General features: G+C 35.8%; 15 protein-coding genes across 19 annotated transcripts; 6 read left to right on the top strand and 9 right to left on the bottom strand.

The window, feature by feature from the left end:
* Nucleotides 1-32,028: 32,028 nt before the first annotated feature.
* BDCG_17653 (uncharacterized protein) lies at nucleotides 32,029-32,666 on the bottom strand (the record flags this gene model as incomplete). The annotated part of the gene is made up of 2 exons (XM_045426746.1): nucleotides 32,029-32,513; nucleotides 32,582-32,666. 2 exons carry the CDS (start codon nucleotides 32,664-32,666, stop codon nucleotides 32,029-32,031), a joined length of 570 nt encoding a protein of 189 aa, XP_045282315.1.
* Nucleotides 32,667-33,705: 1,039 nt separating this feature from the next.
* Nucleotides 33,706-34,485, top strand: BDCG_17652 (uncharacterized protein; the record flags this gene model as incomplete). The annotated part of the gene is made up of 2 exons (XM_045426745.1): nucleotides 33,706-33,933; nucleotides 34,063-34,485. 2 exons carry the CDS (start codon nucleotides 33,706-33,708, stop codon nucleotides 34,483-34,485), a joined length of 651 nt encoding a protein of 216 aa, XP_045282314.1.
* A 15,156-nt stretch (nucleotides 34,486-49,641) lies between these two features.
* On the bottom strand, nucleotides 49,642-50,010 carry BDCG_17651 (uncharacterized protein; the record flags this gene model as incomplete). The annotated part of the gene is made up of 2 exons (XM_045426744.1): nucleotides 49,642-49,783; nucleotides 49,850-50,010. The coding sequence occupies 2 exons, from the start codon at nucleotides 50,008-50,010 to the stop codon at nucleotides 49,642-49,644; spliced, it is 303 nt and encodes a 100-aa protein (XP_045282313.1).
* Nucleotides 50,011-73,332: 23,322 nt separating this feature from the next.
* Nucleotides 73,333-79,298, top strand: BDCG_07812. 2 transcript variants are annotated; one of them, XM_045423598.1, is made up of 3 exons: nucleotides 73,333-73,938; nucleotides 74,361-76,682; nucleotides 76,770-79,298. In XM_045423598.1, the coding sequence occupies exons 1-3, from the start codon at nucleotides 73,930-73,932 to the stop codon at nucleotides 76,992-76,994; spliced, it is 2,556 nt and encodes an 851-aa protein (XP_045282311.1). In that variant the 5' UTR covers nucleotides 73,333-73,929; the 3' UTR covers nucleotides 76,995-79,298. The 2 variants fall into 2 exon arrangements, with proteins under 2 accessions (XP_045282311.1, XP_045282312.1); XM_045423597.1 differs by having other exon boundaries at nucleotides 73,361-73,938; nucleotides 74,337-76,682; nucleotides 76,770-78,401.
* Nucleotides 79,299-79,316: 18 nt separating this feature from the next.
* Nucleotides 79,317-81,074, top strand: BDCG_07811 (blocked early in transport 1). Its single transcript, XM_045423596.1, has 3 exons — nucleotides 79,317-79,744; nucleotides 79,884-79,992; nucleotides 80,065-81,074. Exons 1-3 carry the CDS (start codon nucleotides 79,719-79,721, stop codon nucleotides 80,221-80,223), a joined length of 294 nt encoding a protein of 97 aa, XP_045278964.1. The 5' UTR covers nucleotides 79,317-79,718; the 3' UTR covers nucleotides 80,224-81,074.
* On the bottom strand, nucleotides 80,587-83,292 carry BDCG_07810. 2 transcript variants are annotated; one of them, XM_045423594.1, is made up of 5 exons: nucleotides 82,998-83,292; nucleotides 82,681-82,849; nucleotides 82,558-82,602; nucleotides 82,388-82,496; nucleotides 80,587-82,321 (listed from the first exon to the last, which is right to left on the bottom strand). In XM_045423594.1, exons 1-5 carry the CDS (start codon nucleotides 83,116-83,118, stop codon nucleotides 81,068-81,070), a joined length of 1,698 nt encoding a protein of 565 aa, XP_045278963.1. In that variant the 5' UTR covers nucleotides 83,119-83,292; the 3' UTR covers nucleotides 80,587-81,067. The 2 variants fall into 2 exon arrangements, with proteins under 2 accessions (XP_045278963.1, XP_045282310.1); XM_045423595.1 differs by having other exon boundaries at nucleotides 80,587-82,303.
* Nucleotides 83,293-83,442: 150 nt separating this feature from the next.
* BDCG_07809 lies at nucleotides 83,443-84,888 on the bottom strand. Of its 2 annotated transcripts, XM_045423593.1 has the most exons (3): nucleotides 84,545-84,888; nucleotides 84,239-84,449; nucleotides 83,443-84,101 (listed from the first exon to the last, which is right to left on the bottom strand). In XM_045423593.1, exons 2-3 carry the CDS (start codon nucleotides 84,348-84,350, stop codon nucleotides 83,713-83,715), a joined length of 501 nt encoding a protein of 166 aa, XP_045282309.1. In that variant the 5' UTR covers nucleotides 84,351-84,449; nucleotides 84,545-84,888; the 3' UTR covers nucleotides 83,443-83,712. The 2 variants fall into 2 exon arrangements, with proteins under 2 accessions (XP_045282309.1, XP_045282308.1); XM_045423592.1 differs by having other exon boundaries at nucleotides 84,239-84,888.
* A 2-nt stretch (nucleotides 84,889-84,890) lies between these two features.
* On the bottom strand, nucleotides 84,891-87,541 carry BDCG_07808 (smr domain-containing protein). The gene is made up of 2 exons (XM_045423591.1): nucleotides 86,877-87,541; nucleotides 84,891-86,790 (listed from the first exon to the last, which is right to left on the bottom strand). Exons 1-2 carry the CDS (start codon nucleotides 86,904-86,906, stop codon nucleotides 85,147-85,149), a joined length of 1,674 nt encoding a protein of 557 aa, XP_045278962.1. The 5' UTR covers nucleotides 86,907-87,541; the 3' UTR covers nucleotides 84,891-85,146.
* A 986-nt stretch (nucleotides 87,542-88,527) lies between these two features.
* Nucleotides 88,528-90,308, top strand: BDCG_07807 (serine/threonine protein kinase; the record flags this gene model as incomplete). Its single annotated transcript, XM_045423590.1, has 2 exons — nucleotides 88,528-88,744; nucleotides 89,392-90,308. 2 exons carry the CDS (start codon nucleotides 88,528-88,530, stop codon nucleotides 90,066-90,068), a joined length of 894 nt encoding a protein of 297 aa, XP_045278961.1. The 3' UTR covers nucleotides 90,069-90,308.
* Nucleotides 89,002-94,579, bottom strand: BDCG_07806 (the record flags this gene model as incomplete). Of its 2 annotated transcripts, XM_045423588.1 has the most annotated exons (5): nucleotides 94,223-94,579; nucleotides 93,863-94,087; nucleotides 93,707-93,777; nucleotides 93,214-93,564; nucleotides 91,315-93,113 (listed from the first exon to the last, which is right to left on the bottom strand). In XM_045423588.1, exons 1-5 carry the CDS (start codon nucleotides 94,306-94,308, stop codon nucleotides 91,315-91,317), a joined length of 2,532 nt encoding a protein of 843 aa, XP_045282306.1. In that variant the 5' UTR covers nucleotides 94,309-94,579. The 2 variants fall into 2 exon arrangements, with proteins under 2 accessions (XP_045282307.1, XP_045282306.1); XM_045423589.1 differs by having other exon boundaries at nucleotides 89,002-93,113; nucleotides 93,863-94,571.
* A 246-nt stretch (nucleotides 94,580-94,825) lies between these two features.
* On the top strand, nucleotides 94,826-97,414 carry BDCG_07805 (uncharacterized protein). Its single transcript, XM_045423587.1, has 3 exons — nucleotides 94,826-95,373; nucleotides 95,435-95,575; nucleotides 95,628-97,414. The coding sequence occupies exons 1-3, from the start codon at nucleotides 95,134-95,136 to the stop codon at nucleotides 96,885-96,887; spliced, it is 1,641 nt and encodes a 546-aa protein (XP_045278960.1). The 5' UTR covers nucleotides 94,826-95,133; the 3' UTR covers nucleotides 96,888-97,414.
* Nucleotides 97,165-101,522, bottom strand: BDCG_07804 (C6 finger domain-containing protein). Its single transcript, XM_045423586.1, has 6 exons — nucleotides 101,307-101,522; nucleotides 100,546-101,191; nucleotides 100,374-100,486; nucleotides 99,820-100,293; nucleotides 99,153-99,742; nucleotides 97,165-99,047 (listed from the first exon to the last, which is right to left on the bottom strand). Exons 2-6 carry the CDS (start codon nucleotides 101,149-101,151, stop codon nucleotides 98,074-98,076), a joined length of 2,757 nt encoding a protein of 918 aa, XP_045278959.1. The 5' UTR covers nucleotides 101,152-101,191; nucleotides 101,307-101,522; the 3' UTR covers nucleotides 97,165-98,073.
* An 11,032-nt stretch (nucleotides 101,523-112,554) lies between these two features.
* Nucleotides 112,555-112,928, bottom strand: BDCG_07803 (uncharacterized protein; the record flags this gene model as incomplete). Its single annotated transcript, XM_045423585.1, has 2 exons — nucleotides 112,555-112,721; nucleotides 112,850-112,928. 2 exons carry the CDS (start codon nucleotides 112,926-112,928, stop codon nucleotides 112,555-112,557), a joined length of 246 nt encoding a protein of 81 aa, XP_045278958.1.
* A 6,616-nt stretch (nucleotides 112,929-119,544) lies between these two features.
* Nucleotides 119,545-120,223, top strand: BDCG_17650 (uncharacterized protein; the record flags this gene model as incomplete). The annotated part of the gene is made up of 2 exons (XM_045426743.1): nucleotides 119,545-119,589; nucleotides 120,029-120,223. The coding sequence occupies 2 exons, from the start codon at nucleotides 119,545-119,547 to the stop codon at nucleotides 120,221-120,223; spliced, it is 240 nt and encodes a 79-aa protein (XP_045282305.1).
* A 4,956-nt stretch (nucleotides 120,224-125,179) lies between these two features.
* Nucleotides 125,180-125,428, bottom strand: BDCG_17649 (uncharacterized protein; the record flags this gene model as incomplete). The annotated part of the gene is made up of 1 exon (XM_045426742.1): nucleotides 125,180-125,428. The coding sequence occupies one exon, from the start codon at nucleotides 125,426-125,428 to the stop codon at nucleotides 125,180-125,182; it is 249 nt and encodes an 82-aa protein (XP_045282304.1).
* Nucleotides 125,429-132,146: the final 6,718 nt, after the last annotated feature.

Raw genomic sequence — 132,146 nt, 5'->3', positions numbered from 1 at the left:
ATTCCTTTACCGCTTCTATCACCCTCTCCCCCTATCACTCTCTTTCACCCTGTATCACCCCGTATCACCTTTATCATCTCTATCACCTCTTTCACTCTCTACTCTCTCTACTGCCTCTATCACTCTCTCTCTCTATCACTCTCTTTCAGCCCGTATCATCTCTATCATCATTATCAGATTAATCAGAGTCATACAGACTGCAGAGTCAGCTATTCAATTTCATCTGAATTCAAAGAGATGCACATGACATCACATGAGATCATGTTATATAGCGTGGTCAAAAGTTTTAAAAAATTTCATATTTGGTCTCATTTGATCTGATCTCATACATTTCTTGGCATTAGACTGACCGTGTGACTGTGTCTGAAATCAGGATCAGAATTTTTGATAGTCTCATTATCAATTTAACAGATCTCATTACACAGTTCTAACATTAGATAGTAGTTTCATACTGTCTCAGTGAGACTTACTGTCTACTCTTGTCACATTTTTCAAATAGAATCATGATTTTCACTTCTCAATTTAAATTATTTTTATTACTTTAAATGACTTTAAATCTCATTTAAGTGTTATTAAAAAGTTAAAAATAGTCTAAAAAAAACCTTAAAATGTCTAAAAATAGTAACTTTATACTATGAATGAAACTAAATGAAATTAAATAAAATCACTTTCTTATTTTTTTCAAGTCATGATTTCATTTTAAGATCTGATATATAGTCACTTTATATATATATTTAATAATTAGTCTTAGCAGGATTTAGACTAGCTGCTAAGATTATAAATTTCACATTTAGTTTTATTTAATCTAATTTTATACATTTCTTAATATGAATTCTGCTGAGATTAATTATTAAATAAATATACAAAGTAACTATATATCAGATCTCAAAATAAAATCATGACTTGAAAAAAATGAGAAAGTGATTTCATTTGATTTCATTTAGTCTCATTCTTGATATAAAGTTACTATTTTTAAACATTTTAAGGTTTTTTTAGACTATTTTTAATTTTTTAAAAAGTAACACTTTTTGATAATACTCAAATGAGATTTAAAGTTATTTAAAGCTATAAAAATAATTTAAATTGAGAAGTGAAAATCATAATCTCATTTAAAAAATGTGATAAGAGTAGATAGTAAGTCTCACTGAGACAGTATGAAACTACTATCTAATATTAGAACTGTGTAATAAAATCTGTTGAATTGATAATAAAACTATTAAAAATTCTGATTTCAATTTCAGACACAGTTACATAGTCAGTCTAGTAGAATTCATATTAAGAAATATATGAGATCAGATTAAATAAGATTAAATGTGAAATTTATAGTTCTGATAATCAGTCTACTTAGCACGAATTCTGCTGAGACTAGTCATTAAGAAAATATACAAAGTGTAAGAAATCCCGCTTCTCGCGGATTCTTTACCTCTATTTCTATCTCTCGCGTAATCAATAGAGTTAGCAGCCCTTGACTATACACAACTATATAGACTGAAGTTCATGAATACTATTCATAACTCAGCTTGAATACTATTATATATTTAATCTCTATATTTTATCTTTCTACTGTGAATACTTCTAGTAGTTAATAGTACATTTTATATTAAGCTGTAAATATCTGAATAATTGTCTATGAGTACTTATTCTTATATTTCAAACTCAGTCAGTCAGCAATCATCTGTTATGACTGAAAGAACTAGAAACTTATATACTTTAATCTCTGTGAACTTTACTGCAGATACTCAGAAGCAGTCATCTGAATTATGAATAACTCTTATAAAAGAAGTCTTAGAAAACTTATTAACTACTTATAGAATATTATTCTCTGTATCTATAACAGAGAAACTCTCTGAACTTATAAATAAATTAATCTTAGTGAAGAATATTCTTAAGTATCTCTCACAGAATTAAGCTATTTTTCTACAAGAAATGCTTACTGTCTGTAAATACTCTCAAACTGAGTCTCTAAACATAATCTTCAGAGATACTTATAAACTGAAAAGAAACTTTCTTAAGTTATAACTACTTAAGATCACTTATTAAATCATAATCTATAAAAGCTTTTATAAGTTTGTATTTAAAATTAACTTACAAGTCTGACTGTGTGATATAAAAGATAAAAAAGCTGTTATCTATATAATAACAGATCTTTACTACACTGAAGCTAAGAACTGACTGAATTATTTAGAAAATAATTATAAGAGATTCTACTGATCTATTCTTAAGATCTATTTAAAGAATAAATTGAGAAACTCTATAAACTGAACAGAGAATATCTGAGCTGTGATTACTAATATTAGAAAAAGAGATGAGAAATCTGATAAAGACTACTTATAATACTTCATGAAATTATAATATGAATTGAGATCTGTGAAAACAGAGCTCTGAAACAAGATCTGAATAATAATATTTATAAAGAGACTGAATAAAAATATGTAGAATAAACTCATTGAGTAAGACTCTAAATTCTTAACTCTGAAGAAATTAATAACTCTCATTCACTACTTACAGATCACTGTAAGAGTCACAGATCTATGAAGAGTGAATCACTGATCAGCTCTGTGAGAGTCAGAATAATAGAGAATAGATTTATCAGAGAAAGATAATAAGATATAGAGAGATTTATATCTGACTACTAAGTAAAGAGAGAGAGCTTTATAAGCTTCTATGAACAGAGTATATAATAGAGAAATTAAGAAAAAGAGACTCTACTTTATCTATTCTAAATCAGAACATCTTCACACAAACTATTTAGATAAATTAAAATAGAAATTTAAGAAGTTACAGACAGAGTTAGTAACAGTCTTCTTAAGAGTCTTAAAGCTGATATCTGAATCTGTTACTTCTCTAATGAAAATGCTTACTTATAAGAAGAGACTGTGCTATGATACTGCTACTCTGTAAGTATGAAAAGTATTAATAAACTCAGAATCTCAGGTCACTATAGTATCTCTAAAGCTTATAAAGTGAATAAGCTGAATGATGAAAACTGAGAATCTGCTTTTATAATAAGCAGAGTATGAGAACTCAGATCTGAGAACTGAGAGATTTATAAGAGTTATCTTTGAATTATAAGATCTCTCTGAAATCTGAAGAAGATTTATAGAAACTATGATTATCACAGACATTACAGACAATATATACTTGAAACTTATATAACTTTAAAGATACAATCTGCACATAGCTGTCTGTGAGTTGAGTTTATACTTTCAATCAGTATTGATAGACTCACTTACAGAGATAGAATCAGTTAATACTGCAGAGTTGATTAGAGAAGACAAGCTTATCTATATAATAACTTTATAAATATCTGAGAATCTCACAGTTATGAAAACTGAGCTTCAGATATTAGAGAAATATCAAGATCTTACAGAGATATTCAGCTTAGTAAAGACAGCTGAGCTTTCTTCTCACTATAAAAAGAATCTGATAATAGATTTAATAGAAGAGTAGAAACTCTTCTGAGAATTAATCTATAAGCTCTCTTATTATGAGACAGAGATCTTACAGATCTATATAAAGAAGAATCTGAAGAATGACTTCATCTAATCTTCACAGATCTCTGTGAGAGTCTCTGTGATATTTATAAAGAAGAAGAATAAAGATTTCAGATTATGTATAGACTACTATAATCTGAACTTTAAGATAATAAAGAACTACTACTCTCTATCTCTGATTAAGAATGTAATCAACTGTCTTATAGAAGCTGTTATATTCACACAACTGAATATAATTAATGTATATACACAGCTATGAATACAGTCTGAAGATAAATAAAAGACTGTCTTTAGAACTGTACTGAGATTGTTTAAATATCTAGTAATGTCTTTTGATCTGACTAATATCTCTGTGATATTTCAGTCTTTTATTAATAAAATACTTCATGTATATTTAAATATCTTTATAATAAGATATCTGAATAATGTAATGATATACTCTGTAAAGAAGAAAGAACACACTGAGTATGTATAAAGTATATTAAAGATCTTAGATAAGACAGAACTGTATATTAAGCTTACAAAGTATAACTTCAGTGTTTATTGAATTAATTTTCTAGAATATATAATCATCACAGATAATATTCAGATGAAATCTTCATAAATGAAGACTATTCTATTATAATCAGAGTTAACTAGTATTTATAAGATTCAGATCTTTCTGAGCTTTGTGAATTTCTATAGATAATTTATCTTTGTATTTATGAGAATCTTCTTAGCTCTTACAGACATACTAAAGAGTGAAAATAAGAAGAAGTTATCTTATAAATAGAGAATGAAAAGATTATTAAGAAGAAAAAACTGTAAGAACTTTCTTATCTCAGAAGCTCACAGAGTCTTTATAAGATTAAAACAGATATTTACAGATATAGTAATACTGTTTCACTTTAATCTCTTACTCTTAATCAGATTGAAGACAGATATCTTCTTCTTTATAATTTCAGAAATAGTCTTATAACTACAGTTAAATAAGAACTGAGTTTCAGTAGTCTTTTTCTTATAAAAGATATAACTCACAGAGATCAACTATAACATTTATAATCAGAAGCTTATTATTATTATTATTATTATTCTTTCATTATACTTATATGCAAGCGGAGCTTATGATGAGTTCTTGCGTGATATTAAATACAGATCAAGTGTTGATTATACAGAAGAAAATACAGGTGTTGAGACTACTATTATTATTATTATTATTCTTCTATTATACTCATATGCAAGCGGAGCTTATGATGAGTCCTTGCGTGATGTTAAATACAGGCCAAGTGTTGATTATACAGGAGGAAATACAGGTGTTGAGACCACGCCAAGATAACAAGAACATAGAAAATACAAAGAAGTGACAATTAAATACATGCGATAATAACTTCCCAGCCCAGGAACATAGAGTGATTTATTGGAGTGATTTGTACACCTCTGTATTTATTAGAAACCTGAGGTGCTTGAGTTCTGGATTTAATGTATCCCCTGCGGGTTTCAAACTCAACACACCTTGGTTTCCCACGCCAAGGCGCTACCGGGTGGCCGCATTAACCATTCAGCCACCGGGGAGGTGTTGAGACCACGCCAAGATAACAAGAACATAGGAAATACAAAGAAGTGACAATTAGATACATGCGATAATAACTTCCCAGCCCAGGAACATAGAGCGATTTATTGGAGCGATTTGTACACCTCTGTATTTATTAGAAACCTGAGGTGCTTGAGTTCCGGATTTAATGTATTCCCTGCGGGTTTCAAACCCACACGCCTTGGTTTCCCATGCCAAGGCGCTACCAGGTGGCCGCATTAATCATTCGGCCACTGAGGCTTGATCAGAAGCTTTATTATTATTATTATTATTATTCTTCAATTATAGATGTATGCAGTCAGAGACTATGACATCTACCTGAGAACTTTAGTTCTCAGGGTTTTTTCTATGTCTGTAAAGTTAACTATTATACATTCATCAATTTCAGATATGCAAAATCAGAAAATTCCAGCTCAGAATACAAAAACTGTTTACAAATTGCAGTGTTTTAACATCTTTTGATACTTTGAAACCATTTGACAATATCATGACAAAAGAAAAGAGAAAAAGAACACAGTCTCAAAGATAGACACATTAAATAAATAGATAGAAAGAAATTGAAAGAAAAAGATAAAGAAAAAGATAAAGTAAAGAGAGACTATAATAAAACAAATTATTAAAAGAGAGTGTATAGCTGTTTTAACAGACTATATCTGATTAATTTTCTCCTCTTCATACTCAGATAATTCTGAATTTAGTCATTTTCTTATAGCTGCTTGAGTTTCTGATAGAAAGTCTATTAAGTATTTAATTCCTGTCTCAGTTGAGAATAAGAATCTCATATTTAATTAATTTAGATTATACTTCTCTTTCAATCTGACTCTGAGATCATTGTATAATGCACAGTGTATTACAATATACTCAGGATTCTCATTTGTATTGCAGAATGAGCATTCTATTGAGTCAAATCTATCATCAAATCTTTGTATATAAGATTTGAAATAGCCATGTCCTAGTTTCAGCTGTATTATAGATGAGAATATTTTCTTTTTACATTTAATTGAACAAGATTTCCACTTGGGTTTTGTTTCAAATCTTGAATAATATATACTCTTCTTTTATTTCTGCCAGCTTTCATTTCACTTGTCTAAACAAGATTCTTTTATTTTTCTCTTTATAAAAGACCAGGACACAATTTTTTGAATAGATCTGCTTAATTCTGCACTCTTTTTTACAGCTGAATCAGCCAATTCATTACTATGAATATTCATGTGAGCAGGAACTCAGTGCAGATGAATTATCAGCTTTAATATTCTTCTCTTTTGAATTTTCAAAACAGAGTTTAAGATCAGTTCAAGATTCATTTGATCATTATGAATCTGACTATTTCTAAGTCTTTTTAAAGCAGCTTGACTATCAGAGAATATTCATGCCTCTTTCAAATAATTTCCTCTTTTATGAGATTTTATTTCAATGAGTTTGAAAGCTTTCACTATTGCAAATAGTTCAGCATCAAAGACTTCACATTCAGAGCCTAGATTTCAGAAATCTGAGATAAAATTAATATTATCTTCAGTATAAGCAATGCCTGTGCCTAATCTATTCAAGTTCTCATTTTTTGAGTCATCTGAATAAACCAGAATAGAGTCTTTTATATTGATTGTAGAAATTCTCTTCAAATACTGTTCATATTCTTTCTCTTTTGATAGTTCACTTATTTGTAAGTCTATAAGAGATTCAAGCTTTTCTCTTCAGAGAGATAACTTCTCATGATCAACTTTTTCAACATTTAAAGAAGAAAATTGATTTTTAATCAGAGAGCATAGTCTGTACAGTTGAGAAGGCATTTTCTTTGAAGAATTATTTTCATTTCAATCAAGAAATCTATTCCAATCCAGTTCATTTCCAGAGTTAATTGATGAAAATGAAGAAGAGACTCTTTCTCTGATTATATGATTTAAGCTCATCTTTACAACTCTCAGAGCATAGTTCATACAGGCCTTTTCAAATCTAATAGCAGAAGGAGGAATTGAAGCTTTAATTTCCATTGCTTTAATAGAAGATGATTTGAATGCTCTCAGAATTCTTCTCAAGGCTCTGTTTTGCAGACTTTGAAAGAGTTCAGTGAAATTCCCTTGATTATTCCATCAAACTTGAACTTCATAATCAGCTACTGATGTAATACAGACTATATATAACTGTCTCATAGCCTGGAAGAATAGACCTCTCTCTGTATTTAATAGTCTGATTATGTTGTTCAATAGTCTTTCTGCCTTGACAGTTCTTTGTTGAATGTGATATTTAAAATTCAACTTGAAGTTTAACCATACTTCTAATCATTTGATATTTACACTGGGTTTAATCTCTCTATTTAAAAGAGTTAGAGATAGTTCTTTCTCATTGAGTCTAGAAAAGAAATGAATTAACTCAGTTTTATTCATATTAAATTGAATTTGATTGATATCTGCTCTAACAAAGATTTCCTTTGCAGCTTCTTCAATTACTTTCAAATTCTCTTTGATAGTTTTTGAGCTGTAGACTAGACCAATATCATCCACATAACTTGGAGATCGCACTATTCTCATATTTCTATTTTTGAATAGATATGCAGTGTATATTGCAAATAAAATGAGTGAGATTGAAGATCTCTGTAATACTTCTATTTTTATCTCAGTCTTGCCTTGTTTCATTTCATCAAAGAAGAGTTGTATAATTCTTTTAGATATAAAACAGTTAACTCATTTTATTAGAGAAAGTGGCAGTTTTAATATCTTCAATGTCTGAATTAACTTTGACTTTGAAACATGATCAAATGCTCTCTTTATATCAATAAAAACTGCAGTTGAGACCAGACCCTCATGCTTTGCTATTTGAATATCATAAACAACTGAGAGAACAGTGTCAATTGCAGAACACTGTTTTCTATCTCTCATTTGTTCACTGAATAAAAGAGAATCATCTATAGAGCTTATAAAAGATAGTCAAGTAGCTATTATCTTTTCTAAAACCTTTCCTAAACAGTTCAATAGAGATATTACTCTATATGACTTAGAAATTGAAGTTTTTCTATTAGGTTTTGCAAGAATCACTTCAGTGGCTTCTCTCCAGCATTCAGGATGATATTCATTTTTCAAGAGATTGAAAAAGAGCTCAAAATATTCATTCTTTAAGTAGGAATATGTATTTTGAATAATCAAGTGATTAATTGAATCAGGACCTGCAGCAGTTTTAACAGAACTTGAGAAGATAGCTGACTCTAATTCATCTTGTGTAAGATCAGGTCATTCCCAGTCATTTTCATCAATGTAGTTGAGAAGTGATATATTCTCTTCCTCTGAATCTGAATCTGAGTCTGATGAGTTCTGAAAGAGAATTCTCATGAAAGCTTGACATTTTTTCTCAAAAGAGTTTGCTGTATATGATTCATTCTGAAACTCATATTCTAAGGCTGGAAGTTTTGCTACACTTCTTGTTTTAGTATAGTTAAAAGCTTTAAAAATTTCCTTTTCTTGTGCTTCTTCAAGAAATTTATTCCAGCAGTCTGTTTTAGCTCTTTTAATATCTGAAAAATATTCATTTCTGACAGCTTTGAACTCTTCATCAGATATTACATCATTTTTTCAATCTCTTCTAGCAGTAGCTAATTCTTTCCTTTTAGATGAGATATTCTCATTCCATCAAGGTTTTGAATACTCAGAAGATTTTCTTTTTGAAATATTATCTTTAACACTTGTTAGAATAATAGATGTAATAAGCTTCACTCTATTCTCAAGCATTTCATTTGAGATATCTTGACCAGAATTTCAATATAGCTCATTCTGTCTTTCAGATTTTAGCAGTTTTATACTTTCTTCAACTGCTTTTCAATCAGCTTTTTCAAAGTTATACTGATTAGAGAGAAGAGGATTTTCACTCATTTGTTTTTCACTCAGTTCAATATCAAATTGAATAATCTCATGACCTGATTCTGATGTCTCATTTGAATCAATAAACCAGTTTACAAGTCTTCTTTTCATTAGATTTTGTGACATGAAGATTAGATCTATAATAGACTTCTGTTTCATGCCTTTTCTAAAGAATGTTTGTTGATCAGACTTATTAACCAAATCTATTGAATGCTCAAAGGTTCATTCAATCAGATTATCAGCTCTCACTGCTCTCTTGCATTCTGAATTTCACCAGGGATGATGTGCATTGAAATCTCCTGCAATTATAGAGTTTCTTGATGGAGTTATGTTCAGAAATTCTCTATCAATTGTCCAGATATTGTTATTTTTCTTCAATGACTTTTCATTATAGATATTTATGAGCTGTATAGTATCAAACTCATTTTCTTTATCTATAATATCACTCACCAGAATATCAGGGTCAGACATGATATTAAATCTTAGATTAAATTGATATCTTGATCTCTTTCTTTCATAGATCACTACTCTTGACTTTATCTCAGACTTTTGAGGTAAAAAGCAGTAGTAGCTTGAATGAGAAATAACATATTTTTGCTCAGCATCAAAATTCGGCTTCTGAAGCAGTATAAAATCAACTTTTTGTTCAAATGCAATTTGAAGACAAGAATAAATACAATTTGAGTTTCTATTCACATTATTTTAAATAAATGTGATTTTTGAAGAGTTTTTAAACTTTTTTTGTTGTTTTTGTTGTATATTCATACTAAAAGAGAGTAGAGTAGAATTTAATCACTATCATCAGATAGTAGATTATAACTGTTCTGAAAAGTAGAAATCTCAACTGCTTGCATTATATCTAGTTTATCACTAGAGTCATTTCTCAATTCTCTAATCTTAACAGAAGTTTGAGGATTCAAGTTCTGTTTACATTTAGCTGGAGAGTTGGAGTTTGAAGACTTAGATAGTTGAGAGTTTCTTCTTTTTGAGCTTGCAGTTGTGAGTTTACTGACTTGACTCTTCTCTTCAGTTCTAGATTGACTTTGAGCTTCATCTTTTCTCCAGTTCTTTTGAGTTCTAGAAGCAAACATACATTCTTTTGAGCTAGATGCATGTTTTTCTTTGCAATTAGAGCACTTAAGCAGAGTATGTTGACAAATTTCACCTCTTTTTGAGCATGTTTCATATTTATGCTCACTAGTTTTGTGATCTCTGGCACAGAATGCACATTTTGAGTCTCTAAAACATGAGATTGCAAAGTGTCCATATCTTTGACAGTTTGAACACTGTGTTTGAGCTTTGAGGTTCATCCTTGAGTCTTTGTATTCATGAACTCTCATTTTCAAACCTGCTACTCTTACTTCAGAGATCTTTGACTGTTCAAGTGTTTTTATATATACTAGAACAGAGGCATTTCTCCTGCTTTGTCTGAACTCAATTGAATTTAGTCATACAGGCTTCTTTCTCAGTTGAATAGAGTTGTATTCTTTCAATTCATTTTTGAGAAGTAGCATTCCTTCTTCACAGTCAAAAATTTCAACTGGAATATCATAAAGAATGAATTTGTCCCACTTTTCATCTCTTTCAGATAGAATTGTTGTGTTTAACAAAGATTCTACTGCTGACTTTCAGAGATTCTCATTCTGAATAAGGAATTCAGCACTGAATTCAGGCATTGTAGTCAGAATGATAAAGTTTTCAAAGAATGATGATTCAATTGAAGCTATAACTGGTTTTTGAACTTCAATATCAGTCATCAACTGAGAAAAGAACTGCTGATTAATTTCATTTCTGATTCTGAAAATGAGATTTGAGTTTAGCTTGTTTCTTTGCAGAATGTCCTGGTTTGAGACTTTGAGAATAAGTCTTCTATTTCTGGAGATTTGAAGATTTTTCTCTTTTTACATTTTTTTCTCTACTCTTCTATCACTAGAAGTATGAGCAGTATTCTTCTCAGTTTTCTCAGAATTTTGAGCAGGTTTTGAGATAGCAGATTTAGAGACAGCAGGTTTAGAGATAGCAGATTCAGCTGCTTGAGCATATGTTTTCTTCTGATTTAAAGAAGAAGAAGAAGAAGAAGTAGAAAAGAAAGAAGAGCAAACTGAAGAGTCAGTGATTGTATTAGAAATTTTCAAAGTTTTTTGAACTGTGTTTGAAATTCCAAGTTTGAACTTGATCACTTCCTGTAGTTGTCTAGTCTGAGCATGAAGAATTAACAGAACTTCTTCATTCATCTCACTCAGACACTGCTTTTCAAGAATTTTACTTGCTTTTTCAAGTTCCTGTATTTCAAGAACTTGTTGTTTCTCTATTTCTTCTTTCTTTCTTCTCTTCAGAATTTCAATCTCAGGAATAGCATTTGAGAAAGCATCTTTTTCCACATCAACTGAGTGTACTTTTGAACTCATTGTTCTTACTCAATGAAAAGTTAGTCAGACTAATTCAATTGAGATATTTATTAAACTCTTTTAAATTGAAAAGTTGGTCAGACTGTTTCAATTAAGAGGTTTCTAAGTCTGTTTTCAATTGAAAAGTTGGTCAGACTATTTCAAAAGAAGAATAGCAGACTTTTGTGTATAAAACACCTGATTTTTTTCACACTAGTTCAGTAACTAGGTTAGATTTTTGAAGAGAATCTAATAAACTAAAATTGATTTTTAAGATAAATCAATAAAATCTTTACAATCTCTTTCTTGGGATACAGTGAGGAAAAGTATGATATCAATTGATAGTAAATCAGATGATATGACAGTTTTTAAGAGAAAAACTGACAAAAAATAAATCAATTTTTTGCAGAGAAATTGATTAAAACTATTCAATTTTATTCTAAATTATTCAATTCTTCTCACACAACAAGTGTGCAACTCAAATCAGTTAATAAAGAGTGTAAAAAAGAATTAAGTATTAATGAAAGCTCTTCAGCCACTGAAAAAGTAATTCTTACTTAAAAGAATATGAAATTATGACAGAAAACAACTCTGTTTTTAATTCTTTGTAAGAATATTGTGTAAAACCCAGAGAAAAACACCTTACTTTTTCAAGAGAAGTAAAAAACTATTTCTAAGATCTTTTTTTTTTTCTGCATTAACTGCTGCAGAAGAATGAGATAGAAACTGCTAAGATATGCACTACTGTATACTCTCTACCAAGACTTTCCCTCTTCAGAGTCTTGATATTATAGAGAATATAAGTCTGTTTCTATATAATAATGTAAATATTGCCAGCGGGATGTAGAGGAACTGGTTATTTATATCTCAAAATAGAAGACTTTGTCAATGATTATATTAATATAGAGTTAATTCTCAAATTCAATAGAAATCTAGTGTTGCTGTTCTTAGACTGGTCACCGGGACCATGAATTTCACATTTGATCTCATTTGGTCTGGTCTTATACATTTCTTGGCATGAATCCCGCTGGGACTAATCATTAAATAAACATGCAAAGTGACTATATATCAGATCTCAAAATGGAATCATGACTTGAAAAAAATGAGAAAGTGGTTCCATTTGGTCTCATTTAGTCTCATTCTTGACATAAAGTTACTATTTTTAGACATTTTAAGGTTTTTTTTAGACTATTTTTAATTTTTTAAAAAGTAATGCTTTTTGATAACGCTCAAATGAGATTTAAAGTCATTTAAAGTAATAAAAATAATTTAAATTGAGAAGTGGAAATCATGATCTCATTTGGAAAATGTGACAAGAGTAGACAGTAAGTCTCACTGAGACAGTATGGGACTACTATCTAATGTTAGAACCGTGTAATGAGATCTGTCGAATTGGCAATGGAACTATCAAAAATTCTGGTCCTGGTCTCAGACACGGTTACACGGTCAGTCTAGCTGTTCTCAATCCCTTGCAGAATCTATTGAATATTGAGGTATTAAAACTAGATTTAATATATCTCACTGTGCAGGGATCAAAGGCTCAGTCAGACCTTGGGGTATACTGATTTTATAGTTGTTGGTGTGCTGTTGACTCGTTGTTTGTTGGTTATGTGCTTGATATTATCGCCGAGGTATCTTTTTGTATTTTTCTGCCGGGGATGGGCCAGATTGGGAAGGGCGGTACGAGGGTGGGACTTGGCGTTGGTGTTTTGGAACATCAAAGATGGACAGGGTTTTCGCGGAGGTCGCTCCTCAGATATCTCCACAACTACAGATCGGGGATCTTCCAAAATTGAGAAGATTGGTGCATACGGCTAGGTCTCTTCACCTTACAATTTGTATGGCAATTTGGCCCGGGGTTGTGGTGTGGTAGGGGAGAATGGGGGATAATCCCACGCAGGAGTTCCGAACGACGTCTGGTTCACGTTTGGCTGGATAACTCCACCACCACACGGGGTATGCGGTCGGCGATGGGGTCAAAATGCTCGTATGATCGAGGGCTTTTCGATGGATCTATCGGCGGGTTCTTATTCGAAAAATCGAGCGAGTTCGTGGTGGAGCGGTTGTATGTTGATGGTATTTTGAGATCTGATATATAGTCACTTTGTGTAAGAATAAGTACTCGCAGGCAATTATTCAGGTTTTTGCAGCTTGGCATGAAATGTACTGTTAACTACTAGAAGTATTCACAGTAGAAAGATAAAATGTAGAGATTAAATGTATAATAGCATTTAAGCTGAGATATGAATAGTATTCATGAACTTCAGTCTATATAGTTGTAACTTGTGTGTAGTCAAGAGCTGCTAACTCTATTAATTACACAAGAGATAGAAATAGAGATAAAGAATTCATGAGAAGCAGAATTTCTTACATATTTCTCTCTCTCTAAGACTTCATCTGTGAAGTCTTTCACTAAGTGACTTTATAGAATCAGCTCAGCACTGCAGTGATACTTACTAAAAATTCTTTATATTTATAAAAAATCTCAGTGAGGAAAAATCTCTTATTACTGTAAAGAAAAAAGAGTCTGTTACTTAGTTTCTTATTTCATAAGATTCTTTATAATCTACAGATTCTTCTCTGACTACTACACAGATTCATCTCACATCTTTCATATAGAAGAATTTTAATTGACTCTTAATCATTTTTATAAAATTCTTGTATAATTATTATATAGATTTATCTTACATATAAATCACTCTCTGTGAGATCACTCTTATCAAAAAGAAGTATTTATAAGTTGATCTTTCACTCATTCTTATAAATTATTGTTCTTTGATACTGTAGAATTGTGAGAAATTTTCTATTCTTTCATCAACTCTGTAGAATTGTAGAATTAAGATATTCATAGTCTGTAATTACTCTTTATAGTTATATAGAAAGATTCAGATCTGTGATTTATAATTACTCTTTATTTACTAGAGTGATCTGACTGTTTCACAGAATCATTCACAGTATAAGTAAATCTCTTTAGAGTAGTATAAATATCTCAGATCTGTTTATGAAATCTCATCTTCTTTTCTCTTTTTCTATAACAGCTCTTATCTTACAAACTGTGAGTATTCTTATTCATCTGTAAAGTGTTTTCACTTAGATGACAGAGAGAGAGAGTTTCTGACAATATCTATATATTAATTCAAGAACTTCTTAAGAATAAAAATTTTTTCAATTTCAATATCTTTATAAACAATGTCTGACTACTGCTGAGCTTCTTATAAGTGTCTCTGTGACTTCTCTGATTGCTTTTTATCAGTTGATAAAGCAGGAATATCATTACTCACAACAGTGTCTTCACTCTTCTCAGTCTTATCACTGCATCTGATCTTCAGATCTGTGGTTCGGAAGAACGTACGACCGTCGGATAATAACGCGGCCGCTTCCGAACTACTAGCGTACGCATACAAGTGTAAAGGGGTCATAGTGTACGCTAATTAATTTAGTGTATGAGATTACAATATAAGAAGCCGGTGTACACCTGTAATTGTACACTGGCTTAAGCAACCTTTGAATCACATCTGATAGCATGTCTAAAAACTGGTGAGAAGCACAGGCTCCTTCAGGATGTGATAATTCTGTCTATGAAGTGATTTATAGTTATCATGCCAGTGTGGTCCTAGAAACACCTCAAAAGATAGCATACAAAGAGCAGTGAGTGGAAGAGCATCTGATTGATGCTGCTTCACTTGTTGAGGGAAAACTCCACGCCCAGGCGAATGCCATGTATGAGACGCGAACAGATGAGGTGTGAGAAAGGGGATGGGAGCGGTGAACCAGATTCAAAGGAGTCCGCTCCCTACCCAAAAGAAGGATAAAAAAGGGGGGGGTGGCCACCACCGGAGTCGTACGATGATAACAGAGTGATATAACGATACAGTGATATAGCGATATAACGATACAGCGATATAATGATAGACATCGTACGATCAATGAAAAACCACTGAAATGAATACCTTCTCTAGCTGATATGAACAACACTCTTCTCTGCTACCTGAACTGAAAGGTATGCAGAACCTCTCAGAGGGTTTACTCAAAGCAGTAAGAAAAGCAGCTGAGATCACTGAACTGAAATTGAAGCTCTGTATATGTACAAGAATTCTAAATGAGATTGAGGCCTTGTGTATGCAGTGACAGGCTGAGACAGAAGTTAAACAATAATTGACATTCACTGTGAATCAAGTATTCACTATGAAGAGCTTCACTGATGCAATCACCATCATTAATAAGAATAGAGAAAACCAGATCTTAGGCCTGCAGCAGGAGATCAAATGTTTATACAGACAGATAACTACACTGAATCTGAAGATCTCATTATAATTGTTCACAATCTCTTCAGAAGTATACACATCATCAGAGATTACTGCACAGAATGAGAATCTGAGTATGAGATATATCAAGCTGAGAGATCTGCTGAAGTTATCAAGCTTCAATGATAACTGAAAAAATAATGCTGCAATCAGCTGACTAAGTCAGATGTAATTATATTATCAGATTAAATATGAACTCACAGACAGACAGTCAATGAAATTCTAACAAGTCTTAAGATCTGCTATGTTTCTACACAGAAAAACAAAGTCATTATAAATAACTGATAAAAAGATGAATCTCACAGACTCAGAGTGATATTCATTCTCATGAATATGAAATGAGTTTTTCAAATGAATCTTGCATAACTTTAAGAAAGTGAATGTATAAGATAAGTGTTATAAATACTTCACTGAGTGTAAATAAGTAAGTAATCTTACATCATACTTCACACACTTCAGTTTATACTATCTTATATTGAATGAAGAGCTTTCAATATCTTTCTGTTTACAGATCTTCATTCATGATCTTATATCTGAGTTGAGAGTGAAATGAAAATGCTTAATCTTATAGTCAGATACAGTGAAGAAAGTATATAATATTCTTATTATATAAGAACAAGTGAGTCAATTGTGACAGAAAATACTGTAATTGAGTATGTCTAAGCAGAGAACAGATAATCAGACTTCTATAACACAAGTTACACACTCAGACACAATGAATCTAGATCTGAATGCTATCACTAAAGCACTGAATTCTCTGAAAAAGAAATTCTCTGAGTGAAAATCTTGATATTGTGAGCATTAAGCTTGCTTCAACTGCAGACATTAAAATCATGATATAAAAGATTACACTCAGTGTATGCAGTCAAGAGAAGCAAGGAAGTTAAAAAACTAGCAGAATCAGTGAGCTTGAAGACACTTACTGATATTCTATGAAAAGTCTTCAAAGTGAAAGAGATGCCTGTGTTAGATGACTCTCTGAATTCAGTGAATGCAAAGAAGAAGCAGACTTCTGAATGAGATGCAGATAAGAATAATGAAGTGAACACTCATCTCAATACCTTGAGGCCCGAAATGTTAATGTATAAGAGACACTTAAATAAGAATTGAGAGATGGCTGCAAAAGTGTTAGCAGATACAGAAGCTTTGATACAATATATTGATAATTATATAATCTGAAGATTGAAAGAGGTCTGCTGAGTGAAGAATTCTCAATGTATAAGGTTATCTGATAACTGATATTTGATATCATCTGCAAGAGTAAGAGTTCCCTTGCACTTTGAAGAATGATCTTGCTATATTTAAGCGCGAGAGCTGCAGAATGTGAAATATGATCTTATTCTTGAACTTGATTGATTTCAAAGGTTCAATTCACAGATTCAATGATGTACATGCTATATGCAGTTGACTGATAGAAAGAAAATGATTCATATAATTCTATCAACTGATATGAGAAGAACATTTCACACCTCTGATATAGAAGAATTAAATCTGCTTACACATCAATAAGTAAAGAGAATGATTTATAAGACCTCATCTGAAAGCATTCTGTATGTCATACAGAACCTGAAAGCAGAGAAAACCAAGATAAAGAATATATGAGAGAATAAGTGTATAAAGAAGCTTCTGAAGAAGTATAGAAAGATCTTCTGAACAGATCTTTTATCAGAATTGCTGCTGAAATGAGGATTTGTACATGAGATTGATATAAGGGATGTAAAATCAGTCAATCAGAATGTGTACTCTCTGTCACAAACACATCTTGAAGAACAGAAGTGTCAGATCACAGACCTTCTAGAATATAGTCTCATATAATTCTTATTAAGTGCATGGGGCTTTCCAGTCCTATTCATGAAAAAGACAGGTGAAGAGTGACAGATGTGTATTAATTATTAAGCACTCAACAAGCTTACAATCAAGAATGAATATTCACTATCACAGATTCAACAACAGTTGAATACAGTCAGAAACACTTAATATCTATTGAAGATTGATCTTCTCTCAGAATACTAACAGATTCATGTAGACAAACTGTCAGTTCTGTGAACTGCATTTAATACACAATGAAGAAAGTTCGAATTTCTAGCAATGTTATTCAGTCTGATAAATGCACCTGTCATCTTTCAAATAATGATGAATATGATTCTTTATAAACAGAATGAAATCTCATATCTCATATATCTCAATAACATTCTAGTCTTTTCAAACTCATATGATGAATATCTGAAGCATCTCAATGAAGTGCTTACAACTCTGATAGAGTATAAGCTCTATGTCAAATCAATCAAGTGTGTGTTTGAAACAGAAGAGTTGAAGTTCATAAGATATATAGTGAGTGATGACTGTATATACCTCATTTCAGAGAAATTGAATGTCATAGTGAATTAATCACAGCTGAGAAACATACATCATGTATAACAGTTTCTTGAATTGATCTCATACTACTGCAGATTCATCAAGAATTTCACACAAATATCTGCATCACTCTCAGATCTCTTAAGAGAAACAGATGCAAATCTGTGAAAGAAGAAGTTTCATTCAATCATCTGAAATACTGTGTGCAAAGAAGCTTTTCTCACACTGAGAGAATGTATAATAACATTCTCAGTGCTTATTCAATCAGATCATAATAAACCTTTCTATATTGAGATGAATGCATCTGAATAAGCTATCAGAGGCGCTCTTCTACAGATGAGCAAGAACAGCAAGCTGCACTCAGTGATGTATAATGATAGAAAACTATCAGACACTGAGCTCAATTATTCAGTGTATGAAAAGGAATTGCTAGCAATCAAGCATGCACTGATGTTGTGAGATAGATATATCAACAACAGATATATAACAACAGTGATTATGAATCACAAAAGTCTTGTCTATCTATAATTGACAATAAAACCTTTCAAATGCTTAGTATGTTGAATCTCAGAGTTTCAAGCATACAATCTTCATATCAAATACTGAAAGAAATCAGACACTGTGATGCCTGATGTAATCAGTCACAGACCTGATTTCATGAGTGAGAGTTCTGTGAATCAGATATAAGAAACATTTGAGTTAAATGCACTGAGAGAATGCAAGGAATTAGAATGAGTAAACATCATGATCTCTCACCTGAAGAATGACAAGATGTTGAATGATAAGCATCTCATGAAAATAGTAGAAGAGATACTTTCAAACTTCAAGCTGAGAAAATTGAAAAACAACATTGTACTTTACTGTGATCTAGAATACATAGAAGCTCCCTATCTAGAATCTTCATTTAGATATGACTTGATGACTCATATGCACAAGGAATTCAGTCATCTAGAAAGCTCTGAACTCATGAATGTACTTGAATCAAGAGCATACTGATCAAGCATGACTGAGGACATTCAGATGTATGCTTATAAGTGCCTGAATTGCCAGGTTGTGAAAGAATCTAAGAAAGAGTTAGAATGTGAGAAAGCATAACATCAGATAAAGTATATGATACAACTGTTTAAATGATGAAGAGTGAACCTCATAGATATATTGCTGCAAATGCTAAATGAAAATTGATGAATAATCACTGCTATTGATTATACTACTGACTGGTCAGTCATGAAAGCAGTTTTAGAGATGATGAAGAAGATGATGATGAAGTTTCTACATGATGAGATCTATGTCAACTATGAAATACTGCATGAGATTCTAACTGATAACAGTGTGAACCTTGTAGAAGAAGTGATGAGGCATTTTATGAGTCAGTTACAGACAAGACATTGTAGAACAATGTCATATCACTCACAGATGAACAGGAAGATGAAACACTTGAATGAAATCTTGAGTAACATGCTGACAAAATATCTAGTGAGCAAGCCTATGAGATTATGAGATGAATATCTCAGACAGGTGCTATTAGCCATGCGAATCCAGCAGCATGCAGTCACCAAGCATTCATCATTCTACCTGTTGTATGAATTGCATCCGCGCATCCCGGAGAATGCTTCAGAAAAGATGAGGGAGAAAACAGTAGTTACAGACGCAGCAGTCGCGGACACAGAACCAAGATTGAAAGAAATCAGTCACACACGTGTAAAAGCTAATGAGTTACTCCTGAACTGAGCAATCCAATTGAAAAGAATACAAGACTCACTTGTTAAGGAATTGAGTCTCAAGATGAGAATGTGAGTTCTCATACATAATGAGAGTTCTGAGAAGTTTCAACCTAGGTGGTTTGAGCTATATAAAATACTCAAATCACATTCTCTGAGAACATACACATTGAAAGAATTAGAGAGACAGGTCTTATACAACTTAATCAATGATTCATGACTTATGAAAGCAAAGATGCAAGACCTGAGTGAATTATAATTATTCACAGCACTATTGTCAGTGTTGAAAAAGAAGAAGCTTATAATTGAAAAGTCTTGTGAAGTAAGAGAAATCATAGATGCTTATAAATCAGATGATCTCACTTATTTCAATCTTTTCATGATTATAAGAAAAGAATGAGAAGAAATGAAGAAATCAGGTGAATATCACACTTTAATAAGTAATGAGACTGTAGCTGATTATACAATAATGTACTGCAGACAGTGAGTGTAACACAGCAAAGAGTGATCTCAAAGTGACAGACTTGCATGTGAATCAGATTACAGAAGAAAAAGAAATTCAGAGTTGAATTCAACTGTTTACATCAGTTCAATTGCAGAGATTATAGAGGATGAACTATCTGAAACATCTGTGAATGTGTGAGACTAAGTCATCTCAACCTCTGAGAATGCTCAGAGATTGAGTAAGATTAGTTTCAATGAACTGTTCACTGTAGTGATCTGAGTGAATAAAGAGAGACAGTATAATGTGTAAGACAGAATTACAAAAGATGAAAGCTGCTGAACCTAGTCACTGAACACTGTATTATATAGAGGTTGTGTAAGAGTAGTGACTAGCAGATAAAGAAAAAGTGTAAGAAAAGAGATAATGAATTGATTATCAACTGTAAGAGTCAGCTGTAAAAGATAAATATTATCATACACACTTCATTCATTTTCATATGTCACATGTTTAATCTATTTTCAACACCATGTCATCTGAAAAATGTCAAAAACAAAGGAAATCTCAAAACTTGAGATCTGCAAGGAATTCAAGAGCTGCAAGCTGCTCTTGCAACAATGCTGCATATATCTCTGATTTCTCTATCACTCTGTATATAACATTAATGTCATTTATTGCAAGATTGACTGAAATGCCAATATAGAAATGCACATGCATACATGTAGAGAAATTGAAGAAGAGTGTGAAATCTGCAGAATTAGAAGTCAGAGCAGAGAAAGTGAAGATAGAAGAAACAGAAGAAAGAGAAGATACAGAACTGAATAAACAATGATGAAAGTCATCTAAGACTGAATGCTTATAATCTGATATGCACACAACCTTCTCCACAGAAGAGAAAGAGAGAGAGAAAGTAATAAGAGAAGCTTGAAAGTAAGAGAGAGTAGTCTTAGCAGTGTTATCATCTTTAATCAGAATGATCTCTGACACTGAAGCAACTAAGAATCATTATTAATGTATAAAAATTGTAAAAGCAGAGATAATAATTATCAAATAAACACTCACTGATCTTAGAATTGTACACACAATTACAATATGCATGAGGCTTCTCAGAAAGAGAGAGAGAGACACAGAGAAATACAGAAAGTAGAACACAGTGTGTGAACAGCTTATTTCTACAATAACATCTCAGACAAGATATACAAGCCTTACATCTGTGAGTGTAAAAGAGTACAACATCTGTGTTCTCATTTCTGAAAACACAGATATCTTTTACCTGCATTACAAAGTTGAATGATAGATGCTAGAGAATAGACTGATATAGATCTATCATTCTGAAGAAATTCATCAGAGTGAATATTTTCATAATATTGAACTTTACAGTTATAAAAAGCTTCTTAATATCTGTAAATGTCATGACTTCATACATAGTAAAACTTATAATGATTTTCTCTAAGAACAGAAAAATCAGTGTCAGAAAGAAAAAGATGAAAAAGAAAAAGACTTATAATCTTAATACTGTTGAGAAGAAGAGTGATTCTCTGAGATAAACAGATAATTACTTCATTATGAATATTTAAAATAAACATAATAATTGATGTCTGTGACTGAACTTCAAATGATCATGTTATACACTGTCTTCATACAATAAATCATTCTAGAGGTTGATAAGAAGAGCAGAAGTGTACACACTGAGAGATGTGATTCATTAAGTCTATACAACATCTTCTTGAAACAGGAAGAGCTGGTAACAAAAGCAGAGATGGCAAAACCAGAAGTGACAGAAGTGAGAGTTATGAGAACAGAGATAGCAGGAGCGGGAGAACCAGACACAGAGACAGGTGTAGAAGATTGAGAGAAAGTGGCAGAGAAAGAAACAGAAGAGGCAGGAGGAAATGTGAAAGACTCAGTCACACATGACACAGACAATTCCTTCATTATCACATTCTTCAGGTTCTCAATCAATGATTCAATATTGAGTTCACTATCATCAGCAGATGTGAATCTGTCAACATATGAAGATTCTACATGAATAAAAACAAACATATCAGCATCTGCATTCATGCAAAATCATGTCAGAAAACATGATCAGAAACCCACTGAGAAGAGAAACAGTTGAGAGTGTATGAGAAGGTGAAGAGGGTGTACAAGGAGGTGAAGAAGATGTGTCATCATTCATGGTAATACATTGTTCTGGCGATCGTTAGAAGATAAACAAGTCCTGATTACATTTCATAATGTGTTACACTTACTGCTAATGAACTGCCCGGTATGAGCACTACAATGATGCTTGTTATGAGAATGAGGGGCCATTGCCAGGAACGCGTATAATGTGATAGAGGAACAGATGAAAAGAGTTGAACAGGAGAAGAGGTAGAAATCTTGAATGAGATGATGATGTTCAATGATGAAGATGATGATTAAAAGATGAGAAAAGTTAGTGAATGAGTGATGTAATATAGTGAAAGTTTCTTTGTGAGAGTGTACACAGGACACTAGCCGAATTAGGAATAGGCCACATGATCGCGAGACACTAGTGGCAAGCTAATTCACATGAAGCTAGAGTGTACAACATGGTCATGTGAGCGTGACTGAATCTGGTGGGAGAGGATGTAATTCAGAAGAATGTACGACTGTCGGATAATAATGCAGCCACTTCCAAACTACTAGCGTACGCGTACAAGTGTAAAGGGGTCATAGTGTACACTAATTAATTTAGCGTATGAGATTACAATATAAGAAGCCGGCGTACGCCTGTAATCATACACTGGCTTAAGCAACCTTTGAATCACAGATCAGCAGTCAATCTCATACCTTCTTCAGATCAGTCTCTGACTTTAAACAGTACAGTTTCTCTCTTTGCTATAAGTTTTCTTGTAAGTAATTTCTTACAGATTCTAGCTGACAGTTCTTACAAAGCTCTCAGTGTTGTCAGTGTCTTCTGCAGTCTCACAGATCTATAATTATCTTCTCTCTACTCACACAATCTCTGACCAGGCATATGTAAATATGTCTAGATTCTCTATTAATGATTCTCACACTGCAGTGTATTTCTGCAATTTTATTGTTAATGAGAGATAAGTTCTCAGATATCTGTAAAATCTGAGTAATCAAGATAATACAAATGTTATAAATTCATAATAGAAGTTAATCTAAATAGATAAGCTCTCTCTCTATATCTTAATTATTTTCAGACTGAATACTTCAGCACAACTGAGAAAGCAGATACAGCTTTATAAGAAGTATCTGATCATATATACAGATAGTCAGCTTTCAAGATTTTATCACAACTGTGTATACTCTGATATTCAGCTTCTCTAAAGTCTGTGCATTTCTAACAGTCTTTGTGTCAAATGTAACAATTGTCTGTACTGTGAGCATAATACTCTCTGTTTCTTTAAAGAGAGAAATTAGTAGTTCTGAGAGAGTTAAGTATCACAGATATTGAGAATATAAATATGAGTTTTCTTTATTTTTTCTTTATTAATCTCTAAATTATGTTCACAGCTCTGTTTTTATTTTCTTATTTTTTAACTTTAATAAGAGTATGATTTCTTCTTCTCTTTATATACATCACAGACTATTCATCTCAGTAAAAACTCATTATTTTATAGACTAGAGTTTCTAAATGACAGTGTTAATATCTTTATTATAATCAGATTCTTAGTGAAGACTGTGTTATTCTGACTTATCAGAATTCACAGTATAAAAGTCATGTCTCAGCTTCTGCAGATATCTTATCTACTCAGATAATTTTTAAATGAACTTATTCATCTTATCAGAATACTCTTATCACTGAATCTTGAATCAGAGCTTATAATCTTACTTCTCTAAGTTAATAATCTCTTTAATCTGATATTCTCTTTCACTCTCTAATACTTTATAAACAGAGTGATGAGTTACAGAGTTCTCTTCTAAGAATTTCTTATATTCACAGAGTAAAGAGATATGAAAAATATTATATATCTATAACTCAGATAACAGTTTCAATCTATAGAATAGTAAACTAACTTTCTTTATAATCTTATAAGACTCTGTTTATAAGAGATTCAGCTTCTTACTAGATCTCTGTATAATAATGTTTTCTAGACTCAGTCAGACTCTATTATCTTTCTTGAAACTCTTTATAATATACTTGAAGTTATAGTATCTCTTCTGATACTCTTGAGTCTTTCTCAAGAATTCATGAGCTTTCTTCTGAATCTTCTGAATTCTCTCAGCTCATTCACAGGCATCATCACACTCTATAGTGTACTCTCACAGGTTTATCAAGATTATTCATGAATAAGTCTCAGTGAGCATCTCAAAGAGGATTTTATCTGTGCTGACATGCTTTAAGTTATTATATACAAACTCTGTAAATGATAATCAATATACTCAGTCATTCTGATTATAATTGATAAAGTACTGCAGATACTGTTTTAATATACTTATCAGATATTCTATCTGATCATCTGTCTATTGATGAAAAGCTGTGCTTAGATCTCATAAGATCTTCAGTATAGTTATCAGATCAGATCAGAACTCTTCTGTGAAGATTGATTCTCTGTCTAAGATAATATTTGTAGACAACTCATACAACTGAATCACATCATAAATGAAAATGTAAGTCAAATTCTTTGACTTCAAGTTCTTACAGATGAGTATAAAGTGTGTTATCTTAATAAAGTAATTCACTATCATCAGTATACTATCAAAGCAGGCATTATATATGTTCTTACTTTCAGAGAGACTTATAAGAATATTCATTTCTAGCTGTTCTCAAGGTTTCTGCAGAATGAGTAGAGAAGTAAGTTTTTTATATAGTCTGAACTACACTATCTGTGAACTCTGATAAACAGTATAAGAATTCACTATCTTCTTCACAAGTTCTTGTATCTTTAGTCAGAAGTATTTTCTTATAAGTAACTCATAAGTTCTAGTGTCTGTAAAATAACCTACTAGAGAAGAGTCATGATATCTTTTGATGAGTTCTATGTATAGAAACTTATTCACAGGCATATAAATTCAGCTCTCTCTTTGCAAGAGATTATTTAAGTCTCTTTAATTCTTTATTTCTGCAGGATTGATCTCTGCTGTGAGCAGTTTCTGAATATACTGAGTATATTCATTCTTCAGTTGCAGTTCAGATAATCTGAATAGAAGACCTTATAAAGACTTGTACTCTGTTTCTTCTTGTATCAGGTCTTCTACAGTACTTCTCAAAGCCTGCAAACTCTTCAGATTATAGATACTCTTTTCAAGAATTCTTGCAGAGATTCTCAGAGTGTTGACTCTCAGTGTTGTAGAGAGTAGTTGTATAGACTTCTTCTCTCTCTTCTCTCTCTTCTCTTACAGAGAATTGAGAGACTCTTCAGTTAATCTCTTTATAACACTCAGTCTGAGCATTCTGTGAAGCTTTTCTGTCTTCTCTAGTCTCTCTGTATCTGTTATTCTGATCTTCTTAACATAGTCTGATCTGTGAGAGAGTCTGTCTGCTGAGTTCTTAGTTTTCTTGATATATTCTATCTTGAATCAGAACTCACTCAGTCTCTGAGCTCAGCAAATCTGCTGCTATAAGAGTTTCTTAATTGAAGTAAACTGTTATAAGCTATCATAATCAGTTCTAATAGTAATCACTGTTACAAGGTCCTTGAAGTAGTGACATCAGTGATGAAAGAATTTCACTATTATGAGAAACTTCTGATTATAAATGTCATAGTTGATCTTCACAGATTGCATCTTCTGTGAGAAAAAGATCACTGAAACTCAGTTCTCATTTAACTGTAGTTATGAGACTATTTCTGAAATTACAAAGAAGAAGACATCTGTCTTCAATCTGATTAAGAGTAAGAGATTAAAGTGAAACAGTATTACTGTGTTTATAAATATCTGTTTCAATCTTGTAAAGACTCTGTGAGCTTCTGAGATAAGAAAGTTCTTACAGTTCTTTCTTCTCAACAATCTTTTCATTCTCTGTTCACAGAATGACTTCTTCTTATTTTCACTCTTCAGCATATCTGTAAGAATCAAGAAGATTCTCATGAATGTAAAGATAAATCATCTATAGAAATTCACAAAGCTCAGAAAGATCTGAATCTTGTGAATACTAGTTAACTCTAGTTATGATAGAATAGTCTCAATTTATAAAGATTTCATCTGAATATCATCTGCAGTGATTACATATTCTAGGAAATTAATTCAGTGAGCACTGAAGTTGCACTTCATAAGCTTAATATACAGTTCTACCTCATCTAAAATCTTCAACATACTTCATATATACTCAGTGTGTTCTTTCTTCTTCACAGAGTACATCATCACATCATTCAGATATATTATTATGAAGACATTCAGATATGTACAAAGTGTTTTATTAATGAAAGACTGAAATACTGCAGAGACATTAGTCAGATCAAAAGATATTACTAGATATTTAAATAATTTCAGTGCAGTTCTAAAGATAGTCTTTCATTCATTCTCAGACTGTATTCACAGCTGTGTATATGTATTGATTACATTCAGTTATATAAATATGACAGCTTTTACAAGACAGTTGATCACATTCTCAATCAGAGACAGGAAATAGCAGCTCTTTATTATCTTGAAGTTCAGATTATAGTAATCTACACACAATCTGAGATCTTCATTCTTCTTCTTCACAAACATCACAGAGGCTCCCGTGAAGGCCTGTGAAGATCAGATGAAGTCATTCTTCAGATTCTTCTTCACATAGATCTGCAAGACCTCAGTCTTATGATGAGAGAGCTTATAGATTGATTCTCAGAAGAGTTTCTGTTCTTCTATTAAATCTATTATCAGATTCTTCTTACAGTGAGAAGAAAGCTCAGCTGTCTTTACTAAGCTGAATATCTCTGTAAGATCTCAGTATTTCTCTGATATCTGAAGCTCAGTTTTCATAACTGTGAGATTCTCAGATACTTATAAAGTTATTATATAGATAAGCTTGTCTTCTCTAATCAACTCTGCAGCATCAACTGATTCTATCTCTGTGAGTGAGTCTGTCAACACTGATTGAAAGTATAAACCTGACTCATGAACAGCTATGTGTGGATTGTATCTTTGAAGTTATACAAGTCTTAAGTACATATTATCTGTGATATCTGTGATAATCACAGTTTCTGCAAATCTTCTTCAGATTTCAGAGAGATTTTGTAATTCAAAGATGACTCTTACAAGTCTCTCAGTTCTCAGATCTGAGTTCTCATGTTCTGCTTATTACAAGAGCAGGTTCTCAGTTTTCATCTTTCAGCTCATTCACTCTGCAAGCTTTAGAGACATCACAGTGACCTGAAATTCTGAGTTCATCAATACTTCTCATGCTTGCAGAGCAGTAGTACTGTGATATAATCTCTCTCTGTGAGTAAGCATTTTCATTGAAGAAGTAACAGATTCAGATGTCAGCTTCAAGGCCTTTAAGAAGACTGTTACTGACTCTGTTCACAACTTCTCAAATTTCTATTTTAATTTATTTAAACAGTTTGTGCATAGATGTTCTGATTTAGAACAGATAAAGCAGAGTCTCTTTTTCTTGATCTCTCTGTTATACACTCTGTTCATAGAAGCTTGTGAGACTCTTTCTCTTTACTCAGCAGTCAGACATGAATCTCTCTGTGTCTTATCATCTTTTTCTGACAAATCTGTTCTCTGTTATTCTGACTCTTACAGAGCTGATCAGTGATCTGCTCTCTGCCGGTCTGTGACTCTCACAGTGATCTGTAAGTGATGAATAAGAGTTATCAGTTTCTTCAGAGTTAAGAGCTTAGAGTCTTGCTCAATGAGCTTGTTCTACATATCTTTATTCAGTCTCTTTATAAACATCATTATTCAGGTCTTGTTTCAGAGCTCTGTTTTCACAGATTTTAATTCATATCACAATTTCATGAAGCACTGTGAGTAGTCTTCATTAGATTTCTCACCTCTTTTTCTAATATTGATGATTACAGCTCAGATATTCTCTGTCTGACTCACAGAGTCTCTCAACTTATTCTCTAGATAAATCTTGAGAACAGATTATCAGAATCTCTTATAATCATTCTCTAGATAATTCAGTCAGTTCTTGACTTCAGTGTAATAGAGGTCTGTTATTATATAGATGACAGCTTCTTCATCTTTCATATCACACAGTCAGGCTTGTGAATCAATTTCAAATACAAACTCACAAAAGCTTTTATAGATTGTGATTTGATAAGTAATCTTAAGTGGTTATAACTTAAGAAAGTTTCTTTTCAGTTCATGAGTGTCTCTGAAGATCATGTCTAGAGACTCAGTTTGAGAGTGTTTGCAGACAGTAAGCATTTCTTGTAGAAAAATAGCTTGATTCTGTGAGAGATGCTCAAGAATGTTCTTCACTGAGATTGATTCATTTATGAGTTCAAAGAGTTTCTCTATCACAGATGCAGAGAATGATGTTCTGTAAGTAATTGATAAGTTCTCTAAGACTTCTTTCACAGAGATTATTCATGATTTAGATAACTGCTTCTGAGTGTCTGTAGTAGAGTTCACAGAGATTGAAGTATGTGAGTTTCTAGTTCTTTCAGTTATAATGAGTAGTTACTGACTGACTGAGCTTGAAATGTAAGAATAAGTGCTTATAGACAATTATTCAGATGTTTGCAGCTTGATGTGATATGTACTGTTAACTACTAGAAGTATTCACAGTAGAAAGATAAAATGTAGAAATTAAATATATAATAGCATTCAAGCTGAGTTGTAAATAGTATTCACAAACTCCAGTCTATATAGTTGTGTGTAGCCAAGGGCCGCTAGCCCTATTGGTTACATGAGAGATAGAAATAGAGGTACAGGATTCGCGAGGAGCGGGATTTCTTACAAGTTGTGATAGACTCACTCTATACACATCTGTTACACACTGCAATGAAGCAGGACAGATGTCTCACTAGAAGCAGCTCTCACCAGTCACTTCACTCCGCCGGGCTGGACAAGTTCACTGAGAAGCGAGCTTCCCATGAACCTGCTCAGGGATCTGACACTGAGCGCGCCTACTCGCAGGCAGCAGCAGAGAAACATACTGTCATGATTGCAAAGGTTTGACAGAATGTAAATGAACAATATAATAGTGTCAAGAACCAAGTCACATCATATGATCATGTTAAGGCAGAGAGCATTCTTATGAGAGTGTCCGCCAGGCATTACAATGATGTTAAGATGACTCTTGACTCAGTTCCTGTCACAGAATGAAAGAATGTCATTGATTCTTGACTACAGACTTTTCATACAGAGGCTATGAAGTATATGAAAGAAAGGGAATCAATAGCTTCAAGCTATGTTGAGTTTAATAGTCAGAGTCATGCTTCTTCTGATGAAGCTGCTGTATTAGATACAATTGAAGAGTTGAAGCAACTGAAGTCTCAGCTGGCTCAGTGAGAAAGTGAGCTAGATAAGTGTGAGCACCAGCTCAATCAGCAGTAGAATCAGCTGAATAAGTGTATCACTCTTATTAATGAGCATATCAACAAGCTTCAGAACAATCTTCAGTGTTTGACAGATGAAAGAAGCTGACTGACAGAGATATGAAGTAACTTCTATATAGAGAAAGCAGTGCTCACTGCTCAGAGACAAGAGCAGTAGTATGAAAATCAACAGCAGCAGAAACAACTGACTCAAGTTGAGAATGATGATCTTCTCACTGAATTCTCTCAGCAACTGAATGTCTTATTTAATAAAGGCTTTGAATCACCCTCTAGGGCCCTGCAGACATCTGCAATTTCAAGAGAGCTGTATGATGCTGAGTGAGATGCATTCAGAGACAGAACTCACTGCTCAAATATAATGAGAAGTAGATTCAATTTTACACAAGAGACAGACATTTCACACTTCATCTATAACACAGAAGAGAATTGAGTCTGCAGAGAGTAAGCACTCACAGTACTCTTGAAGAAGAAGGCCTGTCTCACCTGTGATTATAATGACTTTCTGCTAGATAATAGATTCTGTTCATTCTCATAGCAGATCAGTGATGCAGTTCACTACACTGAAGATGATGAATGAGAATATCTGACATGACTGAGAGTGAGTGATGTTATACTGTTCAATTCAGTAAAAGCAGATGTAATGACATTCATCAGTTGTCTAGAGTTTATCATCATACAGAAGAAAGAAGATGCAGTACTCTGAGTCTTTTTATTATACTTGAAGAGACAGATATTAGAATGACACAACAGTCTGTCTATGAAAATGAGGAAGAATATGAGCACTTCCCTTCTCATCACAATTGATGAGCTGAGACAAGAATTCCAGCTATCTGAGAGAGAAGTCTGAATGAAAGCTTAAGAACTGTGTTTCTTCTTTAAGAAGTCAGATGAGCTGCTATTGACACTGTATATCTTACAGAAGATTAACTTACTGTAAGCTGTCTCAATCTCTGACTCTGTGATGATGAAGAGACTTCTATGAGAAGAATTGAAGTTGAACCTATCTCTGATCATATCTCTTGTTCTCACTAAGCATCTGAATAACTTCTAAAGAAGAATTAGAGACAATGAGTTAACTGTTCAATACACTTGAACTGATTGAAGAACTCAATTCACTGAATATATACAAGACTTCAGACAATTTGATCAAAATAATGACTGCCACTCTTATCAGACTCTCTTGACCAGGTCATATATGAAAACTATCAAGTCATCTGTGCCTGCTGCAGATCTCACAGCAACTCCCCCCGCAAGTGCCTCTGCAGCAAGCAGGCTGCTGATTAGATGTGCAGAGGACAAATCATCAGCACCCGCGACAGGGTGCTATGTATGCGGGGGCTCTCATTACATCAACTGCTGCCTCAGGAAAGAGAATCTAGTAAATCAAGTTAAATGAAAGAGTGATAGAGAAGAGAATAATAATCTATTATAACTAGATCTCAGTCTAGATTCTGACAGTGAGTTGAAAAAATAGACAACAAGTCAGATACTGAGAGGCCTGTCTTGTTCACAGACACTCTCTCAGACAATTATCTGAGTATGTTTAACACTGATATATATACTATCACAGTATGTAATGTCTCTATAAGTGATTGAGAACATGTTAGCAGACTGCAGTACTTACTCTACATCTTTCTTATTATTTTCATTGATACACTCTGAGGCGATCTCTCAGTTTGCATTGATACAGGTGCGGGTATATCACTTATTGATGCAGTGATAGCAAGCTTATTCTTCTCTCAATATTAGCTGACTGCTCTGTCACATGACTGATATGTGCACATTTAAGAAGTTGATTCAGATACAAATGAATTGAACCTATTCATATCAATAGCTCTCACTCTAAAGACAGATGATAAGGCTCTTTTCCATCTGAAGAGTGAATTTCACCTGATGTGATATCTCAGATGCAATATGATTATAGCAAATGATATATTATTATCAGCAAGAGCCATCATCAATGTGTCAGGTCACGTGATCTGGCTTACTAATCCTTTCATCATAGAACTTTCCACAAAGCTAGCAACCTTTCAATCATACAAGCTTTACACCTTTCACAGGTTATGAGACCCGTTTTGTGCAAAAATCACTGCCAATTCGGAATTCCTTGTCAATATAATCTATTTGAACTACTGCTTCATTTGATACACTCATCAGAAGTTAAAATCATCTTATTCTATCAGTATTGATGCATTTGAGATCTTGATGATCAATAATACTACTGCTCACTTAAAAAAGAGGCTTGCAGAAAACACACCACATTTGTAAAAAAGCAAGAAAAAGAGAATAATATTGACAAGAATTCAATAAATGAATACAAAGATGGTGAATTCAACATGATCCTGCTCTCATACACATTCACAATCTCATGTTCTTTCCACTGAGTCAGTTGGAGTTGATGATGATTCTTCACACTCATGCTCTGCCAGTGAACATTCTCCTGAAGCCTTTGAAAGCTTCATTGTCGAAACACTCTCTTGAATAATCATACAGCTGACAACCGCTCCACCACGAACTCGCTCGATTTTTCGAATAAGAACCCGCCGATAGATCCATCGAAAAGCCCTCGATCATACGAGCATTCTGACCCCATCGCCGACCGCATACCCTGTGTGGTGGTGGAGTTATCCAGCCAAACGTGAACCGGATGTTGTTCGAAACTCCTGTGTGGGAGTATCCCCCGTTCTCCCCTACCACACCACAACCCCGGGCCAAAGTGCCATACAAATTGTAAGGTGAAGAGACCTAGCCATATGCACCAATCTTCTCGATTTTGGAAGATCCCCAATCTGTAGTTGTGGAGATATCTGAGGAGCGACCTCCGCGAAAACCCTGTCCATCTTTGATGTTCCAAAACACCAACGCCAAGTCCCACTGTTGTACCGCCCTTCCTAATCTGGCCCATCCCCGGCAGAAAAATACAAAAAGATACCTCGGCGATAATATCAAGCACATAACCAACAGCCACTTCTGAAGTGCAACCTCCGCGGTCTGTCTTCAGTGTATCTGGACATCAACGCCAAGTCTCGCCCTCGTACCACCCCTCTCAATCTGGCCCATCCCCGACAGAAAAGTACAAAAAGATACCTCAGCAACTGTACTCAATACATAATCGGCAGACATGACAACTATAAAATCAGTATATCTCAAGGTCTGACTGAGCCTTTGATCCCTGTACAGTGAGATATATTAAATCTAGTTTTAATACCTCAATATTCAATAGATTCTGCAAGGGATTGAGAACAGTAACACTAGGTTTCTATTGAATTTGAGAATTAACTCTATATTGATATAATCATTGACAAAGTCTTCTATTTTGAGATATAAATAACCAGTTTCTCTACATCCCGCTGATAATATTTATATTATCATATAGAAACAGACTTATATTCTCTATAATATCAAGACTCTGAGAAGGGAAAGTCTTGATAGAGAGTATACAGTAGTGCATATCTTAGCAGTTTCTATCTCATTCTTCTGCAGCAGTTAATGCAAAAAAAAAAATTTTAGAAATAGTTTTTTACTTCTCTTGAAAAAGTAAGGTGTTTTTCTCTGAGTTTTACACAATATTCTTACAAAGAATTAAAAACAGAGTTATTTTCTGTCATAATTTCATATTCTTTTAAGTAAGAATTACTTTTTCAGTGGCTGAAGAGCTTTCATTAATACTTAATTCTTTTTTACACTCTTTATTAACTGATTTGAGTTGCACACCTGTTGTGTGAGAAGAATTGGATAATTTAGAATAAAATTGAATAGTTTTAATCAATTTCTCTTCAAAAAATTGATTTATTTTTTGTCAGTTTTTCTCTCAAAAACTATCATATCATCTGATTTACTATCAATTGATATCATACTTTTCCTCACTGTATCCCAAGAAAGAGATTGTAAAGATTTTATTGATTTATCTTAAAAATCAATTTTAGTTTATTAGATTCTCTTCAAAAATCTAACCTAGTTACTGAACTAGTGTGAAAAAAATCAGGTGTTTTATACACAAAAGTCTGCGATTCTTCTTTTGAAATAGTCTGACCAACTTTTCAATTGAAAACAGACTTAGAAACCTCTTAATTGAAACAGTCTGACCAACTTTTCAATTCAAAAGAGTTTAATAAATATCTCAATTGAATTAGTCTGATCAACTTTTCATTGAGTAAGAACAATGAGTTCAAAAGTACACTCAGTTGATGTGAAAAAAGATGCTTTCTCAAATGCTATTCCTGAGATTGAAATTCTGAAGAGAAGAAAGAAAGAAGAGATAGAGAAACAACAAGTTCTTGAAATACAGGAACTTGAAAAAGCAAGTAAAATTCTTAGAAAGCAGTGTCTAAGTGAGATGAATGAAGAAGTTCTGTTAATTCTTCATACTCAGGCTAGACAACTACAGAAAGTGATCAAGTTCAAACTTGGAATTTCAAATACAGTTCAAAAAACTTTGAAAATTTCTAATACAATCACTGACTCTTTAGTTTGCTCTTCTTTCTTTTCTACTTCTTCTTCTTCTCCTTCTTTGAATCAGAAGAAAACATATGCTCAAGCAGCTGAATCTGCTGTCTCTAAACCTGCTGTCTCTAAACCTGCTGTCTCAAAACCTGCTCAAAATCCTGAGAAAACTGAGAAGAATACTGCTCATGCCTCTATTCATAGAAAAGTGAAAAAGAAAATGCAAAAAGAGAAAAACTTTCAAATCTTCAGAAATAGAAGACTTATTCTCAAAGTCTCAAACCAGGACATTCTGCAAAGAAACAAGCTAAACTCAAATCTCATTTTCAGAATCAGAAATGAAATTAATCAGCAGTTCTTTTCTCAGTTGATGACTGATATTGAAGTTCAAAAACCAGTTATAGCTTCAATTGAATCATCATTCTTTGAAAACTTCATCATTCTGACTACAATGCCTGAATTCAGTGCTGAATTCCTTATTCAGAATGAGAATCTCTGAAAGTCAGCAGTAGAATCTTTGTTAAACACAACAATTCTATCTGAAAGAGATGAAAAGTGAGACAAATTCATTCTTCATGATATTCCAGTTGAAATTTTTGACTGTGAAGAAGGAATGCTACTTCTCAAAAATGAATTGAAAGAATACAACTCTATTCAACTGAGAAAGGAGCCTGTATAGCTAAATTCAATTGAGTTCAGACAAAGCAGTAGAAATGCCTCTGTTCTAGTATATATAAAAACACTTGAACAGTCAAAGATCTCTGAAGTAAGAGTAGCAGGTTTGAAAATGAGAGTTCATGAATACAAAGACTCAAGGATGAATCTCAAAGCTCAAACACAGTGTTCAAACTGTCAAAGATATGAATACTTTGCAATCTCATGTTTTAGAGACTCAAAATGTGCATTCTGTGCCAGAGATCACAAAACTAGTGAGCATAAATGTGAAACATGCTCAAAAAGAGATGAAATTTGTCAATATACTCTGCTTAAGTGCTCTAATTGCAAAGAAAAACATGCATCTAGCTCAAAAGAATGTATGTTTGCTCCTAGAACTCAAAAGAACTGGAGAAAAGATGAAGCTCAAAGTCAATCTAGAACTGAAGAGAAGAGTCAAGCCAGTAAACTCACAACTGCAAGCTCAAAAAGAAGAAACTCTCAACTATCTAAGTCTTCAAACTTCAACTCTTCAGCTAAATGTAAGCAGAACTTGAATTCTCAAACTTCTGTTAAGATTAGAGAATTGAGAAATGACTCTGATGATAAACTAGATATAATGCAAGCAGTTGAGATTTCTACTTTTCAGAACAGTTATAATCTACTATCTGATAATAGTGATTAGATTCTACTCTACTCTCTTTTAGTATGAATATACAACAAAAACAATAAAAAAAGTTTAAAAACTCTTCAAAAATCACATTTATTCAAAATAATGTGAATAGAAACTCAAATTGTATTTATTCTTGTCTTCAAATTGCATTTGAATAAAAAGTTAATTTTATACTGCTTCAGGAGCCGAATTTTGATGCTGAGCAAAAATATGTTATTTCTCATTCAAGCTACTACTGCTTTTTACCTCAAAAGTCTGAGATAAAGTCAAGAGTAGTGATCTATGGAAGAAAGAGATCAAGATATCAATTTAATCTAAGATTTGATATCATGTCTGACCCTGATATTCTGGTGGGTGATATTATAGATAAAGAAAATAAGTTTGATACTATACAGCTCATAAATATCTATAATGAAAAGCCATTGAAGGAAAATAACAATATCTGAACAATTGATAGAGAATTTCTGAACATAACTTCATCAAGAAACTCTATAATTGCAGGAGATTTCAATGCACATCATCCCTGGTGAAATTCAGAATGCAAGAGAGCAGTGAGAGCTGATAATCTGGTTGAATGAACCTTTGAGCATTCAATAGATTTGGTTAATAAGTCTGATCAACAAACATTCTTTAGAAAAGGCATGAAACAGAAGTCTATTATAGATCTAATCTTCATGTCACAAAATCTAATGAAAAGAAGACTTGTAAACTGGTTTATTGATTCAAATGAGACATCAGAATCAGGTCATGAGATTATTCAATTTGATATTGAACTGAGTGAAAAACAAATGAGTGAAAATCCTCTTCTTTCTAATCAGTATAACTTTGAAAAAGCTGATTGAAAAGCAGTTGAAGAAAGCATAAAACTGCTAAAATCTGAAAGACAGAATGAGCTATATTGAAATTCTGGTCAAGATATCTCAAATGAAATGCTTGAGAATAGAGTGAAGCTTATTACATCTATTATTCTAACAAGTGTTAGAGATAATATTTCAAAAAGAAAATCTTCTGAGTATTCAAAACCTTGATGAAATGAGAATATCTCATCTAAAAGGAAAGAATTAGCTACTGCTAGAAGAGATTGAAAAAATGATGTAATATCTGATGAAGAGTTCAAAGCTGTCAGAAATGAATATTTTTCAGATATCAAAAGAGCTAAAACAGACTGCTGGAATAAATTTCTTGAAGAAGCACAAGAGAAGGAAATTTTTAAAGCTTTTAACTATACTAAAACAAGAAGTGTAGCAAAACTTCCAGTCTTAGAATATGAGTTTCAGAATGAATCATATACAGCAAACTCTTTTGAGGAAAAATGTCAAGCTTTCATGAGAATTCTCTTTCAGAACTCATCAGACTCAGATTCAGATTCAGAGAAAGAGAATATATCACTTCTCAACTACATTGATGAAAATGACTGGGAATGGCCTGATCTTACACAAGATGAATTAGAGTCAGCTATCTTCTCAAGTTCTGTTAAAACTGCTGCAGGTCCTGATTCAATTAATCACTTGATTATTCAAAATACATATTCCTACTTAAAGAATGAATATTTTGAGCTCTTTTTCAATCTCTTGAAAAATGAATATTATTCTGAATGCTGGAGAGAAGCCACTGGAGTGATTCTTGCAAAACCTAATAGAAAAACTTCAATTCCTAAGTCATATAGAGTAATATCTCTATTGAACTGTTTAGAAAAGGTTTTAGAAAAGATAATAGCTACTTGAATATCTTTTATAAGCTCTATAGATGATTCTCTTTTATTCAGTGAATAAATGAGAGGTAGAAAACAGTGTTCTGCAATTGACACTGTTCTCTCAGTTGTTTATAATATTCAAATAGCAAAGTATGAGAGTCTGGTCTCAACTGCAGTTTTTATTGATATAAAGAGAGCATTTGATCATGTTTCAAAGTCAAAGTTAATTCAGACATTGAAGATATTAAAACTGCCACTTTCTCTAATAAAATGAGTTAACTGTTTTATGTCTAAAAGAATTATACAACTCTTCTTTAATGGAATGAAACAAGACAAGACTGAGATAAAAATAGAAGTATCACAGAGATCTCCAATCTCACTCATTTTATTTGCAATATACACTGCATATCTATTTAAAAATAGAAATATGAGAATAGTGTGATCTCTGAGTTATGTGGATGATATTGGTCTAGTCTACAGCTCAAAAACTATCAAAGAGAATTTGAAAGTAATTGAAGAAGCTGCAAAGGAAATCTTTGTTAGAGCAGATATCAATCAAATTCAATTTAATATGGATAAAACTGAGTTAATTCATTTCTTTTCTAGACTCAATGAGAAAGAACTATCTCTAACTCTTTTAAATAGAGAGATTAAACCCAGTGTAAATGTCAAATGATTAGAAGTATGATTAAACTCCAAGTTGAATTTTAAATATCACATTCAACAAAGAACTGTCAAGGCAGAAAGACTATTAAACAACATAATCAGACTATCAAATACAGAGAGAGGTCTATCCTTCCAGGCTATGAGACAGTTATATATAGCCTGTATTACATCAGTAGCTGATTATGGAGTTCAAGTTTGATGGAATAATCAAGGGAATTTCACTGAACTCTTTCAAAGTCTGCAAAACAGAGCCTTGAGAAGAATTCTGAAAGCATTCAAATCATCTTCTATTAAAGCAATGGAAATTGAAGCTTCAATTCCTCCTTCTGCTATTAGATTTGAAAAGGCCTGTATGAACTATGCTCTGAGAGTTGTAAAGATGAGCTTAAATCATATAATCAGAGAAAGAGTCTCTTCTTCATTTCCATCAATTAACTCTGGAAATGAACTGAATTGAAATAGATTTCTTGATTGAAATGAAAATAATTCTTCAAAGAAAATGTCTTCTCAACTGTACAGACTATGCTCTCTGATTAAAAATCAATTTTCTTCTTTAAATATTGAAAAAGTTGATCATGAGAAGTTATCTCTCTGGAGAGAAAAGCTTGAATCTCTTATAGACTTACAAATAAGTGAACTATTAAAAGAGAAAGAATATGAACAGCATTTGAAGAGAATTTCTACAATCAATATAAAAGACTCTATTCTGGTTTATTCAGATGGCTCAAAAAATGAGAACTTGAATAGATTAGGCGCAGGCATTGCTTATACTGAAGATAATATTAATTTTATCTCAGATTTCTGGAATCTAGGCTCTGAATGTGAAGTCTTTGATGCTGAACTATTTGCAATAGTGAAAGCTTTCAAACTCATTGAAATAAAATCTCATAAAAGAGGAAATTGTTTGAAAGAGATATGAATATTCTCTGATAGTCAAGCTGCTTTAAAAAGACTTAGAAATAGTCAGATTTATAATGATCAAATGAATCTTGAACTGATCTTAAACTCTGTTTTGAAAATTCAAAAGAGAAGAATATCAAAGCTGATAATTTATCTGCACTGGGTTCCTGCTCACATGAATATTCATGGTAATGAATTGGCTGATTCAGCTGCAAAAAAGGGTGCAGAATTAAGCAGATCTATTCAAAAAATTGTGTCCTGGTCTTTTATAAAGAGAAAAATAAAAGAATCTTGTTTAGACAAGTGGAATGAAAGCTGGCAGAAACAAAAGAAGAGTATACATTATTCAAGATTTGAAACAAAACCCAAGTGGAAATCTTGTTCAATTAAATGTAAAAAGAAAATATTCTCATCTATAATACAGCTGAAACTAGGACATGGCTATTTCAAATCTTATATACAAAGATTTGATGATAGATTTGACTCAATAGAATGCTCATTCTGCAATACAAATGAGAATCCTGAGTATATTGTAATGCACTGTGCATTATACAATAGTCTCAGAGCCAGATTGAAAGAGAAGTATGATCTAAATCAATTAAATATAAGATTCTTATTCTCAACTGAGACAGGAATTAAATACTTAATAGACTTTCTATCAGAAACTCAAGCAGCTACAAGAAAATGACTAAATTCAGAATTATCTGAGTATGAAGAGGAGGAAATTAATCAGATATAGTCTGTTAAAACAGCTATACACTCTCTTTTAATAATTTGTTTTGTTATAGTCTCTCTTTACTTTATCTTTTTCTTTATCTTTTTCTTTCAATTTCTTTCTATCTATTTATTTAATGTGTCTATCTTTGAGACTGTGTTCTTTTTCTCTTTTCTTTTGTCATGATATTGTCAAATGATTTCAAAGTATCAAAAGATGTTAAAACACTGCAATTTGTAAACAGTTTTTGTATTCTGGGCTGGAATTTTCTGATTTTGCATATCTGAAATTGATGAATGTATAATAGTTAACTTTACAGACATAGAAAAAACCCTGAGAACTAAAGTTCTCAGGTAGATGTCATAGTCTCTGACTGCATACATCTATAATTGAAGAATAATAATAATAATAACACTCTCTTGATTCAAAGCTGGTTTGAATACAGCTTCTGACACGGTCAGGCCGGCCCCCCGATCTACTCGACAGCTTGATGAAGCTGGTTCTCATGAATTCAACAGTTCGGGTGAGGCAATATCAGACCAACAGATGGAACATCTCAAGATAATGCTTGAGATGAACAAGGGGAAGCAAAGAGTCTTAGAACTCGAACTACAACTGGAAAAACTCCGTCAACAGAAATTCTCTAGAGATTGACCTCAGAATGTCAACAATCATTCTGCCATCACATCAACAGCCACATGAAATCCTAATCTCAGTGAAAGGTTGGAATTCAATCTTTATGAATCAGATAGCCGTGTTGGCAAGGCAATCTCCCAATTCAAGAAAGATGTCAAGAATACTGTGAGATCAAACAGTCTGACTGGCACATTCAATTACATCACATGAAGCATCTTCATGAAATCAAAACTGGTTGATGCACAGTGCTGATATATGATAGAGAAATGACAGACTCAGAATCCTCTACAAAGAGATGACAAATGAGCACCATTCTGGGACATCAGAAACCGGTGGCTCTACACATTCATCTCAAACTTCATGGATGCAGGTGTCAGACCATGTTTCTTCAAGTATGATGAAAATCAAATCACCTATACTCTATGAAATGTGATTGAATAGAAATACTCTGTCCTCAAAACACAGTTACACTGTGAGGCAGTTCTGAAATTCATGTCTCTTGATGGCACACAGGTCATCAATCTACACACATTCTTTGATAAGTTCTGATCCACTATCACGAAATTGAAGATGTTGAATGCTTCTCTCTCAGATGCATGAATATTTAATATCTTCTACTCAGTTCTACTCAACAATTGGAGGAATTATATTCAGAAGAAGATAGAGAAGATACAGGATTTCAAATCCACAGCTGTGGTATTGAATGTTGATCTTCTCATGAAGGAAATTCATTCACAGCTTGATTCTTCAAAAGATAAAAAGAATCTGCAGAATATAGATTCTGCGGCTAATTCAGCTACAATAGCTACAACAGCTACAACAGCTACAACAGCCACACCGACTATCAACAACAATACATCGAATTCGGCCTGTGGAGGCCGTACTGAACATGATCATGATAGTACTCAAAAGAGCTTCTGAAACCATCAAGGATCAGGAAATTCACCTATCTGTTCTGAATGTGAGAGATCTCATTTTGACATCTGTTAATTGATCAATTCAGACAGTGCTTCAGATAATTGAAGAATAAATAATACTGTGAGAATAAAGGAATTCAAGAAAAAGAAGAAAAAGAACAATAGTGAGAGTAGAACTCAACTATTCATTACAGATGAATCAGACATCTATCAGATAACAAACCTTGCAGAGGTTATCAATGTATCAGCCTGTTTTATGAAACTTCACAAGGATTCCCTCACTATATGAGATAGTGGCGCTGGATGCCACATAGCAAGTGATAGATCATGATTTTCAGAACTTATAGTAATCAATGATTCAACAGTTCAAGTAGTCAATAAGATTATTATGAAGGTTCAGAGTGTCAGCACTGTATTCATCTCAGTGAGTGAAAGATTGATAGAATTCAATCATGTATACTACATGTCAGAGCTATCTGTAAATCTGATCTTCACTGAGCTGATGAAACATCAGAGCTATATCTGCTGTGATATGCAAGTTAATGCTGAGAACTACTTTGAGTTTCTGTCATCTATCAACAGTGATATCTTCTATATTAATCTGTCTCACAATAATATTTACATTCTATTCAACAGCTCACTGACATTTCATGAGATAATGAATGACTCAATGTATGAAGCAGTAGCATATGTGGCTGTTCTGAAATCAAAGACAATCTCAACAGATTACAATCTGAACACTGAATCTTTGAAGCCTTTCAGCCGCGAGGAGGTTGAACAGTTAATTAATTCTAAGAATTCAGATACTGATTTCTTTATTATCTCATCTTTATCTTGATTATCTGCAGGTCTTTCAAAATAGCTACTGATAGATGAGTGATATCACTGACTTAATCATATCAGTGAAAACAGTATATTAAAAATGACCAGAGACCTGTGATTTGATATTATCATTATCAGTCTGAAGAAATTATCATTCTGTGCCACATGTGTTAAGACTAAACAGAAACACACTTTCTACAAGGATTTCACACCATGTCATGCCACCTGCAAGGCCTTGAAGATTTGAATGAATATATTTGATGATGATGAGACTCTTGAAACTGAGAATGATACATCATCTTACACTGGCAAGAAGCTTGCAATGATGATAACAGATGATGCTATCTATATAAGATGAATATTTCTATTGAAATGCAAGGATGAGATGTTGAGATATCTACAGATCTTTGATCAATTTATCAAGAATCTGCTGGGACATGACATTGCAATCATTCACTCAGATCATGAAGAATTGAATTCAAATACAGTTATAACATATATGCTCAGTGAAGATATAAAATGAGAGCTGACTCTCTCTCATACTTTATAGTAAGATGAAGTATTCAAACAATTGATCAGTTTGATTATTGAGAAGTTCTGATCACTATTAATAGACTCTTCAGCTCTGAAAAAGATGTGAGATGAGACAGTTATTACAGTCACAGAACTGCTTAATCTTATGTCAATCTCAACAATATTGTATAAGAACTCTGAAAATACAAAGCTGATTACACTGTATGAGGCCTGGCTTGGAGCTCTACCCTCTGCACACAGCATTCGCTGATGGGGTTGCAAAGCATTCTTGAAGATAGTTCTCAAGCCCATCAATAAGATGGCTTCCTGTTTCAAAGAGTTGATTTTTGTGAGTTATGATGATTTTATCAATTATAGATTGATGAACCTCTTCAACAGGTGTTTATACATTTCAAAAGATGTCATCTTTCAGGAGGACCTTCATCTTGCTGATTCATTGATATCAATAACACACAACCTGAAGGTTCTACTCAACGCGGCCTGTAAAGCGGCTGCAGCGATTTCTTTGATGACACCAGGCCTACTCACTGCGGCCTGTCAAGAGACTGCAGTGATTTCTGATCTATACATTGATGAGGAAATCCAACCTGAGTGTTCATTATTTCTCATACTCACTAATAATTGATGGATTGACTATGAAATCTCCGCGAGAATACCTACCTTTTTAGTGCGGAATACACTGAACTCCTCAGAACTCACAGTTGAATCTGATGACTCTTCAACATCTACAAGGAATATCACTATAGTGAGGAAATCAACAGTGAGGGAATCTTCAGTGGGGGACAGTCTTGAAGACCTACTCATCAATCCCAAGATCACTGCACTTCTGATCCCGAAAAACCTCACACGCGCAAAAGCTTCCATGGAATGAAAGTATTATTACAAGGCCTGTGTTAAAGAGATCAACTGTTTGAAACAGATAGAAGTCTGATAACTGATTAAGAGAACACCACAAATGAGTGTTCTCTGCGGCCAATGAGTATTTGACAAAAAGTTTAATAATATGAGTGATGTTATCTGCTATAAGGCCTGCTGAGTTGTCTGTGAAAATCTTCAACAGAAGAGAGTCAATTACTCAAGAATCTTTGCATCTGTTGTCTCTGCATTTATCTCATGAGCTCTCATGATGATCTCAGCATCCCGGGAATGATATGTTCTGCAGATTGATATGATGACTGCATTTTTGAATGCTCAACTGTCTGCTGATGAACAGATATATATAAATCAACTCACAGGATTCTGTGAAGACCATGATGATCTTGTGTATGAGTTGATGCAGGGACTCTACAGTCTTAAGCAAGCAGTACTCTTATAATATGAGGAGCTGCAAAAGATGCTATTGCACTCAGGCTTCTGTGTCAGTTTCTATGATGCTGGACTATTTATCCATGATGAAAGACAGATCTATATAATCATCTACATGAATGATGTCTGTCTCTACAGCCTGAAAATCGAAGATCTGGACTGGGCCAAAGCTGAAATCACTGCTAATTATGAGATCAAGAATGTAGGGGATTTCAATCACTATCTAGAAATGAAGATTAATAGAGATTCAACTTCATTGACATTGTTTCAACTTCTTTTTATAAGAAATCTTCTGAAGAAGTTCTCAATGAAGGACTGTCATTCTACATTCACTTCTATGAAGGAGAATGTCAATTTCATGAATGATGATGAGGAACTGATTGTATACACAGCAGAATTTACTCTACAGTTCTATCAATCCAGTATCAGATCTCTGCAATATCTGGTATTCAATACACATTCTGATATGAGCTTCGCCGCAGGATTCCTTGGACAATTCAGCTCTCAGCCTACATCAAAGAACTGGGCTGCATACAAGCGTACACTCTGATATCTACAGGGTTCAATCAATGAGGGTATAACCTATCACAGAGGTGCCGAAATTGAACCTGTAGCATATGCAGATGCCGATTGGGCTGGTAGGGATCCAGGATCTCATTCAACCACCGGTTATATTATCTACATGGCAGGTGGTCCCGTTGCATGGCGGAGCTGCCGGCAAACAGGGGTCTCCAAGTCATCAACAGAGGCCGAATACATTGCATTCTCTGAGGCCGCATATGAGCTTGTCTGTCTCTGAGAGCTTCTAGAAGACGCTGAATTCATCCCATCCTGCCTCAACAATCTGAATGCCGATGATCATCTCATTCCCACCACAGTCAATGGTCTGGCTTATACAATTCATGTCAATAATAAGTCTGCTATAGAGCTATCCTCTTCTGAAGCAATTTCACACCACTTGAAGCATATAGAGGTCTGTTTCTACATTCTTTGAGATCTTGTCTGCAAGAATAAGATATCTATCTGATATGTTTCATCTGTCAAGAACATGGCAGATGAGCTTACTAAATCACTTGAAACATTGAAATATACATGTTGAAAGGAGATTATGAAGATGAAGGAATAGAGGGATAAAAAATGATATATATCATGACTGGTTTTTCATTACTTCACATTTTCCAGTCATTTTTTGTACCTGTACTTGATTTGAAGGCGAATTTTGTATATAGCATCATGTATAGTTACTCTGGTGAGTGAGGGTGTCAGGTCACATGATCTGGCTTACTAATCCTTCCATCATATACCTTCTCACAAAGCTAGCAATCTTTCAATCACACAAGCTTTACACCTTCCACACAATGTTCATGATAAGTGTATTATATTTCATGAAAAATATGCTATAAATGTCAAGATTATCAGAGACACTATCTGTGTGAGTAGAAATCCTTCTCTGCTATGAAAGTAAAAAAGAATCATTATCTGCTTCGCGGATGCTAATATTGTCAATAATAATTCAATTGAGAAGTTGCCTCTATTTTCTATCTCACACATGGAATTATTTCTATTGACAGACACAGAAGATCATGATAATCCTCTTCAGATTCTCACAGTGAATGCCCTTGCTGAGTGAGTCAAAGTACAGATATCAGATCACTGAGCAGCAGGCGATTATAAGACAATTCAGAAGATCATTGATTAACATCACAAACTTTTTGATCTCAATCTGAGATTATTTTCAGACAATGTGAAGATGCTGCTACAGTTCATTAATGAAGATGATTTTTCCAGACTGAAGCAGTAACTATACTCTCTCTCATGAAGAGATTGAGAAGCAGCTGATCAAATCTTGAACTCACTTATTCAAAATGAGAGAATTGAGAGAGTTTCTCTTGAGATCAAGAACTCTATCACTTTCCCTGCATTTGTGATCTGATATAAAGAGAAACCATGTGTGATTGTGAACTTGCAGAAGATCAATCTATGATTGCTTTTAAATGTGTATTCTTTACTGACACAGCAGAATGTTCTGCAGTTATTGAGTGATTTCATAGTGTTCTTATCAATGAATATCTGTCAAGACTTCTTTCAACAGCTTATAGAAGATTCTGATCACTTCAAAATCATCTTCATCACACTGCACTGAGAACTTGAACACTTTACAGTTACTACAATAGGATTGACAATCTCACCTGGATTCTTCCAGCAATATATGAAAGAGATACTGGCACAATTCTTGTGATGATTTGTCTTGATCTATGTTGATGACATCATCATCTTCTCATGTTTGCTAAATAATCATCTTCATCACATGCAGGCAGTATTCACTGTTCTCAAGGTGTCTGAAGTGATGATATTCTTATTCAAATGTCATTTCATCTACCTCTCTGTGTGTTTACTGGGCCATTATGTTGACTGACTGAGAATATTCACTCAGAAGAAGAAGATAGCTGCTATTACAAACCTGGTCTTCTCTATAATTCTCAGAGAGTTGAAGAGAGTTGTCAGTCTCTTCAACTACTACTGTGACTTCATGAACTTCTACACAGATAAGATAGAAGCACTGAAAACACTCAAGACCAGGATGCTGTGCAACAGCCTCTGAACAGGTCAGAAAAGAGCATTGTACACAGTAAGGACCAAATTGATTGAGTTTGAAGCATCCCCGCAATTTCAAGCTCTACTCACAGAGGCTCAACTTTCCTTCAATACTATCAAACAGGCCTTAATGAACACTCTCATGAGAGTATATTCTGACTTCAAGCAACTGTTCATCATGTATGTGAATTCTAGTAAACAGTGTGGGATAGGGATCGCGCTGCATCAGGTGGGCACTGATGAGATTGAGAGACTCATTCTATTTCTATCGCGATGATTGAACCCGGCAGAGAGACAGTATTGAGTGACCGAATTAGAGTGCTTGAGATTGATGTGAGCCCTGAAAAAGCTTTCTCAATACCTCAACAGTGAATTCATTGTTGTGACTGATTACATTGCACTTATATTCACTCTTCAGTCACCTGTCACAGGTCATCAGAGTAATTGATTGATGAATTGAGCTCTGACCCTTAGCATGTATATTCCGCGCATGAAAATCTGCTATTGTAAAGACACTTCACATCACAATGTTAATACTCTCTTCTGATTACACACTCTCACAGACAATTCTGAAGAGATTCCTCAAGATAATTAAGAAAAGATATGTCAAGCACTTGCTCAGCAAGCTGATGAAATCAAGAATGAGTTTATCACTGCTGTATTCAACATAGGCCTCACTCTCTCAAATGATATTAAAGATCAATTGTGTAAGAACCTACCAGCTGATTCAATCTTGAGAAAGATCTATCATAAAGTGATGTGAGAGAGAAAATATCATTCATTCACACTTCAAGACAGTCTTCTATTCTTTGTCAACAACTGTCTCTGTATTACACAGACCTTAGCAGGAGATCTCATCTGCATGTGTCACAATGCTGCTGAACACCCAGGTCTTCATTAAACAGAAGACATTGTGCACTGATTCTTCTTCTTATCTCACACTTGTAAACAGATTCTCAATTGCATCTCACATTGTCTTAATTATCAACTATCTAAGCCGTCAAATCACTCTCAGTGAGGGAAATCACATTCCATCTCATCTCTGAAAGAATCATTTGAGATTCTATCAATCAATTTCATTACAGAATTGCTGATAAGCGACAGCTGTGACACAATACTGACAGTTACAGACAAATTCTTGAAAGCTGTCATTCTGATTACTGAGTAAGAGAAATGAAATGCTCTGAGATAGATGAAAGAGTTCTACAGAGAAGTAGTCTGTCACTGACAGCTCTCACTGATTATTATCTCAGATAGAGATTTCAAATTCATATCATAATTTTGAAAGAGCATTCTTCAACAGATGAGAATCAAGAGCTGAATGACAACTATCTACAATTCTCATTCAAATGATCAGAGTGAGTGAATCAATCTCACTGTTAAAATCACCTTGCAAGCGCTTCTCATAGACAAGTACAAATCATCTTGAAGAACTCTACTCAACCAGGTGAAAAGAGTCCTGAACTCAGTAGCTGCTCATTCAGTGATAGTCTCCTCATTTGAATTGCTCACAGAAGTCAAGTCAAGATGACTGTCACTGAGAGATAAAGAAGCCTCAGCAGATGCAGCTGAATTCATCACAGTTCATAACACTGTACAGTGAGACATTCTAGATTTATACACTCTCACAAAGATTAAAATGGTGGAATTCTTCAACCACTCTCACACTCAATCAGTTATCAAGATGAGTGACTTTGTCTTCCTTAACCTGGCCTGCAAGAATGAAAAAGAATATACTGTTCAAGAATCTTCAAAGATCTTATCTCTGCGGACTGGCCTGTTTGAGATTGTTGTAAAAGTCTTCAATGTTGTCTTCTGTCTACTACTTTCTCTCAAGTGATGCATGCACTCTGTCATTTCTATCATTCATTTGAAAAAAACACTTCTACATTCTGCAGACCTCAAACATCCATTTCCAGAGTCAGTCATTGTGACTAATCAGTCTCAATTTGAAATTGAAAAGATCATCAGCAAATGCACAGAGAGGGGAAAAACATATCTTCAGATCAAGTGAAGAGAATATGAAGACCTGATCTGAGAACCTCTTAACATGATTGTGAAGAATACTTCAGATCTTGTCAAAGTCTTCATGATCAAGAGGCCTCGCGGGCGATCACATCAAGTCTAAGAGAGATGAGCAAGAAAGAGAATGTCATGAGTAGAAGTAACAAGAAAAAAGAGAGAAAAAAGAAAAGAAAAGAAAATTCATTATCACTATTTTTAACTACTCACTGCAGAAGAAAAAGAAAAAAGAAGAAAACAGAATAAAGAAAAGTAAAATCAGAGATCTTCTGCTCATTACATTCATCTCAAGTCTCTCATCAATCATTCTCAAGCTCATGTTGCAGCTTCACCTTCTGTTTAGCAAGATATGTGTCTCAGAATGTAACATTCACTGACAGACTGTCATTCATGAGATCACTGAAGCATGTCTCACTAGACAGCTTGAAGAAATGATTGTTATTAATGATGTCACCTGCAGCTGAGACTATATTAGTAAATTCCCTGATCTTGTCTAACTTCTTTCAGGCAGCCTGCACGACATTCAGATTATATTTATCAAGATTAGATGACTGTCTCAACATCTTCAGATTCTGTGTCATACAGTTAATAGTCTGATCTCTGAAAGATAAAATTGATGATCACTACTCACTGCTTATCTTGATATTCTTAACCACTCTGATAGAAGTTGAACTAGCATCCTTCTCACTAATTTGAATATGCTTGATAGGTTTCAGAGTGACTGAACTCAAGATCTTTCATTTCAAGAAAGTGAGGGTCTTCTCAGCAGAGATAAAGATCAAATCATTTTCATTCACATCACTATCTTCAATAGTGTCATTTCTGTTCACACTCACAGTCTTCTCAAACCTCAGCACACTTCTCTCAAACAGCAGATTGTCAGTGTTTTTTCCAAACCTGTACTGACTATGATGATTTAAAGAACAGTGAGCATTCTTGTTATCTCACTGACAGTTGATGTAAGTATCATATCTCTGTCAAGTCTGATTGTCATCTGAAGAAGTAATTACACACTCTTCAAATCACCTGTGACTCACTGTACAAGACTGACAAGGTATGAAAGCTACTTCTTTGCGAGTTTGAAGAATAATGACATTCTGATTAGCTGAACCTTTGAAATCAACTGTTCTCAGAGTAATTAAGTCATTATTTATCATCTGTCACTGCAACTTTCATTGCGCGGGCATTCATCTCAGCTGCTTGATCAATCACTGACTGAGCAGGACAAAAAATTTGCAGTTCATGAACAGTATTTCCTCACTGCATTCTGTGAGTCTTTTGATGATTGACACAGCATTCGCAAGTTCTTCTACAGTCAGATTCTGCATTATTGATACACTCAACTGAGCTGACTTCTCATTCTTCTGAAAGTGTAGATCAGTTTTGTCATTATAATGCAGACAGTATATACAAGTCATGCCTCACAGTCAAGGCATCTGATCATCTTCAATAACTCTCTTTCACTTCATTCTCTTCAGCATGTTATTCTCTAACATGCTACATTGCTTCTGACTATTTCTTCATCACTGTTTATCTACTTCAGTCAGCTTCAGTTTCTCTTCATCTTTCTTCTCATGAATGTCTTTCACTGCTGACTTCACTTTCACTTCTATCTGAGCTACTGACTTCATCTCATCTTCAGTTGCTGCCTCTGCATCTGTATCTCTGTCAGAGAACCCATGTGTATTTGAAGATCATGACTTCTTCAGCTCAATGAATAATGTAATAAACTTCTGTTTAAATCTCTCTGCAGTCACATCTGAATCTTTTAAGCTTCTGCTCTCAGATTTCTTCACTGACTCATCTGCAGCTTTCTGGCCATGTAACCTAGTCAACTGATAACAAGGTGCAATCATCTTTTCCTCATCACTTCTTGAAACTATCTTAGACATTGAAGAATGAGATTCTGACTCTTCAATTTCATTTATCTTCTCTGCAGTCTCAAGAAGAGTATTACACTCTTTCTGACTCAATGACTGAAATAATCTTTTCAACACTCTTCTTATACTATCTCTGTCAAGGTGATTAATCTGATTAATCACTTCTCTCACATCTAATATTCTGAATATCTTTCTTGAACTCATTGTCACAAGATCTAGATTTCAATGAAAATCTTTTATAATAATGAGAATGATGACAAAAAGATAATAAGAAAGAGAAAACAAAAATAAGAAGAGAGAGATAACTGATTGTATTATATACTTGCAGATTATTCACTCACATCATCTTCAGTCTTCTGACAGAAGATCTGTCTCTTTATCATTCTCAATTCCCTTATTCTCTTTCATCTGTATTCACTCTGCATTTTACAGTTCTTCATCTTTCATCTATTTGTTCATTCTTATAACTTCTATTATCTTGTTGTTTCAGATCCTTTATCTCATTTATAGTCATTGTTTCATTATTGCCTTATTGTATCTGTATGATATCTGTAAAAGACAAAGATTCTCCATGACATCTATCACCTTGTTATCTCAGACTCTTTATCACTGTGTTATTATCATCTCATTGTTTCAACCTCTTTCTTTACCTGCTTCTCACACAAGAAGAATATTAACCTGCATCTGAAAAATGCCTAACTCATTTCTTATTAGGTTTAGTTTTTTTTCCCGTCATCTCATTTTCAGGCGTCCGCCTCTTTTCAGACAGAGAGACTGTGATGTTTACTCTTGCTACTTTCTGAGACTTTTATCTCTTTCTTTCTGAGACTTTCATCTCTTTCTGAGACTTTCATCTCTTTCTTTCTGAGACTTTCACTTCTTTCTTTCTAAGACTTTCATCTCTTTCTTTCTGAGGCTTCTGCTCCTTCCTTCTGTAAAAGTCAATCACAATAAACAAACAAGCATGTATATATATATATATAGAGGCGTCCGCTCATCTCCATCTTGAAGAATAAGACAAGATTTACCTTTTTACATGTATGATACATGATCAGCATATACTACAGATAATGTATACTGTACTTTCTTTCTCTTTTCTTCTTTCTCTTCTTTTTTTCTTTCTCTTTTTTTTTTTTTTTTTATTGTGATTTTTTCTTATTGTTTTGTTTTTTGTTTTTTTGTTATTTTTTGTTATTTTTTGTATTTTATATTTTTTTTAATTAAAATGATATTAATTATGATAGACTGATCATGTGACTGTGTCTGAGACCAGAATCAGATTTTTTAATAGTCTCATTATCAATTCAACTGATCTCATTACACAGTTTTAACATTAGATAGTAATCTCATACTGTCTCAGTGAGACTTACTGTCTACTCTTATTACATTTTTCAAATAAGATTATGATTTTCACTTCTCAATTTAAATTATTTTTATTGCTTTAAATAACTTTAAATCTCATTTAAGTGTTATCAAAAAGTGTTACTTTTTAAAAAATTAAAAATAGTCTAAAAAAACCTTAAAATGTCTAAAAATAGTAACTTTATATCAAGAATGAGACTAAATGAGATCAAATGAAATCACTTTCTCATTTTTTTCAAGTCATGATTTCATTTTAAGATCTGACATATAGTTACTTTATATGTTTTTTTGATAGCCAGTCTCAGCGGGATTCACGCTAAGAAATGTATGAGATCAGACTAAATGAGACTAAATGTGAAATTCATAGTCTCAGTGATCAGTCTAAATTATGATCTGTGTTCAGAAAAGTAATAATATTTAATAATACTCTCTATTGAATTTTCAATAAATGAGCACTATGTTATGATATTATGTAAGTGAGAAATGATTTCATGATTTTATTTAATGTCATTTTCAATAATGAGATCAGAATAAAAATATAACTAAGAATTTAAATATATTCTTTATCTGAAACTAGATTTTTATTTGAAAAGTAAATCTGAAATCTTTAATATTTGAAATAATGTGATTTGAGATCAATGTGATGAATACAAATCATGATCAGAAGTAATACTTTTAGATAATATAATAACTATAAAGTTTGATTCTAATCTTAGATACAGTTATATAATCAGTCTTATCTATTCTGATATAGTATTAATCTCAGAGTGATAAACAGTTAATAGATAGTATATAATCTTAAGAACTTGACAGATTCTTATTCAGAGAGTGCTTATGAATTAACAGTCTTAATTTAATACTATTGATCTCAGTAATCTATATATCTGATAGAATAAACTCTGTAAGAAGACTTCAGTGCCTCAGTGACTGAATGGTTAATACGGCCACTCGGTAGCGCCTTGGCGTGGGAAATCAAGGCATGTGGGTTCGAAACCCGCAGAAGATACATTAAATTCAGAACTCAAGCACCTCAGGTTTCTAATAAATACAGAGATGTACAAATTACTTCAATAAATCACTCTATATTTCTGAGCTGGGAAGTTATTATCACATGTATCTAATTATCACTTCTTTGTATTTTCTATGTTCTTATTATCTTGGCATGATCTTAACATCTGTATTTCCTTCTGTATAATCAACACTTGGCCTGTATTTAACATCACGCAAGAACTCATCATAAGCTCCGCTTGCATATGAGTATAATGAAAGAATAATAATAATAATAATAATAATAATAATAATAAGACTTCAGTGACTTGTTCAGTATTCATCTTATTATAAGATTTCAATATTATATCATTATTATTATTATTATTATTATTCTTCTTCAATTATAGATGTATGCAGTCAGAGACTATAACATCTACCTGAGAACTTTTAGTTCTCAGAGTTTTTCCTATGTCTGTAAAGTTAACTATTATACATTCATCAATTTCAGATATACAAAATCAGAAAATTTCAGCTCAGAATATAAAAACTGTTTACAAATTGCAGTGTTTTAACATCTTTTGATACTTTGAAATCATTTGACAATATCATGACAAAGGAAAAGAGAAAAAGAACACAGTCTCAAAGATAGACACATTAAATAGATAGATAGAAAGAAATTGAAAGAAAAAGATAAAGAAAAAGATAAAGTAAAGAGAGCTACAGAATAAGATCTCTGCAGTTTACACCTTAAGCTATATACATATTTTAACACTCTATATAACTGATCGCCACCTCTGTCCTCTCAGGCCTGCTTCAGGGGTTATCATTCCCTCTAAAGGGCTGCCGCCCAGCTAGCTCCTGTAACTAGCTTACTCATAAGTGAGATTCTCACTAAGAATAACATCAGAGCTACTCAATTCTAGTTAAGTCTCTAATCTTCCAGCTGCCAATCTCAGCATTCCAGCCTATCAATTGGCTGTCACAGTCTTGCTTGCACTAACCACCTATTAAGGGCATCTAGGCCTTGTCTCACCTAGGTCCTTACTAGGCCCAGAGTGTTCTAATCAGATAGTTTTTAAATCTCATTCCTCAGAAGTGAGTGTCTAGAGTGAGAGGGATGAGGCCTGGCCAGTTAAGCTTGACAATAATTTACTATCCTGCGGGCATTCTAGACCTCAATCACTCTAGTACTGATCTAACTTGAAGTGCTTAGAGAGCTGTTAACCCTAAGATCAGTGAGAATTAGTGCCTGGGAACCCCTGGGATGAACATCTTAAGCTTGATGATGATTTGCTATAGTGCACCCAGGGGCCCCCGATACTGTTTTATGACTTAACAGTGAAAGCTGTGATTAAGATGACTCTCACAGAGTTTGAACCTGCCCTCTCTTGACATTCATTCCCCGGGGGGAAGGCCGCTAATTGAGGCTTCATGATAGCGTAGTTAACCACTACGTCACCGGGCCTCAATATTATATCTTTACTTAGTCAGTCAGTAATAATCAGAATGTTTCTATAACTCTTACTCTTAGATAGATTAATAGTGAAGTTAATTACTATATCTTATCAGATTTTATTAGAAATATTAAGGAATTTCAGTAGATCTTTTCTACAGTTCTTTCATAAGATAATAGAAGAATAGTGATTACAGTTTCAGATAAAGTATCTGATACTGTTTAATATCTCAGATTAATAGAACTCTCAGAAGATTATTCTATACAGTTGTTCACAGTCTAAATAATCAGTTATATATAAATTATATATCTCTTGCATTATTCAGATGTGTAAGAATTTAAAGTGAGAGACTCAGTATTATTTATAGAATTGTAGAGTATTACTATTATTGATTGAATATTCTGAGATGTTGATTCTTACATGTAATTCTGAAAGAAATCAGAGTGCTTCTTATTATACTGCTTCAGTGAGTACTTGAAGAAGTTTATCAGTTTAAGCTGCTGTATATTATAGCTCATCTAATATAGATTCAGAAGAAGTTGAGATATCAGTGATAGTTCTAATTGAAGAAGTATATATAGTGCTGTAAGCTGTTTTATCTTGATCAACTAGTATCTTCAGATTTAAGAGCTGATACTCTCAGTTCATTCAGTGAGTATCTGTTATATCAGATAATATATCTTACTTTTATTATAAGAGAGCATCTGTCATTGAGTTCTGACTGTCAGAACAGTAGTGTATTATAAAATAAAAGCAGTTTAAGAACTCAGATCATTGCATCTGTCATTCAGTGAGTTTATAGATAATTGTAAAGTATTTAAGATTTTTATAATCTATAACTATCTCAAATTCAGAGACACTTTGAAGTTTAGAGTCTCATTCTTCTAAACAGTGTACAATTATAAGAAGTTTCTTATCATAGATCTCATAATTGTATTCAGCAGAACTTAGTTTCTTAGACATGAAGATATATAATTATAGAACATCTTTATCATTATATTATAATATCACTTCTTCTATTATATAGTCAGAGAAATCAGCTTCAATAACTGTCTTATAATCAGAATTAAATATTATCAGTAGAGAGATATTAATGAATATCTTCTTTATCTGTGTAAATGCAGCTTCAGTGTCTGCTGATTATTAAAATACTGAGTCTTTCTTAGTGAGTTCTGTAAGTAATCTTATAATATCTGAGAAGTTTCATACAAATCACTGATAGAAGTTAGTAAATTCAATGAAGCTTTATATATAGACTGACTATGTGACCGTGTCTGAGACCAGAATCAGATTTTTTGATAGTCTTATTATCAATTTGACTGATCTCATTACACAGTTTTAACATTAGATAGTAGTTTCATACTGTCTCAGTAGAACTTACTGTCTACTCTTATCACATTTTTCAAATGAGATCATGATTTTCACTTCTTAATTTAAATTATTTTTATTGCTTTAAATGACTTTAAATCTTATTTGAGTGTTATCAAAAAGTGTTACTTTTTAAAAAATTAAAAATAGTCTAAAGAAAACCTTAAAATGTCTAAAAATAGTAACTTTATGCTAAGAATGAGACTAAATGAGATCAAATGAGATCACTTTCTCATTTTTTTCAAGTCATGATTTCATTTTAAGATCTGATATATAGTCACTTTACATGTTTTTTTGATGACTAGTCTCAGCGGGATTCACGTCAAGAAATGTATGAGATCAGATCAAATAGAATCAAATATGAAATTCATGATCTCAGCAGTCAGTCTACTTATACATCTTTCACAGTGTACAGACTCTCTCATTCAAGAATAGCAGAGATCTTCTCAGAATTTATTCAGATTCTCTTATCAACTTCTATGATAAAATCTAAGTATTTAGTACTCTTAACTTTGAAATCACACTTGTTAATATTAATTGATAGTTTCACTTCTTGTAGTCATTGTAATACTCTTTACACATACTCTTGATATTTCTTTCTGAATTCATTGATAAAGATGAGAATGTCATCTAGATAAGTAGATGTAAACTTATTAAGAAAGTCTTAGAGTGCTCAGTTAATATTAGACTGACTGCTGAAATCATGAATTTCATGTTTAATCTCATTTAATCTAGTCTCATACATTTCTTAGCGTGAATCTCACTGAGACTAATCATTAAATAAACATGCAAAGTAACTATATATCAGATCTCAAAATGAAATCATGACTTGAAAAAAATGAAAAAGTGATCTCATTTAATCTCATTTAGTCTCATTCTTAGCATAAAGTTACTATTTTTAGACATTTCAAGGTTTTTTTTAGACTATTTTTAATTTTTTAAAAAGTAATACTTTTTGATAATACTCAAATAAGATTTAAAGTCATTTAAAGCAATAAAAATAATTTAAATTGAGAAGTGAAAATCATGATCTCATTTGAAAAATATGATAAGAGTAGACAGTAAGTCTCACTGAGACAGTATGAGACTACTATCTAATATTAGAACTGTGTAATGAGATCTGTTGAATTGGCAATGAGACTATCAAAAATTCTGGTCCTGGTCTCAGACACGGTTATATAATCAGTCTAGTTAATATACTTCTGAAATGTACTGAGACCATTGATCAGTTCAAAGAGTGTGACTACTTATTCAAAGAGATCATATTGTGTTTGAAATGCTGTAAGCTACTTATCTTCTTCAGTGATGTGAATCTTATAAAACACAGTAATGACATCTAACTTTGTAAATTATTGAGCTTGTTCAATGTGAGCTAGAGTTTTATTGATAAGAGATAAAGAATAACAGTCTTTCTTTGTTAATCTGTTCAATTCTTGATAATTCACACAGAACTGAAGTTCTTCATCTGATTTCTTTATAAAGAGAATAGAGGCTGTGATGAAAGAGTTACTAATATATATGAATTCTTTATTCAACAGATCATTGAGTGTCTTTCAAAGAAGAAGAAGTTCATCTCAGAACATATTATAAAGAGAGTCTTATAACAGTTCAGAGTTCTTATCATTCTTTTTCTCTAACTTGATACTGTGATTCATTTCAGAATCTTGTAAGAAGAGTATATTTATAATATTATCTTATCAGAAGATATCTAGATATTCATGATATTATTAAGAGAGTTTTATACAAGAATCTGTTATTATAACACAGAATAACTTTTCTAGAGTCTTTTTAATATCAGTCAGACTAATAAAATAGATTAATATATAATTCTGCTATTAGTGAACTTATCAGTGACTCTGTTAATGATTTTAATAATAACTTCTTTTTCAGAGTATTTCATAAGCATTGGCAGAGATATGTGTAAGATTTATAGTCTTGTAAATATTATCTTCATAGATTCTATCATCATTAGAGAATATTAAGCTTCTGTTTTAAGTATTTAGCAAGATGCCTTGTTCAGATAGTCAGACAAGTTCTAATATAAGATTATAATCAAGATTATCAACTTCATATACATAGACATCTTTAGATTGATGTTCTCTTACATCTATGTTTAGTTTCACTATGTAATGAGTACAAACATCTTTCAGATCATTAAATTCTATAAGAAGTCAGAGTTTTGATAAAGTGATACACTGAAGATTATAATATCTTATGACTGAAGATTTTATCATTACATAGTGACATAGACCGCTGTCTATCATGACTTTCATATTATATATATTATCAATCATAGTAGATATAAGAATCATATTCATTATTATCTTCTTTTCAAATCATTATCATCTGATCTCTTCAAGCTTCTGTTTATGAATTTGAATAGAAGCTAATCTCTTTTCTGTTTCACTGAGACATTCTTATAGTTATCTTTCAAATCTTTCTCTAATGTAATGTGATTGATGTGAACAGACACTGATTCATTCTTTGAATAAGAAGACACTGATCTTTCTCTCAAGTATGAAGATATATAAATTGATTAGTAGTTGAAAGCAATGTGTTCTGATTAGTTACAGTTAATACACACTTCATATTGATATTGATTAGTGACTTCTTCAGAAGTGATTTCAGAAACTCAGAAGTCTGTTCAGATAGCAGAGACTCTTGCTTATGTATAGACATTTGAGTCTACTCAGTTTATAGTATCTGTATCATTGTTGTTATTCTTCAGTATAGATATATAAGTAACTGAAATATAATGTCTTCTATCACTGTTCTGTATACTCTTGAGCTTGATAAGACAGTTATTCAATATCTGAAGCTGTGTATAAAAGTTTTCATAAGTCTGATCTTCATCTATACTTATAAGAGTCTGTGATTCAAAGGTTGCTTAAGCCAGCGTACGATTACAGGCGTACGCCGGCTTCTTATATTGTAGTCTCGTACACTAAATTAATTAGTGTATGCTATGGCCTCTTTACACTCTTATGTGTACACTAGTAGTTCGGAAGCAGTCATGTTATTATCTGATGGTCATACATTCTTCTGAATCACATTCTTCCCCACCAGATTTGATCACGCTTATGTGACCATGTTGTACACTCTAGCTTCATGTGAATTAGCTCATCACTAGTGTCTTGCAATTGTGTGATCTATCTCTAATTCAGCTAGTGTTCTGTATACATTCTCACAAAGAAACTTTCACTATATTACATCACTTATTTACTAACTTTTCCCATTCTTCAATCATCATCTTCATCATTGTCATCATCAAATGTTATCATCTTATTCAAGATTTCTATCTCTTCTTCTGTTCAACTCTTTTCATCTGTTCATCTATCACATTGTATATGTTCCTGGCAATGGCTCTCTGTTTTCATAACAAGTGTTCTCATAGTGCTCATACCAGGCAGTTTATTAGCAGTAAGTGTAATGTGTTGTGAAATGTATATGATCAGAACTTGTTTATCTTCTAATGATCATCAGAACAATGTATTATCATGAATGATGACACATCTTCTTTATCTTCTTATACACTCTTGACTGTTTCTTCTTCTCAGCGGGTTTCTGATCATGTTTCCTGACATGATTTTATGTGGATGCAGATGCTGATATGTTTGTTTTTATTTATATAGAATTGTCATGTGTTGACAGATTCATGTCTGCTGATGATAGTGAACCCAGTGTTGAATCATTGATTGAGAACTTGAAGAATGTGATAATGAAGAAATTACTCATGTCATGTGTGACTGAGTCTTCAGTGTTCTTCTCTGCTTCTTCTGCTACTTCTTTTTCTACTGCTCTCTTCTCTATCTCTTTCTCTGCTGCTTCTCAATCTTCTACACTTGTCTCTGTATCTGATTCTCCTGCTTCTGCTACCTCTGTTCCTGCAACCTCTACTTCTACTACTTCTGGTTTTACTGCCTCTGCCTTCATTACTAGCTCTTTCTGTTTCAAGAAGATATTGTGTAGACTCAGTGAATCATGTCTCTCAGTGTGTACACTCTCATCCTTCTTACTAACTCTCAGAATGATTTATTGTATGAAGACTGTGTATGACATGACTATCTGAAGCTTGGTTATAAACACTGATTATTACATTTATTTTAAATATTTGTAGTGAGATAATTATTTATTCATCTCAGAGAATCACTTCCCTTCTTAACAGTATTGAGATTGTAAGTCTTTTTCTTTTTCATCTTTTCTTTCTAACACTGATTTTCCTATTCTTAGAGAAAATTGTTATGAGTTTTACTGTGCATGAAGTCATGGTATTCACAGACATCAAGAAACTTTTTATAACTGTAAAGTTCAACATTGCAGAGACATTCACTCTGGTGAATTTCTTTGAGATGATTAATCTGTATCAGTCTATTCTCTGATGTCTGTTGTCCGACTTCATGATGCAGGTGAAAGATATCTGTGTTTTTGAGAATAGAAACACGAATGTCATACTCTTTTACACTCATGAGTATAAGGCTTGTATGCCTTGTCTGAGATGTTGTTGTGAGAATGAGCTGTTCACACACTGTGTTCTGCTTCCTGTGTCCCTCTCTCTCTTTCTGAGAAGCCTTGTGCATGTTGTAATTACATGTACAATTCTAAGGCCAGCAGGTGTTCATTTGATAATTATTACCTCTGCTTTTGTGATTTTCATACACTAACAATGATTCTTAGTTGCTTCAGTGTCAGAGATTATTCTGATCAAAGATGACAATGCTGCTGAGACTACTCTCTTCTATCTTCAAGCTTCTCTCATCACTTTCTCTCTCTTCCTCTTCTCTGCAGGGAAGGTTGTGCACACACTGAGTTATAAGTGTTCAGCCTCAGGTGACTCCTGCTATTATTTGTCTGATTCTGCGCCTTCTCCTTCTTCTGTTTCTTCCACCTTCACTCTTCCTGCCCTGGCTTCTGGTCCTGCAGGTTTCACACTCTTCTTCAATTTCTCTACACATATGTGTGTGCATTTCTATATTGGCATTTCAGCCAATCTTGTGATAAATGATATTAATGTTGTACACAGAGTGATAGAGGAATTAGAGGCATGTACAGTGTTATTGCAAGAGTGGCTTACAGCTCTTGAATTTCTCACAGATCTTGAGTTTTGAGATTTTCTTTGTTTTTGATGTTTTTTCAGGTGATGTGATGTTGAAAATAGATTAAATATGTGATGTATAAAAATAAATGAAGTATGTATAATAATATTTGTCTTTTACAGCTGATTCTTACAGTTGATGATTAATTCATTATTTCTTTTCTTATGCTTTTTCTTTATCTGCTAGTCACTACTCTTACACAATCTCTATATAATACAGCATTCAGTGACTAGGTTCAGCAGCTTTCATCTTTTGTGATTCTGTCTTGTACATTATACTGTCTCTCTTCACCTGCTCAGATCACTACAGTGAATAACTTATTGAAACTAATCTCATCTGATCTCTGAGTGTTCTCAGAGATCAAGATGACTTGATCTCATGTGTTCATGAATGTTTCAGATAGTTCATTCTCTGTAATCTCTGTGATTAAACTGGTGTAAACAGTTGAATTCAACTCTGAATTTCTTTTTCTTCTGTAATCTGATTTATGTGTAAGTCTGTTACTTTGAGACTGCTCTTTACTGCATTGCACTCACTGTCTACAGTGTGTTATTGTATGACTGACTACAGTCTCATCACTTATTGAAGTGTGATGTTTGTCTGATTTCTTCATTTCTTCTCATTCTTTTCTTATAATTATAAAAAGATTGAAATAAGTGAGATCATCTGATTTGTAAGTGTCTATGATTTCTCTTACTTTGTGAGACTTTTTAATTGTAAGTCTCTTCTTTTTCAATACTGATAATAGTGCTGTAGATAATTATAATTCACTCAGATCTTACATCTTTACTTTCATAAGTTATGAACTGTTGATTAAGTTGTGTAAGATCTGTCTCTCTGATTCTTTCAATGTATACATTCTCAGAGAATGTGATTTGAGTATTTTATATAACTCAAACCATCTAGATTGAAACTTCTCAGAACTCTTGTTATGTATAAGAACTTACATTCTTATCTTAAGACTTGATTTCTTAACAAGTGAGTCTTGTATTCTTTTCAATTGAATTGCTCAGTTCAGGAGTAACTCATTAGCTTTTGCACATGTGTGACTGATCTCTTTCAATCTTGATTCTATGTCTGTGACTGTTGCATCTGCAACTGCTGTTCCTGCTGTGTCTGCAACTGCTGTTTCCTCTCTCATCTTTTCTGAAGTATTCTCTGGAATGCGCGGATGCAATTCATACAACAGGTAGAATGATGAACACTTGAAGACTGCATGCTGTTGAATCCGCGTGGCTAATAGCACCTGACTGAGATATTTATTTCATAATCTTGTAGACTTGCTCACTAGATATTTTATCAGCATGTTGCTTAAGATTTCATTCAAGCATTCTATCTTCCTGTTCATCCGCGGATGATATGACATTGTTCTATAATGTCTTGTCTGTAACTGGCTCATGAAATGCCTCACTGCTCCTTCTATGAGGTTTGCACTGTTATCAGTTAGAATCTCACACAGCATTTCATAGTTGACATAGATCTCATTATATAGAAACTTTGCTACTATCTTCTCTGTTGTCTCTGAAACTGCTTTCACAACTGACCAGTCAGTAGCATAGTCAATAGCAGTGATTATTCATCAATTTTCATTTGATGTTCGCAGTAATATGTCTATGAGATTCACTTCTCATTGTTCAAATGATTGTATCATACACTTTATCTGATGTTGCACTTTCTTATGTTCTAATCCTTTCTTAGATTCTTTCATGACCTGGTAATTCAGACACTCATGAGCATACATCTGAATGTTCTCAGTCATGCTTAGTCAGTACACTCTCAGTTTGAGTATGCTCATGAGTTCAGGGCTTTCTAAGTGACTGAATTCCTTGTGTATGTAAGTCACTAAGTTATGTTGAAATGAAGATTCTAGATAGAGAGCTTCTGTGTATTCTAGATTACAGTAAAGCACAACATCATTTTTCAATTTTCTTAGCTTGAAGTTCAGAAGTATCTCTTCTACTACTTTCATGAGACACTTATCATCTGATATCTTATCATTCTTCAAGTGAGAGATTATAATGTTCACTTATTCTGATTTCTTGCATCTTCTCAGTGTGTTTAATGTGAATGTCTCTTATATCTGATTTGCAGAACTCTCACTCATGAAATTAAGTCTGTGACTGATTGTGTCAGACATCACTGTGTTCAATTTCTTTCAGTATTTAATATGAAGATTGTACACTTGAAACTCTGAGATTCAACATGCTAAGTGTTTGAAAGATTTTATTATTAATTATAGATAGATAAGACTTTTGTGATCTGTGATCACTGTTATTATATGTCTGTTGTTGATATATCTATTTCACAATATCAGCATGTACTTAATTGCTAGCAATTTCTTTTCATGCACTGAATAATTGAGCTCAGCATCTGATAGTTTTCTATTATTATATGTCACTGAGTGCAGCTTGCTGTTCTTACTCATCTGTAGAAGAGTATCTCTGATAGCTCATTCAGATGTGTCTGTCTTAATATAGAAAGGTTTATTATGATCTGATTGAATAAGCACTGAGAATGTTGTTATATATTCTCTCAGTGTGAGAAAAGCCTCTTCACACACAGTATTTCAGATAATTGAATGAAACTTCTTCTTTTGCAGATTTGCATCTGTTTCTCTTAAGAGATCTGAGAGTGATGCAGATATTCATGTGAAATTCTTGATAAATCTGCAGTAGTATGAGATCAACTCAAGAAACTGTTGTACATAATGTACATTTCTCAGCCATAGTCAATTTGCTATGACATTCAATTTCTCTGAAATGAAGTGTATACAGTCATCACTCACTACATGTCTCACAAACTCTAACTCTTTCATTTCAAACACACACTTGATTGATTTGACATAGAGCTTATACTCTGTCAGAGTTATAAGCACTTCATTGAGATGCTTCAGATATTTATTGTATGAGTTTGAAAAGACTAGAATGTCATTGAGATATATGAGATATAAGATTTCATTCTGTTTATGAAGAATTGTATTCATCATTATTTGAAAGATGACAGATGCATTTATCAGACTGAATAACATTGCTAGAAATTTGAACTTTCTTCATTGTATATTAAATGCAGTTTATGAGACTGACAGTTCATCTACACAGATCTGTCAGTATTCTGAGAGAAGATTGATCTTTGATAGATATCAGGTATTTCTGACTGTATTTAACTATTGTTGAATTCATAGCAGTGAATATTCATTCTTGATTGTAAGCTTATTGAGTGCTTGATAATTGATACACATCTGTCACTCTTCACTCATCTTTTTCATGAATAGAACTGGAAAGCCTCACACACTTAATGAGAATTGTATGAGATCATGTTCTAGAAGATCTGTGATCTGACACTTCTGTTCTTTGAGATGTGTTTGTGACAGAGAGTACACATTCTGGTTGACTGGTTTTGCATCCTCTGTGTCAATCTCATGTATGAATCCTCATTTCAGCAGCAATTCTGATGAAAGATCTGTTCAAAAGACCTTTCTATGCTTCTTCAGAAGCTTCTTCATACACTTGTTCTTTCACATATTCTTTATCTTGATTTCCTTCACTTCTGGGTTCTGTATGACATACAGAATGCTTTCAGATGAGGTCTTGCAAATCATTCTCTTTGCTTATTGATGTGTAAGCAGATTTAATCCTTCTATATCAGAGATGTGAAATGTTCTTCTCATATCAGTTGATAGAATTGTATGAATCATTTTTTTTCTATTGATCAACTGCATATGACATGTACATCATTGAATCTGTGAATTGAATCTTTGAAATCAATTGAGTCTGAGAATAAGGTTGTATTTCATGTTCTGCAGCTCTCACACTCAAATATAGCAAGATCATTCTCTGAAGTGCAAGAGAACTCTTACTCTTACAGATGATATCAAATATTGATTATCAGATAATCTTATGCATCAGAGATTCTTCACTCAGTGAACCTCTTTCAATCTTCAAATCATATAATTATCAATATATTGCATCAAAGCTTCTGTGTCTGCTAACACTTTTGTAGTCATCTCTTGATTCTTACTCAAGTGCCTCTTATACATTAACATTTCAGGTCTCAAAGTATTGAGATGAGTGTTCACTTCATTATTCTCACTTACATCTTATTCAGAAGCCTGCTTCTTCTTTGCATTTACAGAATTCAGAGAATCATCTAATACAGGCATCTCTTTCATCTTGAAGACTTTTCATAGAATATCAGTGAGTGTCTCTAAGCTCACTGATTCTGCTAGTTTTTTAACTCTCTTGCTTCTCTTGACTGTACATGCTGAGTGCAATCTTTTGCATCATGATTTTGACATCTGCAGTTGAAGCAAGCTCAATGCTCATAACATCAAGATTTTCATTCAGAGAATCTCTTTTTTGAGAGATTCAGTGCTTTAGTAATGACATTCAGATCTAGATTCATTGTATCTAAGTGTGTGACTTGTATTGTAGAAGTCTGATTACTTATTCTCTGCTGAGATATACTCAATTGCAGTATTTTCTGTCATAATTAACTCACTTGTTTCTGTACAATAAGAATGTTATATGCTTTCTTCACTGTGTCTGACTGTGAGATTAAGCATTTTCATTCTGCTTTCAACTCAGATGTGAGATCATGAATGAAGATCTGTAAATAGAAAGATGTTGAAAGCTCTTCATTTAATACAAGATAGTATAAGCTGAAGTGTGTGAAGTATGATGTAAGATTACTCACTTATCTACACTCAGTGAAGTGTTCATAACACTTGTCTCATGTGTTCACTTTCTCAAAGTTGTGTAAGATTCATTTGAAAAACTCATTTCATATTCATAGAAATGAATATTGCTCTGAGTCTGTGAGATTCATCTTTTCATCAGTCATTTATAATGACTTTGCTTTTTCATGTAGAAATATGACAGATCTTAAGACTTGTTGAAATTTTATTAACTATCTGTCTGTGAGTTCACATTCAATCTGATAATATAATCACATCTGACTTAGTCAGCTGATTGCAGCATTATTTTTTCAGTTGTTATTAAAGCTTGATAACTCTGACAGATCTTCTGACTTGATATATTTCATACTTGAATTCTCATTCTGTGCAGTGATCTCTGATGATATGTACACTTCTGAAGAGATTGTGAATAATTATAATGAGATTTTCAGATTCAGTGTAGTTATCTGTCTGTGTAAATATTTAATCTCTCACTACAGATCTAAGATCTGATTTTCTCTATTCTTATTGATGATGATAATTGTGTTAATGAAGCTCTTCATAGTGAATACTTAATCTGCAGTGAATATCAATTGTTGTTTGACTTCTACCTCAGTCTGTCACTGTGTATGCAAGGCCTTAATCTTGTTTAGAATTCTCATACATATACAGAGCTTTGATTCTGGTTCAGCAGTCTCAGCTACTTTTCTTACTATTTCAAGTAAATTCTCTGAGAGATTCTGCATATCTTTCAGTTCAGGTAGTAGAGAAGAGTGTTGTTTGTATCAGCTAGAGAAGATATTCATTTCAGTGATTGATTTCTGATTGATCATATGATATCTATTATTATATGATTTCTGTTATCATTGTATAACTCCGGTGATGATCATCTTCCTCTTTTATTTCTTTAAGTGAAGAGCAGTCTTCTTTGAATCTGATTCATCACTTTCATTTCTTTTCTCACATCTTATCTGTTCGCATACATGGCATTCACCTGAGTATGAAGTTTTTCCTCAACAAGTGAAGCAGCATCAATTGAATGCTTTTTCACTCACTGTTCTTTATATACTATCTTTTTGAGATGTTCTAGAATCACACTGACATGATAACTATGAATTACTTTGTAGATGAAATTATCATGCTCTGAAGAAGTCTGCACTTCTCATCAGTTTTTAGACATACTATCAGATGTGATTCAAAGGTTGCTTAAGTCAGTGTATGATTACAGGTGTACACCGGCTTCTTATATTGTAGTCTCATACACTAAATTAATTAGTGTATGCTATGGCCTCTTTACACTCTTACGCGTACGCTAGTAGTTCGGAAGCGGCCGCGTTATTATCCGACGGTTGTACGTTCTTCCGAACCACAAGTCTGTAAGAGTTTGAAAGTCAATGTCTTCTTAAGCATGTTAATCTTTATTTAATTCTTCTAAAATTGATCATCTGCTTCTAAAATCTTGATATTGAAGTCAGAGATAAATGTTATAAGAGAAGTGTTTCTCTGTTAAGTACTTTGTAATCAATTTAATACTTTCTATTGCATGACAGTGTCTCAGAACAGAATATCAAGATATTTAATAATATTATCAGATATTTATAATATTGATTCACATGCTTTTATTCATGAATAAAACTTCTATTTCACATAATTCTTCAATTGTTTATTAATATATCAATCTTGATTGATTAGCAAACTAATAACATCTTTATTCATGTGGTTCGGAAGAACGTACGACCGTCGGATAATAACGCGGCCGCTTCCGAACTACTAGCGTACGAATGTAAAGAGAGGCCCTAGCGGCCACTAATTAATTTAGCATACAAGATTCAATATATAAGAAGCCGGTGTACGCCTGTAATCATACACTGGCTTAAGCAACCTTTGAATCACATCTGATAGCATGTCTAAAAACTGGTGAGAAGTGCAGGCTTCTTCAGAGTGTGATAATTCCATCTACAAAATAATTCATAGTTATCATGCCAGAGTGGTTCTAGAACATCTCAAAAGATAGTGTACAAAGAGCAGTGAGTGAAAGAGCATCTGATTGATACTGCTTTGCTTGTTGAGAGAAAACTTCACACTCAGGCGAATGCCATGTATGCGAACAGATGAGATGTGAGAAAGAGATGAGAGTGATGAATCAGATTCAAAGAAGATCACTCTCTACTCAAAGGAATAAAAGAGAGGTGGCCACCACCGGAGTTGTATAATGATAACAGAAATCATATAATGATATAGTGATAGAACAATATAGCAATATAATAATACAGTGATATAGTGATATAACAATACAGCAATATAGCAATATAATGATAGACATTATACAATCAATCAGAAATCACTGAAATGAATACCTTCTCTAGCTGATATAAACAACACTCTTCTCTACTACCTGAACTGAAAGATATGCAGAACCTCTCAGAGAGTTTACTTAAAACAGTAAGAAAAGCAGCTGAGACTACTGAACTGAAATCAAAGCTCTGTATATGTATAAGAATTCTAAATGAGATTGAGACCTTGTATACACAGTGACAGACTGAGATAGAAGTTAAATAATAATTAATATTCACTGCAGATTAAGTATTCACTATGAAGAGCTTCACTGATATAATTATTATTATTAATAAGAATAGAGAAAACCAGATCTTAGATCTGCAGCAGAAGATTGAATATTTATATAGATAGATAACTACACTGAATCTGAAGATTTTATCATGATTATTTATAATCTCTTCAGAAGTGTACACATTATCAGAGACTACTGTGCAGAATGAGAATCTGAGTATAAAATATATCAAGTTAAAAGATCTACTGAAGTTACTAAGCTTTAATAGTAACTGAAAAAATAATGCTGTAATCAGCTGACTAAGTCAGATGTAATTATATTATCAGATTAAATATAAACTTATAGATAGACAGTTAACAGAATTCTAATAAGTTTTAAGATCTGTTATATTTCTATATAGAAAAGCAAAGTCATTGTAAATAACTAATAAAAAGATAAATCTTACAGATCTGAAGTGATATTCATTCTTATAAATATAAAATAAGTTTTTCAAATAAATCTTACACAACTTTGAGAAAGTGAATATATAAGATAAGTATTATAAATACTTCACTGAGTGTAGATAAGTGAGTGATCTTATATTATACTTCACACACTTCAGCTTATACTATTTCATATTGAATGAAGAGCTTTCAACATCATTCTGTTTACAGATCTTTATTCATAATCTTATATCTGAGTTAAGAGTAGAATGAAAATGCTTAATCTTGTAATCAGATACAGTGAAAGAAGTATATAACATTCTTATCATACAGAAATAAGTAAGTCAATTGTAATAGAAAATACTGTAATTAAGTATATCTCAGTGAAGAATAAGTAATCAGACTTCTATGACATAAGCTATATATTCAGATACAATAAATCTAGATCTGAATATCATTGCTAAAGCACTGAATCTTCTGAAAAAGAGATTCTCTAAGTGAAAATCTTGATATTATAAGCATTGAGCTTGCTTCAACTGCAGATGTTAAAATCATGATATAAAAGATTACACTCAGCATGCACAGTCAAGAGAGATAAGAGTAGACTGGTCACTGAGATCATGAATTTCACATTTGGTCTCATTTGGTCTGATTTCATACATTTCTTGGCGTGAATCCCGCTGGGACTAATCATTAAATAAACATGTAAAGTGACTATATATCAGATCTCAAAATGAAATCATGACTTGAAAAAAATGAGAAAGTGATCTCATTTGGTCTCATTTAGTCCCATTCTTGGCATAAAGTAACACTTTTTGGTAACACTCAAATGAGATTTAAAGTCATTTAAAGCAATAAAAATAATTTAAATTGAGAAGTGAAAATCATGATCCCATTTGAAAAATGTGACAAGAGTAGACAGTAAGTCTCACTGAGACAGTATGGAACTACTATCTAATGTTAGAACCGTGTAATGGGATCTGTTGAATTGGCAATGAAACTATCAAAAATTCTGGTCCTGGTCCCAGACACGGTCACACGGTCAGTCTAGATAAGAGAGTTAAAAAACTAGCAGAATTAGTGAGCTTGAAGACACTTATTAATATTCTATGAAAAGTCTTCAAAGTGAAAGAGATGCCTGTATTAGATGATTCTCTGAATTCTATGAATATAAAGAAGAAGCAGACTTCTGAATAAAATGTAAGTGAGAATGATGAAGTGAACACTCATCTCAATATCTTGAGATCTGAAATGTTAATATATAGAGAGCACTTGAGTAAGAATTGAGAGATAGCTGCAAAAGTGTTAGCAGATATAGAAGCTTCTACATAATATATTAATAATTATATTCTCTGAAGATTGAAAGAGATTCACTGAGTGAAGAATCTCTGATATATAAGATTATTTAATAACTGATATTTGATATTATCTACAAGAGTAAGAGTTCTCTTGCACTTCAGAGAATGATCTTACTATATTTAAGCATGAGAGCAGCAGAATGTGAAATACAACCTTATTCTCAGACTCAATTAATTTCAAAGGTTCAATTCACAGATTCAATGATGTATATATCATATACAGTTGACTGATAGAAAGAAAATGATTTATACAATTCTATTAACTGATATGAGAAGAACATTTCATATCTCTGATATAGAAGAATTAAATCTGCTTACACATCAATAAGTAAAGAGAACAATTTACAAGATCTCATCTGAAAGCATTCTATATGTCATACAGAACTCAGAAGCAGAGGAAATCAAGATAAAGAATATGCAGAAAAACAAGTATATGAAAAAGCTTCTGAAGAAGCATGAGAAGATCTTCTGAACAGATCTTTCACTGAAATTGCTGCTGAAATGAGAATTCATACATGAGATTGATATAAGAGACACAAAACCAGTTAATTAGAATGTGTACTCTCTATCACAAACACATCTTGAAGAACAGAAGTGTCAGATCACTGACCTTCTAGAATATAATCTTATACAATTCTCATCAAGCGCGTGAGACTTTTCAGTTCTATTTATGAAAAAGACAGATGAGAAGTGATGAATGTGTATTGATTATCAAGTACTCAACAAGCTTATGATTAAGAATAAATATTCGCTGTCACAGATTCAACAACAGTTGAATACAGTTGAAAATATCTGATATCTATCAAAGATAGTGAAAGTTTCTTTGTGAGAGTATACACAGAATACTAGCTGAATCAGAGATAGATCATACAATTGTGAAACACTAGTGACAAGCTAATCTGTATAAAGCTAGAGTGTATAACATGATCATGTGAGTATGACTGAATCTGATAGAGAAGAATATAGTTCAGAAGAATGTACAACTGTCAGATAATAACACAGCCACTTCCGAACTACTAGTATACAAATGTAAAGAGAGGCTCTAGCGGCCACTAATTAATTTAGTGTACAAGATTCAATATATAAGAAGCCGGCATACGCCTGTAATTGTACGCTGGCTTAAGCAACCTTTGAATCACATTCATACTCAGTTTTATAAGCACTTTCATTCTTTATAATGAGTAGAGAGTGAGATTGAAAGTATTAAAATATACAGAAGTATCTAAGTATTCTTTTAACACTTTTATATTTAATTCTATAGATATTGAAATTATCTGTATAAGAGTTTCTTATTGAGATAATTATTGAATTTCTTTATATTAATGTTGTTGAGTTATATATATATTAGCTATTTATTATTATTATAATTTCAATATTACTCAGAGTTACTGTGATATTATATCTATACTTATATTCAAGAGTTCTCTCATACTATTATTAGACATGATTATATTAATTATCAGATGTATAATATCTGTGAAATTGTAATTATATAAATATCTCATATATCTGAGATATCAGAACTCTTAGATCTTTTACTAATATTCTATTATAAAATCTTACTCTCTTTATAAGATCTTATTACAGAGTCAGAGTGACTGATAAACAAGCTTCTATCTGAGAACTTAGTATTTACTTAACTGTTTAACTATTTCTCTATTTCTTACACATTATTACACATTCAGATATCTTGATAAATAATTATCTTTAATAAGAAGATAATGCATGAATAATTGTTTCTAATAAGAAGATAATGAATATTTTTCTAGTGTAAGAGGTCTATGCTGAATAGATTGATATAATATTATAGATCTTATATAATAAAGAGAAAAATGTTAGAGAAGGAAAGAAAGAGAAAGTGCAAGAATCAGTGATCAAGGTGAATATTTATACATGTATGTAGTGGTGTACGCGGTGGAGCTTCGGGGCGGAAGAATATACACGCGTTTGTAGTGGCCGAGAATCGGTGATCAGAACATACACATTCGTGACGGCCGAGAATCGGCGATCGGGAATGAGGCGGTAGAAATCTATGAAGTGTACGAAATAGTCTATATAATTGATCGGGCGCAGCCCGCCACATCTGAGACTTCTTTTATAAGAGTTATTTATAATTTAGATAACTACTTCTGAGTGTCTACAGTAGAGTTCACAGAGATTAAAGTATATAAGTTTCTAGTTCTTTCAGTTATAATAGATAATTACTGACTGACTTAGCTTGAAATGTAATAATAAGTACTTATAGATAATTATTCAGATATTTATAACTTAATATAATATAACTATTAACTATTAGAAGTATTCATAGTAGAAATATAAAATATAGAGATTAATATATAATAGTATTTAAACTGAGTTATAAATTATAGTTGTAAACTTCAGTCTATATAGTTGTATGTAATTAAGAGCTGCTAACTCTATTAATTATATAAGAGATAAAAAAAGAAGTAAAGAATCTATAAGAAGTGAGATTTCTTACATTTCTAATAAGAAGATAATAAATATTTTTCAAGTATAAGAGATTTACACTGAATAGATTAGTGTAATATTTATAGATCTTATAATACAAAAGTGAAAAATATTAGAGAAGAAAAAAAGAGAAAGTGCAGAAATCAGTGATCAGAGTAAATATTTATACATATATATAATAAAGCTTTAAAATAGAAGAATAAAAATTTCATGAGTTTTTCAGCTGAGAATCAGTGACTGAGAATTGAATCTTTTAATAAAATTTATAAAGTGTAATGAAATAATCTATATAATTAATCAGACGCAGTCACGCAGTCTGTTACACTATACATAATTTATCTACTATAACTAACTACTGTATATATATACAGAACTTTGTAATTACAAAGCTACTTATAATAATAGAAAGTAATTATTATTATTATTATTATTATTTTATTCTTAAAGTTCTAAAAATGTTTTAATAATAGAATAATATTGAAAAAAGACTATTTAAATATTTATTCATTTAATAACTCTAGTAATTTATTATTAATATAACTATTTATTATAATTATTTATTTTCTAGAGAAAGATTTACTAATTAAATAGTTAGTTAATAATAAATCTACAGAGTAATTAACATAATTAATTATCTAACACTTATTTTCATCTAATACTCATCTTTGTAAATCAATTATAATTAACTTTAAATGTTAATATCTTAATAAATATTCATTATTTTATTTTTTTAATTTGTAATCTATAAATATCAAGACTTATAGTATAATATAATTCAAAGTTATTATAATATAGTTAAAATTGATTAAAATATAGATTCAATTAGAAAATAAAATACATTAAAATAAAATATATAATATTTTATTATAAATTAAGAAATATATATTATATATTATTGAAAATAATAATTCTTATATAAATATATAATAATTTAATAAATATTAAATTATTTTATATAAGAATTCTATATTTGAATTTTTAAGAATTTTTTTTAATTTTTTATTATATTTTTTTTATAAATTACAAGTAAAATATTGAAAATTCTTGAAATTTTAAATTTTGAAAAATAATTTATTAAATATAAATATATTTAAATGATTTGATATAATAATTTATTTAAATTACAATTTTAAAGTATAAATAATACACAGTTATTACAAAAATAGTATTTTAAAATATAAAATTTTATATTTTATTAAAAATATATATAATCTATAAGATATTTAATTTTTATATGAAAATAATTTATACTTATAAATATATTTACAAATATAGACTGTGTATTTTATTTTAAAATAGTATTTTAAAAAGCTTAATAAATTAATAATTATAGGTTATTTTCTCATAGAAATTTAATATAATATAATATATATCTACAAATTATTATTCTGTTTTTTAGAATAGTTTTAAATAAATATTCATTGAGATATGAATATTTGAAGTTGATTGTAATTGATTTACAAAGGCGAGCGTTAGGTGGAAACAAGCGTTAGGTGGTTGATTACATTACAGCATAAAGAATACAGCTGAGTGAAAATATATCATAATAAGTTATTCTAGACTGTTGTATAAATACCTATAACTATAGAATCTTCATAGATAACACTGATAAATTATTATTGAAGTGATCAGTAACTAATGGTTGGTTGGGTTGTATATAGTTAACTAAATAGTTACTCTCTCCCCCCCCAATTAATCAAGTTATTTATTTATTTATTTACCACGCCTCACTCGACCTCACTCAACCTCACTCAACCTCCTTGACATTTCTCCAAACCTCCAACCTCCAACTCTCCAACTCTCCAACTCTCCATATTTTCGCCTTCATCTCACATCCTCTCCTTGTTGTGGCTTCTTGTCGACCCATGGCGGCCACCGTTCCCTTCGCTTTTCCCTCATCCTAGCGTCGCTCTCGCTCTGTTGTGGATGGTATTATGCGACTTGTTTAGTTCGTGCCCGCTGCTCGTCCTCACTCGCCCGCGCTTCGATGACAGTTCCTCCTTGAATCCCCTTCGCTTTTGGCGCTTCGCCGATCCCCCCCCCTCCTCCTCCCCTTCTTCTCTCCCCCAAGTTGTCCGCTCGATCGCCCATTTCCAGTGGTCTCTCGTCCTCCATTCGTTCCTCTCTCTATCCCCGTGTCCCGCTTGCGGCTCTCCAGTCTGTTGGCTGCTTCCATGATGCAGGTGAGTTTGGTCGCGCATTATTATCTACTCATTTTAAATCCCCCTGCTATTTCAAAGTTGTGGCACTCTACATACATGATCTGCTCCTACAAGGTGGCCGATCAAGCCCCGTCCCCTCTTCTCTTCCCTCGAACTCCCTTCGCTCTCCCCGCTCTCCCTGCTGCCCCTGATCACCAAAAACGGTTGGTCTGGGTTAAGCCTCTCCGTTTACGAGAAGATCGGCAGATGCTGAGGACTCATACGAATGAGGGGACTTGGCCGAGTTATCTCTCCTTTGTCTGGCGTGCTGCTCGTCTCTTCACTCCAATTCCTCATTGATTTCCCTGCCAGCGATTTTGAACACCTTGAAGCTATTCCGAGCGCACGCGCTACGTTTAAACCACATACTGAACGGACAGGCTGATATTTGCCCATCTTCGCAGACCTCGACTTCACCACCCTATGATCACAGTGGAGGATACTCTGCACGACGAGGCCGCGCTTCACAACTATCTATCAGCGATGATAGCCAACACGTTACGGAAACAATTGGCTACATGTATGGCGATGATTACGACAAAAGGGACTCGAAACGATTAAGTTTCACTCCCTCCTCTATGAATGAATCCCTTTCTGTTACCTCCCCGCGTCGACAGAATCTACCGCAGCCTTCAGATTCGAACAATTACCAGCGACCGCTTCCTCTCAGAACCAGTTCAATAGACAGGTCCGCCTCCAATGACTCCGATCGCCAGTCTGCGGCGGAACCGGGCTCAAGTGATCGAGATGGTACAGGCCCATGCTCACAGGTGCTAACCCGTTCTCCCTCGACCACCACCTCGATATCTATCCCACTAAACGACATAGACTATGAGTCTAATCCTGCTGCTGCCGTGGCGCAGGAACTCAGCAACTTGGCTGCTCTCCGGAGAATGTCGATGGACGTAGGGGCTGCTGACCCGGACCTCCCATTGTTCGGTTCTAATTTTGGTATTCCTCCGATTCCCCCTTCGGGTGAGTCTGACGATGATGCGTCGCAGTTATTTTGGGTCCCCGCGCGCCTGCACCCGGGATTGGCACCCAAAGAGTTCAAGAGCTTTCTTGATGGCAAAGCAGAGCAAATAAAGCGAAGATCCGGCGAACTTACCATGACCGATTCGGAGCTACAAGTACAAGGTTTGACTGGGGGGTTGCGGCGGAAGAAATCCATGTTATCAAGACAAATAGATACCTCGGGCTCGGGAGGCCAGAATGAAGGAAATCAGCTTGATTCAGTATCAGAGGAGGTTTCCGTCGGACAAAGGCGTGCGAAGGATTCAATGGTAGACGATAGACCTATATTACCGCCTGCTCCGCCTGGCCATAGCCTGCGGAGATCGACCCGGACAACCTACCGTAGAGGGAGCTTAAAAACAGGAGATCGGATCCCGTACTCGAGACGTGCACCAAGACAGTCCGACCCTGACGCTGAAGCTGTCGCTCGACGGTCACCCCCGTTAGGCGAAGAAGAACCGCCTATCCTGGGACTAACTCGAGTTGCGACTGACCCAACGCATGGAGGCACATCTGGCTTTTCGCGGCCAACTAACTGGTCGCCAGCCAGCTCGGCTACTAACAATCTCTCTATCTCGTCAGGCGAATCTAACTCAGATCCTTTAACCTCTGGCAATAGGACTGCTTCTACCCCGCCGTCACAGACACGGTCATCATGGGACCTTAATGACCGCTCAAATTTAGAGCCATCCGCGGCAACGCAGAACGTGCATCAAATTATACAAACTCCGCCAGCAGACGTGAAAGAATCACCAGCTACTGCTACGGCTTCTACGCCAAACCATATTCCCGTACGGAAATCTTCGCACGACCCGCCTCCATCACAACCTCCACAAGCACCCCTCCCTCCTGAGCCTATTGGAAAAAGGAGCTCCAAACGAGCCGGAATTATTAGGCCAGCAAAGGAAAGTTCCCAGACGATTAATGACATTGCTTCTCGCCCGGCAGCGCTCCCTGGAAACAGCACGCGAACGGATACGCTTTCCTTCATCCCAACCCTGACAGACAGCTCCAATAAGAAGTCGGATTCGAAGAAATCGAAAGATAAAAAGGATGGGGAAGGTGGCCGGAAATCGAGCTGGACGTGGCGTCGAGGATCCGAGGAAAAGGATAAGGACAAGAAAAAGGAGGACGAGTCCAAAAGGTCTAAGGGAAGAATGCCCAAAATAGCTGAGAAGGTACATGACAACACCCGTCTAGATCTTTTGCAGGCATCTATCGACGGAGCGCAAACAGGCCGGGAGAGCGTCGTAATCGACCGTGCGGAGGTCAGATTGGAAGAAGAACGCCGGAAAGACACTGCGAAGCGGGGCGCTGGTAATGAATCAAAGAAGGAGAAAGAGCCAAGCCTATTCTCTTCCATATTTGGAGGAAAGAAGAAAGGAAACCTTGATTATAGCCAGAAGAAACATTCGTCAAGGACACTTTCGCCCGAACCGCAACCACGCGAGCTCAAACCGGATATCGATTATAACTGGACCAGGTTTCCTATTTCCAAAGAAAGAGAAATTTACCGCTATGCTCATTGGAAACTCGCAGAACCAAAACGTGCGCTACATTCGCAAGTTCTGCTAAGCAATTTCATGTATTCGTACCTCGCCAAAGTACAACAAATGCATCCTACATTAAGTATCTCCTCTGCTCCACAGGCTCAGCACCGTAAGAGGGAACACTCACAATCCGAGGACCATTCTCAACACCAGCGGCATCAGGTGAGTATTTATTCCGGACCCAAATGTGTCCATTTTCCTACGCTTCGTATTATCAAGTTGTTCTAACCGCAAATATTTGCTTTGCAGAGCCGAGAGCATGATAATTACAATAATGGGTCATATTATAACGAATCCCACTATGACTATGATAGCGATGACCGAGATGACCATCATTGGTCTCAATCTGGAGGACGGGGTACCTCCTCTCAAAACGGATCCGCACATGGATCGAACCAGCGGCAGCAATATGGAGCCTCGCGGTCCTCGTTCGGCGATGAGGCACAACTTGACGACGATGATGACATGTGGTGATATGGCGAAACCAACATTTCGAATAATGGGAAATTAATCTTTCCAGTGTTTCTCAACTACATCCTGCCCAAACAACCAATCATCCTATTACCCTTTGCCTCGTAGTGTGTCCCACTTTAATTTATACCCATGGGCCATATCTCCCTCGATATCCACTGAGATAACCTTAAGCGCACAAATGTATTCCCCACATTCAATATCCTCCTCAGCCTAGAATTGATTCCGCTCTCCATGCACCCAGTTACCCCCCCCGACGACGGCATTTCATAAAGATTACTCCGTTCTGGTTAGATTTTGGAAATCGCACCCGGATCCCCTCTCGTCTTCTTCCTGCACTATTTTCTTTATTGAATCAATTATGACATTACTCTTTTTTCCTTTTCCTGATTTTCTTTGTTGATGGCATAGCGGCAGGATTTTGTTTTCCAAATTTCTCTATTTTCCACCCACTTATTTGTTTTTGTTTCCCTTTCCGTTCGTTTCTTCTTTTCCCTCATCTTTGTTATTTCACAAAGCTGGCAAGTTTACCTATTATACCTCATTCCTAGTCTTCTATTACCAGGCGTCTTCTATTCATGGCCCTAACACCCCAAGTAACATTTTCACTCGTCGCTTTCTCGTGTCTTGCTATTTTGGCGTGGTGTTGTATTTCTCCCTCTCTGCGCATCTCGCACTTTTTTTCTTTTTTTATTTCCTCTGCCCCTTTGAAAATTTTGAAAATTGCTATGACGAATACTGTCCTAGGTGGCATTTAACTTCGCCGGTTTTGTAGTATTCTTGTTGTTTTTGTATTATTTTTACTTGTCTTCCGCTCCCCCTGAATCGTCCGTAACTAGTTATATATTCTACATGTACGTATTCAGGACAACAGGAACACAGCTTATTGTCCGACCCCTTTTTTTATTTTTTATTTTTTATTTTTTACTTTTATTTATCACTGACCTAGAATCTTGAATGTGTCAACCACTTTCTAGGAACAGATTTTATTAATGTTGCCTGAGTGTTGGGGAGACAAAGGAGAGACAAAGGAGAGGATAATGGATCAATGTTTCTAGCTGGAAGTTTAGGGATCGCCGTCCTCTACCCCCCCTTCCACAGGTAAAGACTTGAAATAATGCCCAAAAGGAAGAGTGATTGGCGCAAAAGTGCTCCTCCTACACTGTATGTGGTTGGGAGTGCTTGGATAATAGCGCCTATCGGAGGAAAGTGCGGAGGGGAAGTGCGGAGGGAGCAAGAAGGCTGAAACACAAGCAATGATCGGATTATTGGTGTGTCAATTTTAGCTCGCGGCACAAAGGTTGTGGGGCGGAGCCGCAACCGCTCCTAGCAATTGATTGGACGGATTAAGCGCTAGTTATTCCATTGCCCGTTAGCCGCCGTTTTTAGGGAGGTAATATTAATACTGCATCCAACATGGCTGTTACAATGTACTCCTCTCAATTGACGTTTTGCTACTTAAACCTTCTACTTGTCCCCTCCATCATATGCCAAATATGACCTACCTCTTCTGTCTAGGGTAGTTTTGTAAAGCGAAAGTCGGCTACACCATACCCAAAGAGCTTCAAGGGGAGCGGGGAGGGAGCGCGGCTTGGAGTGTCCTCCCCTACCCTACCCTCCTCGGCCAACCCCCCGGGACAACATTGTGGTCAAGGGTGTGCGACATTTTCTGACCAGCAAATGAGCATGATGTTCTTCATCACTTCCAAAGTTGAACGTCGTATGTCCAGCTGTTGTCTTGACCCGTACTTACATATATGTATATACAGATCAGTTACAAGGACTTGCTCAGTGTATTCAATCTGTATGAACGCCATATCGCCAGGTGTGACTGCTATTATTAGAAGTAAATAAGCCCTGGTGGACCTCAGTCAAAGGTAAAGGAAGGGAATGGAGAAATGAGGACTGAGAAATGAAGCAAATCCGAGTGGCTCTATACATTCTTAAACAGTAAAGCCATCGTTACGGGGCTGTCCATCATGAACTTTGCAAGACATGTACGGCAGCAGTTGTTGCCTTTGGTTGAATTTTGGTTAGGTCCTGTCTTCATCTAGAAGGCTCCGCCAGTATCCTTGATGAAATTGGTCAACAAATAGTAAATCATCATGATGTTGGGCGACGTAGTTCAAATACAATACAGGCAAGCTCTTACTGAAGCCAAGTTCTATAGGGGAACGGAAACCCACATAACAGTCTTAAATCTTTTTGCATGCCATCGTACATCTTGCCGCGTATGGACTTCATTATTCGCGATATGTACGGACCTACTTATTATTTAAACTGCCTGGGTGGTGCTATGGATGGATGAATCACTTTGGGGCTAGCGTAGTGTATCCGTATCACATGATAATCACTTCGGGGCCTGCAACTTCAACCATCCACGCTCACCTTCGATCCAAGAGCTCCCACCAGAGTAGAGAGCACAGCAACTCCAAAATATCATACTTTCGTATAACTAACACCGAGACGCCGCGTTCATAACCCGATCACTCGAACATCACTCGACACCCGGTACGGAGCTAGATATTGACGGCCCCTTCTCCGCGCAGCTAGTTAAGCTGTAGTGCCACCGCAATAGAGCGCGGTATAGAATAGACACCGTTCAGATTATTTCACGGAAAACACAGAGTCGACGAGAGCGAACAGCGGGAAGGTGCCCTTTTGTACTCTGCGGGGCCAAAAAGAACAGCATTATTCATCGTCCAATTCTTCCCTCCGCTCTTCAAAATGAGTGACGCCTACGTGCGGGAACAGTATGTCAGCACCTGGTCATATCTTCTTCGCCACTCTGTTCCAGGCCATGCTATGCACGGGTCGGGGGAAGAGAGACGCAAGTGGTAAAACTAGATAAAGAAGAGCAGCGGCTAACACAGCGTCCCAACTAACAAATAGACAAAACAATGCCCTCCTGGACTCCCTCTCGCAAAAGACCAATGCATTGAAATCGGTCACGATAGATATTTACGATCATGCGCGGGATCACAGCACGCTTGATAATACTGTACGTATATCCGGTCCCCTACATATTGATGATCTGATCAAGTACTAATCGCCAATATCGACAACATAACAGAGCGAAGTATTCTCGTCGCTATCGACTAATATCAGAGGAAGTGCCGGTCGGTTAACACGGATGGCGAGACAGGGGGATAGAGTTGCCGTACTCAAAATCGCGGGAATTGTCATTGTAGCCGGATTCCTGTTGTGGATTATTTTGGGCTGGATATTTTGAAATACTGCACAGCGGGTGACGTGGGTATTGCGGAAGTCAATTTATTTATCTTCCTGCCCTTTTTTTTCTTTTCTTTTTCTTTTCTTTTTCTTTTTCTTTCTTTTTCTTACGTCGTTTATTCTTGCTAGGCGGGTAGTGGCGCACACTCCATGATTCCCAGAGGGAGTTATTATTATTAGGCCTTCGGTTGTTATGTGCCTAGTGGGCTGGGGCCTGTGCCTCGGACAGGTCGGTCTCGCTGGAACGTACTCGCGGTGTCGTGTCGTAATATTTATTTCTCTTATTCGGTTTGGTGTTCCGGTGTCTTGTGGAGTCAAACCGCATTGTTTGGAAGCTTGCTCTGTTATAAATTTGGGGAGCGGAACTTTCCGTCATATCTATATCCTTTTGTCTTCCTCTCCTAACGGATATGTTGGCTCACACACATACCTCCCATAGACATTCGCTTTACGAGTTAGCGAGCACTCATTCTGTTGCATGGTGAGATTTGATTACTAGCTGCTACTTCGAACATGTAATTATTTTTGAACTATTCTTTTCGTTTCAGTTTATGCATTTTCCTCTACATGACACATCATGCCCCTTGATCATCAGGGATGAGCCGCTGTGTATGAATGAGATAAACGACCGGTGCACGAAAAACATGCCAGCTAACTATGAAAACGGAGATGGCCAAGGGGAAGGAATCTGGGGTGCAGACAGTTACCATAAGTGCTAAAATCAACACATGCTCAACCCCAAACATTTACCAATGAATCGATTGCATACGTGGTAAATAGATGTCTAAAAACAGCATAGGCTCGCAAGAAAAAGACAAGAAAGCACAAAATGATAAAGTATTTCTTCACTCCCAAACATTAGAAAACAAATCATCGCTTCCTGAAAAACCTCCGGCCGGCCTTGGCTTCGATGTGGCATTGCTGTTCGGAATTGGCGGAGGAGCGCTTGTCCATCCACCAAAATCTTCATCAACGGCAACAGTCGGCGCTGATTTAGTCGTAGAAGTGGGTGATTGTGATCCCCATCCAGAGCCAATGTCGCTGGCAGTGATTTTATCCGGGACTTTCATCATCGATGAAATGGTTTGTTTGTTAGTTGGGGAAGTAGCTTCCGTCGTATTCCAAGCATTCCCGCCCCACGGGTCTATTGCGCTGCTTGAGAGCATGCTACTGACGTTTGCAGTGGTGGTTGGTGGGGATACAGGCGCGGACTGTCTTTCGGGTGCCGAGAGGTTGAAGATAGAATTTGAATTCTCTGTTTTTGGTGGACCTGCGGGAGGAGACGCGGGAGTAGTGATCGACATGGAGGAAAACAAGTCAAAGGAACTAGTTGAAGTCGCGGGAGGAGCTGCTGTCGCCTTCGTTGATCCCATTGTGGCCCCAACCGGATTGAAATCCCGTCCAGAAGAGATAGACGGATTATTCGATCTCTGTGGTTTTGGGCCAGAATCAAAAAACCCACCACCACTCAATGGCGGGGAAGAAATGTTTGGTGCGGTGGGCGGGGATTTGGGAGCACTAGACGAGCCGAGGTTCGAGAACGCATCTTGTTCTTGAGGCGGAGGAGAAGCGGGTGTGGTGGAAGGAAAGCTCAAACCACTAAAAGCATTGGCAAGGCCACCAAATGCATCTGACTGTGATTGAGCTAGCTGCTGCGGTTGAGGGGAAAATGATCCGAATGAGGTATTGCGTTCGTGCTGGGGCGGGGCTTGCGGCTTGGGCACTGAGGCATATAAAGATAGAATAGATTGTTTAAGGTCCGGCCTTGAAGGGCCAGTGGAGCCTATATTGGATGACGGAGTGCTGGATGAGCGGTTTGCCGCTGGCTGGGCAGAGCCAAAGAAATCCAGTCCAAGTAATGAATCGGCGGGTTTGTTTGGTTTAGGAGCTGGAGCTGCAAAGGGTCTCGTGTGGTTCGTTGGGGGGCGGATACCCGGTAAATCTGTGGTATTAGGCCTCTCGGGGGGTGCCGGAGAATCGTCATCGAAAAGATTGACTGACTGTCCTGGTCGACGCGGCGTAGGCTGGCTCACTGTTGATGCAGCGCGATGGGACGCCGATCGTTCAAGCTTGGCTTTCTCCTGGACGATGGCCAGTGGCTGTGAGAGAGCAGTAAGTAAAAGAAGGGGTGCTGGGTTAGACAACCCGCAATTTGAAAGGCTCACCATATTATCATCACCTTCATCGACATCCAAGGTTGATGGGTCAGGCATTGGTCCGTCCATTACCCACCGTTTTGATTCATACTTAGTTCTAATGAAATTCTCCATTTTCCTATAGGTCAAATTAGAATATCACTTCCGAATAAACCTCTGAGTGGGTGAGGTAAACATACGCTTCTGAGGGGATATGCCCAGGAGCAAGTTTTGCTTCCCAGTACCTAGGTATAAACAATTAATATATGCCCACCCTTGGTTCTATGCTCCTTCTGCAACGGAATTGAGATAGGACGGCGAACTTATTAGCTCTAGCGTTTCCCCATTTAAGCACACTCTGTAGTTGTTCATCCGTCCAGGTATCAAGATCAACTGATTTTACTCGGCTGATATGTGTGCCCATACCCCTGTGGATGCCCGAACAACGAATGCAAACAAAGATGCCGATATTCCAGCTGGCCCATCTAGGATCTATTCACAAAGAGGATAAATGTTAGCTATTCCTACTACATCAAATCTCTAAACATACGCCTGCAGAAGACTTAGGGCGGAGGGTGTAAGTGGAACCGGGATGTCAAAGCAGGAGACAGAGGGCTGTAACAGAATCAAAAGGGCATACGTTTATTCCGCTTACAATCCGCACAAATCTTATTGCATTCCAATTTCAGCAAATTCTTGATAACTAGTTGGTTCTTTGCTGCCCGTTCAGCGGCGGGGTTGGTCGTTCGTCTGGAAGCCATGGCGCAATGTGTGACTAGGGCTAGGGGACATGCAAAGGATAGCCGAGAGCTGAATGTACGACGCCTTTATCCTGACATAGATGGTTTTATGTTGTTGAGATATGAGAGAATGAGGGTCGGAAATAGGTCGAGTGTATCTGAGCCGCTGCCTATCTGCCAACCGATCGAATGTTGATATTTGGCGTTTGATATCTGGCGGCGAGTTTGCTGTTCCTAGCCGGATAATGACTAAGCATTGAGTGTACGCTGTAGTATAGAGACCAAATGTGCAACAGGCTTGGGCCCTCAGGCGACGTGATGGAGGAATGGAGGGAGTAGGAGTAGTTATAGAGTGAAGCTTGAATGATTGAGATATCAAAAGAAGAGGGTAACAGTGCACTGACTTATTGAACACTAAATACATACATAATTAAGTAGAGAAGTATTGGGGAAAAAAATAAAAAAATGAATAGCCTGCTGTTCCAAGTACTCATATTCAACACTCATAAATCCCCAAAAATATTTTCCCTATCCAAAAAATATCAAAAAATATCAAAAATGTCAACTATGTCCGTAACTTAGCTCTAATTCAACGAGAATTATCAACAAAATCATCTACTTCCCTCTCTCTTTCTTTTTACCCTCTCTCACGTCCCCCTCATCCTCCGTAAACCTCAAACTGATGCTGTTGACACAATGCCTCTCATCCGTTGGCGTCGGATATCCCTCTCCCTTGAAAACATGTCCCAAGTGACCTCCACAGTTGGAGCACATAATTTCTGTCCGATCCATGCCAAAAGACTTATCTTCCGTACGCACCACGGCGCCCGGGATCGAGTCAAAGTACGCTGGCCAGCCGCAGCCGGACGCGAACTTGTGGGAGGCCTTGTAGAGCGGAGCGTTGCAGCCAGCGCATCTGTAGACGCCTGACGAAGGGGAATGTTTGTTGTATTTACCGCTGCCGGGGGGCTCTGTGCCTTTGTTGCGGAGGATGCGGAACTGTTCTGGGCGGTGCGGAAGAAAAAAGGTTAGCGCGGTTGGTTCACATAAATATATATCAGGTGGGAGCGTGGAATAGCAGAGTTCGAAGGGATGGGGAAGAGAGTATTTTTGAGTATCTCATGGCGCTATGTGTACTTACCCTGGGTCAAAACCGCCTGCCATTCTTTATCCGTTCTTTTATCGGGGAACTCCATTTTCTTCTTGTTCTGGGTGGATGAACTGAAAGCAGAGAAGAAGGAAATCGTTGGCATCCAGCCGATTAGGACGGTTTTGTGACCAGCTAGTGATGGAGGACCTCCACGCGCAAAGCAGGGAAGACAGAGTCGGAGTTGAGTTGAGTTAGAAGCGAGCTGTCGGGATATATGAGAAATGTGGAGAGGACGTCTTTGGAGATGGAAACGGAGATGTTGAGGCGAGAAGCGCATGAGCGGGAAGTGATACGTACTAATCACGAAAGGGTCGTTTACAGCGTATAGGGTGCTGCTAGAAATATAGGGAATGATGCCAGCGCTAAGTGGAGCATAGAGTTGGCGGCAGACGCATAAGCATAAGGATGAAAGTATAATAAATAACTAAGCGTTCCGTGGTGTAGAGTGTGCTGGGTCTGTAGTCTCATTCCACTCCATAATGATGATTCCAAAAATGTTCCTGCAACTATGACCTCATATATCTAAAATTTGACCCCATCTCATCTGCGGGGCAACTCGGTTGAGGGATCTCTTGTGAAAACAAATGATCAATCCAATATGCATTTCTCTAAATATAAATACTCAATGAGTAGTAATCGAGTAGCCAGATACATGTATATATGGAAAATTTTGAATTTTAAATATTAGCTTGTTATAATCTGTCATTGAGGGGTCATTAAATAGCACAAGTCTTGGTAATATTTACACACATACACCAAACAAACCTGAACTACAAAGTTCCTGGAGCAATAAAAGGCGTCTCTTCTATGAGTCTACCCTGTAATCAATGGCAACAAAGAAATAGTAAGTCCCCCAGTAGGAGCAAATATCCCGTCAAAGCCCAACGAGGAACCCACGCTCACCGGCGCCTAGCCATCCCCATGACCGTCAAGTAGCCCTCACCAACCTCAACCTTCCACCCTTCATTAGCCAAAGCCCGCGCAACCGCCGGACCCACCCTCGCAGTTCCATTCCGGGAATGGCGACCGAGGCCCGTGATGATGCGATAGCCCTCCTGCACGGGGCCCCAGCCACCAGGGGCATATTTGGTATCTCCAAGTGAATCCCACCATGCTTCCACCTTTCTCTTCGCGATGCTAACAGCATGTTGGACACTTACGCCGTGCAAGTCCAATAATCTGCTATTGGACTGAGACTCCACGAGTGCGTCCGCGGCAGCTGCGGCTTCCTTTTTGGCCTTTTCCATATGGTCCCGACCTACTGCGGAGTAGTACCCGGCCGCACCGCCCATCAGATGATCCGATTTGGCACGGCGGTAGGCTGAATTGGCCTTGTTGAAAGCGCTGTGGCCTGCGATGATGTGAGAGTCTGCTATCGATCTGCTTGTGAGGTGGTCGCGGCGAGGCTGCGGTGTCCATGAAGGGGTTTTCTGAGAGTGCGCTGGGGAGTCATCCAGGTTTATAGGGGCTTGTTTTATTTGGACAATTCCTCTGGCTAGTGGGGGTGGTTTGACGGTTATCATCACGGTTGCAAGCTCGCTTGCTGCTGAGGTTGAGTTCCTGGCTAGTCGAAGCAATCCGGCAAGTTTCTCGGGGGAAACTTTATGGAACTCTTGCTGGAGTTCTGTTATTTGGGTGATTGTGACTGAATTATTCATCATAGCCTTCGCGTGTTGTTCTGCCTCTGTGGATGCAAGAGAGTGCAGTGTGTTTGGGAGGGATGCTCCATTCAGATGGTACGCAGAAGTCACAGAATTAGGCGATAAGTAAGTTCTGGAGCAGATAAAGTCGACATCTCTTTTACTGTTTTCCCATTTGTTGTCCACCTTGTTGATTTTGTGATGCGTCAGGGCTGATGATGCCCTCATCTGACGTTGCGAAGCCTGCTTTCCCGATGACTGCTTATTCCTTGTTCTTTTTCGACCTCTTGATTGGATGTTGCTTTCGAATCCATCGATTCCCTTCGGTATTGACACTCTACCCTCCTGGTCATCCGCGCTTTGGTCTTCAAAAAATGCTAGGTTGAGCAACACATCCATCGAGCGATCAATATCCTCACCGCATTTTCTTAGAGTATGAAGAATCGTGTACTGATCAATTGACGGAAACATATCCATCAAATAAGTCATCTTGCCCTCGGCAGTCAAGCCTGCAATTCGAGAAACACGGTTAGAGGGTTGTTCGGTATCGGTATGATGTCCACTCCACAGTCCACCATAGTGCGAGGGATTCTGGTTTTCCCCCAAGCTAGCTGCCGAGAAGTCCGACTCGAGGCTCGTGAGGTTCGACGTTAAAGAGTCCAGGGTTGGATGCGATCCATCTTGCTCTGACGCAAGCTCGTCCTGATCCCCTGCGATGTGACCCTGGCCGCTTGTGCCAGAGGGGTCAAATGCAGTATTTTCTTGCTCATCAGCGGAAGCCTTCAGGGCGTCTAGCGTGTCGCGCAGTTGCCGAACGGTATCTTCGTCGAGCAGGTTATAATCGCTTGCGATAGCCACGAAAAGGGCCGGGTCGAGCGGTGGGCAGTATTCATATTCCAAGCCCTACCGCATCAGGACGTACCATATAGCTGTTAGCAAGATTACCGCTCAGAGCTCAGGTATGTTATGAGTTTTAAATTACCACGAACTTTCATGAGGCTTTCAACAGGTTCATCCATCAGGGAAATCGGAGCACTTAGGTCTGGGTGCTGGTCTATGAAGCAGTGGCATTGCTCTGCGAGAAGTGGAAATAGCAGTAGATTGACGCGGGGCTTGCATGTACCGTAGAAGCAACGACAAGAACAGCGCACAATGAATTGAAATATGGTCCTGGGAACACGAACAAATGGAATTATGCGGACTAGTCAGAATGTGTAAAAAATGCAGGCTGAAATGCCGGCTACCATCAATGACGAATACTAGGTCATCGCGAGATAGTGATCAATCGAACCAAAGGTAGCCGCTCGCGAAAATAGAAAGCAGTTAGAAATCAGGCCCAAATGATAGGCATCCATATGGCTGTTTATTGCTGGCCGTGCTGCGGAACTGATGAACATTATGCCAATTAAATCCAAACCGCAGCCATCGTCATGGAGATAGAAGTCACTTTTCGACGTCGTGCGTGGAGTGAATCACGACCACCGGCTGACTAATCCAACCCCTCTTGGCCTTATTCCCAACCAACAGTCAACGAACATTCATCTTAGAACATCCAACCAGTGTCATTGGCGCAGTCAGACAAGGAGTCGACTGCCCAAGGAAGCAAATATCTTCTGCAACCTGAAGAAGGCTGAAGTTGATGCTTTGATCAGCATACACTGCCAAGAATAACAGCAATCAACCCATGATAGACTTGGGTGCCCAGCTGCCGTAAGCCAATTTCCCCCCTCTGAAAAGAAGAAGCAAGGAGAACAATTTGACCAGCTGACCGTTCGTTGAGCTCTCTCTTCGAATGAGCGGTACGAAAAATACGAGCATCAAAGGAGCATGTGGGTGCGCATTTAATTTCCCGTCCGCCTACCAGGCGTGTTGTTGGAACATTCTTCTTGCGCGCGCATCTTCATCGATTGTTTTTTCGTATATTCAATGACATTGCCTGGATCCCGACGATTCCGGCGGCGGATTAAGAGGAAAAAGAAGCCACACGCTCTCTCTCTCCGGGGTCTTAATCTTAATTCCTTCAGGCAAATGTTGATTTGATACTTTCTTCATAATTTTCACTGCTGTAGATCTTCATTATTCTCATGAAATCTACTGGGCAACTGCTCCAATATTTTCTTTTATTATATCTTGGTCCGATATTAGTTGTCAAATGCATATTGCATATCTCCACTCTTCTTTTTGGCTATTTTTCTCTAGAATTCAGCAACAAATGGTCGGGCGCAAGTTACAGGTCGCCCTACATATTTGAATCTTCAGAGAAAGAAATTTCACCTCCTTTTCTTCTTTTATACCTTGGTGTTGTTTTGGTTTTAGCTCCTCAGGTTAAATCCGAGATCTGAAATCTGAGGAGGAAACACAGTGTCTAGTTCATACTATGTTGTTGTCTCTTCTCCTTTCATAATTGTACAGGTCTTTTTTTGTTTCTCATAATCAAAAACAAATCTCTATATATACACGCACACACACACACACATCTTCACTCTTGAGATCTTCTCCTCTAGTAGTTTATGCACACTGAATCTCTCTGCATCTTGTCATCACACTCATATTCCTTGAGACATCTGGCAATATCCTATATTCTCTTCCCAACTCTCTGCTGAACCTGAAAGTGTCCAATCAACAATGTGCCAGCTCACTATGGTTAACATGAAGCATCAGTGTGGGCATTCTGTTGACAGCTTTGGATATCTCCTGCAATGCCCCGTGTCTATCTCGAACATGACCACCTCTTGCCAGTCTCCATCGACGAACTGGAGCTTCGGAATCCGGATCTTGCGTAGCCCTTGCCCTGACTGCCTCGACAAGGGTGGCTGGCAGCAAAGTGCGCTGGGAATTTGGCGACAGGTAACGCACAGTAAGTTATCTGTCCTAAAAAAAGGAACGGATTTGCATTGACACAGAGAGCCTTGCTTCATCTATAGCAGGAACAGCGGTTTCCGCAGGTTGACTACAATTACGGGGTGGAAATATCATCAGTTTTATGAATACACCAATAGGCATGTATGAATATCAATTCTCAGATCTGTGTGGACAAAGCTAATCTATTCATCTTCAGGTGTGAACTTGCTAGTTTTATGTGAAATTCAATCTCAATGAATGCAAATGACAAATGTTCAGTGTTAATATTCATGTTGTTTGAAGAAGTATAAATTTATTGACTTATGGAATCGGTGTTTTATTTTCTATTTTATTTTCTCATCTTGCTTGATCTTCATCTTTCTTCATTCCTTTAATATCAATTTTCATAGTTTCTCATCAGAGCAATTATCTCAGAAGCAAGTGCCTTCTCTCTCTTATTAATAAATTCATCAGCTCCATCACAAACCATCACACACAATGGTACTAAATGAATATAAACTCCCCTTCAGGCTCACCAGAGCTGACATCATTAGCTTAGGGTCAGTGAGCATTGTCTTTGCTATTGGGGGTTGCATTGCACTAAAGGCACACATTGCCCACCAAACATTCCGCTCACCGATGAGCAAATCTAACAATCTGCAGAATCCCTCACCTCCCTCGAGCGTGAGAAGCGCATCTACGATATCCTCAACCACCACCCCCACCCCAACACCCTGCAAACAATCCTGCACTGCCCTGGCGGAATTTTCATGCCCCGGATGTCCTGCAACCTCGACCATAGGATGAAAAACGACTCAAATTCCATCTCAGCACCCTTGCGCCTTCGCTGGGTAAAAGAGCTTGCCAGCGCAGCGGAACACTTAGAAAGCCACGGGTTGGTGCATGGTGACATTCTCCCCGCCAACACCCTCCTAGATAATAACTTGCATATCAAACCCGCCGACTTCGGCAGCCGCGTCAGCACAGGCGAAGCCTGTCTAGCCTTCATCGTGCCGTGCCATGATGCCTTTGCGGAGAAAGCCAGCTACACCGCGGAACAATTCACCATCGGCTCATTCATGTACACCGTGTTCATGGGCGTTGAACCAGAGTTTGAGATTACTGGCAGGAAGCTGCGGGATGAGAAGTTCCTGGAGACAAGCGGGATACTTGGCGAGGATATCATTGCGAGCTGCTGGCGGAAGGAGTATGTGTCCATCGCGACTTTGGCTGGGGAGATTGAAGAGTTGGAGTTGGAGTTGGCGTTGGATGATGAGAGGGATAGCGATGGGTGCGAGATGTGGTTTGTGGCTAGCTCGAATAGTTCGCGTTCTGTGTAGAGGGTGAGTGGACAGGCTGATGCGGAGGTACTTGAGGAGGGTAGAATTGAGAAGCTGCAGGTTATTTGCTGAGGCTTGTGCAGTTGTTTAAACACAGTAATTGATGTGATTGATTGTACTATGCTGTTCGTGTATCCTTCTTTCATATTGACTACTTTGTACGCGTTATTAAGGCTGTTTTTTGCTGGGAGGGTTTGGCGAGTAACGATAAATATGTTGGGCATAGTCCTTCAAGCAAACTTTCCCACGTAACTAACTGCTTTTGATCTTCTCTCTTCATCCATTGGATGCTTCATTGTGGGAGACTACTACGTCTACTCCATACTGCACCCATATACGGAGAAGCTACCATTTTCCGCTATGATTGCCTCGGTGAGCAGATGGAGGGCGACCACCCAGGGGGGATCGTTAAAGTTAGGACAATTGAAATACTATCCATTAACAACCAACGCGTAGAAACGGAACGGGCACCGGGACAGAACTGGGTGGCTAATTGAGGCCACAATCCAGCTTCCTGCGCCCAACAACTCCCACGCAGAGTTAAAAAACCCTCACAGTTAAAATTGGAATTAGTAGGTAGATGTTTCATTTGATGAAAAATAATCCTCGATCACATCTATTATGTGTTTATTCTGCTTGATTGATTGCTTACTTTCATCAATCGCTCCTATCAGGGAGACACATTACAATAGGAATATCAAGTGTAACATCAAAGGATGTTCATCCCTCCATCCATTTCTAAAAAGAGGCCATGTCTGGAAAATGTCGTTGAAAGTAAGTGGAACCAAAAAAGAAATGTAAACTGCGCATGGGTTTCACGCTTCTTAACTTTTATCCTCCAAATTCGTGTGCTCATTAGGCAAAAGGAAATAGGACGGAAAAAAAGGCAGGAAAGCTGAGAGAATAAACCGAAAACAAAATGTCGCAACTCAACATGGAACAGTGAAGCCACCAAATGTAATGTATGCATGATCCCAGTCTCCGTTTTACGCCGAAATTTCGGCTCGAAATTTAGAGGAGACAAAGACAAAAGGGAGAGAAGAAAGAAATAGGCAGATCCCACACTCGCGTAAAACGCCTAGCTGAAGTAGGTAATTTTGGGTACTGGCACAAGAACGTAGCAGAACATGGGAAGATGTGCATCCCGGGATAAGGGTAATAGATGACAACTGTAGGTATTCTAAAAAATTGTACCTCTTGATTCTGAAGTGACGAAAAATAACGAAGTAGAAGAAAGGGAAAAGATCTAAGAAGATTTAATCTCAGCAACAAATTCAAAGATATCACCGCGAAGTGTCGGATTATAATCCGCAATTTCTATCAATTTATTCTTGGAAGAGAAGAAGAGAACATAATTCCACGACTTATTCCCATGTTTTGGGCCAGCAGACTCCTTTGGCAGATTGCGAATAATGTTGCGCAAGATGAGGATGGCCTTGTACGCGATTCCGACGGGGTCACCTTTCTCGTCGACAGGGGTCGGATAGTAGTCGAACATTCGCGTAAGTTTTGGCTGGATGATTTTGCGCGAGGGAGGCGGAGGTGGTGAGCTCATATCCATCAGTGGTGGTAGGTGGGTGGAAACATGGCCGGCGACACGCGCAGTGTTGATCGTGGGGATTTGGAATTCCCCACATGTCTCCCAGGCACAAACGTTGGTCGGACGATGGGCATCTTGCAAGTTACCTAAATCAGCCGGGTTGAGAAGCATATGCTCGCGGAAAACGTGATCTTTGAGCTTCGCGGGGTCAATGAATGCTACTCTGCATTGGCCACTGGGACCGTTCCACTTGCACTGGTGGTATGGATATCCGTTGAAGTCGTAAGACGTCTCGAGAGGGCGGATACCTCTAATAATGAATTTGGCAACTGCGCCGGGGACAACCTGCGCCTGAGCTGTGGAGAATGTGCGGCTAACAGTATTAATAAACTCCGCCGCTGGAAGGGTGCTTACACCAGGTACTCGCTCATCCGCGAAACAGTTCTGATAAGCGTGCCAGAGGGCAAGTTGAGTTATATCACACTCCGGATCTTCAATGAAGCAGCACTTGAGCCAGCGAGAGCAACGTTCAGGTTCAGGGAGCCGCAGTAGCATAGCGTGGAGATCGGGTGGGACAATAGGAATAGTGGTTGTGGCGGGTGCCTTGCATTCTTCTTGATCCACTATCTCGTTGATGTCTCGTTCGCCCTCGAATAAGAGAAGATTCGTCAAGCGAGGGATCAGAGTTGTTGGAAGCGAGAAATTGCTAAGGAGATCTTCGACATTCTCTGGAATGGCTGTGTACTGATAAAAGAAATCGAGCGTCCCAGAAAGAAGTTCTTTGTCCTGTTCGAGTAGTGTGTAACTCATGAGCATACTGACTTTATCATCAGGGACGCCTTGAAGACGCTTGATCGTCTCAAGTTCCATCGAGTAGAGGATCATAATTTTTAAAGCAGTCAGGATATGGTATCTATCAGATGATCCCAAAAGTTCAAATAGCGTATTGAAAAGAGGATCGCCTGGGTCAGTTTCCCAGTAGGGGCAGACTTGCTCGATCGTGTCCAGAGCATAATTTAGAATTTCATTAAAACGTGGTTGTCGGGGGCTGTTCAGTACGACAAGCATGCCATCCTTGAAAATTTCTAAAGTAGACAGAAAAACGGCGTTTGTTTCCAGCATCGACATGTTCCGCAACGTCAGAGCAGCTTCCTTGATATTTCTAAGATGGTGTGCAAATTCCTCAGTCTCCACGTTGTCACCACCGAGCGTGATTGGAAATTTTGCCATTTTTTCTAGGATGTCCGTATTTCCAGTGCCGTATAAGAGATTGTCCCTTGGCGCTTCGAGCGAGGTGTAATCAACCTCCCATCTGATACCGGACACGAGATAAGTAATCTCCATTATTTTCTCGACAAGCTCCTCTGCGAGAAAAGGGAAATCATCGAACTTGAACTTGTCCCCTCTTTCGTCTGATATAACTACCAAGTGATGCAGCGCGAAATCAACTTCGGAGGGGATGCGGGATTGCAAACCCTTGACACAGTGATTGTAGATGCGAGGAGCTAAAGGGGGAAACAGCATTCTTAGATTCATTGTCTATCAGGTGGCAACAATGCATGACAATCGCAAAACAAAAAGCAAAAAGGTAGAACTGGCACGCACTTTTTTCGGGTATCATTGACACCATCATTGGATCCATAGTGCGCGGAAGAGGCGGCTGGTCAACCTGGGAGTATCTACCCCGGCGGTTTGAAGGTGTATCGACAACAATTGTGTGCATGGGCGTTCTATTGTCCATGTATGGAGAGTGTGTTGTAAAGGACATCGTAGCGGTGGTGTTATTGTTGGTGGCTGTTGTTGCAGGTGTCGAGGAGGGAGAATACGAGAGAGTAGAAGGGAGCGAATTGTTCAAGTTGGCGGGCGTGCCTGGCGGATTGCCCCCGCTCCGTGTTTGTCTGGTTGCGGGGCCCGTCGCGGTGTAGGGTTGGCGCTGAGGAGGAGCCCGTCGGAGGCCTAGTAACAGAGCGCAACCATATGTCAGTATTGTTCAAGCACCGGGCGGGGACAAAGAGAGCCGGGAAAGGTGAGGCCTTACGGGGGCCGGAGGGAGGGGTGGGTGGTGGAAGGGGTGGGTGTTGAAAATCATCAGACTTACCCCTCGCGGCCCGGGCGTCCGCAGGGCTCCCATCAGCCGCCACTGGACCATTCATGAGCACCTCCAACGGCCTATCAATTTCCTCAAGTAAGAAAAGAAATGTCCGCTCATTCAACTGAGACTTCCAGCCCTCGGGTGCGCGTGTTGAGTACTCACAGGAGCCACTTATGGTAGAGGTCCTTAACGTTCCACGACAGGGTAGTCGCCTGCGTCTCAGGTACTCCCACAAGACCGGCAATAGCGCACCAATTGTCTTTGTCCCTGGAAACCTCCGCAAAGCCCCCGCGGTCAAGGACTTCGACAAAGAGGGTATGGGGATTTATTTTCTTCCGATTTACCTCCCAGTAATGTCCTTGGATTAGCGGGACAGCGATCGGGTAGCTATAGAAGGCAAAAGAGAACGAAAAAGAGAAAGTTACGGATTAGCTGACGCCAGGTCAAACAAAGGTGTATATAGGGACGAAGGGGTGTATAGATATCAGAGCGCAGGAGAAGGAGGTATAGGCGCAAACCTACTTCCGGCCATGGTGGACACGGCGCAACGCGAAATAAAAAGCAGCAGGGTCAATCCGGATCTGGTCTAGCGTCACTGGCGGCTCCATTGGTGGGTCTTGGCGAAGAGGAGGTCACGTGGATTAGCTGGCCAACCAGCGCGAGACGAGAGGAGCAAGAAATGGAGGGTAAAACAGAAAGGTTTGCTAAGACAAGGAAACTAAAAAATTATCACTGGATTTTCTCATTCATTAGGATGTGCACAGAGAACTATGTGAATTGTGCTCTGATATCTCTCTCCACAAAGAGCTTTAGGCTCCTGGAACAGGGAAGATGATTGGCAAAAAAGGCAGGGTTGATTTGTTGATGAAGCTGTTCACGTGACAAGAAGTGGATTGTTTTGAGAAGGCGGTGGGGAATGCTGGCCTGTTGGGATTAGGTAAGATCGCGGTCACATGACAATTCCCAGTTGCTTCCCAAGAGTCTCAGCTTGCAATGCATTCAGCAGACTTCCTCTATTATTCTACTACAGACGCTAGCGCAGTTATTTGGGATTAACTAACCCATTGTTCTGCTCATTTCCCCTCAGAGAGCTTCCAGGCAGAGATAATACGCCTCCAATCTAGTAGTACCTCCCTACCACCGTCGTGCACGGACGGGAGGGTTCTAACCAAGTTACCATCCCCTTTAGGAAATTGAGGCTCTTCGCATCCAATGAGCTTATTTCATCCTCACGTCGTCTTCTCCCTAACTGCTACCACAATGGTAACAACTAGGATCATTTCCTTGCTGAACAAAGAGTTCAATTTGCTGGTGTTATTATACCTCTCCTTGCAGAGTTAGCTTCTCGTTAGAGGTGTTGCAGGGCAGCACAGTGCCCCTACCCCTTTTTAGGTAGCCGCAGCAAGAATTTGTCTACCTATTATGTCCACGAAATGGCTTCCAGCACCTTCACAGGGATCATTGAGTCCAGAATAGACTCGCTGAATATCCCCATTTTAAAATTTTCCTACTCCACTACTTCAGCAGACCGTGCCTCTCCCTTAGGATGGACGCACCTCTCCAGCAGCGGTGACCTCGCGGTTATTTTCGATCATATCTTACCCCACGAGACCTCCTCTTCGTTCTCGCAGGGGGATCAGCGTCTGAGAGTGCTTCGGGGGAGTGATCTCTTGGTATGTAGTTCCATGGTTACGCTTATAGAGATTTGTCTCACGCTGGGAACCTGGCATCTAGGAACAACTTAATTTGAATTCTTTGGCCAGAGAAGCAGCAGCGGGGTCATCCCATTCCCTCATGCAGACTGCGAAATCCCCGGTGGCCATCATCGTAAAATCTCCTTGTCTAGCTGTGCGCTACCCCATGAGAAACGATCAGGTATAACCAGAAGAACGCTTTGGCTATCTGTTTACTGCTAAGCGCTCTTTAGACCCGCCGTTTCCAGATCAAGTTCCCCTCCGATGCTGATTACTCCCATGCTGTATCCGTATTGAGTCAACTTGGCTGCCCAATCACACATTCTGCAGCAGTCCCCCCTCACCAGGCTTCGTCCAATCGTCCATTCTCTTCCTCGTCCCAAACTCCTCTATTGCAGGTAGGTAAGGGCGAACACACAATGTCGCCTGCAATCTCAAATCGACCAACAGTGGACCAACACCGGGTACTCCCATGGTCCCCTTCCTTGACAGAGCCCAGCACGTCAGGGTCATGTATTAGTTCATTCAACAACAACTCAACAAATCCAAGCTCCTCCGAAGAAGCCCGAGGGCGACCACACACCTCGGCGCTGTCTATTCCTCAGACAGGCACTCCCGGCATTACTACAGCTCGTTTGCATAACCTAGCTACAGACGTACCATCAGCCACCCTTTTCCATCCAATGCATCGTCATATGTCCCCTCTCTCTTCGAATTCTGCAGGCACTAGACAAACAAGCGACTGGTCCTCCAAAGAGCGGCCTGCCGCAGCCCCCGTAATGCCTGATGTAGAATCTCTTAGTCTGATTTTGCCCCCCAAAAGAGAGTTGCCTTTCGCTAAGCCTGGAAGAAAAGCCGGTTCGAAGCAGCCGTCTCGTTCTCGACCACCTTCCGGGAAACAAGCATCAAAACCTACTCAGTCTTGTGGTAGTTCCTCTTCCATTTTCATCTCTCAGTCACGGGCCTCTACTTCGAATACGACAAACGAAAACCCTCCGTCCGTCACCAAGCAAGGAGGTGGCGAGGCCACGATTACTACTGAGGCAGTCAATAGCAGCTACGCAAATCCCAATCCACGTTTCCGTCGGCACTTGCCCCAGGAAATTCTTCTCCCGGATACTCATAATGTTGGGTCAAAATCGATAGACATAGCTGTGGCCGAATCCAGTACATTGTTCGCTAACAGCGTATCACTAGCTTATCCCAACGACGGAAACAATGCATCAAGCACAAAATCCCTCACCACAGCAGCAATTTCAGCTAACCCACAGGCCTCGGCCGAAAGAGCCGTAGGAGGACTCATTCCCCTTACATCGCGGGAAAATATAAGCGAGATATCCCAATCCGATTTATCGGCCTACCTATCAACTCCAAATTCAGAACGGACCGCTTTGGTCGAGTCTTGGGTTTGCTCGCAGCTAGAGAGTGATGCATTCCTAGCTCTCTGTCAGGATGTCGAGGGCGTGTGGGGGAGAATAGCCTTTGGCTATTGATATCCATACACATACGCATCAAAATGTGTTGGTGGGATTTCATTGAGCTAACTGCTGTATCATTTTGATATTTATCTTCACTATCCCAACATATATTTTAGACCCATACCAGAAGTCAATCACAGCTATACAAGAATGACCCCAGCGTATTCCATCACACTTACCTCCAAGCCATTCCTTAGTATCCATCACGTGTCTATGGTTCAATTTTCCAGCGCACCCGCCATTATCTTTATTGCTAGACTTATAAAAATTTTCATTAATACTTAGACAGTGATTGCTGTTTGATCGGAACACAAATCAATTAAGGCTAGTTAATTCGTCGAATGACAAATGTACAGTACATATGATTAATGACACACTGAAGAAATTGAGTAGCCGAAAAGTAACAAGGCTGCCAGATCCAATCAATAAGCACTCTTAGCATCTCATCTTCCCGGATGTATGCTCGATGGAAAGCATAGAATAGATAAAAAAAATTAAAGAGGCAGGCTAAAATAGATGAGGATAACACAATTAAATTCAATATTAATTCATATATTTTTCATATTGCCACCCACCCTTCAATCAATTAATCAATTAATGTAGCCAGCCATAAGAGCAAAGATAAAACCAAAAGTTCATACACACGCCCAAGCTCGTACAAGTACAGACAAATGACCAAAGCCGCAGTTCTGCAACTTGAGAAGTAGGAGTTAAAAATAGAAAAGAAGCAGATAAATAAGATACAAATAAAATGAGTATGAGATTAAATGTGAGAGGAAAAAAGACCTTATGGAGAAAATATGCGCCATGGATACTAAATGTAACGCAAAAATCAGAAGCAGAGGGGTTAAACGAATCATTGAAATTTGGGGTGAAGGAGGAGGAAGTGGTGGAGGGTGTTGAGTACAATCTAATATATATATATATACATATATATATAAATAAACCCGCCCGCCGCCTTAGAAAACAAAAGAACGTTAAAAGAAAAAAAACCGAACCCCCATGTCCCAACCCCGAAAAAGCAAATAGAGATTTCCCATTTGGCCTCAATCAATTCTGTTCTACAAGTTGTGCTCACCTTCTTTCCACTCTCTGTTTTGAACAGAAACCCGCCATCCGACGACTGCCCAAAATTAAAAAGGGTTAAACAGGAGAAAAGAAATTCCACACCAACATGCAAACCAACACATCAATTTCAGCTTCAGCCTCCAGCAAGCACATTCAAATACCCCTTCCTGGTCAGCCTTGTAAAATCAATGAACATCGGAAATGACGGTGCCAACGCCTGTTTCTGCTGCTCCGCGCCGGACGGCTGCTGATGAGGTAACCCATCCGCAATTTCCCCCGGACCACCAGAAGTGGCTGCAGCGTTAGTCTCCTTCTCGTAGGCCGGGACATTACCAGCAGATGTACCCGGTGGCGACGATGCGTTCCCACTACCAGCTCCACCAGCTCCAACGGCTAAATCGGCCAAATGCTGCAGCGAGCGCTGTTCCTTCGGCCCCACAACCGGCGGAAGAGCCGATCCGGGCCCCATCGCGCCGCTGCTACCGCTAGTGGAGGCGCCTTGTGGGCCCGATTGTTGGGGTCGGCCCTTTGCAAGCTTCGTTTGGATGAAGGCATGTATACACGCATCCCAGCTGGGCGTGGCGAAGATATTCTCAAACTCTCCCGCCGTCGCCGAGTATTTCTCGCGATGCGAGATGACCTGTAGTGCTTTCTCTAACGACTCCCACGCGTCATTTGCGAGGTCTGGCAGATCGGTGATTTCAAGGAGTGTTAGTACGGCAAGGGAGAGGAAGTGAACGTGGAATGGTGTTGTTGGGGTCTGGGTCGTTATTGCTGTTGTTTCAGAAGTCTGCGATTGTGACTGTCTGTGAAGGAGGTCGATGATGACTTCTGCCGGGTAGAGGATTTCGGAAGGGGTGTAGGTGAACAGATGTCGTTTGAGGAGGAGAGTGATGAACCAGAACATGAGTGGGGAGAGTTCGTCGATACGTGCAGCGGTCAAGTTGTCACCGCTGCCGTCGAGAGGGAGCTGTTCGACATCTCTGATACGATTCAGTTGACCGTACATGTTGCGCTTAAGAGCGCGGCTGGTGCCGTAGTTCGACAGTGTATATGGGGTGATATCGAAAAGGAGTTCGTGGATCTCTGTTAAGAGTGTAGAATAACCTGTGGTAGAAATATTTTGTCAGCCCCTATATCCATTGGAAAAAAAGAAAAAGAAAAGAAAAGAAAAGAAAAAACCAAAGATATCAAAGATAATATAAAACATACGCGATATTTGCAGTGGTCCAACACCAAAAGTCTGTCGATCTTCAAGCGTGGCAGTTTCGTGGGTATCAAAAAGGTCAGGACCCGCTACAGCAACGGCGTGCCAACGTGATAAAATTCCGACGACAATCCAATTCCGCCGTGCGATATTCCCATCAGAATCAGAATCCGTGTCATCTGGATTGCTAGTCCTGATCTGACCCAGATTTTTCGCGATATGATACGACAGAGGGTATGCGAACTCCAAAAGAAGTGATTTTGATAGACCATTCTGACCACGCAGATTTTCCGGGCCACGAGTGTCCGCTTCAAGTACCATCAATAGTATGCTTTGAAGAAGCACAAAGTTAGTTGACATTGACCTGGAAGATGGCTCTTCTCGAAACGAGGAGTATATCCGATCTTGAGCTTTTTCGAAGGTTGGGATTTGTTGGAATTGATCCCCAGCACGGAGCAAACTTGCTCCAGTGACTGCATAGAGACAGTGCAGGAACACCTCTTTGATCTGACGATTAACTTGTTGGAGATGATCCCGGAATCGATCCCTTGAATTGGGCAACACGGGTAAAATGGGATGGATATGATTATAGTAACTATTCGGAGGAGGTAATCAGCAAACTGAAATGCTTATCGGGTATCGGAGCGACATGCGAATGGAATGTTGACTTACGCGTCAAAAACCTTGTCATCTAACTCAATCGGCCGCTGGGGTTCATGACCCAACCCGCTGATATCGGTTTGCTGTCCTGCTGTAGTACCTTCTTGTGACCAGAACGGCTGACTAACCTTAGCAGATCCATTGGTCAGGAGTGTACTGGAATACATGTCGACGCCAGCGCCGCCATCTCCCTGGGGAACCTGAGACTGGTCTTTACTAGGCGTTTGGACAGGCCAACCTCCAACTGAAGAGGGACGCCCATTTTGGGAAAATTGAGGTTGCATAAAAGTGTTCGGAAGACCTTCTGACATAGAGTATGTCCTCTTGCGGGATAGAAGATTGGCGTCCACTGGGGATGAAAAATCCTGGTATCCACGAGGAGACGTGTCATCCTGCATTGGTTGGTACTGCATATCAGATTGGGCGATTCCAGGATGCATCTGATTTTCAAGGCTGTTGATACGGTCGGCAAGCTCTTTTATGTACCTATTGAACGATATTAAGCTCTGAAAAAGGTTATATTTGTTTGCGGCAAAATCAGGGGGAAACGACGGGGCGGGGCGCACCCTTTACTAGGACCACGTTTCATGGGGACCCTACTAAATTCACAAGTCGCATTGGTACGGCGGCAGTTAGAGCAAGTCTCAACCCCTGCTTCTGAGGTCGCATCACATCGAACCTGTATTTTGTTAGTTAAACATGAAAGTTTACGACTAGAGGACTACGCATTCGAGTCACCTTCTTGCGCCTGCACTCGTCGCACGCCCGTGACACCTTGGATCGTTTCCGTCGCGCACTTTGATCACCATAGCTCAAGTCATGATTTGGGTCAACTCCAACTTGCTGATTGGGTGTGAACTGAATGAGATGCGATTGTTGGTGTTGTGGTGGTTGCTGCTGTTGCTGCTGTTGCTGCTGCTGCTGCTGTTCTTGTTGTTGTTGTTGTTGTTGTTGCTGATGCTGGTCATCTGGCGTAGCGCGATTCATGTCGGCCGCGCCAGAATTGGACTGGCCCAAGACCATTGGCTGGCCATGGCCAATTGCATTAGTAGAGCCATCGTTGATATTCGCAGCAGAAGCCTCGCGCGACAATTCAGCGGAGAGATGCAGTTCATCCGCGGTCAAATGTCTGGACTGGTTGGCGTAGTAGGACATGGTGGCTTGGCCGATTTGCGCCGCGTTGGGAGAAGGGTACGAGTGAGCCGGAGGGATCTCAGAATGATCTCTGGAATTCATAGTATCCGGATCACCTGCAGGAACGGCAGAGCGGGAGGGTTGTGGTTTAAGCGGATCTCCGGAAGGCTGGTGCGCGGTATAGTCTTGAACAACGCGGTTGTTAGCCATGTGCAGATGGTATTAGCGTAATGGCAGGCGTTACTTGAGTCTACGGAGCCATTAGAAGGGAAATATGGAGAGTTAGCCTCGGGTACCAGCAATTGCAACTTGGGGGGTCCCCACAGGCAGCCAGTGTTGGCATCACCCGGGTAGACAAGACTCACGATAGCATACTCTGGAGGCAGCTTTTCGATGATGATCGCATCCGCCAGTTAACGTTCTGTGGACGGGGTCGAGACGGAGGACGGGGATTGTTTTATGCGGATGAGAAAAGGGCGAAGGGAGGAACTTTTCGTGCGGGATGATTAATAATGCGGAAGGCGAGGCTAGAGCGGATCAACAAATGTCCGTGGATCATGTGACTCGCGGCAGTGTTCCAACCTGTGTGGGATGGATGGTTAATCTGTTCTTGTGGGAGGAGCTAGCTACATTAAATTACATATGAGATCACGTGTAGGCGGAGCGATTATACCGGAAGAACGTAGGGTTATTACACCGTCACACTCTGATACTGAAGAGTTTTCATCAGTTGTCTGACTAGTACTTCCCTGCTTCAGAGATCTCTGCTTAAGACTCAATAATACTCAATTCTTAGAGTCAATTCTTTTTTCAAAGTTACAGATCTATTTTATCAACTTCTTTTATCTACATTATTCTATCAACTAGAGGCTTTTCATCTTGAAGACCTGCTGTGATTATGAGTATAATCTGATGTGAAAACTATTTCTTTCTGTGAATTTTCAAGAATTATCAGAGGCACACTGAATTCTGCAAAGATGTGAGACTCTGCCAGTCATTGAACTCTAGCTCTGAATAAACTGATTTCAGAGTGATAGACTGTTAAGAAGAAAAGATAACTGTTCTCAGAATTCTCACTGACATCTCTGTGTTTAGTTATATTGTTATAAAGAATTCACATTCAGATGCTGAAATGTTAATCAGCTTCTCTTTTAATAGACAGTGCATAAGAGCATGCTTTCAAACAGAGTTTCTCTATATCTTAGAATTGACTAATTCATATTCAACTGCTGTTCACATGAAATCTTTTCTCACTTCAGTTCTCAAAGTTCTCATTTAAGTATTTACTAGTACTACTATTATCAAGATCTGTACTAGAGATTATTCAACTCAGAATCACTCTCTAAACTTTGTTATAAATCTTCATATCTGTCTACTTATCAGAGCTTCAATTCTATCTCAACAGTGAGGTATGAATAGCACACTTAAGTGTCATTCATTTTCAGAGCTAGTTCATTCAGCTTATAAGTTATTACATACTTCTTAGCAGATTCTGACTTTCATGATCATCATCAGACTGTCTAAATAAACTAACATCTTTTATAAGATCTGATGAGTGTGTATTCTAATATCTTAATCTCATATTCAGTTTATTCTGCATTATCAGTTCTACTTATTAAAAATGATTCACTAGTAACAATTCATTTCAGTGCTTATATTCAATAAAGTAACAAGAGCTTCTTATATATTTAAAGTTTGAGAATAGATTAAGATTGTTTCAATCTCAAGACCTCTAATCATTCACTTTATCTCATAAAACTGAAAACATTACTGCTATTCTGAGAGAAACTTCAGCAGAAATCAGCTACTAAATAATTCAATTAGTCTTTTAACTCTATACTTAAATTCAATGATTGATTTGCATGTCAGAATTACTATAAGTTTTCATCAGAGTTTTCTCTGACTTCACTCTATTCAGATATAGTTCATTATCTTTCAGGTTTCAACAGTCATACTCTTACTCAAATCTATCTAAAGACTTCAGAATCAGTCAATGATGCACTCTTAAGAGTTCTTCTTTCTGTTCACTTTCACTGCATGAACAGGTTTGACATCTGAACACTTGTATAAATATTAGACTTCTTAATCTATGTTTCAAGATGAATTACTTATAACTATTAAGTCAGTGTCTGTACTGAAGTGCATTTCTCAGTCTTAACTGACTGCATTGCATCTCTGACTATAAGATGTTCTGAGAGATAACACATTTCAGAAGTTTTTGACTGACTGTTGAAACTGACACTGACTCATCTGTGAAGAAGTGCACAGGCAATAAATATCTACTGAATTCTCACAGCTGACTCTGATCATAAGTGCTTTTCTTTTAATAATTTCACATGCTGTTTAACTCTCTTTTTAAAGTGCTTTTTATCTTTCAATCACTCTACTTATGTGCTATCTGTCTCTGATCAATATTTAGCTTTAAATGAAATTTATCACTTATTTAGAGCTGTATTTTCAAACAACTCAACTCATTGAAGAAGCTTCACATGAGCGAAGTCAGTCAGCTGAAGACAGAATTCTCACTCTCTGTGATACTCTGTTTCAGAGAACTTAGACTATGATCATGTCTGAAGAATTCTCTGCAAATTACAACTCAGGTCTCAAAAAAGCCAGATTTCAAATTTGAGCTTTTATCACTTCACTCACTGTTACTGAGATAATCTCTGTTGATTTCTTTTTCTCTGCTTATTAATATGCTTAAGTTCAGCAGGTATTTCTATCTGATCTGAGATCAATCTAATGAGAAGACTGGTCTGAAGACTGCTCTCTATTGAAGAATTTGAGATAAGGCTGAAGCCGGCCGGGCCTCTAGAGCGGGTGACAAAGCCTCATATACTCAGACACTGAAATATGACACTGCTGCTGCATTTCAGGCATGTTCACAGAGAAATAAAGACTCAACACATAAGTCATGCTTGAGAATTGCAATGACACTTGAACAGGCATACTTCTCAGAATATCAGAGAGTATAATATATGTTTAAAGATTCAATGATTCACAGAATTCTGCAATTTATTTACTTATCACATTTTATGTAAGAAATCCCGCTTCTCACGGATTCTTTACCTCTATTCCTGTCTCTCATGTAATCAATAGAGCTAGCAGCCCTTGGCTACACACAACTATATAGACTGAAGTTCACGAATACTATTCACAACTCAGCTTGAATACTATTATACATTTAATCTTTACATTTTATCTTTCTATTATGAATACTTCTAGTAGTTAACAGTACATATCATATCAAGCTGCAAACATCTGAATAATTGTCTGTAAACACTTATTCTTACATTTCAAGCTCAGTCAGTCAGCAATTATCTGTTATAACTAGACTGGCCGCTGAGATCATGAATTTCACGTTTGGTCCCATTTGGTCTGGTCCCATACATTTCTTGGCGTGAATCCCGCTGGGACTGGCTATCAAAAAAACAGGTAAAGTGACTATATATCAGATCTTAAAATGAAACCATGACTTGAAAAAAATGAGAAAGTGGTCTCATTTGGTCCCATTTAGTCCCATTCTTGGCATAAAGTTACTATTTTTAGACATTTTAAGGTTTTTTTTAGACTATTTTTAATTTTTTAAAAAGTAACACTTTTTAGTAACACTCAAATGAGATTTAAAGTCATTTAAAGCAATAAAAATAATTTAAATTGAGAAGTGGAAATCATGGTCTTATTTGGAAAATGTGACAAGAGTAGACAGTAAGTCTCACTGAGACAGTATGAAACTACTATCTAATGTTAAAACTGTGTAATGAGATCAGTCGAATTGATAATGAGACTATCAAAAAATCTGGTCCTGATCTCAGACACGGTCACACAGTCAATCTAGTTATGACTGAAAGAACTAGAAACTTATATACTTCAATCTCTGCAAACTCTACTACAGACACTCAGAAGCAGTCATCTGAATCATGAATAATCTCTGTGAAAGAAGTCTTAAAGAACTTATCAATCACTCACAGAATATCATTCTCTGTATCTATGACAGAGAAACTCTCTGAATTCATAAATGAATCAATCTCAGTGAAGAACATTCTTGAGCATCTCTTACAGAATTAAGCTATTTTTCTACAAGAAATACTTACTGTCTGTAAACACTCTTAAACTAAGTCTCTAGACATGATTTTCAGAGATATCTGTGAACTGAAAAGAAACTTTCTTAAGCTGTGATCACTTAAGACTACTTATCAAATTACAATCTATAAAAGCTTTTGTGAGTTTGCATTTGAAATTGACTCACAAGCTCAGCTATGTAATATGAAAGATGAAGAAGCTGTCATCTATATAATAACAGATCTCTATTATACTGAAGTCAAGAACTGACTGAATTATCTAGAGAATGATTATAAGAGATTTCACTGATCTGTTCTTAAGATCTATCTGAAGAATAAGTTAAGAGACTTTATAAGCTGAATAGAGAATATCTGAGCTGTAATCATCAATATTAGAAAAAGAGATAAGAAATCTGATGAAGACTACTTACAGTGCTTCATAGAATTATAATATGAATTGAGATCTGTGAAAACAGGGCTCTGAAACAAGATCTGAATAATGATGTTTATAAAGAAGCTGAATAAAGATATGCAGAATAAGCTCATTGAGTAAGACTCTAAGCTCTTGACTCTGAAGAAACTGATGACTTTTATTTATCACTTATAAATCACTGTGAGAGTCACAGATCTGCAGAGAGTGAATCACTGACTGACTCTGTAAGAGCTAGAATAACAGAGAACAGATTTGTTAGAAAAAGATAATAAGACACAGAGAGATTCATATCTAACTGCTAAGCAGAGAGAGAGAGCTTTACAAGCTTCTGTGAACAGAGTATATAATAGAGAGATTAAGAAAAAGAGACTCTGCTTCATCTATTCTAAATCAGAATATCTTCATACAAACTATTCAGATAAATTAAAATAGAAATTTGAGAAGTTATAAACAGAGTCAGTAACAGTCTTCTTAAGAATCTTGAAGCTGACATCTGAATCTGTTGCTTCTCTGATAAAAATGCTTACTTATGAGAAGAGACTGCACTGTGATACTGCTGCTCTGCAAGCATAAAAAGTATTAATGAACTCAGAATCTCAGGTCACTGTGATGTCTCTAAAGCTCATAGAGTGAATAGACTGAAAGATGAAAACTGAAAGCCTGCTCTTATAATAAGCAGAGTGTGAGAACTCAGACCTGAGAGCTGAGAGACTTATAAGAGTTATCTTTGAATTGCAAGATCTCTCTGAAATCTGAAGAAGATTTGCAGAAACTGTGATTGTTATAAACATCATAGATAACATATACTTGAAACTTGTATAACTTTAAAGATATAATCTGCACATAGCTGTCTGTGAGTTAGATTTATACTTTCAATCAGTGTTATGTGATTCAAAGATTGCTTAAGCCAGCATACAATTACAGGCGTACGCCGGCTTCTTATATTGTAATCTCATACACTAAATTAATTAGCATACGCTATGGCCTCTTTACACGCGTATGCTAGTAGTTCAGAAGCAGTCATGTTATTATCTGATGATTGTATGTTCTTCTGAACCACATCCTCTCTCACCAGATTCAGTCACGCTCATGTGACTATGTCATATGTTCTAGCTTCATGCGGATTAGCTCACCACTAGCATTTCATGATCATGTGATCTATCTCTGATTCAGCTAGCATTCTGCATACACTCTCACAAAGAAACTTTCACTATATTACATCACTCATTCACTAACTTTTCTCATTCTTCAATCATCATCTTCATCATCATCATCATCAAATATCATCATCTCATTCAAGATTTCTACTCCTTCTTCTGTTCAACTCTTTTCATCTGTTCATCTATCACATTGTATGTGTTCCTGGCAATGACCCCCTGTTCCCACAGCAAGCATTATCATAGTGCTCATACTGAGCAGTTCATTAGCAGTAAGTGTAATGTGTTGTGAAACATGATCAGAACTTGTTTATCTTCTAACAATTGTCAGAATGACATATTATCATAGATGATGACACACCTTCTTCACCTTCTTGTACACTCTCAACTGTTTCTTCTTCTCAGCACGTTTCTGATTGTGTTTCCTGGCATGATTTTGCATGGACACAGATGCTGATATGTTTGTTTTTATTTGTGTAGAATCTTCATGTGTTGACAGATCTGTGTCTGCTGATGATAGTGAACTCAATGTTACATTCTTGATTGAGAACTTGAAGAACATGATAATGAAGGAATTGTCTATGTCATGTGTGACTGAGTCTTCTGTGTCTCTTCTTGCCTCTTCTGCTGCTTCTTTCTCTGCTGCTCTTCTCTCTGTCTCTTTCTCTGCTGCTTCTCAATCTTCTACACTTGCTCCTGTGTCTGGTTCTCCCGCTCCTGCTACCCCTGTTCCCGCGACCCCTGGTTTTGCTGCCTCTGCTTTCATTACTAACTCTCCCTGTTTCAAGGAGATGTTGTGTAGGCTTAATGAATTACATCTTTCAGTGTGTACACTCCCGCTCTTCTTACTGACTCTCAGAATGATTTATTATATGAAGACTGCATACAACATGACTATCTGAAGCTCAGTCACAGACACTGATTATTACATTCATTTTAAATATTCATGATGAGATAATTATCTGTTCATCTCAGAGAATCATCTCTCTCTTTAACAGTGTCAAGATTGTAAGTCTTTTTCTTTTTCATCTTTTCTTTCTGATGCTGATTTTTCTGTTCTTAGAGAAAATTGTTATGAGTTTTACTGTGTATGAAGTTGTGGCATTCACAGACATCAAGAAACTTTTTACAACTGTAAAGTTCAACATTGCAGGGACATCTGCTCTGGTGAATTTCTTCAGAATGATCAATTCATATCAGTCTATTCTCTGATATCTGTCATCTGACTTTGTGGTGCAGGTGAAAGATATCTGTGTTTTCAGAAATAGGAACACAGATGTTGTACTCTTTTACACCCGCAGGTGTGAGGCTTGTATGCCTTGTCTGAGATGTTGTCATGGGAATGGGCTGTTCGCACACTGTGTTCTGCTTCCTGCATTTCTCTGTGTCCCTCTCTCTCTTCCTGAGAAGCCTTATGCATGTTGTAATTACACATACAATTCTAAGATCAGCAGGTGTTCATTTGATAATTGTTATTCCTGTTTTTGCAGTTTCATATGCTAATAATAGTTCTTAGTTGCTTCAGCGCCAGAGGCCATTTTAATTGAAGATGACAACACTGTCAAGACTATTCTCTTCTGTCTTCAAGCTTCTCTCATCACTTTCTCTCTCTTTTCCTTCCCTGTGAGAAAGGTTGTGTGCACACCGAATTGTAAGCATTTGGCCCTGAGTGACTTCTGCTGTCATTCATCTGGTTCTGTGCCTCCTTCTTCTGTTTCTTTCACCTTCATTCCCCCTGTCCTGGCTTCTGATCCTGTGAGTTCTGTGCTCTTCTTCAATTTCTCTACATGTATGCATACACATTTCTATATTGGCATTCCAGTCAATCTTGCAATAAATGATATTAATGTTGTACACAGAGTGATAGAGGAATCAGAGACATGTATGATGTTATTGCAAGAGCAGCTTGCAGCTCTCAAATTCCTTGTGAACCTTGAGTTTTGAGATTTCCTTTGTTTTTGATGTTTTTCAGATGATGTGGTGTTGGAAATAGATTAACATGTGATGTATGAAAATGAATGAGGTGTGTATGATAACATTTGTCTTTTATGACTGACTCTTACAGTTGGTGATCAATTTATTATTTCTTTTCTTTTCTTACACTTTTTCTTTGTCTGCTAGCCACTACTCTTATACAACCTCTATATAATACAGTGTTCAGTGACTAGGTTCAGCAGCTTTCATCTTTTGTGATTCTGTCTTGTGTATTATACTGTCTCTCTTTGCTCACTCAGATCACTACAGTGAATGATTCATTGAAACTAACCTCATCTGATCTCTGAGTGTCTTCAGGGGTTGAGATGACTTGATTTCATGTGTCTGTGAATGTTTCAGATAGTTCATCTTCTGTGGTCTCTGCAATTGAACTGATGTAAACAGTTGAATTCAACTCTGAATTCCTTTTTCTTCTGCAATCTGATTCATATATAAGTCTGTCACTCTGAGACTGCTCTTTGCTGTGTTGTGCCTGCTGTCTGCAGCATGTTATCATATGATCAGCTACAGTCTCATCACTTATTGAAGTGTGATATTCATCTGATTTCTTCATTTCTTCTCATTCTTTTCTTATAATCATGAAAAGGTCAGAATAAGTGAGATCATCTGATTTGTAAGTGTCTATGATTTCTCTTACTTCATAAGGCTTTTCAATTGTAAGTCTCTTCTTTTTCAATGCTGATGATAGTGCTGTGAATAATCATAATTCACTCAGGTCTTGCATCTTTGCTTTCATAAGTTGTGAATCATTGATTAAGTTGTATAAGATCTGTCTCTCTGATTCTTTCAATGTGTACATTCTCAGAGAATATGATTTGAGTATCTTATATGGCTCAAACCATCTAGATTGGAACTTCTCAGGACTCTCATTGTGTATGAGAACTCACATTTTCATCTTGAGACTTGATTTCTTAACAAGTGAGTCTTGTATTCTTTTTGATTGAATTGCTCAGTTCAGGAGTAACTCATTAGCTTTTGCATGTGCGTGGCTGATCTCTTTCAATCTTAGTTCTGTGTCTGTGACTGTTGCATCTGCAACTGCTATTTCTGCTGTGTCCACAACTGTTGTTCCTGCTGTGTTTGCAACTGCTTTCTCCCTCACCTTTTCCAAAGCATTCTCTGGGATGTGCGGATGCAATCCATACAACAGGTAGAATGGTGAATGCTTGGAGACTGCATGCTGTCAAATCTGCATGATCAATAGCGCCTGCCTGAGATATTCATCTCATAGTCTTGTAGGCTTACTCACTAGATATTTCATCAGCATGTTGCCCAAGATTCTATTCAAGTGTTCCATCTTCCCGTTCGTCCGCGGATGATATGGCATTGTTCTACAATGTCTTGTCTGTAACTGGCTCATGAAATGCCTCACCACTCCTCCTACAAGGTTTGCACTGTTATCAGTTAGAATCTCGCGCGGCATTCCATAGTTGACATAGATCTCATTATGTAGGAACTTCATCATCATCTCCTCTGTCACCTCTGGAACTGCTTTCACAACTGGCCAGTCAGTAGTGTAATCAATAGCAGTGATTATTCATCAATTTTCATTTGGTGTTCGCGGCAATATGTCTATGAGGTCCACTCTTCATCATTTGAACAGTTGTATTGTACATTTCATCTGATGTTGTGCTTCTTTGTGTTCTAACCCTTTCTTAGATTCTTTCATGACCTGGTAATTCAGGCACTTGTGAGTGTACACCTGGATGTTCTCAGCCATGCTTGGCCAGTATACTCTTGGTTTGAGTATGCTCATGAGTTCAGAGCTTTCTAAGTGACTGAATTCTTTGTGCATGTGAGTCATCAAGTTGTGTTGAAATGAAGATTCTAGATAGAGAGCTTCTGTGTATCCTAGATCACAGTAAAGCATAATGTCATTTTTCAATTTTCTTAGCTTGAAGTTTGAAAGCATCTCTTCTACTACTTTCATGAGATGCTTGTTATCTGACACCTTGCTATTCTTCAAGTGAGAGATCATGGCATTCACTCATTCTGATTTCTTGCATCTTCTCAGCATGTTTAACATGAACATTTCTTATGCCTGGTTTGCAGAACTCTCATTCATGAAATCAGGTCTGCAACTGATTGCATCAGACATCACTGCATTCAATTCTTTTCAGTATTTGATATGAAGATTGTACACTTGGAACTCTGAGATTCAATATGCTAAGTGTTTGAAAGGTTTTATTGTTAATTGTAGATAGATGAGACTTTCATGATCTGTAATCACTGTTGTTGTATGCCTGTTGTTGATATATCTATCTCATAACATCAGCACATGCTTGATTGCTAGCAATTTCTTTTCATGCACTGGGTAATTGAGCTCAGTGTCTGATAGTTTCCTACTATCATATGTCACCAGATGCAGCTTGCTGTTCTTACTCATCTGTAGAAGAGTATCTTCAATAGCTCATTTGAATGTATCTGTCTCAATGTAGAAAGGTTTATCACAATCTGATTGAATAAGTACTGAGAATGTTATTACACATTCTCTCAGTGTGAGAAAAGCCTCTTCACACACAGCATTTCAGATGATTGAACAAAACTTCTTCTTTCACAGATTTGCATCTGTTTCTCTTAAGAGATCTAAGAGTGATGCAGATATTCATGCAAAATCCTTGATGAATCTGTGATAGTATGAGATCAACTCAAGAAACTGTCATACATGGTGTACATTTCTTGGCCGCGGCCAATTCACTATGACATTCAATTTCTTCAGAATGAGGTGTATACAGCCATCACTTACTACATGTTCCACAAACTCCAACTCTTCTGTTTCAAACACACACTTGATTGATTTGATGTAGAGCTTATGCTCTGTCAGAGTTATAAGCACTTCATTGAGATGCTTCAGATGTTCATCATATGAGTTTGAAAAGACTAGGATGTCATTGAGATATATGAGGCATGAGGTTTCATTCTGTTTATGAAGGATCATATTCATCATCATTTGAAAGATGGCGGGCGCATTTGTCAGACTGAATAGCATTGCTAGAAATTCGAACTTCTCTCATTGTGTATTAAATGTGGTTCGCGGGACTGACAGTTTGTCTACACAGATCTGTCAGTATTCTGAGAGAAGATTGATCTTTGATAGATATCAGGTGTTTCTGACTGTATTCAACTGTTGTTGAATCTGTGGCAGTGAATATTTATTCTTGATTATTAGCTTGTTGAGTGCTTGATAATTAATACACATCTGCCACTCTTCACTCATCTTTTTCACAAATAGGACTGGAAAGCCCCACACGCTTGATGAGGGTTGTATGAGATCACATTCTAGAAGGTCTGTGATCTGATGCTTCTGTTCTTTGAGATGTGTTTGTGACAGGGAGTATGCATTCTGATTGACTGGTTTTGCATCCCCCATGTCAATCTCATGTACAAATCCTTGTTCTGGTGACAATTTCAGTGAAAGATCTGTTCAGAAGATCTTCTCATGCTTCTTCAGAAGCTTCTTCATATGCTTATCCTTCTGCATATCTTTTATCTTGGTTTTCTCCACTTCTGAGTCCTGTATAACATACAGAATGCTTTCAGATGAGGTCTTGTGAATTGTTCTCTTTGCTTGTTAATGCATAAGCAGATTTAACCCTTCTATACCAGAGGTGTGGAATGTTCTTCTCATATCAGTTGATAGAATTGTATGAATCATTTTCTTTCTATCAGTCAACTGCATATGACATGTATGTCATTGAATCTGTGAATTGAACCTTTGAAACCAATTGAGTCTGAGAATAAGGTTGTATTCCACATTCTGCAGCTCTCACATCTAAATATAGCAAGATCATCCTCTGAAGTGCAAGGGAACTCTTACTTTTGCAGGTGATATCAAATATCAGTTATCAGATAATCTTATGCATCGGGGATTCTTCACTCAGTGAACTTCTTTCAATCTTTGAATTATATGATCATCAATATATTGTGTTGAAGCTTCTGTGTTCACTAACACTTTTGCAGCCACCTCTCAATTCTTATTCAAGTGCCTCTTATACATTAACATTTCAGGCCTCAAGGTATTGAGATGAGCATTCACTTCATCCTCGCCCGCACCCCAGTCAGGAGCCTGCTTCTTCTTTGCATTTGCAGGATTCAGAGAGTCATCTAACACAGGCATCTCTTTCACTTTGAAGGCTTTTCATAGAATATCAGTGAGTGTCTCTGAGCTCACTGATTCTGCTAGTTTTTTGACTGTGCATGCTGGGTGCAATCTTTTGCACTATGATTTTGACATCTGCAGTTGAAACAAGCTTGATGCTCACAATACCAAGATTTCCACTCAGGAAATCCCTTTTTCAGAGGATTCAGTGCTTTAGTGATGGCATTCAGATCTAGATTCATTGCATTCAGATGTATAGCTTGTGTTGTAGAAGTCTGATTATCTGTTCTTCACTGAGATATACTCAATTGCAGTATTTTCTATCACAATTGACTCACTTGTTCCTGTATGATGAGAATGTTGTATGCTTTCTTCACTGTGTCTGACTGTGAGGTTAAGCATTTCCATTCCACTCTCAACTCAGATGTAAGATTATGAATGAAGATCTGTAAACAGAAAGATATTGAAAGCTCTTCATTCAACACAAGATAGTGTAAGCTGAAGTGTGTGAAGTATGATATAAGATCACTTACTTATCTACACTCAGTGAAGCATTCATAACACTTGTCTTGTATATTCACTTTCTTGAAGTTGTGTAAGATTCACTTAGAAAACTCATTTCATGTTCATGGAAATGAATATTGCTTCAGGTCTGTGAGATTCATCTTTTCATCAGTCATTTATAATGACTTTGCTTTTCTGTGTAGAAATGCAGCAGATCTTAAGACTTGTTGAAATTCTGTTAACTGCCTGTCTGTGAGTTCATGTTTGATTTGATAATATGATTGCATCTGACTTAGTCAGCTGATTGCAGCATCATTTTTTCAGTCATCATTGAAACTTGATAGCTCTGACAGATCTTCTGGCTTGATATATTTCATGCTCAGATTCTCATTCTGTGCAGTGATCTCTGATGATGTGTACACTTCTGAAGAGATTGTGAATGATTGTGATGAAACCTTCAGATTTGACATAGTCACCTATCTGTGTAAATGTTCAATCTTCTGCTGCAGGTCTAAGATCTGGTTTTCTCTATTCTTATTAATAGTGGTGATTGTGTCGGTGAAGCTCTTCATAGTGAATGCTTGATCTGCAGCAAATGTCAATTGTTGTTTAATCTCTGCCTCAGCCTGCCACTGCGTACACAAGGCCTTGATCTTGTTTAGAATTCTCATACATATACAGAGCTTTGATTTCAGTTCAGTGGTCTCAGCTGCTTTTCTTACTGCTTTGAGTAAACTCTCTGAGAGATTCTGTATACCTTTCAGTTCAGGTAGCAGAGAAGGGTATTGTTCATATCAGCTAGAGAAGGTATTCATTTCAGTGGCTTCTGGTTGATTGTACAATGTCTATTGTTATATCGCTATATCACTGTATTGTTCTATCGCTATATTGTTATATGATTTCTGTTATCATTGTACAACTCTGATGGTGGTCACCTCCTTCTTTTATCCTTCTTTTGAGTAGGGAGTGAACTTCTTTGAATCTGGTTCACTGCTCTCATCTCCTTTCTCACATCTCATTCATTCGCGTCTCATACATGGCATGCACCTGGGTGTGGAGTTTTCCTTCAACAAGTAAAGCAGTATCAATTGGATGCTCTTTCACTCACCGCCCTTTGTATGCTATCTTTTGAGGTGTTTTCTAGGACCACACTGACATGATAACTACAAATCACTTTGTAGATGGAATTATCACATCCTGGAGAAGCCTGCGCTTCTCACCGGTTTTTAGACATGCTACTAGATGTGATTCAAAGGTTGCTTAAGCCAGTGTACAATTACAGGTGTACGCCGGCTTCTTATATTGTAATCTCGTACGCTAAATTAATTAGCGTACGCTATGGCCCCTTTACACGCGTACGCTAGTAGTTCGGAAGCGGCCGCGTTATTATCCGACGGTCGTACGTTCTTCCGAACCACAGTTGATAGACTCACTTACAGAGATAGAATCAGTTGATACTGTAGAGTTGATTAGAGAAGATAAGCTCATCTATGTAATAACTTTGTAAGTGTCTGAGAATCTCACAGTCATGAAAACTGAGCTTCAGATATCAAAGAAATACTGAGATCTCACAGAGATATTCAGCTCAGTAAAGACAGCTGAGCTTTCTTCTCACTGTGAGAAGAATCTAGTAATAGATTTGATAGAAGAGCAGAAACTCTTCTAAGAATCAATCTATAAGCTCTCTCATGATGAGACAGAGATCTTGTAAATCTATGTGAAGAAGAATCTGAAGAATGACTTCATCTGATTTTCACAGGTCTCTATGAGAGTCTCTATGATATTCATGAAGAAGAAGAATGAAGATCTCAGATTATGTGTAGACTACTGTGATCTGAACTTTAAGATAATAAAGAGCTGCTACTTTCTGCCTCTGATTGAGAATGTAATTAATCATCTTGTGAAAGCTGTCATATTCACACAACTGAATATAATCAATATATATATATAGCTGTAAATACAGTCTGAGAATGAATGAAAGACTGTCTTTAGAACTGCACTGAAATTATTTGAATATCTAGTGATGTCTTTTGATCTGACTAATATCTCTGCAGCATTTCAGTCTTTTATTAATAAAACACTTCATACATATCTGAATGTCTTTGTGATAATATATCTGAATAATGTGATGATGTACTTTATGAAGAAGAAAGAACACACTGAGTATGTATGAAGTATGTTGAAGATCTTAGATAAGACAGAACTGTATATTAAGCTTATAAAATACAACTTCAGTACTCATCAGATTAATTTCCTAGAATATGTAATCACTGCAGATAGTATTCAGATGAAACCTTTATAAATTAAGACTATTCTATCATGATCAGAGTTAACTAGTATTTATGAGATTCAGATCTTTCTGAGCTTTGTGAATTTTCATAGACAGTTTATCTTTGTGTTTATGAGAATCTTCTTGACTCTTACAGACATGCTGAAGAGTGAAAATAAGAAGAAGTTATTCTGTAAATAAAGAATGAAAAGATTGTTGAGAAGAGAGAACTGTAAGAACTTTCTTACTTCAGAAGCTTATAAGATCTTTGTAAGATTGAAACAGATATTCATGAACACAGTAATACTATTTCACTTTGATCTCTTGCTCTTAATCAGATTAAAGACAGATGTCTTCTTCTTTACAATTTCAGAAATAGTCTCACAACTACAGTCAAATGAGAACTGAGTTTCAGTGGCCTTTTTCTTATGAAAGATGCAACTCACAGAGATCAACTATAACATTCATGATCAGAAGCTTCTTAGAATAGTGAAATTCTTCTATCACTGACATCACTACTTTGAGAGCCTCATGACAGTGATTACTGTTAGAACTGATCATGATAGCTTGTGATAGTTTACTTCAATCAAGAAACTCTCACAGTGGCAGGTAGACTGGCCGGCGGGACCATGAATTTCACATTTGATCTCATTTGATCTGGTCTCATACATTTCTTGACCTGAGTCCCACCAGGACCAAGCCTCAAAAAAATCTGAAAATGGATCATTTCTGAGAGAAATGGTGTGAAAAATGACCAGATTTAATTCAAGAACAGTGAAATGAGAGTAATTTTCCAGAATAAACTGTGAAAGATGATCATTCTTTTAAAATCAGAATGAGACTGAGACTGAAGATTAAAATCAGTCTCATTCAGTTCATTCAGTGATTGCTTATATAATCAGAATTTGGTAATGATTATTGATAACACTCATGAAACAACTAAATATATTCTTGTACAAGTTTATTCTTCACTTTCTCATAAAAACTACACTTCTATGATATACTGTGATCAGAGATATTAAACTATCTGATAATTTCATGTTTTATAATCATGAGTTTCTTGATTGTTTCTTCTTGTAATTGTTCTCAGTGATAGTGATAAATATCTCAACTTGAGTTGAACTTTTGCTTCATTCTCATCTCTGTCAATGAAATTGTTAGAATATCACATGTCATCAGTGCAATAGTTGAATATGTACTCTCAACAATTTTTCATAACTCTAGAATTGATTTGATGTGTAAATTTGTCAGATTATCTTGAAGATAGCAGTCAAATTCAGTTTTACAAGCATGTAGTTTTGCCTGATTTTCAGTTGTAATCAATGTATGCAAGTTCTATTTCAAAGTTAGTATTATAGTTCTATATAATATGAAGTGTTATCAAAGATTGTTACTTACTAGAGAATTGTATTTCACTGTCTTCATATCTTAAACATGTGCTCATTCAAATCTCTGATAGTTGACATTGTAGTAGTCTCAGACTAATTTAATATATAAGTCTCATTTCTTCTCTATTCAATCTTGAGAAGTGTAGATATTAACTCAACAGAAGAGATCTAGTAGAGCTGCTACAGTATAATACTCTGTAAAAGATTGTTCTGTTTTGCTGTAGTAATATACCAGTTTATTTCTTACAGTAACAATAGCCTGCACTATAGTATCATTTCAGACTGAATTTCTTTTTGAGTGATTCAACTGCTTCTCAAGATAAGTAAATAAACTGTTATACACTCATCAGGCTGACTGCAGCATTGATGTACAAATGATTGAGACTGTCTTTATTATCTTATAAAACTGAAACAGTAAATCAATCACATATTTCAACTGAGTTTACTTTATATTAGAAAGTTTCAATATCTGAATCTTTTTCTGATCAGAGTATTGTACTCAATAATCAATTATCTGACACAATCAAAGAGTCTGAACAGTTATCTCATATATTGAACTTCACTGTGTTCTAACATTCTGTATTATATTCAGTGATGTGACTGATTTGTTTATTTATTGAATATCATGAAATTATTATTGTTATTTAGAAGAGATATAAATCACATTAGCAATGTTTTAAATCTATAATATTTAAATTATTAGTCAATCTATTCAAAATTAACAGTAGTATTATTAAAAAGCATTATCAAAAAGCAATATCAAAAAGTGTTGTCAAAAAACATTATCTTTTGCAAAGTGAATGCAAAAGTTACTTGAGTAATCACTTTCATCTCATTCTCATCTCAAGAATCAGTTATCTCTAGACTGACCGTGTGACCGTGTCTGAGACCAGGATCAAACTTTACAGTTGTCATATTGCCTAAAAGCATTACTTCTGATCATGATTTGTGTTCATCACATTGATTTCAAATCCTGTTATTTCAAATATTAAAGGTCTCAGATTCACTTTTCAAATAAAAATCTAGTCTCAGATAAAGAATATGTTTGAATTCTTAGTCACATTTTCATTCTGATCTTATTATTGAAAATAGCATTAAATGAGACCATGAAATCATTTCTCACTTACATAATATCATAACATAGTACTTATTTGTTGAAAATTCAATAGAGAGTATTATCAAATATTATTACTTTTCTGAACACAGATTATAATCAATATTATTTTAATTAAAAAAAAAATATAAAATACAAAAAATAACAAAAAAATAAAAAATAAAACAACAAGAAAAAATCACAATAAAAAAAAAAAAAAAAGAGAAAGAAAAAAAGAAGAGAAAGAAAAAGACAGAAAGAGAAAGAAAAATTAAAAAAAAAAGAAAAGAAAAAGAAAAAAACAAAAAATAAAAATAAAAAAAAATCAAGATCACAGAGCTGCAGCACTCTCAAAATACTCACTCTTCAGAGTCTTTACAATGTTCATCATCAATCATGTATTTCTCACAGTGAGAGTAATATGACTGTGATGAGTCATTGTCTTAATATCATCTAACAAATAATCAGTATATATCTATATAAATGTGAATAATTAAAAAACATACACTTAAAAAGTATGGCCAGGGTGAACTCTGCTGCTACTTAAATAATATCAAGAATAGAACACTGAAATTGATGATTTCTCTCATTGATTTCATGAACAAGATGTGTGAAGATGATCTTGAGAAATATAAGATCTTCTGACTTCTGATAGAAACAGATCTTATAGAGAGACTCTATTTTCATCATATCAGAGACTGAGTGTTATTAAAAAGCATTACTTCAATGCACATGCACTTACTGCAGCAATTCATTCTCTGCACAAATGACTGAGAGTTGCAGCTTTTCCACATCACATGACTCTTTCTGGGATGCTGCCGCTGGTTTGCAACTCACACAGCCTCTCAGTTCAGCACACACTGCGCATATACAGCCCTGCGTACTGGGGCTGTGTTGGTCATTATGGCCTGGCGTGATACTCACTTTTCACAGGCCATGTTTTGTTTGATTGAGAGGGGGGGAGGGACATGACTGCTGTTTTATTTGAGAGAGAGTGAGTAATTGAATCTGTAGAAGATAATTTAATTTCTTCTGCATTTGAAATTTAATTAGTCTATACTCTTCAATTTGAGAGTTTCTGAGAGTGTTTTAATAGTTTTCATATCAGCTTGAAATTAGTGATTGATTGAAGAAGAGAAAAGAGAGAAGAAAGAAATGAGAATAACTTATCTTTATAATATGAAAACAGAGAATTACTGCAATCATTTATTCTAGCAATAAAGATCTGTTTTCTGCATGTATTTCTGATACAGATTATATGATAACTGTATACAAAGAATATCAACAGTGCATGTATTGAATGAAGATGATGTTGCTATGTAACACTGTAGCTGTTTCTGTACATTGCTGAAAGCTGTTAATATTTTCTTTAAGTCTCTTTATATTTAGTAAGTCAGTAATATATTTTAATACACTTCTTCTTTCATCATTATCATTATTATCATCATTATTATCATCATCATCATTATCATTATCATCACTATCATCATCATCATTATTATTCTCATCATCATCATTATTATCATTATCATCATTATCATTATCATATTATTTCTGGCCGTCTCTTCTGTCTTCATCTCTCTTCATACTCACTGAAATTAATCATGTTATCTCTCTTCAAATATTATTCAGTTCTGCGGATCATCAAGGTGTGTGAGCACTATCACAGATTGAAGAGAGAGAAGAAGAAGATGTTCAAGTAAGAGAAGACAGATCACAAGACATGTTATAATGCCTTGAAGAGACTCTGTAAGAGAGTAGAATAATAATGATTTTAAGTAACACTTCTGATAGATTTAGACTGAACTAAGTATAGAAATAATGCAGATGACACTGCCTGTGAGAGATTAAAGAAGAAGACAGTGAAGAGTCTCATACAGCAGTGATAAGATCAGAAGAAGTCTCAAGAATGATTTAAGACTAAGATGAAGAGAGAGAGAGAGAAGAAGAGTATTACTATAAATAAGCAGTGATAGAAGAAGATTGAGAGAGTGTTAAAGCAGAAGATAAAGAAGTCAAAACTGATAAATTTTTTATTTATTAAGAAATAATGATTTTTGATAATACTTCTGTTCTCTAATTGATTAGCAGGAGCTGGCAGAGAAGAAGGAAATTAAGGCCTTGTTCAGATCTCAAATGTGCTTCATAATTCAGAATATTGAGAAGACAGCTCTACTCTCTGAGTATGTCAATCTGCTTACTGCTGAGGTGGAACCCGAGACAGTAGATCAGGAAATGCAGGATTTTGAGATGCAGATTGACCTGACTGAGAGAGAGCAGTGAAAACCCTTCTCTGAGAAGGCAGTAGAGAGAGATTTTGAGATGATTATCATCTCAGATGAGAAGAAGAAGAAGGAGAAGAAGAATGAGAAGTGAATTGTGAAGAATGATAAGAAGAATGAGAAAGAGAAGAAAGATGATAAGTAGAAAAAGTTTTTTTCTTTTTATATTAGTTAGTTTAGTTGTAAGTTCATAATTATTAATAATTGAAATTAATTTTGAGTTTTTAAAAATTATTGTACAAGTTGTAATCAAGTCAGGAACAATATATATATATATATATATATTTAACTATCATGATTCACAAATCACTATAATGTATAAGTATCAACATTTTTTCAACATTGATATTCACAATATTAATATATTTTTAATGATATTATCTGATAACACAATTTAGTAACACTCTCTTTCACAATATTAATATATTTCAAGAAATATGACAGAGATTAATCAAGATTGTTTATTTACTTTTATATATTAATAATATTCAATCTGAGTTAGTACTAAAATTATAACTAAGCTAAGAAACAAGATTATTTTCTCTTATATTAATTCTTCTTACACACATCAGTGATCAGTTATTGAAAATAAATTATCATCTTTCTTAAATTATTATCATATCTTCTGAATTCACTTCTTTTACTTCTATTGAAGATTCACAAACTCTTCAAGAAATCACTGTGAATCATAAAGTCTATATTGTTTACAATTCAACACAGAATGCTCTCTTTCAATTATGATGAATAATCACTTCATTCTTTACATCTGATTTCAGATCATGAAATTTATGGAAAACTCAACACAAACATTGAGATGAACTATGAAATAATTATCAACAGATTGCATTGCAGATTACTGAAGAGTCATCTCTCTGCTGCAATCACTGCAACTTCATTCAGAAACATTCATTATAAACTGATCATAGCTCTGAAGAAATTTTCTGACATCTGAAGTTATCAGAATGCAGATAACAAAAGAAAAATAATCAGAAAATTACTACTGAGCTGATAAGTTGCTCTATCAGATAATAATTTTTGATAACACTAACTCTCTAATTTGAAGAAAATCATGTGAAAACAACTCTGTATCAGTACTCTGATTTCACAACTCTCATCTGATAACTTCTGTGAACAATTACTTTGCATGTGTATATCTCTGAATCTTTCTCTTCAATTAATTGAAAACCCTGAATTCTGAACACTTCTTCAAATGCTTAATTCAAATCTTCATATTTCACATCAATTCTGTCTTCAGTTCAACCTTGAGACATACTACAAAATCAATATGCAACATCTAGAATCAGAGTTGAAGAATCATCAAAGAGTGTCTCTCACAGTGAATGCATGAACTAGTACAAACAATCTTGTATTTATAAGAGTTACATGTTATTACATTGATGAGAACTGAACTTATTGAGAGATATTAATTGAATTTGAATCATTGATCAGTAGTCATACTGAGAATTATATGACAGAGGTATTAATGACTGTGATTAAAAATAACTATTGAGATATTAGTCTCAGTCTTCTTACAATTACAACTGACAATGCTATGAATAACTACACTATGATGAAGAGCTTGAAGCAAAAATTGGCTTTGCATTTCTGAAATGATAAACAAGATCATATCCCCTGTATTACTCATGTGGTTCAACTTGTGATACAAACACTGATAAAGAATCTTAACATCAAGACAAAGAATAATGAGATAACTGATTCTTGAGATGAGAATGAGATGAAAGTGATTACTTAAGTAACTTTTGTATTCACTTTGCAAAAGATAATGTTTTTTGATAACACTTTTTAATATTGCTTTTTAATAACACTTTTTGATAACACTACTGTTAATTTTGAATAGATTGACTAATAATTTAAATATTATAGATTCAAAACATTGCTAATATGATTTGTATCTCTTCTAAACAACAATAATAATTCCATGATATTCAATAAACAAACAAATCAGTCATATCACTGAATATGATACAGAATGTTAGAACACAGTGAAGTTTAATATATGAGATAACTGTTCAGACTCTTCAATTGCATCAGATAATTAATCATTGAGTGCAACACTCTGATCAGAAAAAGATTCAGATATTAAAACTTTCTGATATGAAGTGAACTCAGTTGAAATATGTGATTGATTTACTGTTTCAGTTTTATAAGATAACAAAGACAGTCTCAATCACTTATACATTAATGCTGCAGTCAGTCTGATAAGTGTATAACAGTTTATTTACTCATCTTAAGAAGCAGTTGAATCACTCAAAAAGAAATTCAGTCTGAGATGATGCTATAGTGCAGGCTATTATTACTGTAAGAGATAAACTGGTATATTACTACAGCAAAACAGAACAATCTTTTGCAGAGTACTATGCTGTAGCAGCTCTACTAGATCTCTCTCATCAAGTTAATATCTACACTTCTCAAGATTGAACAGAGGAGGAATAAGACTCATATGTCAAATTAGTCTGAGACTACTACAATGCCAACTATCAGAGATTTGAATGAGCAGATGTTCAAGATATGAAGACAGTGAAATACAATTCTCTAGTAAGTAATAATCTTTGATAATGCTTCATATTATATAGAACTATAATACTAACTTTGAAACAGAACTTGTATACATTGATTGCAACTGAAAATCAGGCAAAACTACATGCTTGTAAAACTGAATTTAACTGCTATCTTCAAGATAATTCAATGAATTTACACATCAAATCAATTCTAGAGTTATGAAAAATTGTTGAGAGTATATATTCAACTGTTGCACTGATAGCACATGATATTCTGACAATTTCATTGACAGAGGTGAGAATGAAGCAAAAGTTCAACTCAAGTTGAGATATTTATCACTATCACTGAGAACAATTACAAGGAGAAACAATCAAGAAACTCATAATTATAAAACATAGAATTATCAGACAGTTTAATACCTCTGATCACAGTATATCAGAGAAGTGTAGTTTTCATGAGAAAGTGAAGAATAAACTTGCACAAGAATGTATTTAGTTGTTTCATGAGCATTATCAATAATCATTATCAAATTCTGATTATATAAGCAATCACTGAATGAACTGAATGAGACTGATTTTGATCTTCAGTCTCAGTCTCATTTTGATTTTGAAAGAATGATCATCTTTCACAGTTTATCCTGGAAAATTACTCTCATTTCACTGTTCTTGAATTAAATCTGGTCATTTTTCACGCCATTTCTCTCAGAAATGGTCCATTTTCAGATTTTTTTGAGGCTTGGTTCTGGTGGGACTCACGCCAAGAAATGTATGAGATCAGACCAAATGAAATCAAATGTGAAATTCATGGTCCCGGCGGCCAGTCTAGTCATCTCATTATTCTTCATCTCAATGTTAAGATTCTTTATCAGTGTTTACATCACAAGTTAAACCATATGAGTAATGCAGGAGATATGACCTTGTTTATCATTTCAGAAATGCAAAGCCAATTTTTACTTCAAGCTCTTCATCATAGTGTAGTTATTCACAGCATTGTCAGTTGTAATTGTAAGAAGACTGAGACTAATATCTCAATAGTTATTTTTAATCACAGTCATTAATATCTCTGTTATATAATTCTTAGTATGACTACTGATCAATGATTTAAATTCAATTAATGTCTCTTAATAAGTTCAGTTCTCATCAATATAATAATATGTAACTCTCATAAATACAAGATTGTTTATACTAGTTCATACATTCACTGTGAGAGATACTCTTCAATGATTCTTCAACTCTGATTCTAGATGTTGCATATTAACTTTGTAGTGTATCTCAAGATTGAACTGAAGACAGAATTGATATGAAATATAAAGATTTGAATTAAGCATTTGAAGAAGTATTCAGAATTCAGGATTTTCAATTGATTAAAGAGAAAGATTCAGAGATATACACATGTGAAGTAATTATTCATGAAAGTTATCAGATGAGAGTTGTGAAATCAGAGTACTGATACAGAGTCATTTTCACATGATTTTCTTGAAATTAGAAAGTTAGTATTATCAAAAATCATTATCTGATAGAGTAACTTATCAACTCAGTAGTAATTTTCTAATTATTTTTCTTTTATTGTCTGCATTCTGATGACTTCAGATGTTGAGAAATTTCTTCAGAGTTATAATCAGTTTATAATGAATGTTTCTGAATAAAGTTACAGTGATTGCAGCAAAGAGATGACTCTTCAGTAATCTGCAATGCAACCTGTTGATAATTATTTCATAGTTTATCTTGATATTTGTGTTGAGTTTTTCATAAATTTTGTGACCTGAAATCAGATGTGAAGAATGAAGTGATCATTTATTGTGATTGAAAGAGAGTATTCTGTATTGAATTGTAAACAATGTAGACTTTGTAATTCACAGTGATTTCTTAAAGAGTTTGTGAATCTTCAATAGAAGTAAAAGAAGTGAAAGAAATGAATTCAGAAGACATGATAATAATTTGAGAAAGATGATAATTTATTTTCAATAACTGATCACTGATGTGTGTAAGAAGAATTAATATAAGAGAAAATAATCTTGTTTCTTAGCTTAGTTATAATTTTAGTACTAACTCAGATTGAATATTATTGATGTATAAAAGTAAATAAACAATCTTAATTAATCTCTGTTATATTTCTTGAAATATATTAATATTGTGAAAGAGAGTGTTATCAAATTGTGTTATCAGATAATATTATTAAAAATATATTAATATTATGAATATTAATGTTGAAAAAATGTTGATACTTATACATTATAGTGATTTGTGAATCATGATAGTTAAATATATATATATATATATATCATTCCTGACTTGATTACAACTTGTACAATAATTTTTGAAAACTCAAAATCAATTTTAATTATTAATAATTAAAAACTTAAACTTACAACTAACTAATATAAAAAGAAAAAAATCTACTTCTTCTCTTTCTCATTCTTCTTATCATTCTCTATAATTCACTTCTCATTCTTCTTCTTCTTCTTCTTCTTCTTCTTCTTCACATCTGAGATGATAATCATCTCAAAATCTTTCTTCACTATCTTCTCAGAGAAGAGTTTCTGCTGCTTTCTCTCAGCCAGATCAATCTGCATCTCAAAATCCCGCATTTCCTGATCTGCTGTCTCAGGTTCCATCTCAGCAGTAAGCAGATTGACATGCTCAGAGAGTAGAACTGTCTTCTCAATATTCTGAATCATGAAGTGCATTTGAGACCTGAACAAGACCTCAATTCCCTCCTTCTCTATCAGCTCCTGCTAATCAATTAGAGAACAGAAGTATTATCAAAAATCATTATCTCTCAATAAAAAACTTATCAGTTTTGACTTCTTTGTCTCTTACTTCAATACCTTCTCAATCTTCTTCTATCACTGCTTATTTACAGTAATACTCTTCTTCTCTCTCTCTCTCTTTATCTTAGTCTCAAATCATTCTCAGAACTTCTTCTGATCTCACTGCTGCTGTATGAGACTCTTCACTGTCTTCTTTTTCAATCTCTCACAAGCAGCATCATTCACATTATTTCTATACTTAGTTCAGTCTAAATCTATCAGAAGTGTTACTTAAAATCATTATCATTCTACTCTCTTACAGAGCCTCTTCAAGGTATTATAACATGTCTTGTAATCTGTCTTCTCATGCTTGAATACCTTCTTCTTCTCTTTCTTCAATCTGTGACAGCGCTCACGCGCCTTGGTGGTCCGCAGGACCGCAGAATATTTGAAGAGAGATGATATAATTGATTTTAATAAGTATTAAGAGAGAGGTGAAGACAGGCAATAATATAATAATAATGATGATGATGATGATGATGATGATAATAATAATAATGATGATGATGATGATGATGATGATAATGATGATAATAATGATGAAAGAGAGAGTGCATCAGAATATATTATTGACTTATCAAATATAAAGAGATAAAGAAACTATTAACAGCTTTCAGAAATGTACAGAAACAGCTACAGTATTGCATAGTAATATTATCTTCATTTAATACATGCACTATTGATATTCTTTGTATGCATTTATCATATAATCTATATCAGAGATACATGCAGAAAACAGATCTTTGTTACTAGAGAGAATGATTGCAGTGATTCTCTGTTTTCATATTATAAAGATAAGTTATTCTCATTTCTTTCTTCTCTCTTTTCTCTTCTTCTTCAACTCATCACTAAGTTCAAGCTGGTATGAAAACTATTAAAACACTTATAGAAACTCTTAAATTGAAGAGTATAAACTAATCAAATTTTAAATGCAGATGAATTAAATTAATTCAATAATACTAATTATTCATTCTCTTCTCAATAAAACAACAGTCATGTCTTCCCTCTCTCTCTCAAATGAAACATGACTCATGAAAAGCAAGTATCACGTCAGATTATAATGATCAACACAGTCTCAGTACATAGAGCTGTATACATACAGTGCATGCTGAACTGAGAGACTGTGTGAGTTACAAACTGACAGCAGCATCTCAGAGAGAGCTGTGCAGTGTGAGAAAGCTGTAACTCTCAGTTATATATGCAGAGAGTGAATTGCTGCAGTAAGTGTATATGCATTGCATGAAAGTAACACTTTTTAATAACACTCACTCAGTCTCTGATATTATGAAAATAGAGTCTCTCTGTGAGATCTGTTTTTATCAGAAGTTGAGAGATCTTATATTTCTCAAGATGATCTTTGTACACCTTGTCTATGAAATTGATGAGAGAAATCATTGATTTCAGTGTTCTGTTCTTGATATTATTTAAGTGACAGCAGAGTTCACTCTGATCACACTTTTTAAGTGTATATTTTCTAATTATTCACATTTATACAGATATATACTGATTATTTATTAGATGATATTAAGATAATGACTCATCACAGCTGTGTTACTCTCACTGTGAGAGATACACAGTTGATAATGAACATTGCAAAGACTCTGAGAAGTAAGTATTTTGAAAGTGCTGTAGTTCTGCAATCTTGATTTTTTTTTGTTTTTATTTTTTATTTTTTTCTTTTTCTTTTATTTTTTTTTATTGTGATTTTTTCTTGTGTTTGTTTTGTTTTTTGTTTTTTGTTTTTTTTTATATTTTATGTTTTTTTCATAATTAAAATTATATGAATTATGATCTGTATTCAGAAAAGTAATAATATTTAATAATACTCTCTATTGAATTTTCAACAAATGAGCACTATGTTATAATATTATATAAGTGAGAAGTGATTTCATGATCTCATTTAATACTATTCTCAATAATGAGATCAGAATGAAAATGTGACTAAGAATTCAAACATATTCTTTATTCAGAACTAGATTTTTATTTGAAAAGTGAATCTGAAATCTTTAATATTTGAAATAATATGATTTGAAATCAATGTGATGAACACAAACCATGACCAGAAGTAATGCTTTTAGACAATGTGACAACTGTAAAGTTTGATCCTGATCTCAGACACAGTTACACAGTCAGTCTAGTGACAGATTCACTGAGCTCAGAGACTGAGTGAGTTCTGGTTTAAGATAGAACATATTAAGAAAACTAAGAACTCAGCAGACAGACTCTCTCACAGATCAGACTATGTTAAGAAGATCAGAGTAACAGACACAGAGAGACTAGAGAAGATAGAAAAGCTTCACAGAATACTCAGACTGAGTGTTGTGAAGAGATTGACTGAAGAGTCTCTCAATTCTCTGTAAGAGAAGAGAAGGAAGAGAGAGAAGAAGTCTGCACAACTACTTTTCATAACACTGAGAGTTAACACTCTGAGAATCTCTGCAAGAATTCTTGAAGAGAGTATCTATAATCTGAAGAGTTTGTAAGCTTTGAGAAGCACTGTGAAAGACCTGATACAAGAGAAAACAGAGTATAAGTCTTTGTAAGATCTTCTATTCAGATTGTCTGAACTGCAACTGAAGAATGAATATACTCAGCATATTCAGAAACTGCTCATAGCAGGAATCAATCCTGTAGAAATAAAGAATTGAAGTGACTTAAATGACCTCTTGTAAAAAGAGAGCTGAATTTATGTGCTTATGAATAATTTTCTATGTATAGAACTCATTAAAAGACATCATGACTCTTCTCTAGCAGGTTATTTTATAGATACTAGAACTCATGAGTTGCTTATAAGAAAATACTTCTGACTGAAGATGTGAGAACTTGTGAAGAAGATAATGAATTCTTGTGCTGTTTATCAGAGTTTATGAGTAGTATGATTCAGATTATATGAAGAACTTACTTCTCTACTCATTCTGCAGAAACCTTGAGAACAGCTAGAAATGAATACTCTTATAAGCCTCTCTGAAAGTAAGAACATATATGATGTCTGCTTTGACAGTGTGCTGGTGATAGTGAATTACTTCATCAAGATAACACACTTTATACTCACTTACAAGAACTTTGAAGTTAAAGAATTTGACTCACATCTTCATTTATAATGTGATCTGATTGCATGAGTTGTCTGTGAACATTATCTCAGATAGAGAATCAATCTTCATAGAAGAGTTCTAATCTGATCTGATAACTATACTGAAGATCTCACAAGATCTAAGCACAGCTTTTCATCAACAGACAGATGATCAGACAGAATATCTGATAAGTATATTGAAACAGTATCTACAGTACTTTGTCAATTACAATCAGAATAACTGAATGCATTAATTATCACTCACAGAGTTCACATATAATAACTCAAAGTATATTAGCACAGATAAAACTCTCTTTGAGATACTCACTGAGACTTATTCATGAATAATCTTGATAAACTCATGAGAGTACACTATAGAGTGTGATGATGTCTGTGAACAGGCTGAGAGAATTCAGAAGATTTGAGAGAAAGCCTGTAAATTCTTGAGAAAGATTCAAGAGTATCAGAAGAGATACTATGACTTTAAGCACATTGTAAAGAGTTTCAAGAAAGATAATAGAGTCTTTATTATTATTATTATTATTCTTCAATTATAGATGTATGCAGTCAGAGACTATGACATCTATCTGAGAACTTTAGTTCTCAGGGTTTTTTCTATGTCTGTAAAGTTAACTATTATACATTCATCAATTTCAGATATGCAAAATCAGAAAATTCCAGCCCAGAATACAAAAACTGTTTACAAATTACAGTGTTTTAACATCTTTTGATACTTTGAAACCATTTGACAATATCATGACAAAAGAAAAGAGAAAAAGAACACAGTCTCAAAGATAGACACATTAAATAAATAGATAGGAAGAAATTGAAAGAAAAAGATAAAGAAAAAGATAAAGTAAAGAGAGACTATAACAAAACAAATTATTAAAAGAGAGTGTATAGCTGTTTTAACAGACTATATCTGATTAATTTCCTCCTCTTCATACTCAGATAATTCTGAATTTAGCCATTTTCTTATAGCTGCTTGAGTTTCTGATAGAAAGTCTATTAAGTATTTAATTCCTGTCTCAGTTGAGAATAAGAATCTCATATTTAATTGATTTAGATCATACTTCTCTTTCAATCTGACTCTGAGACTATTGTATAATGCACAGTGCATTACAATATGCTCAGAATTCTCATTTGTATTGCAGAATGAGCATTCTATTGAGTCAAATCTATCATCAAATCTTTGTATATAAGATTTGAAATAGCCATGTCCTAGTTTCAGCTGTATTATAGATGAGAATATTTTCTTTTTACATTTAATTGAACAAGATTTCCACTTGGGTTTTGTTTCAAATCTTGAATAATGTATACTCTTCTTTTGTTTCTGCCAGCTTTCATTCCACTTGTCTAAACAAGATTCTTTTATTTTTCTCTTTATAAAAGACCAGGACACAATTTTTTGAATAGATCTGCTTAATTCTGCACCCTTTTTTGCAGCTGAATCAGCCAATTCATTACCATGAATATTCATGTGAGCAGGAACTCAGTGCAGATGAATTATCAGCTTTGATGTTCTTCTCTTTTGAATTTTCAAAACAGAGTTTAAGATCAGTTCAAGATTCATTTGATCATTATGAATCTGACTATTTCTAAGTCTTTTTAAAGCAGCTTGACTATCAGAGAATATCCATGCCTCTTTCAAACAATTTCCTCTTTTATGAGATTTTATTTCAATGAGTTTGAAAGCTTTCACTATTGCAAATAGTTCAGCATCAAAGACTTCACATTCAGAGCCTAGATTCCAGAAATCTGAGATAAAATTAATATTATCTTCAGTATAAGCAATGCCTGCGCCTAATCTATTCAAGTTCTCATTTTTTGAGCCATCTGAATAAACCAGAATAGAGTCTTTTATATTGATTGTAGAAATTCTCTTCAAATGCTGTTCATATTCTTTCTCTTTTGATAGTTCACTTATTTGTAAGTCTATAAGAGATTCAAGCTTTTCTCTCCAGGGAGATAACTTCTCATGATCAACTTTTTCAACATTTAAAGAAGAAAATTGATTTTTAATCAGAGGGCATAGTCTGTACAGTTGAGAAGGCATTTTCTTTGAAGAATTATTTTCATTCCAATCAAGAAATCTATTTCAATCCAGTTCATTTCCAGAATTAATTGATGGAAATGAAGAAGAGACTCTTTCTCTGATTATATGATTTGAGCTCATCTTTACAACTCTCAGAGCATAGTTCATACAGGCCTTTTCAAATCTAATAGCAGAAGGAGGAATTGAAGCTTCAATTTCCATTGCTTTAATAGGAGATGATTTGAATGCTCCCAGAATTCTTCTCAAGGCTCTGTTTTGCAGACTTTGAAAGAGTTCAGTGAAATTCCCTTGATTATTCCATCAAACTTGAACTCCATAATCAGCTACTGATGTAATACAGGCTATATATAACTGTCTCATAGCCTGGAAGAATAGACCTCTCTCTGTATTTGATAGTCTGATTATGTTGTTCAATAGTCTTTCTGCCTTGACAGTTCTTTGTTGAATGTGATATTTAAAATTCAACTTGGAGTTTAACCATACTCCTAATCATTTGACATTTACACTGGGTTTAATCTCTCTATTTAAAAGAGTTAGAGATAGTTCTTTCTCATTGAGTCTAGAAAAGAAATGAATTAACTCAGTTTTATCCATATCAAATTGAATTTGATTGATATCTGCTCTAACAAAGATTTCCTTTGCAGCTTCTTCAATTACTTTCAAATTCTCTTTGATAGTTTTTGAGCTGTAAACTAGACCAATATCATCCACATAACTCGGAGATCGCACTATTCTCATATTTCTATTTTTGAATAGATATGCAGTGTATATTGCAAATAAAATGAGTGAGATTGGAGATCCCTGTGGTACTCCTATTTTTATCTCAGTCTTGTCTTGTTTCATTCCATCAAAGAAGATTTGTATAATTCTTTTAGACATAAAACAGTTAACTCATTTTATTAGAGAAAGTGGCAGTTTTAATATCTTCAATGTCTGAATTAACTTTGACTTTGAAACATGATCAAATGCTCCCTTTATATCAATAAAAACTGCAGTTGAGACCAGACCCTCATGCTTTGCTATTTGAATATCATGAACAACTGAGAGAACAGTGTCAATTGCAGAACACTGTTTTCTACCTCCCATTTGTTCACTGAATAAAAGAGAATCATCTATAGAGCTTATAAAAGATAGTCGAGTAGCTATTATCTTTTCTAAAACCTTTCCTAAACAGTTCAATAGAGATATTACTCTATATGACTTAGAAATTGAAGTTTTTCTATTAGGTTTTGCAAGAATCACTCCAGTGGCTTCTCTCCAGCATTCAGGATGATATCCATTTTTCAAGAGATTGAAAAAGAGCTCAAAATATTCATTCTTTAAGTAGAAATATGTATTTTGAATAATCAAGTGATTAATTGAATCAGGAGATAATAGAGTCTGACTGAGTCTAGAAAACATTATTATATAGAGATCTAGTAAGAAGCTGAATCTCTTACAGACAGAGTCTTATAAGATTGTGAAGAAAG

Source organism: Blastomyces dermatitidis (genome assembly GCF_000003525.1).
Source record: "Blastomyces dermatitidis ER-3 genomic scaffold supercont1.9, whole genome shotgun sequence".
Classification (NCBI taxonomy): domain Eukaryota; kingdom Fungi; phylum Ascomycota; class Eurotiomycetes; order Onygenales; family Ajellomycetaceae; genus Blastomyces; species Blastomyces dermatitidis.
This window is presented reverse-complemented; position numbering and strand designations above follow the sequence as displayed.

Bases quoted from the DNA above. Each gene is read 5' to 3' on its own strand.
- BDCG_07812 (XM_045423597.1), top strand. The intron at 76,683-76,769 runs GTGAGTATTTAT...TTTGCTTTGCAG, and splicing joins CTCAACACCAGCGGCATCAG to AGCCGAGAGCATGATAATTA.
- BDCG_07811 (XM_045423596.1), top strand. From the start codon at position 79,719: ATGAGTGACGCCTACGTGCGGGAACA. The intron at 79,745-79,883 runs GTATGTCAGCAC...ACTAACAAATAG, and splicing joins GACGCCTACGTGCGGGAACA to ACAAAACAATGCCCTCCTGG. The intron at 79,993-80,064 runs GTACGTATATCC...ACAACATAACAG, and splicing joins ACAGCACGCTTGATAATACT to AGCGAAGTATTCTCGTCGCT.
- BDCG_07810 (XM_045423594.1), bottom strand. From the start codon at position 83,118: ATGGCTTCCAGACGAACGACCAACCCCGCCGCTGAACGGGCAGCAAAG. The intron at 82,603-82,680 runs GTTCGCCGTCCT...GTTTATACCTAG, and splicing joins GGAAACGCTAGAGCTAATAA to GTACTGGGAAGCAAAACTTG. The intron at 82,497-82,557 runs GTATGTTTACCT...TTTGACCTATAG, and splicing joins GGGCATATCCCCTCAGAAGC to GAAAATGGAGAATTTCATTA.
- BDCG_07809 (XM_045423592.1), bottom strand. From the start codon at position 84,524: ATGCGCTTCTCGCCTCAACATCTCCGTTTCCATCTCCAAAGACGTCCT. The intron at 84,102-84,238 runs GTAAGTACACAT...CGCACCGCCCAG, and splicing joins GCAGGCGGTTTTGACCCAGG to AACAGTTCCGCATCCTCCGC.
- BDCG_07808 (XM_045423591.1), bottom strand. From the start codon at position 86,906: ATGGATGAACCTGTTGAAAGCCTCATGAAA. The intron at 86,791-86,876 runs GTTCGTGGTAAT...CTGATGCGGTAG, and splicing joins CTGTTGAAAGCCTCATGAAA to GGCTTGGAATATGAATACTG.
- BDCG_07805 (XM_045423587.1), top strand. From the start codon at position 95,134: ATGGCTTCCAGCACCTTCACAGGGATCATTGAGTCCAGAATAGACTCG. The intron at 95,374-95,434 runs GTATGTAGTTCC...CCTGGCATCTAG, and splicing joins TTCGGGGGAGTGATCTCTTG to GAACAACTTAATTTGAATTC. The intron at 95,576-95,627 runs GTATAACCAGAA...AGCGCTCTTTAG, and splicing joins ACCCCATGAGAAACGATCAG to ACCCGCCGTTTCCAGATCAA.
- BDCG_07804 (XM_045423586.1), bottom strand. From the start codon at position 101,151: ATGGCTAACAACCGCGTTGTTCAAGACTATACCGCGCACCAGCCTTCC. The intron at 99,743-99,819 runs GTAAGTCAACAT...TCCTCCGAATAG, and splicing joins GATGACAAGGTTTTTGACGC to TTACTATAATCATATCCATC. The intron at 99,048-99,152 runs GTATGTTTTATA...TTTCTACCACAG, and splicing joins TGGACCACTGCAAATATCGC to GTTATTCTACACTCTTAACA.